General features: G+C 46.6%; 4 protein-coding genes across 7 annotated transcripts; 1 reads left to right on the forward strand and 3 right to left on the reverse strand.

The window, feature by feature from the left end:
- Positions 1-7,859: 7,859 nt before the first annotated feature.
- On the reverse strand, positions 7,860-9,288 carry LOC137673041 (apovitellenin-1-like). Its single transcript, XM_068417531.1, has 3 exons — positions 9,174-9,288; positions 8,625-8,784; positions 7,860-7,959 (listed from the first exon to the last, which is right to left on the reverse strand). The coding sequence occupies exons 1-3, from the start codon at positions 9,232-9,234 to the stop codon at positions 7,860-7,862; spliced, it is 321 nt and encodes a 106-aa protein (XP_068273632.1). The 5' UTR covers positions 9,235-9,288.
- A 7,890-nt stretch (positions 9,289-17,178) lies between these two features.
- ILDR1 (immunoglobulin like domain containing receptor 1) lies at positions 17,179-30,396 on the reverse strand. Its single transcript, XM_068417490.1, has 8 exons — positions 30,342-30,396; positions 27,158-27,328; positions 25,484-25,633; positions 24,734-24,853; positions 24,434-24,580; positions 20,421-20,552; positions 17,837-18,639; positions 17,179-17,220 (listed from the first exon to the last, which is right to left on the reverse strand). Exons 1-8 carry the CDS (start codon positions 30,394-30,396, stop codon positions 17,179-17,181), a joined length of 1,620 nt encoding a protein of 539 aa, XP_068273591.1.
- Positions 30,397-31,206: 810 nt separating this feature from the next.
- Positions 31,207-79,554, forward strand: CFAP44 (cilia and flagella associated protein 44). The gene is made up of 34 exons (XM_068417316.1): positions 31,207-31,222; positions 36,573-36,665; positions 37,616-37,793; positions 39,932-40,094; positions 41,111-41,213; positions 41,543-41,759; positions 43,309-43,423; positions 43,944-44,108; positions 45,049-45,204; positions 45,939-45,986; positions 47,047-47,146; positions 48,393-48,487; positions 51,072-51,281; positions 52,234-52,344; positions 54,905-55,057; positions 56,900-57,118; positions 57,603-57,748; positions 58,649-58,916; positions 60,852-60,907; positions 61,322-61,484; positions 61,817-61,947; positions 62,855-63,048; positions 63,454-63,622; positions 64,570-64,747; positions 68,050-68,553; positions 69,919-70,122; positions 70,545-70,740; positions 71,692-71,802; positions 73,253-73,383; positions 74,532-74,648; positions 75,582-75,783; positions 76,470-76,630; positions 78,012-78,146; positions 79,276-79,554. The coding sequence occupies exons 1-34, from the start codon at positions 31,207-31,209 to the stop codon at positions 79,552-79,554; spliced, it is 5,487 nt and encodes a 1,828-aa protein (XP_068273417.1).
- Positions 79,555-81,000: 1,446 nt separating this feature from the next.
- BOC (BOC cell adhesion associated, oncogene regulated) lies at positions 81,001-107,029 on the reverse strand. Of its 4 annotated transcripts, none has more exons than XM_068417361.1 (18): positions 106,882-107,029; positions 106,216-106,494; positions 97,217-97,363; positions 96,528-96,671; positions 95,808-96,101; positions 94,734-95,006; positions 93,570-93,868; positions 90,305-90,464; positions 89,271-89,381; positions 87,860-88,066; positions 86,846-87,027; positions 85,597-85,702; positions 85,282-85,404; positions 84,418-84,639; positions 83,765-83,991; positions 83,091-83,170; positions 82,259-82,452; positions 81,001-81,669 (listed from the first exon to the last, which is right to left on the reverse strand). In XM_068417361.1, the coding sequence occupies exons 1-18, from the start codon at positions 106,964-106,966 to the stop codon at positions 81,485-81,487; spliced, it is 3,318 nt and encodes a 1,105-aa protein (XP_068273462.1). In that variant the 5' UTR covers positions 106,967-107,029; the 3' UTR covers positions 81,001-81,484. The 4 variants fall into 4 exon arrangements, with proteins under 4 accessions (XP_068273462.1, XP_068273460.1, XP_068273461.1 ...); XM_068417359.1 differs by having other exon boundaries at positions 90,299-90,464; XM_068417360.1 differs by having other exon boundaries at positions 90,305-90,467.
- Positions 107,030-141,996: the final 34,967 nt, after the last annotated feature.

A 141,996-nucleotide genomic window follows, 5' to 3' on the forward strand; every position in this document is an offset into this window, starting at 1 on the left:
TAACACTGCGCATGAGCTGGCAAAAATTACTGACCTAGAGAGTCAATTCAATACAGAAATATTTATTTTCCTCCCTCATTCAGCCACCCAGGGCACCCTCCACAATAATACATGATGGAGCAAAAGGTACTTACGACTGAAGTGGAAAATTTTTAAACCTAACTGCTAATAAGAAGTCCTCAGAAGGTCAGAGTTTATGCAGACAAAGGACATTTGTACAAATACATAAGTTAATCAGATGAATGTCTATTTTGGATGAAGCATTGCTTCTCAAGAAATATTTAAGTATTACATGCCATGTGTGCATTGGTTTTATATAGTAGATTTTATTTTTCTGAGGTATCAAAGTACTGTTTGGGAAAATGGATAACTCCAAATAAAATCAGCATTCTCTCCCTCCAGCAATATTTACCAGAGTTAGTTTCACAAAATATGACTTCTGTCAAGTCAACTTTATTACTAGAATACTAAAAGCTCCTTTCAAATCTAAAAATCACTGCAAGCTTTTACCTGCCAAAAAAGGCTTAATGAGTTACTTAAATTGCTAAAATAACTATATAGGTATGTAACTCCAACAATTTTTGACACCCAAACCCGAGAAATACGAGACTTCACGCTTTCATGCCAAGCAAAGCAGCTCAGAAGCATGGGAAATCTAAAATGCTGATTAGCTAACAGCTACAGTGGCAGTTTAACGCACAAAACACAGCATTAAACTAAGGCTACAACAGCCTGTAACTATTGACAAGGTTTGATTTGTGGGTTTTTTATTTTTAAAAAAAGCACTTTGAGTTTTACTGACCACAACTGGAAACAGATCAGCCCTGCAGATTACGCAGCCATGCCGGCTGTTTCACAGTTCTGTGCTCTCCAAGTGGCACAGCCGACCTGAGCACGACATTTTGAAGACATCTCTGCAGAGAAGGTTACCTGGGAGGGTCCGTACCCCACTCCAACGGGAGTGATCCTCCACTGGCAGGACTTCTAACATCATCACCCCAGAGAAAGGCAAGAGACAAAGAAGCCTTTGGAGAGAAGATAAAATGTTACAATTAGGAAAAAAAAAATGCTCTTGAAGTCGTTGTTCTAAGCAGTGAACTTAATCCACTTGTTTTCACACACTGAGTTACACATTTTCTCTGGCACCTGCAGCTTTCACCTCTCAAGGGGACTCTGGGAATAAGGCAGCATCTGACAAGGACACTACTGTAAACCTGGAGATAGGAAGCCATGAAAATAAAAGATCTGTGCTCTTCACTGAGATATATCACAGTTGTACTTGTAAATATTTATCCTGCTGTAAGACCTTCGGTAATCAGTGCAACTCGGGGTTGACAGCAACTTCTCTTATAAACCATTTCCAGATACGCTCCCAGTGCGGCAGCGAGCAGGTCAGTGCATCTCCCACGAGACACGGACAGTACCTGACGCTGTGGCACACACTCCCAACACCGCTGCCCTGATGGCATCGGGAAACTTTAATAAAGGAGTTTTCTCACAGCTACTGTCAAGATGGTTAGCTTGCACTTGTGCCGCAATTTTCTAGGTTTCTGAAGAGCAAAACCAGAAATGTTTCTTAAAGCATTTTTTAAGAAGTGACCTAGTCCCGTATAACCTCCAAATCTAAGCGTAAAGAGGAATTCTGTAATATGGGATCGTTTGGTTTGGCACACCCTCCGTCCCCCCCCAAAAAAATCAGGGTCTGCAAAGCTCTGCATATCAGGGACGTGGTTTAGTGGTGGACATGGCAGTGCTGGGTTAACGGTTGGACTTGATGATCTTAAAGGCCCTTTCCAGCCAAAACAGATCTATGATTCTATGTTAGTCATTAATACACTCAAGTGACAGGAGCTCCCACCTCACTGCTAAGCATGCAAGTAAGCGGGCAAACATTCGCGAAAAACCGTCTTTCTACATATTACGGAAACAACATCCAAAGCCTCCCCACCCAACACCGTCCCAGCTGCAGCCTCTCAACCCCAACTCGGCCCATGCCAAAACACCTTCCCCTTCCACGGGCTCCACAGCTGGGCCCTCACCAGCCGGGAGGGAGTGATGTACCCCTCCTGGCCACACCAAAATGGGGGTTTACTGCTATAAAACTGCTCCTCCCTTGCCCAGCCACCTCTGCTCGACTCCCGCCTCCCCGAGCAGCACCAGCTCGGGGCTGGGGACCCCCTTGACCTTCCCAGGCAGGGCTGGCGGCACCCGGCTGCCGGCACACTCCCCGGCCCGCTTCCCGGGGCCTGCGGCAGGGCCCCGGGGCCGGCCCAGCCCCGCGGCGGCTGCCCGAGCCCCCCGGTGCGGGCCTTGCGGGGCAGGGGAGTGCTCGGGGTACCGCAGCTTTCCCAAAACCAACAGGCCCCCCAAAATACTGAAGTAAATAGAGTGTCGGTGTGTGTGTCTGCGCGGGGGAGGCGGCGCCCCGGCAGCCGCACGCCTCTCCCCGCGCCCCGGCGCTCCCGCTGCCCCAGCCTACCTGCGCGCCCGGGGCCGCTCCCGGCCGTGCCGCCGCCCCGGCCCCGATCGGGGCCCGAGTGCGGCGGGCGCTGCAGCAGCGGCGGTGCGGCCGGGAGCGAGGCGGGGGTGTTCGGGTGTGCGTGTGGGGGGGGGGGGGGTCGGCGGCATCGCGTGCGAAGCGGGTGGCGGCGGGGGTGCCGCTCTGAGTCAGCGCTCGCCGCAGCGGCGGGGGACCGCGGGCCGTGAGCGAAAGGGAGACAGACGCTGAGTGATCTCCGCCGCCCGCCGCCGGGCCGCCTGGCACGCAAGGCTGTGTCACCCGCCCGCGCCTCGCCGCCGCGGCGCTGCCCTCCGGCCGGCCCCGCTCAGTCCCATCGCCCCGGAGCCTCCCAACGGCCCCGCCTGAGGCGCTTCTCCTGCCCGGGCCGGGCACCCCCGCGGGCGGCGGGCGGCAGCCCCGTCCCTCCGCGCTGCTGGAGGTCGCCAGCCGCCTCCCGCGGCACCGGCCCGGGAACCCGGAGCGGGGCTGGCCTCGGCCGACCACCGCCTTCCTCCTTGGGCCGCGGCGGGGCCTCCCCCGGAGCCACCTGTGTTTTCTGGGTGCCAGTTTTCATTACTGACACCACATACACACGCACCGTTTGTGATTTTTGGTCTTTACTTTTAAAATTTGTAAAAGCTTTTTTTTTTGCCAAAAGCCTGTGGAAAGCCCAGAACCATCCGAAAAAAGGCCGTGTCTGCTCCGTGCCTCACCGGCCTGCCCACCATCTTTGCCCGCTCCCTCATGGCAGCGGCTGTGGCTGCTCCTCTTCGTCCCTGCCCGCACAGCCGTGCGCTGCCATCACCAGAGGACAAAAATATATACCTTTAGATGGAAGTGTGTGGGTATGTAGGGGAGACCACCATATGGTTCTTCAAGCATGACTACCAGCCATAAATTTCAAATATTTTACATGACTTTTTCCAGTCTTCATCATCGCTCCTTGCAAGGAGAAAACACCTCGCGTTCACGTTTCTGCTGCTGAAGGACTTGGGCTGTTTGTCGTCCAGGACAGCCGCTGTTGCTGACAGCAGTGCAGAGCTCGAGTCATTCATTCGTTAGCATTAATTTGTGATTTTTTCCAAGTGTTAAAGTAAGAGGTGAGGGGAACTAGGAAATGTAAAAGCCAAACAGTTCTGTGCCATCAACACTCTGAGCCACTACAAATGGTGTCAAGTTTTCACTATAATAAATACTTTTTGAGAAAGGGTGTTTTTGCAGAAATCAGGAACGCATGAGGTGTTATTCATCCATCTCAGAAACAACAGAAAACTGACATTTCTTAAGATTTCATTGCAATGGACTCAGTTGAACCAGTTACACCACAAGCTTTCCCAAAGCTGCTAAGTGAATGATGATTACTCACAAAGAAAGTTTCTGTGACATGAATCTCACTGAAATGAATGCTTCACTTACGAAGCCTCTCCAAGAATCTTGAAGCACTCGGTGAACTTTCACAGACATCACTTGGGAAGTGATTTCCTTCCCTATTTTACAAAGAAATTACAGATTAAGCTGTGTATTCCTACTGAAAAGGGGGAGCAGATGTGAAATATTTTAAATTTGAGAGTAAAACGTATGGCCCTCTCATTAACCTTCCCATGAATTTGCCACAAGATCCCTTTTGGCATAAAATGCTCTTTTTTTTTTTTCACCTGATCCCAGCCTGAATGCTGTCTCAGCTGCTAGTTTCCACCTTTGAGGAACTCACCAAAGGATGCTGCCAGTAACATCAGGGTCAGAAGTGGCAGTGGGAGGTTGTCTACTTCGCTCTTCATAGGTTGCCCTACATTGTAGATTGTACAGCAGATTAACCATCTAGAAGGTTTTCTGCTTACTTCTTTTAAAGCATAAAAACGCACAGATAACTACATGATCAGGAGATGCAGTAGAAACAAATAGAGAGATCTAAGGGCTGATTCAGTTTTGCCCGTATACTAAAATCAGTCAGATATCAAACAGTGAATCAGCATGTGGCTGGCTTGGATTTTCTGAAGGTTACATTGCAGAAGGACAAAAGGGTTATAATTAAGTGCATTTAACAAAATATCAAAACTTTGTTAAGTTTTAGCATGGAATTCATACCGGGTACTGCTCTGCTCCAGCTGTGCAGTGATGCAATACAGAACTGCCACTGGTTTGCAATGATGAAGTCACACAAAAGGCTCGAAATGCAACATGAGCCCCCTGTACTTTCCAAACTTTTTCCTGCCCTGTTTGGCAGTGCATACAGATAGATGGAAAAGGCTGAAACAACGATTTCCAGGACACTAAATTCTTAAGGGCATATTCAGGCTGTTTCATATGACTTGTGACTTTCACTCTTTCAGAAAGAAATACTTCTAAAGTACCAAAAGAGCAAGCTCTATCCTGAGAAAACTCAGAATGCTGAATTCTCCCCTGGGGCAGGAGGGGATTGAAGCTGCAGGGCTTCTCCTACAAGGGTTATATTTGGGAAGAAAGAAAGACTGAACAGTCACGTGCAAAACAAGCAGGTAGGAAATCACCTCTGTAGCAGAAAGAGCTGAAGATTCTGCCTTTTTCATGTGGTAAATGCTCTTATCAGCCCAAACTCTGCTTTTCTAAACATTCTTCTAAATACTGGTGTATTTACATAATACATATGCATGTGCACGTTCATGCGTGACCAGGGAAGCACAGACAGTCGAAGCAAACAGGCAGCAATAAAGAAATCTGCAAAAGAGCTCTGCAGGAGCGGTGAAGCAACTGGAGATGGAAGAACTTGCTGCTCTGCATGGGGACACTGATTTCATTCTGATTGCACGTGGTACCAAGCAGCTGCTGAGACACAGAAAATGCCAAACGAGATTTTTTTATTCCAGACAACTGGTTAAGTGCAAGTTTATATTGGTAGCTGATCTGACTGATAAAAAGAGAACAACAAAAAAAACCCAACCCCAAAACACAGGGGACTCATTTCTCCTGTATTATTTGTAGCCTACCAAATTGCTCCAACAGGACAACAGCTACAACATGTTCAATTTTATGCTGAAGCAAACTCTTCTCCATAGATCTTGGGAGAGGAAATTCAGACCAGGGCAATGGAAGCTTTGGAGAATCAGGTACTGCTGGCAGTCTTTCTGATCATTGAGAAAGAAAGTGGGCACGCACATTCTCAGTCTCCAGCACTTCAGGTTGGAGAAAGAGCCTTACAGTTAGCTGAGGACATTCTTCCCCCCAGCGCTGCCCAAGCAATAGAGGTATTGAAGGTTGGCAATGGCAAAGCCTGGTCTCCTGAGATGGTCAAATACTGTTGTAAAATGTGGAGAATAGGTTAAAATAAAGGCCTGGAACTGTGTACGTGGGGTCAGGGCAGTTCTCCCACCAATGCTAGTGGGAGGTTGGCACGGAGATACTGGATGGAATGTAGTTTTCATCTGTTAATTAGCCTTTTGTCAGCTATTTGAGTTAATTTCCATAGTCAAACCCGGAGGGGGGGGGGAGGGGGGCGGTAAGGGATAGCCTTGAGGAAACACATTCAGCTTTTAGAGCAATTGCTACTGATTCCTTTCTTCTGTTAATCTCTGTTGCTTCTTCCTCCTCCCTGTGACCCCTCATCTGTCCCATTGCTCTCTTGCACACTTCCACGGGAAGGGCCAAACACTGACATCTCCCAGTTCCTCCTTGGGCTTCTCCACTTTTCCTGCTTCCCCTACTCAATTGTTGATTACCTGATAATCTACAAGTAGTGTCAGGGAGCAGCAAAAGCTGGGATGTTCCAAGGGGGAGGACAAGCCAGGAGCCAGCAGAGATCACAGCACAGGTAGTGACACCCCCAGCCATCGCACAGTCCCACCATACCCAAGCAGAGGTGAGGTAGTAACTGTGACAGGGTCCTTCAACAGCCCCAGGCAAGGCAAGGTAACAAGCCATGCCAGGAAGCCCACTCAGGATGGCAGGAGGCAGAGCTGGAGGCAAGGCTATGGCATAGCTCCAAGGTCCATCCAGGGAGCACAACCAGGGATAGGACAAGGCTACCTACAACATAGATCCCAGCATCCATGCAAAAAAAAACCCACCAGTAATCCAGAACAGTAGGGACTAGCCACAGGTCTGAGTGCCCAGAGCTTGAGCTTGGCTGTGGCTCCTGGGTCCAAAGGCAGTGTGTGTGGATGAGGGTCCCAGGTGAAGGCCATTATTGGTGCTCTCAAGCCCTGACAGATAGTTAAGAAGGGTAATGCTGAAGCAGAACAAAGTTTTAGGTTTAAGACCCCAAGGAGGGGAAAGTAAACGGAGATGTGCCTTAAAAGACAGTAGTATTGCTTTGCAGTTATTAGGCAAATCTCCTTTTGCCGGTTGTAGCAATGTTCTCCCTTTTAAGCAGTAGCTCTGCCCATGTGCACGTGACTCCTAGATCTCAGGCCAGCAGGCTTTTTAGTGTCTGCTGCAGTCTCCCAGTGTGATTTCAGACAAATTGCCTACTTGTTTCTGCTTGCTTAACATGGAAGTAGATGGATTTCTTTATCCAATGTGGGCATCTGAGATGAGGCAGTTACGCAGGGCTGACAAGGCTCTGCCAGGTCTTCACAGACAATCCTGGACACAGGTGCCCCTCTCATAAACTGGATCACCCTCCATCTTAAAGGTAGTGCAAAATTTCAGTAGCCTCACTGGCTGGCTGATGAAACATATTTTCAAAATCCTGCTCAGATTGAGGGACAGTTCAGTTTACTAGCACTTGTTTTCCCAAATGATCTGAAATCTTCAGACACTTGATACAGGTGTACCTACTTGCTTCTTACCTAACCAAGGAGCACAATCAGTAGGACTCAACATTTCACGGTCTTTCCTGATGTGAGGTTACGGTTTGCCCTATTGTGGCTACCCAGAAAGATGCTCAGGTAGTGCCCCCACCCACCTGAGAAGAACCTGAGCTTAGCTGAATGTGTCTGAATGGCCAGGGTTTGTTAGCATTGCCTGCAACAACCTCTTATGAATCACAGCTACGTTCTCAGCAGAATGGGATGCCAAGTGGATGTGGTTTTGTAACAGTTAATAGAAACAGGAAACTTAAGGAAGTGTTAACAACAAACATTTTTTTATTAGAGGGGCAATGGCCAACCATTCAGGAGCAATTAATTTTTAGGATTTGGCTACAGAAGAGCTCTACAATATCACTGCCTTCCTAATGCCCAGAAGCGGGTTTTCTTTCAGGGGAGACTTCAGCAGATGCCTTCCGTCCTTTGGTCTTTGAAGCTGGGTTCCCTCTAGCGGCATTAAGAGGAGCATCGATTCTGTCTTATTGACTGATCTTGGTCCGTAGTAGGGACAGGGGGAAAGAGGACACTGCAAGGTGCTACCAACTCCCATCAGGAAACGCTGACTTGTCTTCATCTGGCTAGTAGCCTAGGACTCTTGTATACCACAGGTTCTTTATTTTTTCTATCACCTGTTCAACCAGTATACTGAGTTTCGTTGTTTCTTTGATGAGGAAGTTCCTGCAGGAGACGACAATGGATGTGGTAAGATACACAAACACATGAGGGTAATCTCCGTCTGCTGTAGTTATCACACTCCCTGTCACTGGGAGCACAAAGCTCCTCAGCAGTCCTAGAGGGGCTTTCCTCAGAAGCCAGGAAGAGGCAGTATGTGTTTGCCGTGAGTTACATGAAACTGTGTCTCTTGGGTCATCGTGCTTTTCCTTTTGGAAGGAAACGCTTTCCCCTTCTTTGGAGAATATGTATTTACAGCTAGAGCCAATTCAGTGATTTGCATTGAGCGGCAGCAGTGTGTCCTGGTACTTTCAGCACTCAGCCCCTCACAGATAGCGCTGCAGCACCCGCCCAGACCCTTCCAGGGAAGCTGATCCCCCAGCAGCCAGTAGCCCCCTCCCTCATAACCCAGGTATAAAGGGCAGTAACTGCTATCCCCATGAGCATTGTCGTGTTCCGTGTGCATCTCTGGGAAGAGGTTGCACTTTCAAGTGAAACCATATCTTCCCACACCCCGCTCCCGTTGTAGTCACATCAGGCTTTGGTTGCTCATTCATTTCCCTTTGGGTCTTCCTGTATAGATACCTGATTAATCTGTTCCTTCTCCCACTCCTCCCTCTCCCTTTCCCCCCATGACTATTGCAGCTGTAGCGTAGAAGATCTTTCCATACCTGGTCCCAGCAACTAGTGGAGTCTGGACAGCATCCGCCAAGAACTGACCGGCTTTAGGGGACACCTTGTTCACACCTTCATAGATGTAAGCTGCAATTGTGTCGGGGATGACCAACCAGTCACGACGGTCTTTCTCAAAGATGGACTTTGAGTGCACTTCTGAGAGAAGAAGCAAAAAACCATGAGGCTTCTCCAGTCACTTGCGTCTCTGGTACCTTCCCCCAGGCACAGTGGGAAGAACTTGAAATTCTGAGATTCAAAGCCTCCCCCAGAATTCACTCTAGCAGCATCCAGCAGCACCTCATCACTCATTTTTGGGCATCTAGGTCACAGACCTTACATGGCAGAGTATTTGCACCAGGTACAGGCAATTTTCATGCTAGGCCCCTACTGACTTATATACTGCCAAGCATCATATATTCGTAGTCTTGAACTGTGTTATTTGGCATCAGTCCTACTTTATGGATGGGTCAGACTTCTCTAAAGCAAGTGAGAACCCATAGAGCTGAGCCTTGTCTCAGGGAGGCAGAAAAGCTTTTCAGACTTACCAGGGAGAGTGGTGCTGAGGAGCAGAATCAGAGCTATCACCAATGCCCTGGATTGCAGCATGATTTGCAGTGCCAGTTCCCCTCTCTACACCGAGAGACCTGCTGGAGTCAGCATACAATATTTTGTTTGTTTTCAGATAAATAAAACATGTCAGTTAAACACCAGATTTTTGCAACAAACCTAACCAATAAATGAAGAGAACAGGAAAGATCATGGGGCATTTCCTTTGAAGAAGTGAGGGAAAATGAGTATAAAAATGAAAGTGCACTTTTACGTGTATATTCACAAATATCCCCAATGAATGATAGCTTTTAGGTCTCCAAGAAATATATGACAGTTAAAGTTACTTCTTTTATACAAGAATTAAAATTCCTTTTTTTCAGCATAAGAGCGAACCACTAAAACTGCCAGAGGTCAGAAGAGGTTTCCCCCCCCCCCAGGTACAGCTGAAAAATACATAATGTGGGATTGTTTTGTTCAATTTTTTTTGTGAATTGCTCTAAAGAACATTGTGCTAGTGACTGCATCACATACAATGGTCTTCTCAGTGACCCAGTGATCTGAGTATTTTGTCTTGCTCTAGTTGAGTAAGGACCCAACTAGGTTCTCTTGTCTTTTCCACACTGGGATAAACAAAGCAGATAGTAGCTGAGGCAGAACAAGTTCTCAAAAGGGAGTAAGTGCAAACTTAACCTCATCCAACCTCCTTTATTCTGTCCATTAAAAAAGCCAGAATTAGAGGAACTCTTGAAATGTTGGTACTTGGTACGTTGAAAAGATGACGTTACATCTAAACAAGCTTTTCAAACATGCTGCGCTTAAAAAGATGTTTAGAAGTTAAACTTGATTTGTGCCCTGAATTAGAGGGCCTCATCACTCGGAGTACCATGAAGAGAACATTGCAGTGCTAGGAATTGCAATGGCAAAAAAGGCTGCAAGTCTGTCACGTGTGACTGCTTTTCTAAATCCCGTTCCAGGTAGCTACAAGTCAATGCTCCTTCTTATTCCACAGTAAGGAAATTTCCATCCATTTTTATTTCCTTCTGTGCACAGATTACCTTCAGAAGCTACCACTCCATCTTACTAGACATTTGCTGACCAGCAGCAGTTGCTCCATTACCACCTTTCCTTGATTTTTAATCCTAGAGCCGCTTTCTCCCTCTCTAGACAGAAGGTGTAAATTTGCTTCCCAAAAGCATGAAGAGAGGATTTTACCCACTTCAGAGCCTGTAGACCCTGTGGTGAAGGCAGCTGGGAAAACATTATATATCGTCCAGCACTGAAAGTCTGCAATTCCTACCATGGGCTTGGCCCTCTTATGAGTGTCTTATGGAGCATCCATCACTCAGCTTCAATCCAGGTCACCTCAAACACTCCCACCCTTCTCCATTTCAGCAATATTCCTGGCTATGGAATGTGAGAAGGGCTCACACTTTGGTTTGCCATAAGAAATGGGGCAAAATAGAAGACCACCTCCACTCACTTCTCTGTCCTAGATACACCAGTCACAAAGTCCATACCACCCAGAACAGAGAGTTCAGCTCTTACCTGTCCTGTCTTCTCTCTCTTTCTCAGGCCGAAGCTGAGGTAGATGCTCATCTGAGACACCGGCATTTATGCAGAGCTAATATAGTGATAGCAAGGGGTCAAAGGTCCTGCTTTGTTTCCCCATTTGCTCTTTTGCAAGCACATCCAGCTCAGTGGGACAGGCAAGAAGCTGTGGAGGACTCTGGACCTGTTATTGAGATTTAGTAATGGAGGGTCAGTCTGACCTGAGCCTAAGAGACGTGGAAGGCAACTCCTGGGTCACTGAGTCCCCTACTTTTGCAGGCAACCATGTCATAGAGGCCCCTTTCATAAGCTGACCAAATTCCACATTAACAGTAGCTAGAGTTGGGCTGAATTCTGCTCCCACTGTTCCTGAGGGAAGGCCCGTGCTGTAACCTCACTGCTCTGACAGTTGGAACTTACTTGCGACTCTTACGCCCAGTGGTATTTTACTCTCCATTATTTCCAACAAATGCATTAACCAAATGGTGCACAGGGGTACATGTGCATCCCTCTCACATTTCTTCTTTCCCCATGCCCAAGTCTTTTTGCATAAGCTGACAAGATGGGCATACATCTGAGCCAGCTGTCAAAACTTACTCAGGGGAAACATCCAGCACCGGGGCCCCCATCCCAAGAAAGACACGGACCTACTAGAGTGGGTCCAGAGGGCCATGAAAAATGATCAGCAGGCTGGAACACCTCTGCTATGAAGAAAGGCTGAAAGAATTGTGGTTGTTCAGCCTGGAGAGGAAAAGGCTCAAGGGAGACCTTATTGTAGCCTTTCAATACTTAAAGGGGGCTTATAAGGAAGTTAAAGACTTTTTACCAAGGCCTGTAGTGACAGGACAAGGGGAAATGGTTTGAACTGAAAGAGGGTAGATTTAGATTGGATATAAGGGAGAATTCTTTATGATGAGAGTGATGAGACACTGGAACAGGCTCTCCAGAGAAGTTGTGGACATCCTATCATTGGACGTGTTCAAGGTCAGGTTGGATGGGGCTTTGAGCAACCTGCTCTAGCGAAAGATGTGCCTGCCCAAGGCAGGGGCAGGGTGGGTGAGATAATCTTTGAAGGTCTCTTCCAACCCAAACCATTCTATGATTCTGTGATAACTTCTCCCCATGCTCCCTGAGGATCCGATCCCAGTCAAAAAGTGGGCTGCATTACTGCTGGAGGGTGTGTTTTCCCCGTAGCTCAATTTCTAAGTGCCCGTTAGGTCTTCAGTCAGGCCAACCATCTGTATTTGGCACATGCAACCACTGAGCAGTAGGGGGAAGAGACGGAAAGGCTGCAAAACTGAGCTCCACAGGGCATTAGCTAAGGGGAAGGGGGAGGACATGAGGCATAAATTAATCCTGCTGTGTGAGACCCAACAGACCTCCATTCTTATGTCAGCCACTTATTTATTAGGTGACCGTCACATGTGGAAGCTGTGAAAAGCTCAACCAGTATCTTCATCTATCAACCAAACAAAATTTTTAAAAGACTTTTCTTCTCATGGAGCTCAAAGTACTTCAGAACCACACAGTAAGCATTCTCGTTTTACAGACACGGCAGCCAAGTCAGCGATTGCTACAGTGGGTCACATCATTAAAGAGGGCTGCCAATGGTTTCCCAGACATTTTTTCACTCTCTTGATGAATAGTTATTTGAATTATCTTTTTTCTTAGAAAAACAAAAAGTCTCCCAAAATAACAACAACAACAACAACAAAAAATCCCCCATACAAGCAAAACCTTTTTGCATTTTTGTCCAAAAAATAAGAACAGAAAATTCTTACTAAGGTATAACAACGTTAATTCCAGAAGAACAGAGCATTTTCAGTTCCACTTCTGGTGCAAACACTAAAAAGCAATTTATCGTCTAGGAAGAACACACAAGAGCAACTGGCTGAAAGTTCTCTTATATTTTAATCACACATTTGACAGTCATTGAAGAGAATCTACACATTTACCATCTGCTTTTACAGCTGCAATAATATTCAGAAGACCAGCACAAGGCACATTATAGGCATTAAACTTAGCAGAAATTGCAACAAGCAGTCATTACTTGTGGGGGTTAATTTAATATAACCTCAAGTGTCATCTCTCTCCTCTGTCAGGTCAAAAAATGGAAGGCTCTAACTATATTAAGTGGGTGTTTTAAACTGATGTGCTGTTGGAGGTAGTAACATAGAGGGACTTAGCTACCCTATGTAGTAATACAGAATCACAGAATCAACCAGGTTGGAAGAGACCTCTGGGATCATCGAGTCCAACCGTTGCCCTGACACCACCCTGTCAATTAGACCATGGCACTAAGTGCCATGTCCAGTCTTTTCTTAAACACATCCAGAGATGGTGACTCCACCACCTCCCTGGGCAGCCCCTTCCAATGTCTAATGACCCTTTCTGAGAAGAAATTCTTCCTAATGTCCAACCTGAACTTCCCCTGGCGAAGCTTGAGGCTGTGTCCTCTTGTCCTAACGCTAGTTGCCTGGGAGAAGAGGCCGACTCCCACTTCACTACAACCTCCCTTCAGGTAGTTGTAGACTGCAGTACAGACTACATACGTACCACTGAAGAGCTTTGCATGGCTGTTGTTATCACCCAAGGTAACTTCCCCCTGCCCTGAAGTTAGCCTATCTTCAGCTGGTGCTATCATGAGCGAATACAATCCCCGAGATAGCAACTGGGCATTTCAGCACTTTCTACTGCCAAACAGGCACTTGCCAAGACCACATCAATGATTGCACCAGAAGCAGCCCTTGCCCTCCGTTCCTGGAACGGCATTCCAGAATGGCAGGGTGCTCTGCAAATAAGCAAGAAAGCCAGATATTGCAAGTCCTTTCTTAATCAAAGAAAAATGACAGGATTTTTTATCTCTCTTATGAATCTCTGATCTGAGGTGGAAAGCAGCTGACAGGAGCAGCACAGGCGTCCTTATCTGCCCCATATAGCATGGTCACTTACTCATTACATTATTATTTTAAATTAGGGTAACTCCAGTGGCTATCATCAAGGCACTTTATCTGAGACAGAAAATTCATTCTTGGGGGTAAGGTATATTCCTTCAACTGCATGTCAGGAGGAACAAAAGTCTAGAATGGCAATAACTCCCATATGTGAAACACATTTAACTTTTTTCACTGCAAATGGGCTGACATATGAACATCAGCTCTTTGGAATGGCTGAAAAATTAAGCATGAATAAATTGCAATACAGAAAGAATGAGGCTAGGCTATTTCCTACTGTTATTTCTTTCAGTGTGTAGTATTTGAGCTGCTCCATTCTCTCTCCCTTTTAAAAAGTCAAAGACCCTGTAATCTCACTGGAAAAGAGTCCACATAGTATTGTGCAGTGCTATCACAACGGCTTTCATTTGTAGCCAATTAAAAATAGAAATAAGCATTCAAAGCAGACCCTATTTCCTTCCCACTTTTCTGTCTGCTTGCACTTGTAAAACATGCATATATGGATTTCCTTTGTCATTACTTCACAGCCCACCAACTGGTGTTTTATGAACCACAGTGGTCTGTGGACCAGTAAACGTGGTACCATTTCTGCTTCCCTGCTGGGTAACCTAATCTACTTCTGTTGCAATTTAAGAAGTTACAGAATTAAGACTGAGATACAATTAATTTTCCCTGAAGAGTTTTGTTTAATATTTCTATAAATATGAATTTAGTGACTGAAGAAGATCTCAAGTATGGTAAAGATAAAACTCTTCAGAATTCACACAGCACAAATTGTGTTCACACAATCTACAATTAGTCAACCTCAATTATGGGGACTAGAGGAACAAATAAAGATGGAGGGCTCCTTCATAGGATTTTGATAAAAAAGCACAACCTCTGCAGTCAGTGTGCTCACACTACAGCAGCACGCTTCAACAGCTGCTACTGTTAACACCAAGTCATCTGGGTTTTCTTGATGCGTAAGGGGGTTCTTGCTCTTGAGAAGACTTGCTGGACACATGTTGGCTTATACACACTTGAATGAGAAGGAAAGTGAACTCTTTCCCATGCTACCATCTTGGGATCTCAACTGATGTCTCAATAGCCTCTACTCTTGGTTGAGAAAGGGGCAGTCCTTCCCTCAAACTTGGACATTTGATCTGGGTTGAGATGACAGGAAGTTGTCCTGCATGATGTATGGACCTATTGGAAGCATAAGGAGACAAATTCCAAGCCACCAATTCAGCTTCCAAGGGTAGAACCTGCAGGGCCCTGGGTATCTGCTAAAAGTCGCCAGAGGGTAATACTAAAGCCAAACCAGGATGCTCGTTTTGGAAGAAGGAGCCTCATATTATTTTCTGTCATTGCAGTCACCATAAACTCCTCTTAACTAATAAAAATACTAGCCCATCATAGAAGGAGGGAGTGCATAACATCTTCAGCATGTCATTAAATAAGAATAAAAATCTTTCACAGCCAGTGGCTGAGAACCAGATCCAAGAGTGATACTGGCTTTGCAAGTTCTGTGAACACACTTAATTCCCTATGTTTCAGATGTAACTCATGGGTCAGTTCACGTTATTCAGAGTTTGGGTCTAACACAGACAAGGACTACACTTAATACAGCCTTCCTTTCTTGAATTCAAACTTTGGAGTTAGTCTTTTAGCTCTCTTAGCTCTTTTTTTTTGGGCTAGCCATCAACTGCTGGTGAACAGCCCCTCTGTCTTCAAAAAGTACGCCTCCAGTTCTGAAACAAAGTCAACCAGAGAAGCTAGTGGGTCCTCCTGCTTTATCTCCATACACAGGAATTAGAAATAAGCACTGTCAGCCAAGAAACTGTAGAAAAATGAGCACTCTCTGTAGTCGCCTTTGGCTGACCAGCAACTGCATCAAATATCCAGCTGGGAGTATTTGCTCCAAGTGTGGTATTTCCCATCATGGTCCAAAGAAAAGACAAAAAGGAGGTGGGCAAAGCGAAAGCTTCTCCAAGTCAGTCTTCCAAGGGAAAGCATAAGCACATCTGTAATTGGGACATTAAAGAACAAATAGTAGCAAGTGTTCCATGCGGCACTGGTTGAGAAATAAGCTAGGCAATACAGTCATTGATACTGGCCACCCTCTAGTGCCTCTGGGTTACAAAATAATTCACAAGATGCTCCAAAAGCCAACAGTTGAGTCTCTTGAATCCAAGAAGCGCCTTTGGCAAGCCAGTTTCCTGTGGAAGCAGCCAGCATCCAGAGAACCTCTCTTTTTTCCAGCATGTTTTAAATGAAAACAGTGGATGAATCACATCAAGGAGAAATGGCAAGTTGTTCTCCTTCGCAACCGGTCTCAGAGCGTACAGAAATTCTGTGTTCTAGTTGCAAGGTAAGAGAGGAGAAAACCCTGCAATCTACAGATCAGATGCACCACAGACACAGAGCTGGTATAAATGTCAGGGTAAAGATCAAGGACAGCGGTAAAAAAGGTGACTGTAAGACTTCTTCAGTGCCCTTTATCCTGCCCCATGTATATGATACACGGCACAGAGAGAAAAGGGAGGATATAAAATGTATGGAAAAGGGTACATGGCTTAGAAAGATATATCCACCAAAGTCATGCTTCCTAGAGCTGAAAGAAATTCTGGTACACAGTGTGAGGGACAGTAGTCATACCTTGCTCAGCCTCTGTAGGGATGGCCAAGCCTTGGTAAATTTAGCTCTTTAGGTTTACAAATAAATTCAAGTCTGGGTTAAAGGCTAGAACAAGTATCTTTTAAGGCACTAAGGTCTAAGCTTAAAGTAGGGCAGGTTGTTTCAGTTAGTATAGGGCAGATAAACTGGTAATTTGCAGTTGTGCTAGTGGGCCCTTAAGGCAGTCAAACATCCTTCCAACACCGTGATCCTTGTGTTTGAGAGAGAGGCTTACTGGTGACAAAAGGAAGCAACTGCCCCAACTATGCTGAGCAGCCAGGCAGAGCAGCAAACATTACACATTCTGAAGCACAACAGAGGGCCTTAGAGAGGAGATGCTGTGCCTCCCTACACCGAACTCCCAGGGGACCAGATCAGATGACCTCCAGAGGCCTCTTCCAACCGAAATTATTCTACTGTCCTGTGCCTTTACAACTCTGTGATCATTGGAGCCCTTCTCCAGTAACTGGTGTGCAGAAGACCAGCACTCTGTGGACTAGGCTCCTTGCAGTGCCAGAGCACCTAACAAGGACCACTGGTATCTCCTTTAAAGACTGGGAATATACCATTTACACAAAAAATCTGCTGTTTCCAATAGAATGTTTCCAACAGACCACAGCCCATTGCAAACCTACGTTTCCAAATCACAGCAAGAATAAAAATGGGTTATGTATTGCTTTCGTGGTCACTAGACACAGATTCTTCAGAGTTGTAAGTCTAAGGGGAAGCTGCTTCATCTGTTTTTTTGCTGGTTGGCTGTTCAATCAAAAGCAGCCATCCCAACCTACATAGTAGAAGAGCTAAGAGGAGTCCAGTGGGAATCTTAGTTCTTTCAGTACTGGCATTAAATGACTATGCTTCTTCCACTGTGGGAACTTCCTCTGTCCTGCAAGAGAAAATAAAAGATTCAGGAATAAGGAAGGATAAATGGAAATCCTGTGTCCTCCTACCCGCTCTGAGCACTGTAACAAAACCATTCATACATACACATATCCCAGCTGGGACTAGAACTGCACTTCCTTCCAAAACACGGAAGGGAAAATGGTGATGTGTAAAATACAGCCCTTTGAGAAGACTCTGACCTGGTAAAATTCTGCATATATGTGATAAGGGTCACTTAATACTTTTTTTTTTAAATATCTTCATTTTTAAAGGGGAAATACATTGTCTAACTTGGAGAATTAACAATTGGATATGAAGCTTTTCACACTTGCTACCTGAAATCTAGTCCCACTGTAAACTGACAAGATGAGCTGTGAACAATAGCTGCCAACAAGCAAGCCATCCTCTTCCACCCGGCCTGGAGAATCACACATTTCTCACCACTATAGCCACCCATGATCTTAAAGCCTATTATTTCATGTAGCTTTAGGCATCTTACCTAGATGCTTACCTATATGAACCATCTTAAAAATATCACCAAGATTCTATAAAAATTAAATGTTGGAGATCAATAATAGGAGAATCATGCACATGGGAAAGCAAAAAGGCAGCTGACTTACCGAGCGTGGCCCTGCGCTGCCTTTGTGCTTCTTCTCCTGACCTGGGATGACATCTAACGAGCGATAACTGGGGGGTTTATCTTCTGGCCATTCCCGAGACCGGTGCCGCCGCCCACGGTTTGTTGCTGGGAGACGGACTTGCTCTTCTGAGGAGCTCCATGACCCCCGTCGAGAAGGGGGAGAGTAGCTGTGTCGCCTCTGACCCGAGTTATTGCTCCTCCTAGTGTGGTGCTGGTAGTCTCGCCTTCCTGTGGCCTCCTGTCTCCAGCCACGATGGTGGCTGGAGCGCTCCTTGGCCTCCTCCAGATAGAAACTGCTGCTGCTGCTGCTGCTCTTGCCCCTCTCAGCCTGGCGTGGGGATGACACATCCCGTCTGGAGTGCTGGGGCCTGCTATTGTAGCCACCTGTCCTCTGAGGATGGTCCTCTCGCTGCCTGTCCCAGGGGTCCCGACTGTAGCTGGAATGAGAATCCCCACTGGAAGGCAAGGGCCCCCTCCGGTTTTCCCTCCTGTCTCCTGCTGCGGAGTCCCAGGGTCTGGGAGCGCGGGCAGCTCTCTGTGGCCGTGAGGAGTTGCTGCTCCCATGGTTGGAGGAGACGTGATCGGCGAGAGGAGGTGGCATGATCTCGGAGCCCAGGGAGGACAGCAAGCTGGGCTGCACAGCCTGCCGCGGGTGGGAGGGTGGCTGGAGCTGTGACATGTTAAGGTTTTGGATTTCAGACTCCAGATAGTCCAAAACACCCTTGTTTGGGGAAAGCTGAGTTTGTGGCTGCACCAGTGGAAGACTGTTCTGCAGAGACACATCTAAGGGTAAAAGCACAGGATAATGTAGCAAGTCAAGGGGAAACAATAAAGAGAGGTCCCTTCTGCACTAATGATCCTGGCTGAGTCCCTTTTGAGCCTCTCTGCTCCTCCTCCTCACTGCAAGAGCTGCGCGAGTCTCCAGCACCACAACCAGCACATCCAGACCACACCAGGTAAGGTGCAAAGAGTAGTAACTAGTAAGCTGCAGCACGATCTGTGTTTTGGGCAGCACAGAGGTAAGAAATCAAAGTCATCCAGCACACCTGGAAATATAGTTTATGTATTTAGAGAGAGGAACATTTTTTTCCTACAGCATTGATACCAAATTTTATTTTAAAAAAATTAAAGTTCATAGTGTTTCCTCTCATATCTCATTGAGCTGGAAGAAATATCAACCAATACTGCAAAAGAAAAAGAAATTTTTATATATATATGCACACGTACACACACACATGTATGTATAGATATAAGCAGCAAATGGAAAAGTTTATTCACTAGGATACTGGTGCAGCTCTGGAACAGCTACCCAAAGAAGTCATGGAATCTCCATCCTTGCAGGTTTCCAAGACTCGGCTGGACAAAGCCACAGTTAATGTGACTGAGGATGGTGACAGTCCTGCTTTGAGCAAGAGGTAGGACTAGATGACCTACCCAACATCTCTAAAAAACTGACCTGAAATAAATTTAAGGGAAACTTAAGCACAGGAGATGCAAGGACTGTGAAAACACAGGCTAAGAAAATGCCTGAGGAATTTACTTGCCTGTTTTCTGCCAGCATGCAACATGGATTTCCTTGAGAAGACTCAGTGCATTCTGTCTTAAATCATGGTGCCTCAGTCACCAGATCTTCCTAAGGGAAACTGGTGCCCTGGCTAGGAAAAATGGTAACTGTGGAATTAACTAGTGGGCTAAAAAAGTATATACTCAAACATCTTGAATTTAGCATTTAAGATGTTGGCAAACTATTTCTTCAAACAACAGTTAAGACTCATCAGACACAGCGTAAATCTGTGACTTCTGTATAGTGATGAAACGCTAATTTCACATCATGAAAAATATGCTCTATTTATTTGAGAAGTCATTATGTTGAATTCCTCTATTTTCCTTGGGCGATTAAATAATATTACTGGTAATAAGTTATTTTATTTCTTATTTCTCTAGGACTTCAGAGACTCCATCTTCCCTCCTCCATTAAAGTTATAAATAAATACCACTAATACAAGTGATTTTGGGGCAGAACAACTGGCAAATTCTTCCTGGTTCATTAAAGAGTCCTTCATTTTTTGCTGCATGCAGGCTAGATCTGTTGTACAGAAGGCAGTTTGCCCTTAATCATTTGAAGACTAGACATTTGATAAGAACTTAAACAAATTGCACTGCACTTGTCATGTCAGTTTTGGCTATAAGGAGTTGACCGTGACCAGCACAGCAGAACAAAGAGACAATACCCTCCCTCTACCAGATGAAGCGAGATAAGCTGGGTATATTTACCCTGCAGTCGCTGGGGTGTAGCACAGATGTACCTTAGTTAGCGTTGAACTGCTTCACCCAGCACCGAGCCTAGCAAGACGCTTAGGATGGATAGGCTGTATTTACCCACCTAGGAAAGTCTATAGTATGCTGCAGATGTAGCAGAGCTGTCATGCTAGGACATACAGTCATGCTAGAAACATCTTTCTCTCTTTTGTAGTAGAGAGGCTAAAGCCTCACTGCTGAACCTCCCTGAGAAGTTACCTGTTTCTCATCCTGATTTCCCTCTGCAATGATGCCCGTGGTCTCACCTTGTTGCAGTAGAGGGTTCAGCTGGTAAGAGGAAAGTTGTGAGTTCCTGTCGCCACCTCCGTAGAACATGTTGCGTGACATCCAAGGTGCAAGTGCCTGAGCCTGCTTCATGAACCGATGCCGTTCCAGTACTGTAAAAGAAGAAGAAGAAAGCTTACAGCTGCTATCCAGAGAGTGCAGCTTGCACACCACATACCATTTTGCTTGATAGGCCGTAGCCTTTGGATGTGGTCAGATATATAGGAAATTCCCAGAATGAAAAGCTCTCTCCACCCTGTGACAAAGGTAAAACAGGGCACAGGAAATTCCAATACGAAGTTGTACAGCTTCAAAAAAGATACCTAAAACAGAAGAAAAGGATTACTGCCCGACATTCAGGGTACAGATCCAGCAACTGGGAACAAACGGCACTATGATTAAGCACACAGCACATAACCAAATGCAAGACTTCTACCTGCCCTGTCATTATCAGTACAGTTGGGGAAAGGTGGCAAATAATGTTTCATACAGCAAGACATATCACACTGTTTTCTCTCTCTTAAAACTCTTTCAGCTCATCATCGGTTCTTTCCCCTTTTGCCTTTGATTTACAGCTAAATGAGACCTTTTTTTGCCACCTTCATGTAGGCTCTGTCCAGATCATATTTTCCACACCATACTCCATCATTTCCTCTCCGTTCCACAAATAGGGCACTCAGAGATGCACTGTCCAGATGCATGACTGCTAAAATTAAATCCCTTAGGACAGTGTGGTCAAACTGGTGAACAAACTACATTCCCTGTTCTCAACAGCAATGTCCAGTGTGCCAAAAGAGCAAAATCAGTGGGAATTTCTCTCCCTCATTGTTTTTCCACCACTGCTAACTCCAGACCCCTACTCGTGGGGTCAGGCTCCAATTCCACTTCACTTTTTTCAGTCCTTCCATCTCACCTCCTCTACACAGACAACCTCACCATCGCTGTCTTCAAAACCATCGTTCGCTGCCGCTTCTTTTTTGGGAGTACCTAAAAACATCTTACAGAAACTTACTCCTTCTACCACAATCAAAACTTAAGTTTATGAGCAAGTAAATTCTGCAAGCCCCAGACCTTATAAAGCCTGACTCTGCATGGATTGTCTGTCATTACCGAGTGAAGCTTTTCTGCAACAGGCCCAACAAAACAGGGACTGACCATGCCTCTCAACACATCCTTCCCTTTCCCCACAGTTCATGTAGTTCCACTTCATTCTCCACTCCAAACTCCCTCCTCCTCCCCAGCCTGGCTCCAACCAGACTGAACTACAAAGCTGGAAACTTCAGGGGTTTTAATCCTAATACTCTGATTTTTCTTTAAAGCTGTATGGCCTGAGGTAGCAGCTTTTAAGCATTTCATGTCAAACTTGCTTTGTTATTCTTTTTTCCCAAGGGATTTTCCTCCAGTTTAGGTTTCAAACTTAGAGGAAGAGAGAAAGAAGAAAATGAAAAAGGATAAAAAGCAGGGAAAGGCCTTATCTCTTCCTCTCCTGTTCCTCCACTTATCACCTTGAGAATGTTCTAGAACCTGCTTAGTGCACATCCTCGGGTTTTGACCACAGTCTTTGCCTGAGGAGTGAAAGGCCCAGCAGCTGTGGGCATACCTGCTTAGGGTTCCCCTCCACATGTTATGAAGGCAGTCATTAGGACCAAAGTCATCCTGTCCCTGGAATCCTCTGATCTCTCCTTACAGCTGAACAAATGCAGAATTGCCCTTGGACTTCTTTCACTACCTTCATCCTCTCTTCCTTCCTCAGACACTTTGCCTTCCAGTTTGAACCCGATATATATTATCTGGTTCCCCACCTGCAATATGGAAGTAAAATTACAGATCTCTTTTTAAAGTGAACATATTTATCTGAGGAAGGTCAGATTCACCCTAATTCCCAAACTCATACGTGCTGTAAAACTTCAGCAGAATGTCGTGTTGTTCCCTCCACTTACTCCCTGCTGACAAAGCTTGTTCTTCACCTTTAACAGACTTTACAGCTGCTGGGCCAATTATTCAATTATAAAAAAAAATATTTTTCAACCTAGTCAGGCCCAGGTGCAAGTATATCCTCTTTTGCACCAATTCATTAGTGGAAGAAGTCCACAGTAGAAAACGAACAAAGAAGAACAGAGGAAGGTTATATGTACATTTACCCTGGGAGGCTTCTCTCAGAGCTTTCTGTGGGGAATGTAATTGCCTTGCTCCTGGGGCATGTTTAATATTTCTGTACACCAATTCTGAATCTCTCAAACAATGCGCTTCTGTTATTGCTAGGTTCACAATCATGTCAGTTAATGACCTGACTTAAACCACCCAGAATTACCTTGCCTCAACGGCATCTATGACCGTTCAGCAGATCTAGGCTACCCTCTAGTGTCCAATAATTGGGAAGAAATCACCCGTACTCAGCTCGCACTAGAACTCGTGAAGACTTAGTGGAGGATTTCTGCCTTCTCTTCAGCTGTGTGGAACTGTTATTCCTCAGGACTCTTTTTTAAGATGCCCCCTGTATCTACCTTCTTGTGGTTTTTAAGGCCTCCAGTTCATTTCTTGGAGTGCAAAAAAGTAAGTCAGAGGCAGGATGAAGAGAAGGTGTGCTAGAGGAGGGGAGCAAGCACAAGGATCCCTTACAAAGGGGATAAAGAGGGCAGGCAGCTGGGATGGAAATTACAGCCACAGAATCCACAGCCAGTCAAGGAGGCTGGACTCGTCTGTACCTTCCCTCACGAGCAGGGAGAGGTTTTGGAAACCCCGCAAGAATCCCTCCCACCTATCCTCAACGGGAGGCAGGAAAGACAATAGCAGCAGTCTGGAGTGTGCAATCATCTCCTATGGCACAGCAAAACAAGAACTCAGACATATTCTGAATCCCTTTTTTGACGACAACTAGGAAGTCTGGAGGTGCGAGTCTTTCATCTCCATCACCTCTCATTCCCTTCATGGAAACTAATTTTTCTGCCAAATTTCCATAGCCTCCTCAACACCACGCGTTTTACTTGACAGCTTGTAAAGCCCCCAGAAAGTGTTTTGTTTTGTTTTGTGTTTAGCAAATGAGAGGGATGCTCTGTTTGCTCTTTGCAAGGGCTAAGTAAATTAAGCTTGAATCTAAAACTCTCACAGCTTACTAACACCCGAGGTGTCCCAAATACCTTGTTTGCAGGTAAAGGGAAACGAGAAACACAGCTCCTTGCTCATAAATCCTCTCCTTGTAGCACTTGGGGAAGAATCTGGTCATTTTAGTGATAAATAAATGTATTTGTTGCATTTTGTTCCTGTCAGATTGTGTGAGTTGCGAGGGGGCTATTCCACCTTGTGTCACTACTAAGTTTCAGTTACAGGAACACAGAGGTTACATGACCTTAGTAGCCAAAATCAAATGCTGGCCTTATTAAGAGCACAGGGTCTGGCTGCAGAATCTTGATTACTGCTAAAAACTATGCACAACAAAGCTTCTCTTGACCCTCAAAACCTCAGAATGCATTTGCAGGGTTGACCACCAAGACAGACCATCTTTCTGCTTTCTCTCTCCACTTGCTTCCACAAAGAAAAACAAGCAAAAGCTTTTTATTGTAGAAGGAGCAGCTCCGAAAATAACATGAAGATAGAAAATTCCAGTTTTTACATAATTACCTCTCAGAGCAACACACTTGAAGGTTAGGCCAGTTTGGAGGGTAGTACTAAGGCATTCGCTTGCCTTCCTCACATGCACAGGTATGTGAGGCACAGGACAATGAAGCAAGCTCTTGAGCTACTCATACAAGGGAAGTGATCATGCCCTGGATGACATGAGAGATGTTGGTAGCAAGGTGTGAGGGGGGAGGAACGTCTGAGGACACAGAAGAGCAAGGTGGGTTACATGTATCCTAGCTCCCCTCCTCTGAACTCAAATAAACTGGTCATGGAGGTCACATTGGCCAAAGAAATGTCTCAGTCTATCAGCAAGCTCTGAGTCAAGCTTTTGTCTTGACAGAAGCCATGAATGGATGCACATTTGCTTGAACCTCACCTTCCTCATTACAGCAGCACCGGGTTGGGCAGCAGACACATGGGACGTGGCAGCAGCAATACTGGGGGCAGCACTGGCACCAGCATATTCCAATCAGCAGAAGGAGAAGGAGGCCACCGAGAACGATGAGGAGTACTGTGAGCCAGTCTATGGGAAACATGGAGAGAGAAAGAGGATCCTGATGTACCTGGGGATAGTAAGTTACTGAGCACCTCCCCACTGCTTGAGACATCTTGGGGTGGGGAGAAAGAGAACAGGAGGAGATATCTGCCACCCAGACAACAAACCACAGGCACTTACGGAGAACAATCAGCTTCACTTCTTTGTCCGCATCACCTGAGGTATCTCCTGGTGCTTCCACAGTGCAGTAGTACATGCCATGGTCCCACCACATGACCTCACTGATGACAAGGTCTGCCCCTGTGGAAGAGGGACTAAGAGGTCAGTAGGCTATTTGGGACTGACAAGCACTACTTTCAGGCCCTCACCTTCAAACAATCCCACTTGAGTCCATTGAGAACTCCTGCAAACAGCATCAACTGCCAGTCCCTTTTTTCTGTGTGTTGCTGGAAAGCAATGCTACTTCGAAGCGGGACTAGTTCTGTGTGGAGGGAAATAACCAGCATGCTGCTGGGTGATGGATGTTAACAGATACTCATTGCTGCCAACCCTACTGGTTTTGGAACACAGATCAGTGTCCCTGTTAGGCCAGCCACCCCAATAACTCTTCTGGCAGTAGCAGCAGCTATTGCTCCAGGGACAGCAGGAAGCATATAATGCACCTGGACAACTATGCAGTACTTCTTAGAAGAAAGAACTGTTTTCTAGCCTCTGGGCTCCTCAGCTTACTTTTGCACTCTTCAGTAGTGCCTCCAACACCCTCAGGCCAGCTGGGAACAGGGCCCTTCACAACTCTTGTTTCATTGCCACCTCACAGAATACGTAAGCTACAGATGACATTAGCCGTGTTTATGCTTCTCCTCACTTGGCAGGCCCAGATATTGGATAGTTACTGAGTTCCCTCCCTGCGTGGGAGGTCAAGTCACTTACGGTTCTGAATGGTGATCTTTCGTTGCTGGTAGTCGATACCCAGCACAGGCTCCTTCTGCCCATATTTCTGGATGACAATGCGCACCTTTCGCTGGCTGTCGTTGCAGTCGTCAGACGGGTCCTGGCCAAGAGCTAAACCAGCCTGGTATGCTACAAACACACATCATCAAATAAGATGCCAAAAGTTATTTCAAAGGACCGATTTCTATCCCCTTGTGAGCAGCAGAGAAAATCCTGAATGCACGTGTGCATTTGCTTTGGTTTAGTGATACAAAGCATGGCTTCAAACCAGCAAGGACAAGTCACTTTGGAGTACTCAAAAGCAAACAGAGGTAGAGCCACAGGAATGGCAGAGATTTTGAGAATGCAGAAGCTGCAGAGGAGATGCCTCCTGTACTCACAACTGAAAGAACAACAGTAGAAAGAAGCTAATGGTGGTAGGCTGGAGGGCAGTTCCCAGTATGAAGATAAACTGCAAGGAAAGTCTTAAAACTCCCAGGAGTACTGGAACTAAAACAAGTGTGTGTTTATTTACCAAACAAAATCTCCAGACATACATGAACCACTGTATGGATTGTCTCCCTTTCCCTCTTGTATCCCCTTAGATGTTGTGGAGCTCATAAAGACAGAAAAAAATCCATCATCTGATTTCAGCTAAGGATTATGTGAAGAGAGACTCAACAGAATTAATGGAGGGCTTGAGGCAATTTCTGTCCAATACTCTTATGATAGACTCACAATATAAACTGTTTTCCAGGTATTTGGGAGCTGAGATTTGGGGAGACAACCAATACAGTCAGCATTGTCTGTAAAGGGCTTGCAATGAAGAGAGGAGAGGACAAAGCTTGTCAAAGGCTCCTCCATTGCTCATTGCATTTTCTCCAAACTAGACAAGCCCAAAGTCCTTAGCCGATCCTCATAGGACATGCCTTCCAGCCCTGTCACCAGCCTTGTTGCCCTCCTCTGGACACATTCAAAGACCTTCACATCCTTCTTAAATTGTGGGGCCCAGAATTGTACACAGTACTCAAGGGGAGGCTGCATCAATGCTGAAATCACCTCTTTTGACTGGCTGGTTATATTGTGTTTGATGCACCCCAGAATGCAGTTTGCATACCACCTTAAGAACCATCTTAAACACTCCTGAATTAAGGCTGCACACACCAGAATGTCTGCACATGAAGTGCTGCCACCAGTACTAAATGTCATTACTTAGAAGTCTTGCTGCCCTCCAAGATGCATGTGTTTCTTCTACTTCCTAAAATCAGTTACACCTGGTCACAGGTATTGAGCTCCAACCATAGGGTCCCCCACGGAATCATAAAGTCCACTTGTTGCAGGGCCCTTGCTTTCAAACATGCTGAAGCATCAGGTGGGGCTGCCAAGACTGACATGTGTCAAACATGGCTGAGCCTCTCTACCTTCTGAGTTGATGACAAGGAGGACAAATGAGCTGCTCTGGCTGTGATTTCTACAACGTCATATCATAAAGCCTTGACATTGCAAAGGAAATCACAGACATGACCTATTTTTTCTTGGAGTGCAGGGAAATACCACCACCCAACCTGGTTTGTGGGCAGCACGTGGTCAAAAGCCTGGATTCCCCAGTGTGTCTACCTTCCCCTTCCTTTCCATTTTAAAAGAGTTTCCTCGGAGGACAAGCCTGGCACTTACAGACTGAGTAGTAGTCAAAGATGGGGTCCTTGCAGAAGGATTTGAAGCGCCAGGTCACTGCCACGTCCTGCAGCTGTGCTGAGGTGCTGTAGTCACACTTCAGGACAACAGTGGCAAATAAGGTGGTATAACGTTCAACGTCCTGCACTGTCACCAGCAGGGAGAGGCAACCTGCAAACGAGAACACAGAAGGCAGTCAGCCAGCAGGAACAGACATTGCATCACAACTTTCACTCTGCACCAGACCAACAGTTGAGGTACATCTCCCTTGGCCTCTTCTCCCGGGCAACTAGTGATAGGACAAGAGGACACAGCCTCAAGCTTCGCCAGGGGAGGTTCAGGTTGGACATTAGGAAGAATTTCTTCTCAGAAAGGGTCATTAGACATTGGAAGGGGCTGCCCAGGGAGGTGGTGGAGTCACCATCTCTGGAGGTGTTTAAGAAAAGACTGGACATGGCACTTAGTGCCATGGTCTAGTTGACAGGGTGGTGTCAGGGCAACGGTTGGACTCGATGATCCCAGAGGTCTCTTCCAACCTGGTTGATTCTGTGATTCTGTAATTCATTGGGCCCAGAAGCACACAGGATGGGACTGCCTTGCTTGCCACCCTAACCAGAAAAGTTCTGCAGCACCAGCCATTCATATAAACACCAAATGAATTTTATCAAGGTCTCGCTAAAACAGTCATCAGAATGTTACCTAGTGGTGCCCAGGAATAAGACAACTGTTGGGCTGTAGCGTCGTAGTTAAACTTCATCTGTTTATCGCCACTTCAGAACAGCACACATCAATTACCCTTTTTTTATTCCCTTTTTAATGAAGCTATCGTTATGTACGTTTAGAACTCATCCATAACAACCTCCACAGTATTTCCTATCCAAGCCGCTACACCCGCTGAGCAAGGTTTTACAAAGTTTCTCGTAAGCTGTGCTTTATTTTAGCCACACTCCAGAGACACCTCTATCTTATTTAAACTTTGATAATACAGTGAATTGTGCTTGTCATTAACAATAGTGAAGTTATCACCAGTTGCCTTCGATAAGGCAGTACAAACAGTGCGGAGCAAGCGTGGGATGCCCCGTCTGGCATACACTCTGTAGTACAGGGCAGGGGTTGCAGTGCTACACTAGTTGCTTCTTAACCGGGGAGCACAATAGCAGGGAAGGAGAGAAGTAAAGGGGAAGGTTTGGAAGATGCCAACTTGAGAGGGTCACCACGAATCAGCACTTGATTTTTATCACATATTCAAAGACTTTCCCTCTACTCCATGTTTTCAGGATGAGAGCAAGGGAACAAGGGACTATGTAGTAACATCTGGATCACAACTGCAAGCGTCATTCTTTCAGTGTCCTCTTAGGCTGCACCTCCACAGTATGTTCCAGGCAAATATGAGCTCACTCAATTTCCACCTGGTGGAAAACACGCTGCAGAGGTGCAACGCTGCCTCAACAAGTAATTCTGCAGTAGGATAGTGTCAATGTAGTACTTGCTCAGTTTCTGGTTTGAAATGGACTCCTGATGAGCCAACTCAAAGCACAAGCAGAGCAAACTCATTTGCCTTAAACATACCACACAGAGGACCAGGGTACTCCCTGAGTCCAAGGCTTTTCTGAAAAATAAAATACACACACATGCACTTAAACGTAGAAATACCAGCAGCTGTGCAAACTGCTAGCAAAACCAAGGATCTCTAATTTTTACAATACTATAGGCAAGACAAAGTTAAGACTGGTGACAGGTAGTTACAGTGGCTCTTATTACACTGTAGTTCAAGACACCTTGTTTCAGCTTTCACTGTGAAATAGCTGACCCACAGGATCTTCCTGCAGGAAATCACACGAACCCAGTCCAAAATCCAAACTCTCAAGACTTGCAAAACCTTGATCTCGTTGGCAATCAAATGAATTCCCATATGAATTCTGACCTGTCGAGGCTCATGGAAACAGAAGAGATTTTCCATGGGTTTCCTACAGCAGCATCTCTCAGGCAAGAACAAAATCCTCAAAATCACTATGTGCTTTTCACTTACAGAAACCAAAGCTCTTTATGAAAGAGATCCTTTCTCATTACCTGTGTTCTGAAAGATAAGTTCCTTATTTTTTTAAAGAGGTTAAAAAGCTATTGTTCCCACCAGAGGACAGTTGGATGTCTCTTCACATCTGATGTTTCATACTAACCTGCTTCAAGAAAACTGAAAAGTTGTGAAATTAAGGCCGTTTCCTAAACTTGAACTGCATTACTCTACTGCACGCTGCTATTCTTCTGATCCTGGTTGGAAAGAACAAATCTGGACACTGCCAACCTAGTAAGTTACGGCTACGTCAGGCCTATGGCTTCGCATTGAGAGAACACCAACCTTCAGAGCCAGCGAAGCCAAGTTTTAGCTAGACATCATGCAGGAACGTGGCTGACAAGCAAGATAATCAACAAGCATATTTTTTTTGCTTCTTTTCCATATTTTTGTGCTTGTTTTACTGTTTCTCTGTGAAAAACTGAACTTTGGTGTTTAAAGCTAAATCACCAGCAAAGACCCAGGCATCCAAGAAGCAAAATGATCATTGCATTTCCTACAGGAGATCAGAAGCTGTCAGGCAACCTGCAAAGCTTGGTGGAAAGGACTCTCTCTGCTTGCTGAAGGCCGCCTATGGACACGGAGGTGAGCTCCTGTTCTCCGTACAAGCGTGTATCTATCAGGTACGGAAGCACTGCAGCTACACCAGATCCCCGAAGAGGCTGGGGCCGCTGAGCTGGCAGCGAGGGCTGGGGTGGGCGCTTGTGAGCAGCCAAAGGGGAACCCCTCCGTGTTGGTACCCTGCGCTCAGGTCGAAACCAAGGCGGCCGCACACGAGCGAAACTGGAGGCTGCCAGGAAGCAGGCGGCCACTTCCTCCTAGGAGAGCGGCCGGCCGCACCTTGGGGGTAACGAACCTCCCCTCCGCGTGGCTTTTGTACCGAGCTCGGGAGAGCCGCGCTCCTCCGCCCGGAGGGGAAGGAGGGAACATCGCTCGCCCAGGCCTGGCCACCCCTTCCCCTCGCCGCGGGGCCGCCGCTCCCCCCACGCCGCACCACGTTAACCCCGGGCCAAACCCGAGGGCGCCTCCCGGCCCCCCCCCGTGCCACAGGGTTGTCCCGGCGCAGGGAGAGGCCCCAGGAGAGGGCCGGGACCCCGCCGCCGCCCCACTCACCGGCCGGCAGCCAGGCCAGCAGCAGAGCCCACCGGCAGCGCCCGCGCGGGGTCATGGCGCTGCCTCCTCCGCCCGCCCGGGCACGTCGCGCCGGGCCACCCCGCCGCGCCCACAGGCCCTCCCCTTCCCGTGGCACCTGTCCCAGGGCCGGGCGCTGCCGCCGGCTGCGGTCCCCTCCCTCCGCGGCCCCTCGGCGCCCGCCCAGCGGCCAGGTACGCCTCCCTTCCTCCCTCCGCCGCAAAGCCGGGCAAAATACCAGCCGCCAACTTCGGAAACGGCTTTAAAAATGTTTATACATAAAACCCGCGCAGACGGGTGTGTGTGAGGGTACGGACACGGATGCAAACGCGCGTCTCGGCCCCAGCTCCGCCGCGTGGGGAAACGCGCCGTAACCGAGCGGCGCACGGGAGCACTCGGGCCGCCCCGCGGGCAACGCGGAGGCTGGGAGCGGCGGGCGGGCGGCCGAAAGGGACGCGGGCAGCTCGGCTCGCTTTCACAGCGAGCGCACCCTCTTCTTCCCGGTACTTCCCAAACGCTTGAAAACACCGGAGCAAAACGCGGCAAGTTTAGGGAATTCATTTCATTTTCCCGGCGGCCAAAGGAGACATGTTTCAACAAACGCATCCGCCGGCCCCTCTAACTTATGGCGCAGCCGGAGCCGTGCCGTGCCCGCCTCGGCCCCCGCTGTTGCAGCCGGTAGCGGCCGCCGGCAGGTGCCACCGGCCCCCGGTGCCTCACGGGCCGTCCCCGCCCCCCTCGCCACGCCCCGGCAGCCGGCGCATGCGCACGCCGCCCCCTCGGCACTGCAGCTCCGGGGCGCCCTGCGCGCCGCGGGGGCCGTTGCCTGGAAACCGGTCGCGCCGCGATGGAGGGAGCGCCAGGTACGGGGAGATGGGGAGGGTCAGAGCCCGCTCCGGCTCCATATCGCCCCTCGGGGGTGATTTTCCTTTATACTCAAGTTAATAAGTAACTGTGGTGATGCCGCCTGTTTTCTGTTTCTGCTCAATAAAAACCTGGTAACCTTGACTCCCAGGGCAGACTTTAAGAGACTCGAAACTGTTGCTTGCGTGAGTCAGAGCTAGGACATCGAGTCATGCAGAGGACTACTTTAGTTGTAAGGCTGGAAATTAGAGTTAGGTTTTATTTCTCCTAATTTTATAGAAAATATTTTGAATGTGTGCAACATAGCAATAGTGAGGTTCTAAGCAGAGCTCTCCTGTCCACTTCTTTTCTCTCCTGTCCACTTCTTTTCTCTCTCTGACAGGGAAAAAAAGAGACAGTGGGGCTATGATAAAGATGATGTGTCTAGCTCCGGCTTTGTAGCTTTACCCTTGCTGTCTCCGTCTCTGACTAGTAAATATTTTATATACTTAACTGCCGAGAGAATTGATATCTTCTGTTATTCTCCTTGCTCTCAAGTCTTCTAGCTATTGTAAGAGAGAGAGCAATATTCTCTAGTACAAAAAATTTATTCCTTGGGATTTTGGGTTGATTGCCTAGAAATTACTTTTATTACTAATTTTGTAGTAATGCTGACTGGTAATGATACACAGACAGCACTGGATAGCTATGCCTGATTTACACGTGGATATTTTTCTTTGGGTATACAAGCACTAAAAGACTTTAAATTTTTTGGAGTCAGGATTGGAAGCAATAAAGCAAAATGAAGTCCTGGGACAAACTGAGTTCCTTCATGTGGAATAAAGACAAGTAAAGCAATAACACATAAGACAATCTCTCCTGAAGGAAAAAAACAAGTGACTTTTTTTGTTCAAAGCCCACTGCTGGTGAAAGCTTTTCTACAAAAAATTGCACATTTTGGAGTGAACCAAAAAATGAAATCCTGCAGAAGTAGCACAGTATAGAGATGAGTTTTTAATCTCTTGCTTATTACTGGTATTAACAGCACGGCAGTTGTGTTCTGCAGTAATAGTTCCCTGTTTCTACATATCCTGAATTAGTGGACAAAACTGATTATCACTCTTTTCTAGATGTAAAAGCTGAGGTGAGATAGGTGATGTCTTTTAAGCACAGTCACACAGTTAATAGTGGGGCAGAGACAGCTTAAAATAATAACTACTAAATATCTTCAGTTTCTCAATTAAAACTGTAGGCTGCATTTTGATCATTAATTTGATGCATTTTATGCAGTTGAAGTGTCAGTCACGGGATTTATGAAGGCAAGCACTGCATTTATGAAGCTTACACATTTAAACACCTTTTTTTTTCTGGAAAGAGGAAAAATGTACGATGGCAAAATACAGAGAAAGTGGTGTCATCTCAGTGAATTTGTTTATGTGTTACCAAATAAGCACCCATTTGATTTAATTATCCTGTATTTTGAATAAATGAGGCAATTGTCTGAGATGAGAAATCTCTTAATGTCCGAATTTACTGAGAATTTTTGAGAGGCTCCTATATATAAGGATTCTGTGTGGCAGCAAAATTGCCAAGAAACATCTTAGTTTTGAAATAACTGAAAGAATATACCCAAATGAACACATTTCTCCATTCTGAGAAATCGTGGCTTTTGAGAACATAGCTAAGAGAAAGGCAATTTGAAAGAAAATGGAGATTTGCTGAAATTCAAGGCTTATAGCACTAGCCACTGAAACAAAGAAAACCTGAATTCACTCCTGAGTGAGTTCTTAGAAAGCTAAATGGTGGAACTGATGTGGATCTGTATAGTGTTTGAAGTCAGTATCTTGAATTACTAGGACTAGGGAAAAAAAAAATAATACTGTCCTGGTCAGGCATAGTGTATAATTAGGGTTGGTAAAAATGTCTGGTTGCCAACTTGGGTTTTTTTCCCACTTCACACCAGTTTTACTTGCCACTATCTCAGTTTTCAGTATCAAAAGCCTTAATTCTAGCTTATTTAGGAAAACTGCCTCAAAAAAATATACAGGAAAAGAAAATCAGCATTCAGAGAGATACATAGCTTTGTCACAGTGAACCTACACAAAAGTTTTCTGGATCAGTCAACCAGTGAAACCCAGAATCTGCAACCAAAGTAGCTGTGTCCCCCCCTTGAGCCTCCTCAGAGTCTTTAAATTCAGAATTTGTTTTGGCACAGCGCTTAACGCCATTACAGTTATATGCACAGTGAACATTGCAATAGTTTTCTTTAACTAGAACCCAGACATCAACGCAGGTGGAAATGTTCATACCCTCTTTCAGCCTAAAGCATTTTCCAGATAGGAATTAATTTATAATGAAAACGATGATAGTCTTAATTTTTAGAAGATAAATGATTGCTAATTAGTTACAATAATTTGAAATTTTATAGCACTTTTCTCTATGGATATCAAAACACTTTGCTAAGATGGGTAAGTATTATTATCTCATTTTTCACAAGAGAGAACTGAGACAGCCAGAGGTGAAATGGCTGATACAAATTGTACACGTCATTACTGGGTTTGGAAATAGAATTCAGGTCTCTGAACACTCCACTATATATTTATGCAGCCAGTCTGTAACTATTTCTTCAACTTTAGTGATATCAGTTCTGTTACCCCATTAAAACCTCATGAATTTCATTTAAATATATTGGGATATATTGCAATTGTTTTCTTTTGATTTGTTTTCTGAATGTAAAACTTTCTGCATGTCTATTTTCAAGTTTTTCTCAGCACTCCTGAGGGATAAAAGCTCATTTTAATTCTTAAATGAAATTGTGCAGGGAAGTCAGACTCTGGCAGAGACTCAGAATCTTTGGATGAAGATTGAGTAGGGCAGGTTGACTATATAATGACAAGAATGACAGAATCACAGAATCACAGAATCACAGAATGTCAGGGATTGGAAGGGACCTCGAAAGATCATCTAGTCCAATCCCCCTGCCGGGGCAGGATTGCCTAGACCATATCACACAGGAACGCGTCCAGGCGGGTTTTGAATGTCTCCAGAGAAGGAGACTCCACAACCTCTCTGGGCAGCCTGTGCCAGTGTTCAGTCACCCTTACAGTAAAGAAGTTTTTCCTCAAATTTAAGTGGAACCTCCTGTGCTCCAGCTTGCACCCATTGCCCCTTGTCCTGTCAAGGGATGTCACTGAGAAGAGCCTGGCTCCATCCTCTTGACACTTGCCCTTTACATATTTATAAACATTAATGAGGTCACCCCTCAGTCTCCTCTTCTCTAAGCTAAAGAGACCCAGCTCCCTCAGCCTCTCCTCAGAAGGGAGATGTTCCACTCCCTTAATCATCTTCGTGGCTCTGTGCTGGACTCTCTCTAGCAGTTCCCTGTCCTTCTTGAACTGAGGGGCCCAGAACTGGACACAATACTCCAGATGCGGCCTCACCAGACATGTCTACTATTTCTTTGCCCTCACTGTCCTTCTGGTGGATAGCATTATGCTTGGACACTTTGCCTTTTCCGAAATACCTGAAAAGTCTGAAATGCCTCAAAAGATCTTTTCCCAAATGGATTCTGTCCCAAAGCCAGAAACAGAACATGCATTTTTTAGGGACTTTTTCTTGGTATGAAAGTCAGGCTTACACATAAAAAGAGATTCATTTGCATCCTGCCTGTATTTGTCATTCTGAATATTTAGGGTTTTTTATAGTCAACTTCTGAATTTTCTGATTTCTGATAGTATTTTATAGCTGTAGTATTTGTACAAAATTGCTCCAATGTTCATTTTAAGGTGTTTCATTTGGAAATTGAGACCATGTCTGAAATCAGAACAAATTTAGAATAAGAGTAATGCTTGTGCTTTTTTGCTTCTTTCAGAGGTGTTTGTATAAATGATCAATGTGTTTGTTTTTTATATGAAAAAAAAATTGGATCTTTTCCACTCCAGAAGACAATGCTAACTAGTGAAATTGTAGCACTCTGAAAATGATAGTCTGAAAGCTGAAAAATTGCTGGGAGGTGTTAGTTAAGCTGTTTAAAGTTCTTCAAATTGTGTTAATTTTATTAATTCACTCTCCATGAATATAGAATGTTTTGAAGAAAGTTCTTTTTCTTAAAGATTAATCTCTCCTGCTTCTCCATCAAGATATTAGATGGTCTCAGAATGTCTATCTCCTGATATTTTTGTGAAGTCCACCAGAAAGGTGGAGGAATAGCCTTGTTGTCTCGAAAACAAATTTCCCCCCAGTATATTAAGGAGAAGCCCAAAACATGTAAATCTGTCTTCAGCTTCCCCTGTTATGCAATATTTAGTCTTTCTATAGCAATGTACACAGCGCCTGGAGTCCTAAAACCTGAACCAATGAATTCACCCTACAAATTAGGATGTCTTTGAGATATCCATATTTGTTATGTACAGGCAGAACACAGATGTCATCTATGGGAATCTCAAAACATTTGAGAGGAAATGAAAATGGTCTAAATGGCAGATGAAGGAAAAAATACTAAAAGTTCCTGTTCACCACCACCAGGTGAAGAAGACATGCCATCTCTTCCAAGGGAACAGGAGGGAGCCAATGAGAAACCAGGCGAAGGTGCACAGGCAGATCACAGTGGTGTCCGTGAGTATTTCCCACCATTAGATAGTGATTTCAATACTGAACCTACAGTAGCTTCTGGCTTCTCCCACCACTCACCCCTTCCTTACCAGTACGTCTTCATCTTCAGTTGCTGCTCTTGGTGTTGCCAAATTTCATTTTGACTCTGGTCAAAGATGACCCCTTCCAGTGAAGTTCTGGGCTGACCACTGCTGTCTGCAGTTCCCACTGTCCCTCAGCCCACAAAGTCTCTCCCCTGAAAATTTTTGCTGCTGCTGAGACCTGTCTCTGTAGCTAGTACTGCAACAAATTCATTAACTCCAACAGTTTATTTCAGTCAGAGACCTGTATTTCTCTCTTTAACACCTTTTTAATCTTGAAATGCCTGTCCAGTGTCTATTTCAGATGTTCTGCGTGTCATCTAACACACTAGAACTAGGTAGCACGGATAGCAAAATCCACTAGTGAGTCTCCTGTGGAACTTTGGAAGGATTTTTGATGCTTATATTGGCACATTACTTTTGGCATTTATTTGATCTTCCTATTATACCTTTTTCCTGTTATAGGATGTGTTTCTTCCCTTCACCTAAGTTTTAAAATATGTTTTTTTGGAAGCAAACTTCTCCCTACACTTAATGCTAAACAGCAGGAAGTCTATTGTTGGACAGAAGGAATTTTTTTTACTATTACAGAACTATGTGTTTATTTAACATGGCATGTACGAGCAAATTAGTCAAAGGAATTCATACCTAAGAGAGTAATCCCAATTGTCCTTTGCAGAAGAAAGCAAAACTAGTCTTCCAACGGAATCACCAACTGCAGAGGAGCAGGAGGAAGAAGTGGAGCAAGTAGAATCAGACACTGAGAGCGTTGGTAAGTACTGCTTTCCACTGAGGAGATGTTGGCACGACCTTAAAAACCCCACTACTTTCTAGTTTTCTTTTTTTCTCTGTTCTTGTTATGAACAGCATCTCAGACCAGTGCCATCAAGTCACAGTGACTGAGTTTCTCTGCTCCCTTTCAGTTGGCTTACCTTGTGTACTTCATTTTGCTCTTTGCCATGGCTGGTCTCTGACCCCTTTGTTGGTTGTGTTTCATAGAACACCTAGGAGAGAAAAAAATCAAGACAAGGTTAAAAGCTTACAAAATAGGTAATGGGGATTTGATCTGAGGTACCAAACTGAAAAGTACTTTTAGCAAGTGCTTATGACTAGTTGGAAGTCAAGTTGACAGTATTCTGTATTGCAATCCAGCAAAGAACTGCACTGGGTCACACATTAGCAGTATGCCTTGTTGAGGACAATGGTGTCTTCTGGTGATCTGTTGTATGTATTTTTACTAATTGTTTTGTATAAAGATGTGCGTTCAATAGCTGAAGAGAGATACTTATAAACTTTAAATAGAAGACTTATAAACTTTAAATAAATAGAAGAGAGACACTTTAAACTTTATTTGGTTTCTAAAGCTGAGACCTGAACACCAAGCAAAGCTGAACTGAACTACTTTGGTAGGTCATGAGTTCTAAAATCAATGTTTTTAAAACAGTCTCAAAATTTTTCTTCTTTAAATTCTTCAGTTTTGAATGTTCACAGTGAAGTTTTTAAAAGCCTGAGGGAGCACTTGTTACAGACTGTTGCAGACTGTTCCAGGAGAAGTTGTCACTCAGACATGGTACCCCTGTCCTGAGCTATGGAATGCCTGTTACTCTGTTGAAGGAGACAAGGAATGTGTGAATCCTTCCCTTTTGCAGCTAGGTGCAAATATCAGCAAGGAGCCTAAAATTCATGGTGAATATAAACTTCTTTTATGTTCCCACTTCTGAGATGCAGAAGGCAATTTGGAAGAGCAAGATAATAGTGAAGTACCCTTGGAGGCACAAAAAGAGCCTGAGAAGATAGAAAAGAAAATCTCGGAAACTTTCTTCTATAACTATGAAGATATATATTCACGGCCAGTTGTCACTGAAGACTCTGGGATACCAATTAACCTTCTTACTCTTAAGTATCCTTTCTGTTGAGGTGGTGCAAATTTAAATCTAAGGATATTTAATATATGTTCTTAAAATTGTACTTGTCTAATTTGGAGTAGGCTATGTGGCATTAGTGGGATACCTTTGGTTCAGACACAGATAAGAATCCTGACCAGTTGTGGTTCTGGGTGAATGTAATCTTAAATGTTGTCTTGACCTCATAAACATTTCTTATTGGGCATAATGCTTACTGTCATAAGTACTCTTGTAGAACTAGATCATGGCCAAGTTAATGTGACCAGGCCGAAGACTAGCGTAAGAATATCCCCTGCAAAGCTCTCCCTTTCTGTATCGCCACAGTGATGTTCCCCTAGGAGAAGGAGCAGCTGTGTACCTCATGCTTCCTCACAGAACTGCTAAGGGACAAGTGAGGAAGAAACCAGGTAGATTTGTAGCCTGGTGTATTGGGTGTGCGTGGCAAGGTTTTGGTAGCGTGGGGCAGGGCTACAGGGGTGGCTTCTGTGAGAAGCTGCTAGAAGCTTCCCCTATGTCCGATAGACCCAGTGCCAGCTGGCTCCAAGACAGACTCGCCACTGGCCAAAGCTGAGCCAGTCAGCGACAGTGGTAGCTCCTCTGTGGTAAGACATTTAAGAAGGAGGGAAAAAAATTGCTGGGCAACAACAGCAGCAGAGAGAAGAGTGAGAATACCTGAGAGCAACAACTCTGCAGACACCAAGGTCAGTGAAGAAGGAGGGGAGGAGGTGCTCCAGGCACCAGAGCAGAGATTCCCCTGCAGCCCTTGGTGAAGACCATGGTGAGACAGGCTGTCCCCCTGCAGCCCGTGGAGGTTAATGGTGGAGCAGACATCCACCTGCAGCCTGTGGAGGACCCCACGCCACAGCAGGTGGATGCTGTGACCCCGTGGGAGGCCTGTGCTGGAGCAGGCTCCTGGCAGGACCTGTGACCCTGCAGAGAGCAGCCCACACTGGAGCAGATTTGCTGGCAGGACTTGTGACCCCATGGTGGACCCACGCTGGAGCAGTCTGTCCCTGAAGGACTGCAGCCCATGGAAGGGACCCACGCTGGAGCAGTTTGTGAAGAGCTGCAGACCATGGAAAGGACTCACGTTGGGGAAGTTCATGAAGGACTGTTTCTCATGGGAGGGACCCCACACTGGAGCAGGGTAAGGGCATGAGAAGTCCTCCCCTTGAGGAGGAAGGAGCTTCAGAAACAACATGTGATGAACTGACGACAACCCCCATTCCCTGTATCCCTGCACAGCTAGTGGGGAAGAGGCAGAGAAATCCGGAGTGAAGTTGAGCCTGGGAAGAAGGGAGAGGTGGGGGGAAGTGTTTTAAGATTTGGGTTTTATTTCTCATTACCCTACTCTGACTTCCAATAGGCAATAAATTAAATTAATTTCTCCACGTCGAGTCTGTTTTACCTGTGACAGTAGCTGCTGAGTGATCTCCCTGTGCTTATCTTGACTCATGAGCCTGTTGTTACTTTTTCTCTCCCCTGTCCAGCTGAGGAGGGGGAGTGGTAGAGCGGCTTGGTGGGCACCTGGCGTCCAGCCAAGGTCAACCCACTACACCTGGTGCTCAGAAGTTCTAAACTGTAGAATGAGGGAATTGATGCCCATCAATAAAGAGCTACAATAAGTCCTTTGCTAGATGTGGTCAAGTAGGATGTGATATGTGACTTTCAGAAATGCTGGTGGTTTTCTCTGCGGACACAGTCAAGTTGCTATTGAAGACTGGATTTTCCCTTCTCTACATCTGCCTGTAAACACTTAAGTGAGCTTGAGCACTTCCTTGGTTTGATCTCTTGTCTAGAACAGTTCCTACTCATCTGGTGCACATCTCTTACATTTTGTTTGAAAAGAGAACACTGATAGAATATGAATTCCTTGCAACCCCAAAGGATCCAGCGGAGATGAAAGGATGGAATATGAACTTTAGAAGGTCTTCACTCATACCTTCCCCTCAGTTATAGAGGCTTGATGTGTTTTACCCTCACTATATACTGAACATAACTATCTCCTACCATCAGGCTTTTAGTCACCAGATCCAGTATTCCCATTTCAGTTGTGGTTTACGTGTTTCTATCCACTTAGTAAACTTTTCTAGAAAGCCAGTGTCAAAGCTTTTCCTTATTGAACTGTTCCCAGACATTCTTTTGGATATGACTGCACCAGAAGTGTAAACCTGCTGCTCATGGATAGCCAAACACTGCTGTATATAGCAGGCAACCAAGTGGTGCTCCTGGACCTGAAAACTAAATCTCAACGTTACCTCCGGAGCAGCAGTGGTGGTGGAATTGGGTTTATCACGGTATGGCCTTTGTTTTGTGTTTTAAGGTGTTAGTCACTTTCTAGAAGCAAAATGTTCACTTGGTTGCCTGGTGGGAGATTTCTACAGCTGCATGTGCATATGAAGAAGGTATGGTATTGACTGGGGGGATGTGTGGACCATGCAGAGTGGGCTCCTCAGCCTGTCAACATAATCAGCAGAGGACAAATATCTGCATACCTAAGTCTCAGGCTCAGGTACTGTAAAGGACCAACGGGTGCCAGCTGGAATTAATTTTTAGAACTATTACATTGTTATATAAATATTTTATCTCATATTGACTTTTTTTTTGGAACACTCATCTCTCCTAGTCACAGCTGATAGTAATATAGTGTTTTGCTTGCAGTTAAAATTTAGAAAATCAAGTTCCTGGGTAAATGAAGAGAAAAAGTATCTGGTTTCACTCTAGTAAGCTCCTACAAAGAGCTCAGACTCTCAAATGCTTCCTCTGGATTTGAAGCACCTTATCCTGCGAAGGGCTCTGCCATCTCTCACTTGTATTCCACATGAGCAAGGCTTTCAGAATACCAGCCTCAGACTGTTCAGCTCCATTGTAAGCAGCCTTTTCTGGGGAATTGTGGTACATCTTTATCTCTTCAGAACAATGTCATTCAGGATGGCTTTTCTGCAGCTGTCTGCTGAAGTAGATGGCTGCTGACATAAATGCTGCTCAGGAAAGATCAGCTAGTGGGTTGAGTGAGGTAGGAATAGTAAAAGAGTGCATGATAAAGCAAATTATTTCACAGTTTGTCATGGTTCTGCATTATATGTACAATGTACCCTTTTGTGTGCATAATGATTTTAGTATTTTGCGTGCATCATTCTGATATTGAGCAATAGTTTCACAGTTGTTCAGAATAAACACCCAGAAAAACGCAACCTAGTATTTGTGGCAGTATCTTTTGACTAATGAGTGAATAAATACAATAACTTAATAACTAGCAGGATAGAGATAAAGATATCATTACAGCATGCAACGGGACTTTTGCTTTTTCAAGGGACACCCTACTAAGCACTACTTTGCAGTGGGAGAAAAAGGAAAGAAGCCAGACCTCATCATCTATGATTTTCCTTCACTGAGGCCCTACAGAATACTGCGAGGTAGTGTAAAAAGTTCTATTTTCATTTTGCAGAAATGGGCCAGTGTTTATAGATCCCAGCAGATGGAGTAGTGGGTCACTTTAGAAGTTTAGACAGAAATACAACCTTTTGATCCTTCACAGCAAAATAGAAAACACTGGTTTCGAGCTTTTTCATTATTGTATGGGAGGAAACTTGCATTTAGTAGAAATAGCCAACTGAGAGATATTACCTAGTGAAAAAAATAATTGCAGTGAAAGTTGAGCTCCTTCTAAGTAGATTTGCTATTGTTTCTTCCTCTTTTCCTTGTGTGTGTGTGTGTGTGTATTGGGGCTTATATGTTTCTTCAGGTGGAACAGAGAAAGCCTATGTTTTTGGTGATTTCAACGATGCTGGCACTTTGCTGGCCAGTGTTGGGAGCAGCCCTGACTACATGCTGACTATCTGGGACTGGAAACAAGAAAAGATTATGTTGAGGTCAAAAGCTTTTTCACAGGATGTTTACAAGGTCACATTTTCTGCTGATAATGAAGAGCAACTAACTACATCTGGAGCAGGACACATTAGGTAGGTTTACTGATTAGGATTAATACATATCACCTCTAAAGTCATAATATGTAGAAGGTGACTAACAGGAATATATCATGAGCAAACATGGACCAACGAGGAATGTTATTTTACCTGGCCATTACAATTAGAAAAATGAGAAATTTCAAGTCCTTCATCCAATCAGCCAAGTCTTTTCACACCTTTGCTGTGCAAAAAAGATGATGCTTGATGTTGAATGTCAGTACCACTGGTTCCATTCTTGTAATTTCAACAAGCACTGGGGAGAACTAATAAAAAATATTTATATATACATGTCTTCTAGCTGGTAACATAGCATATATGCTGCCTATGCCTTCTGGGCTTTCTACCTTTGATTTCTTGAACTCGTCTGCTGTTTGGGCAACCATTAGAACTGGTTGCCAAGTCATGGATCAGAAACCCTCTGATACCACCAAAAGCCTGCAAGGAAGCCTTACAAAAGATATGCTTCCATACACTCCCTTCTCTGCTAAGTTGATGGATCCTTTTGTAATAAAAAATAAACCACAACTTTAAGCTCTTTGGGACAGGGGTTTGCTTTGTGTTCTGTATTTATCCAGTGTTCGATGTTAATACAGCAGAGACTTAAGATATGACTTGGATGCTATTGTAATAGAAATTATACCTTTAAAACTATAACACATCTGAAGTTTCTTTGAATTTCAACAGAGGAATCAGATAAAAATCTGAGATTTGCTCTACAGTTTGGTTGCAAGGTGGGTCTGAAATAGCAAAGGGCTTATTTAGACCCAGAACAAATGTGGTTTAGAATACATTATTTATGGAAATCTGACAAAACAAAATCTCTTATAAGCTTTCTTTTCAGCTAAAATACTATGAATAAACTCTGACATAGCTTTTATAACATGATAAACATGACCGTTCACCCAAATGTGGTCTCAAATTACAATTTTCACCACCTGTCTTGAATGTCATGTCTCCTGCACACACAGTGAACCATCCCTAATTGCAATTTTTCCGTAATGCAGTAATTTCAAGTTATGTTTTATACTGCTAAAATTATAATGATCAAATAGAAATAGCTCTAAAGGCCTAGGATAAAACGTTTGGCTCAGGGAGATTTTATAGTCAAGCTCAAGTCCCTGGGGGTACTTGGCTGAAATTCAGTAAAGACCTTAGTCCCTTGGATTTACAAAGTTGAGCATCATACACTGAAGACAGCAAGAGTAAAATAGGTATCCCTAATGATGTGTATTGGTTGTAGCTGGAAAGATGTAGCCATGCATTTTATACTTATTAATTTTAAAAAGTAGTTTAATCTTCATTCTGCCCATTCCAAATCCTTTTCCTAGCTTTTTCGTAGGGGTAATATAGGGAAATGGTTGTGTAGTTACAAAGCTTTATCTCATTTTAAAAAGAAAAACCCAACGTCTCCTGTGAAAAAGAGTAATAAATGAACAGCCCTTACCTCAGAGGTATCCCTGGCAAGATTATTACTATGTCTGAGAGGGACTGAAGAGTGCATTTAGGAAATCTTGTCTCAGAGTGATGTTTTTTCTATATTCAGGTTCTGGAAGATGGCTCTTACGTTCACTGGTCTCAAGTTACAAGGAGCTTTAGGCAGGTTTGGAAAAACAGCAGTGACCGACATTATAGGTTATGTGCAGCTGCCTGATGGGAAGGTAAGTAAGAAAATGTTTAATTGATTTTATATTCCCTCTCAGGTTTTGATATAAAGTCTACTGAGTAAGTTGGAGAGTTACTATTTGCTTCGAAATGATTTGAATTAGACACTCAATGCACTGCTCTGATAAGCTAATATTGACATTAATTTGCCAAGAACCTGGCTTGCTTTGTAATAATTAAAAAGCACATTTAGTATTGTAATTCCCAGGCAAAAGATCCCTGTTGGCTTAGAGCTGAGGGTCCTCTAGCGGGGTGGTGAAAACGTTAGTGTAAAGAAATACGAAGACTGTTAGCCCTAATCTTTAACAATTTCAGTGTGTGTAAATTATGTCACATTGGTAAAAAGTTGAATCTTCTCACCCTTTATGCCTCCTCCTGCAAAGATCTGTACATTGCTATCAGTTTAATGCTTTCTTGGAAGGAAGCCACAAATGTTAACCACATTCCAGATTCTTGCCAGTATTTCTGCATGGTTAAGTACAGGTGCTTATGTGCTTCTCTTCATTTGCCTTGAAGGTTATCTCAGGGACTGAGTGGGGCAACTTGCTGCTTTGGGAAGGGGGCCTCATTAAGGTAGAGCTCTGTCGATCTGGACACAAGCCCTGTCACGGTGGCCCTGTCAGCCAGTTAGTTCTGGATGAAGGAGAACTTGTCACTGTTGGAAAAGATGGCTTCATTCGGGTGAGTTGTTCTTCTACTCTGCCTTTAAGTGTGCAAATTTGTGGTCAGCAGGTAAATGTCACGTATTTTCTTTATCAGAGCTTATTTATGGAGGCAATTTATAGTACAGTTGCTTTCTGAGAATGAATTTTTAGAACAGACAGAATAAGAGCACATCTCCACAGTGTATATGCTTGAATCAGATAGTGTTCACACAATGTTCTCTGTTTAATACCAGTAATCACCTTTTACTCTAATAAATCAAAATAATTTTCAGTGATTCTCTAAAAGCTTTGGTCTTGCCTGCATTCTAACGAAATTTTTTCCATGTGTAGTTTTGGTTAATCTTTATAATTTTCAGGCCTATTAATACATTTGGTGTTATTTCAAAGGATAAACTATGGCAATATTTGAAATTAATTTTCTGATTATTTGAATGCTTAGATTATTAATGTTAAAATGACATAGAAATTAACTAGTATCTTAGAGATACATGTGCTGAAATAGAGGAACAGTTAAAAGAAAAGACATTGGGCATCCTGAAGTTAACATATAATTCTATAAATTAAGGTCAAAACGTTTTCTTTATCCATACCACTAATTTCTGACCTCACCTGCCAGTCACCAATGATTTTGTAATCTTGTTTGCCTGCTCTTTAAGGAAAGACAAGAAGTGTCTTCTGCTGGTGTGTGAAAGACCCAGATAATCAACAGATGTGGAGGTTTTCAAACACCCTGTGATTTTTTTTTTGTTTTGTTTTGTTGTTGTGTTTTATAAATTGATATTATCCCATTAGGAAAATGGGCTGATGTGACAGGTTTCATACTCTACCTGTAGAATCTACACTCCTCTGGTTTCTTAGAATTTCGAATTTCCATATTAATCGTGTGTTACATTAATGAAAACATAACCTGGCCTTATAAAACCCCATTTTTTTTTTGTGCTTCCAATGCCACGAAGGTGTGGAACTTTGAGACAATAGATGCTGCTGATTCTGTGGATGACACAGGGTTACTGGAGGTGGAGCCTATGAATGAACTTCATGTTGGGAGGAATGTCAGCCTGAGTTTCATGTCAAAGGTTCATGACTGTGGACAGCCTGTTTGGTATGCTCAGGTAAGATACACTCAAGTACATACACCTCTGTGGAGAAACACAGACTGAGGGAGGTGATGTTAAGCAACAGCAGGAGTCCATTACAAATTAGTTTGTTTCTTTTTGGTAGAATTCAGTCTTCTTCTGGATATATATATATAATCTTCTTATCTCATATATATAATCTTCTTTTAAGCACTGGAACAGGCTTCCTAGAGAGTGGTTGATGCCCCAAGCCCGTCAGTGTTTAAGAGGCATTTGGACAATGCCCTTAATAATATGCTTTATCTTTTGGTCAGCCCTGAAGTGGTCAGGCAGTTGGACTAGATGATCATTGTAGGTTCCTTTGAACTTGTTCTGTTCTATTCTATTCTATTCTATTCTATTCTATTCTATTCTATTCTATTCTATTCTATCTTATCCTACTCTACTCTATCCTACTCTACTCTATCCTACTCTACTCTTCTTCTCTATTCTATGCTACTCTATTCTGTATTTTTAGTGTACAGTAACATGTGAGACTGGCTTTCAGAGATAGAACTGTATAAGAGTAGGAGAATATCAAAAGGTATTGTCCAAGTTCTGTTATCCTGGACTGATGGATAGGACTGATAGGACCAACATCACCACATTCAGTCATTTCAGTTTCACAGTGGTAATCATTAAGGAATTTTTAAGGAGTAACCATGGGTGGTTTTATTTCCAAATTGAGTTTGAAAATGTTCAAGTTGCATGTTTTGATTTTTCTTCTTCAGGATGCTAATGGAGCAATCTGGAAGCTGGATTTGACTTTTTCAAATATGGTAAATCTGTTTTTCTTTCTTCTGATTTCTTCAATTCCTTTCCAATAACTTCATTAACTATACTGGATGCATCTGCAATGAAGTTTGTGTTTTATGAAGCTGAACAGTTGAAACTTTTAGCATTGAAACAGATTTTTTTTTTCCTTAAAATTTATTTCCGTAATGTTATCGATTATAATTTTTGTGCAGGATTATCGAAAGTAATTTGATTTTTTTATTCCTGAAATTTTAGCTGCAAAATTCAAGTTACCTTAAAGGAGTTTTATTCTCATAAACTGGTAATTGCATGGCTGCAGGAAATGAGTTCAAGGAGTATGGATATATCCTATCTAGATAGGTGTTTGAAACAATCCTCACTGTTGTCTCTAAATGACATAAAGAACTAGGAAAGACAAGGAGAAGATGAAATGCACTTCACATGTTTTATCCTACTGATTACTAGTGTTACTGCTGGAGAGGTTTTTGATAGAGAAATAGATGACACAGTTAAAATGGGGGCATTGAATTTTTACACCTGAACATATTAAAGTAAATGGGAACAATTCCTTTGAGTGGAATAAAGTTCTGTGGCAACAGGTAAAATTATATTCCAAGAATTTTATGGTAAATAAAAGATGTACAAAGCATACTATAAAAACTAATGTAAAAAATTTATAGCAAACCCTAGAATTCCTTGGATGATGAAATGATTTCCCAGGCAGTGTCAGCCCTAGGCCTGAGAGCATTTTCTTTGCCTGCAGACCAACAGCTCTTTGTTGAAAATATTAATTCCAAGCCTTAAAAAACTTAATGAAAGGCATTCCCCTTTATTTTCACATAGAAAATGATGGAGTTTTAAATTAATGTTTGTACACTAATTTTGCTCATGATCTTCTTATGAATATTTAAATTAAAAAAAAAGGAATTGCATATAGCTACCTCATGCATGCCAAATTTTGTTCACACGAACAGCACCTGTCTGGATTTTTCAGGTTCACTGTAGGTATGTATGGCTGGTAATACCTTGTAAGTGCAGCTCCAGAATGTAGCAGAATTCTTGTTCTTCTGTTCTGCACTGCAGACCCGTGATCCAGAGTGCCTGTGTACCTTTCATTCTGGAGGAATTGAAGCCATGAGTGTCTCTCCCACTACATACCTTCTGGCCACCACTGCCCTTGACCGTAAGTACACTATTCCTTTCCTCTCATAACACTGTGATTATTGTTTTTGAAGAGCAATGATGCTTCATTTGGAACTATTCTGTTTTGAACTGAAGTTGTGTATTTGCTCTTGAAAAGTCAAAAGTCACTTTATAGACAATTATTATTCCTGGGATCAGTTCTTTAATAGTTAAGACAAATCATTAATGTTTTGAAATAATGCCTTAAGGCTTCTTCATCTTAAGAGCCTGGGATTTCAATGAGAGAAGTTTTTAATGGGAAGCTTTGTAAATTCTGGTCATTCTGAAGGAACGGCTGAAAAGATGAGACATTTGGTTTGAATAACAGCACTTGTATTCAAGGCTCTGGACTGATAAGTGTTGGGATTTTTGTTTTGTAAGGAATTACATACATCTCTAGCATTGTGTAAGTCATTGTGAATATTAATATTTGTGGCTTTCTTAGAAAATTCAATAGCTATCATGCTTTCAACAACAGCTAACATGTAATTACAGACACATTTATTTAACTTATGTAAATACTGCCATTTAGGCCTCTCACAGTTAGCTTTATCATGCTTTGAAAGAACCACCACTGGCCAGAACATTAGCAATGTCATTTACACTTCTCAGAAAATGCTACAAGGTCTTTAACTCGATTCTTGTCAGCAGTATCTAGTCATTTGTCTGTGTTATACAATGTACATGCTCTTCTAGCCTGAAGACAAACTCCTCCTGGTTGAGCAGATGACAAGATATATGCCAGCTGGAATGGAATTTTATGCAGACCAATATGTGTGTCTATGAATATGTAAATTTCACCTCTGGTGCAAATGGCTTTTTCTTTGGACAATCTCCCATTTTTACCCATTTAAATATTTTCCTCTCTACTCAATTCCAAGTAGTAGCGTATCATCGTTTCCTATGTTGTCAGTACAGATTTTCCTTACAGTATGCCACAGTTCTGTGATTACTTGAAAATTACACATGGTGGTCAACATGCGACTCCTTGTTACAACCCTCAGCCCTGACAACTCTTGGGAACCTGTAAGTTAGAGTGAAGAAAGCTTATGTTTTGTTCATGAACACCATCCTAGCCATGGTACTGTGTAACCATCAGTCATGTCTTTCCAGATGGGCGTTTGATACTCAAAGAGAAAAATTAATAACTTTCAATCCAGCTTTAAAGAAATAGACATTTCTCCATAAATCTTAAAATGTAAGTGATGTTGCAAGAAATAAGTTCTTACTGTCTCCTTTCCACACAGGGTCAGTGCGTATCTATGATTTCATCAGCAACAGTCAACTGAGTGAAATTAAGTTTAAACAAGGAGGAACAGCACTGACGTGGGCACCTCGTGTTGTGAGTATTTGCTAGTGTATTAACAAAAATTCACAAGGGGCCTATGAGCCTGCCAGCATCAAGAAAGTTGCTCACAATACAAGACCTTAAAGAAGTCACTCTTAGGCCATGGTGGAATTTACTGCAGTAGTATGTATGTATATAGTATGTGTGCAGTTTGACTTTATTGTTGATTATCAGGTATCCTACTTTGTGTCTTCCTGAGATTTTAAAATCAGAACTCAGTGTGCAGTCCCAGGAAGTAGTCTTAGTTTATAGATGAACAGCTTCTATTTAACCCACGCAGAGTAATTGTCAATTAACATGAGTTAGTTAACACGTTTTGAAATGACAGCCCAGACAATCCACAAACATTTGGAGATGAATCATAAAAAACTGTTGCCAGAGCTGATCATTTGTGGAGTGTGGAGTCTATCACATTTAGACATATTTGCTAATTTTAATTAAAATAGTGTCTCATTATGTTCTTGAGGAAACATAGCAAGCCTGTGGGTTACTTGTAAGCAAATTTATGGAGGAAAGTGCTTACTTGAATCTCCAAGGCAAGGGTAACACTGAGACAGTGCTTTTATAACTCTAATTCTGGCCATGCAGACTTTCAGGGATGCTGTTAGGTGATGAGCTATGCATTCAAGAAGGAAGCTGATTGCCACAATAAATAGTACAGCATTACAAAACTGACTCAGTTCAGCTTCACAAAAGTTGGTACTAAACACAGTCTGAGAAATCAAGGGTACTTAGTCTACCTAGCTGCATTTAAAATCCCATTAGATACTTACACATAGCTTAACGTGCTCAAACATATTTGAAAATCTGTGCTATTAATTTAAGAAAATTTAATCCAACATACTTTGAAGCATCTGTATACCATAATATCCTCATAGGCAAGCTAGCAACGTACAGGTTAGGTAAGTGAACAGTGACATGGATTTAAAACTGCCTAAATGGCTGGGCCCAAGGGAAAATGACTAGGGGTCATTACAGTGCCAATATTCTTCATTAACGGCCTTGACACTGACAGAGTGCACCCTCAGCGGGTTTGCAGATGATACAAAACTGAGAGGAGTGGCTGGTACTCTAGAGGGTTGTGCTGCCAGGCTGGAGAACAGGCTGGAGAATTGGGCTGAGGAGAATCTCATGAAATTCAACAAGGGAAAATGTGAAGTCCTGCATCTGGGTAGGAATAACCCCAGGCACCAGTACTGCCTGGGAACACACCAGCTGGAAAGCAGTTCTGCAGAGAAGCATCTTGGATCCTAGGGGACACCAAGCAGACCACGAGCCAGCAATGCACCCAAAGAAGTCCAACAACATCCAGGGCTGCATTAGGAAGGGTGTTACCAGCTGGTTGAGGGAGGTGATCCTTCCTCTTTACTCAGCCCTGGGGAGGCCACCTCTGGAGTGCTGGCTCCCTAGTAGAGGAAAGTTACGGAATTAATGGAGTCAAATGCAGAGCCATAAATTTGAGGTCCATGAGTGACTCCTCTTGGTCATTTACTGAGCAATGCTATCGTATACCTGCTTATTCGAGAGCGGCTTTTTAAGATAAGACATCATGGGCTGATCTCCCCAGATGTTGGGAAGACAGTTACCTTCCCAGCTCCCTTTTGAACAGTAAACTTTTTCATACCTAAGATCATACTTTTGCCAATTGCTTACAGAGCTTATCCATTCACTCTCATCTGTTTACACAGCAATTCTCCTTCTGGTGTCATTTTTGGTGTACATTAATATTGATCTGTGCCATGTCTGGAGCTTGTAAATCACTTCAAGACACTACCATGTATGGCTAATATCAGCTAAATTTGCAAGTCCAGCTAGATCCAGCTAAAACACGGGCCTGTTTCTGCTAACTCTTCTCTCTCACAATTCAAACCTCTCTACATTGTTAGCAATTGACTTACCTACAGGGCCCATGGTAAAGACTCCATAGCCTCCTCTTTCCATCTCAAGTAGCTGTCCCTGTTGACAACTGTACTTTACGTGGAGTCAGCCAGACCCAAGTCTATGCCCTCACCTCTTCAAAAATCATACTCGTATTCGATGCCCAATATTATATTCAGGGTAATATAATAATTCCTTTTTTGAGTTCCAACTCTTCTCCTTAAGAAGAAGCTACTGATATATTTGTATATCAGTATGAATTAAAAGCCGTGTAGATGTAGTGCTGAGGGATATGTGTTAGTGGTGGCCTTGGCAGTGCTGGGTTAACGGTTGGACTCGATGATCTTAAAGGTCCTTTCCAACCCAAACGATTCTATGATTCTATGATTCTATGATTCTATGAATTACCTCTTCTTCAGATGTTAGAACCACATCCTTATTAACATTTCCAGTCTCAATGGCATGTTATCAGTAAAAAAAAAAAATCCAAACTAAAAAATAACCCCCAGTCCTCCCCCTTCCTTTACGGTAGTGTATTAGAGAGAATAAATATTTTCCCATGTGTGAAACATTCTTTGTGCTTTAGGAACACTTCCATGTAAGATGAGTTACAGGTCAACACCAGAGCATGTGCTGCAGATTCTTATTCTAAGCTCCCAGATGTACACTGTGATTTTTTTCTTCATTCTTCCATTTAAAGGTAAATCCTAAAGGAGGTCTAATTGCTGTGGGGTTTGAAGATGGTGTTGTCCGCATAATTGAAGTTTATGATCCCAAAGGACTGCCCGTTCTTGCAGGACAGACCAATGCAGAGAATGCAGAGATAAATCTGAAACAAGTTTTCAAACCTCATGCTGCTGCAGTTACAGCCTTAGCATATGAGCACAATGGAGATGTGCTTGCCACAGGGGTATGTATCACTTCTTTTGGTTATTTTTTATTAAGCCACAGACATAGAGATTATTTAAAGAGATAAGGGAAAGTTTGTTTACTGACAACACTGTTATACTTCTGCTACTGCTGTTGATCGCTCCTTGTAGTTCTCTGCAGTGCTGGGGAAAGAGAAGGATCTTTTTACACTCACATTTGTTTTCTGAAGGAAAGCAACCGTGCAATTTATACAGTTCATTTTGTGAATTACTGGACTGTTTAGTGTGAATACTGTAATCTGCTTTGACGATGGATTTGTTTGGTTTTGGAATTAGTTTAGTAATATCTTGGAATTAGTAAAAGCAAGTCTGTTTGTACACCACCTTGGCAGCACTCCAGCTGCTACCCAGCACTGCTTGGCTTTGCACCAGGATTGACCAGTTGGTTTGTCAGTGTGCCTGCTAGTCTTTGAGATGATTTCCAGTCAACATAGTCTCTCTTTTTAAAAGCTAGCCTTCAGCCATGATCAGTGCACTTGCAGTTACACGTTCCTTGAGCTGAATTGCCATGCATTTCACTTAATGCAGGATTTAAGATGCCATGCGTCATGTTGTGCACCAGTGCTGGATTTTCTTGTTATCTGGGGAAATCAGCCTGTGCTGTCTTCTCTGAAAAATCAGGCCTGAGCCTGAGATTTAAAGGAGCTCCTGGGGCAATGGGCAGAAAGCACATGGCTGGGGGTGCCAGGTGAGGCCCATCGGGGCAATTAAGGCCTACGGGTGCACTCAGGGCCCTGGAGCAAGGTGGGCAGGATTTTTATTTCCTCCCTGTAATCATAATGGCAATCAAATTCTTAGTTCCAAAGCACTTGTAAATCCCCCTGTTGAGCCACAAAACGTTTGAAGTATGTGTTTATGTCATAAAGTACTTACAGTCTTTCAAATTTTTGGTCAACTTTGATTCCGTCATCATCTTTGTTTTTTTTTTCTCAGAGTAAAGACAAAACTGTTTTCTTTTTTGCTCCTGAAGATGAATATGAGCCAATTGGATTCATCTGTGTCCCTGGGCCTGTGCAGGCATTACAGTGGTCTCCACCTTCTCACGTGAGTAATGCATGTTTGTTTTCTTTCATTCCCTACAGTATTAAAATGTCATTTTGAAAAGAACTTCCAGTGAAAATAGATGAAGATCCATGACCCTAGCCATGTTCTCTATAGACAATGCAAAAGACGTCTTGCTACTTTGTTCTTCATGCTGTTTCAGAATGACAGGTTCTGTGTAGCTGTATCTCTGGTTCGGTCACTTTGGACATATTTTGGGCTTTGAGCAAAAACATATGCAAGCCATAAAATTTTGCTCAGCTTTTTGAGTTCCTGCCTTGAAGAAACAAGCCTGTGCCTTAGATTTTGGAAGGTCCTAGTCCTCTTTGATAAAAGTTTTCTGAGCATTATTGCCTGTGCCTCTTGCCCATATTAAAACAGGCTTTTGCAAAGCTTTTTAATGACATTAAGAAAGCTTTTGTGTGCTTCTTGGAATTCACACACTGTGTTTGAAGTGGGTCAGTGATGTATTTAAATAGATTCTTGCTAATATTTTAAAAGTTTTATCAGGTTAGGGTAACATCTGAAATTTTGGTTGGTCCAGTATTCTTCTTTGGAAGGGAGGTTGTTCATTATATTTAGATGCTGACAAAGTGACCAGCAAGATGCGTTGTACTGGTGCACAGTGGTGAAGTGTAGCTATTATTGCTTGTTCATGGGAACTGATGAAAACTGCATTGGCAAAAGAACTCTTGCTGGTATGAACTCTATCTTGCTGCAGAAATGACAGAACTTGATCTGACAGTTGCATTTTGCATCCTTTCCTTGAGGATAAAGTACTCCTACTTACTAAAAAAGCACCCATCATGTCTTTGATATGTTAGGTTCCCTCTGAGTAATTTTGTCTACCGGTATCAGGTCTCTACTGCTAGATATGAACACACACTAAACATAGAGTACAAACATCTGAGCATTACACTACTTTTTTTCTCTTAAAACAACCCCCCACCTTGGTGATTAAATACTATACATTTAATGAATGCGTTTGTAAGGCTGAGATTTTATAAACATAAGAACCATATGATTTCTAGTTAAAGTTCCCATAGCGACTCTAATATGCCCCCTTTGCACTTTTTTAGTGCTGGGTCAGATAAAATAAGCCTCTCTCTATTCTCCAGATTGCATAAAAATTGAAACTAAACACAGATTTGCCTTTTAAAATCTCAAAACACTACATCATTATTACCCTTACCTTGTCTGTTCTTCCTAACTTTGCGTTTTAAAGGACCTGGCAGGTACCAGCAAAGAACGAACAAACAAAGAACAAACTCAAACTCAAACCTTGCCTACCTTGCCTCCCCAGGTGCCTCTGAGAAAGAGATATGAGGCCCTGGTGGAATACAGCCAGTCCAATGGGGATGTGGTAGAGAGGCAACCTATGTCAGAGGTCTCATCACAGTCAGAAAAACCTGTCAGGCGTATAGCAACCTCTTCCACAAGGAAGAAGAGAAGAGTTTTAGTGGTTGGAGACTCCTTCCTAAAGGGAACTGAGGGCCCAATATGCAGAGCTGACCCTCATCACAGGGAGGTCTGCAGCCTGCCTGGAGCCCGAATCAGGGATATCACCAGGAAACTCCCCAACCTGGTGAAGGCCACAGACTACTACCCCCTGCTGATCTTCCAGACAGGTGGGGAAGAAGCTGCATCCCGTAGTCTGAGGGGGATGAAGAAAGACTACAAGGCCCTAGGACGGTTGGTGAAAGAGTCTGGGGCACAAGTTGTTTTCTCCTCCCTCCTTCCATTTTCGGGTGATGACATGGGATGGAATAGTAGGATTCTCTCTATAAATGCCTGGTTACGAGACTGGTGCTACAGGTAGGGCTTTGGCTTCTTTGATAATGGCTGGTTTTATAAGACACCAGACCTGACAGTGATACACGGGAAAGGTTTATCTCGTAGGGGCAAAAGGGTTCTGGGACAGGAATTAGCAGGGCTCATTCGAAGAGCTTTAAACTAGATTCGAAGGGGGATGGGGTAGTAGCTGGGCTTGCACCACTGGGGCAACGCTCTAGTGTTGAAGACCAGGAGGCCTCCCATCCCCCTGGGGTGAAATCGGTGTGCTCAGCTCGCTCCCTGACATGCCTGTACACCAATGCACGCAGCATGGGGAATAAACAAGAGGAGTTAGAAATCCATGTTCGGTCGGGGGGCTATGATCTAGTGGCAATCACAGAGACTTGGTGGGACACCTCGCATGACTGGAATGTGGTCATGGATGGCTATGTCCTGTTCAGGAAAGACAGGCCACTAAGGAGAGGGCACCCTAATTTAACCAAAATCCCAAAATATCATCATGCTGCTTCCAAGCTAGACAGTATCAGAATGATAGCTGTTTTGTGTATGGCAAGGACTTCTTCAATTCCTTAGCTCTGCCTAGGATGCATAGTATAAAAGAAGATCGTTGGTTTCTGATGTCCATTTAAATAAGAGCACAGTTAGAGTTAATGACTCCTGGCTGGAACTTGGCTTTGTGCCTATGGATCTTCTGACTAACTTTTTCCCATTTCTCTCAATTCCATGTATACCTCTGCCCTATACTTGTATTTTTTGTGGTTTTGTACAGGCGAATAGCACGCTGCTCATCCTTTGTGAGAATGGCTTTGCTCTCCAGGTTCCTGCCCCTGTCCCTGAGGAACAGGATACAGTGTCCACCTATCAAATAAAAAACCTGCCGACGCAGTACTTCCATTTTTACAGTATTAAATCCCGAATCAAGGTAAAGAACTCTCCTGTGGAGGAATTTAATCTTCTTCATGTGCCAGAGGACAAAACTACCCAAAAAGGTTTCTAGTCCTTATATTGCATCATAGGATTTTTGCTAAGCTTCTTGAAGGGGGGAAGGCCAGTTACAGTCCATTTGTGGATGAGTTTCAACATTTGAAATTGCAAGTTGTTGTTTGTTTATTCAAATAGAACATACATCACACTGAAAGCATGATGTGCATTTTGATTAGAATTAAAAGATATCATTAGTGAAAGGGAAAGGTAGTATAGCACGTTAGTTCTTAACATATTTTCATTTTGGTAGTTTTCAGAAAAAGCATGTTTCTTGTGGTTGATCTTAGCTCTGTAGGAAATCCCTTTGAACAGTCATAAAACACCCATGTGGTCACTTTGAGGCAAACATGAAACATTTTTTTTTTCAGCAGTTTTATTTGTGATTTTTAAAAAATGTTCTAATAACTTTAAAGGCATGGTTTTTATTTCTGAATGAGATCTAGCATGTTAGAAGATATGCGGGGCCAAAGGAAAAGAGTTATGCCAGCTCTCAGCTAAGGTTAATTTTGTGAAATTAAAAAGCAAGCTGATGTTAGGCTCGGGAGCAGAGCTCCAGTGAGCAGGCTCTCAGTCCCAGGTTCAATCCACCACAATCCAGCAGCCTCTCTGATTCTTTTCTTAACCTCTGATTTCTCTGCGTTCTCTATTAACTGCTCCTGTCTTCTGAGTGGTGCATTACTGAATGTCAGGCAAAGCCTCATTTCTTGTTAAAACTAGGAGGAAGTCAGCATTCAGGAGAAAGATTTCTTGGTGTTTTTCTTACAGGAAGAACCACAAGAATGATCACAAAGCTAGAATATACATGTAAGGAAAGATTGAAAGAATGTGTGTGGAGTTATGTTGGGTTTGGTGTTTTAGTCAAAAGAGAAGAATATTGTTGGGAGATACCGTAAATCTTTAAAAATAAAAAAGGTTTCTACAAAGAGAAAGAATATTAATTGCCCTATCATTTTTTCTCTAGGAATAGATCAATAATTAATAAGTTGCAACAAGGATGTTTTAGATAAGATGTAAGGAAAGATTTCTAACAGTAAGGGTGGTGAAGCACTGAAATAATTTGCATGGGCTGTAGAGTCCCCATAGCAGACTTTTAAAGGGTAGGTCAGACAAACATCAGCTGATGATATTTAAGGTTCATCTGATTCTGCTTTTGGGAAAAAGTATGCTCTTTTGAGATCCTTTCCAGACCATTCTCTATCATTTGCTATCTTATATCTTCTTAGGAAGATCCTGTTTTAGAGAATGTTTGATATTTGTTTATGCTAAAGTAGGCTTGAATGGAAAGGGGGTTTTAAAAATTTTGTAAATCCACCTTCATTGTTCAGAAGAAGTCAAGTCCATTACAGCTTCTCTTTTTACTCTACATCAATGATGCATTAGAACTCAGCAATCTGAGTTCAGCTTTCCAGGGCTTTTCTTTCTCCTGGGCAGGCAGAGGACAGGGCTTAGGAGGTCTGCAGAAGTAGTATGCTAGTAGTGGTTAATTTTGGGAATAACCTCTCTGAGGAAATGCTGAAGTCTGCTTCTCATGCAGAATGGTTTCTATTTCAAAGGACCATGAGTTAAAATACTTCAGAGGAGGGAAATGGGGGCATTTCCACTGGAGACTCCCATGAAGTCTGGTTGATCTCTGCTTAGTTGAAGGAAAAAAGATTTCTCTAGATATTCTGTATATATAATGCCAGGACCACCTTGGATTTCATTTATAAGACTCCTTCAGTTAATAATGCATGGAGTGTCCTGGTTTCATGTCTCTATGTTTCTCTGCTTGTTGTAATAGCTGGAAGAGGAGATTGCACTGAGAGAGAAAAAAAAGCAGGAGAAGGAGAAAGCAAAGCTTGAATGGAAAAAGCAGCAACAGGAGATGGGAAAGGAGATAGAAGAAGAACCTGAAGAGGAACCTGAAGAAGAGCCATTGCCATCTCTCTACATACCAGAGGAGCCCAGTCCCATCCTCTGTGGGTTTTATTCAGCACCAGGAAAATTCTGGCTTTCCTTGGTAAAAAAATTTTTATATCACATTGATGGGATTGCAAGATGTGGCAACCTTCCCTTCACATCTGGGTGCCTTAGAAAACTGATTGATTGCAACCTGCTGTCTCTAGGACATGGAATCCCCTTCATACATGATAGTTTCAGTGGTCTTTGTGGAGTAAATCAGTAGTGTCATTCCAATTCAGATTGTTCAGTAAAGTTCCAACAGGTGCACTTCTTGGTGATGCCTGAGTAGGCATAAAGACTAAGCTGTTCCCTCACAAGCAGAAGGTAGGGTCTTAACATATTGGTAGGATGGCTTGTAATATCAGTAGTCATGATAGATTTTTCTCTGTGGGTAAATAGGATCTCTAGATGTTTGGAAGTAATGTTTTCTAATCCATAGCAGGTCCTTAAGAAAGGGAGAATTATTCTGAAAATTGCATTTACCTGGCAGCTGCTTCAGTGTTCTTTTGTTACTATTTCTTTGTGGTCCTTCTCCTCTTCAGGGTGGGTATGACTCAGGGTTCCTCTATCATTGTGAATTCTCCTCAAATGATCAACAAGAAGACCCTGAAAACAGGCAAGATGAACCCTTTGAAGTTATTCCTGTTGAGGACACCGACAGCAATCCCATCCACCAAATTTCCTTCTGGTAAAACATTGTAGTGTAACAGCTTCATGATAAAGCTTGATGAAATTGAACTTGGAAGGCAGGAGGGTACATCGCTTTGTGCCTTTTTAATTGTGGGTCAACTGTAGTATGCAGGAACTCTCTCTGGTTTTCTTGGCACTGAGTTTCATTTAAAATTCCTAATGGACACAGTTGGGCACTGTGTCTGACAGAATAGTTTAAAAACCCCTTCAAAGATGAAAATGGCTGATTTCTAATTAAGTACTGATTAGGACTCAAACATCCTAGATTGTAGATCTCCAGGAGACCCATTAGAAGTCTCTGCAAATTGTGATTATCAGAACAGCAGTTCTTTTTGGTAGTTAGCAAAGAGAGGACACAGCCCTCGAGGAGAACATGGAGGGATTGGTCCATCCCTCTTGTGCAAAGAATACAGGCTTCTCAGGACATTCTGTGAACTGTACGAATGAAAAGGGTAAACTATTTTCAAACTCCCAATATCAGATTCCCTGTAAGGCTAGGCGTGATCTGCATCTAAGGAAGCAGGTTTAGTTCAGGCTTTAATCTACAATTGGCTGCATTCACCACCATTCATACTAGATGGAGAGCAGGGAGGGAAAACGCTTTTTCTGGCTCTGAACTTGGTGTCTGCTATCCTGCACTACTCAGGGCTGAGAGCAGTTCCATGATACCCAGCAAGTGCTGGAACATTCCTGAGCAGCCAGTTCGCTGGAAAAGTTTGTAGTAGTGTCACTCATGCTCTAAATGGTCCGAATACTTTGCTCCCAGCTTACAAACTTGGGAAGGCTACACTTACTCAGATAGATTAGCTCTTCTAAATTAGAAGAATCATGTTTTGAGCTGTGGCCTTATGCGTTACAAGTTGCCTGATATTTCTGTTTCTCGTTGCTTATTTGACAGTACCAGCAGACTACTGATGTTCTGTGGGATGCAGAATGGTGCACTGCGTGTTTATCCTCTCCAAGATAAAGACCTCTCAGTGAATACCCTGAAGGAATACTGGTGCTTCAATGTACATGACAATGATAATGGCCAGATCCAGGGGATCTGTTCTAGTTATGATGATAGGTTTCTGATTACCTGTGGTGGAGATGGAAACATTTTTACTTTCAACATGTCTCCAGAGGATGTTCACAAAGAGCTAAAAGCCAGAATCCCCTCTCCTAGGGTAAGTCGCTACCCTCTTTCACTGTATTAGGCCTATTTACAATGAAACTACTGCAGAAGGGCAAAATCCAGTTCAATAATTTGGCATCGTAGATCTTTCACAGCAAAAGCTGAGTTTCCCCAAACACTTTGGAAGAAGAGCTCTTGCAAAACATTCCCTAATAAACAGGTACTATGTTGCTTCTGAATGCTTTGTATTTTTCTCCAAATAAGCATAGGATGTGTTGTTCATATGTAATATTCTACTAGTCTTATCCCACTCAAAGGTGTAATCATGCACATTCCTAGAATGAAAGAACCACAAGGATTTGTCATACTTAATACCTGTCTTGGATTTAATTCCAGTAAAGTATGATTCTGCTCTGGATGGGGATTCTAGAAATAACGTTGGAGAATACCAAATGTATAGTTTCTCAGTGCATCTGGTACCATTCATAGACAATTCATGAGCTGGATTTTTTAAATTTGCAAAATAGCACAGCATGATGCTGATCCTGTTGCTCTTTCACTCTTGGACAACATTAGCAGTAATCACTTTACAGGTGTCCTGTAGTCACTGTAGAGCTCATCACCTTTAGCGTGTTTGAACAGATGACACTGGAACTCGATAACGGTTCTACTGATAATACGCAAGAAGAGAGAGGTGTCAACTCCCCTCGCAAAAAATGTTCAGATTTCATTGAATTGTTCAAAATTACACGCATTTTAAAATACAACTTGAAACGGTGAGACATGTTGAGTAAGCGCTATCAAGCACAATGGATTTTGGAGCAGATATACATTCAGTACAGTTTAGAAGTCTTGAAAGTGTCAACATAAATTCAACTTTTAAATATTTTTAATATTACTTGGTAACTATGTTTTGAAAGATGCTTGAGAAGGGAGACAGAGGGGAAACTGTGATTTTGGTCATTTAGTTAAATTGTTTGTGACTAGTTGGAATTCTTTACCAGTATCACAAGAATATATAGCACTAAGAATAGACTCAAATTTATTTTCTTAAACTGAGTGATTGGAATCTGTGGTATCAGAGCCTGGCTAGCTCCAGTATTACAAGTAGTGATTAATATACAATTATAAAGCATATATATACAGTTTTATCATTTTGAGTGTGTTAAGTAGGTCAACGTAAAGATCTTTATGATCAATTTCTATTGTTCAGGCTAGCAACGTTGCTTAATGACCATCCTAATAGAGTTTTTCCCTTATCAAAGTATATCTTAATTAAATATCTATTCTAGTTTTCAGTCATGTGGAAGATTTTAAAAATTTCATCTTCATTAAAATTAATCGGATTCTTAGAGAATCAAATACAAATCCTCTGAAACTAATTGAGTTAAATTACAGATCAATTTAGTACTACTGTATTCACTGTAAGGTGATAGACCCCCCTCTTTTTTTAGAGCATGACTGCCTAGGGTAACGAGGCTTGCATGACTGCAGTGTCCATCCATCTGTCATTCTTCACAGCTAATAATTGTGAACCCATTATGCAGTCAGCAGAAGCAAACCAGATGAATTACACATGTAACTTGGAATTAGCCCAGGATATGTTGTCTCTTGTCAACCTGACAGTGAGGGGAGACAAGAGAATTTGGTTTGGGGGGTAGAGAACCAAAGATGTTATGGGGCATAGTGAAGTTAGGACAAGCAATGATGTAATGGTTGATGTTGATGGGAGGGATATAGGATTTGTGTTCTCTGTCCCTAGGAAATATGCTTCATTAGTTCTTTTACGTGTAAACCAGCTTAATTACTTTTTGGTCTTGAAACATTAAAACCTGGTATTTAAGGCCCATATAGCAATATTAATCATGAAGGTTTCTTTTGGTTTTGTGAGAGGCAATGGGAGCTCTGTGCTAATGTTTGTAAAAGTTTTATAGTCTGTTGAAACTATTATTGCTTGTTTAAAGGCAAGACAACATTTTTATTCCAGAGTGGTCTTGAGAAGGAGAAGGCTACTGAAGACATTGAGGATCCCAATGCCTACAAGTAAGAGATGTTTGGGTAATGATGAAAGAGATTTTCAAGTGTTTGTAGCTCTTTCTTCAGACCACTTCCTAAGAGGAGGGAGAAGTTGATCACCCTGAATTTGGGTCATTTCCTTGTAACCCACAAAGTTTTTTCAGCCTTTCCCCTCCATTTCATCTACTTTTCTGTGGTAGTGAATTACTCTGAGACTTACTTTACTTAAGACTACAGAGACAACACAAGATCGAGGTCAAAGCCCCATGATGTTAGGACTGTACAAATATACAGGAAGATGATTCCTTTCTAAGTTACCTTCAGAGCCATTGAGTTCACTGTGAGTTTAAGGCTGTCAAGGAAATCTAAAAGGTTACATAAACTGTAATCTTTCCTCTCTTCCATTGAAATAACACCATTTCCTTTTTCATGTATTTTCAGCATTGAGGAAGTCAAGCAGAAAAAAGAGTATGAACGGATAATGAAGGAAGCTGAAGAAAAAAAAAAAAAGAAAAGAGAGGAGTTAGCTGCACTGAGGCATGAGTTTCTTCTTCTTCTTCAAAAGAATCAGGAGTTGCCCAAGCACATGCAGCTGCATAGAGAGGTACGTATGGTTTTTAGAAGGGTCATTTACATTTAGAAACACTTTATTCTAAAATATTGCTACCTGATGTCTTGGGGCCAAAGATGTCCAACCCTTTGGATTAAGGTAGTTGTATGAATGTGTAATTTGCTGGGAATTCTGAATCACAGCTGATGATCTGCGCCATTTAAGAAGCATGTGAGAAAAATGTGGTTCTCTGTGGAGATCTGAATAGCTCCTGAAAGAAAGGATTGTGTTGATGTGCATGGAACTCTGGCACCTGGGCAAGAATATTTATTACCAAAATATAGTAGCCAAGATAATGTGATGCTGGGTTTTCTGTCTTTCTGCAGCAGTATGAGATGGACCATAGGATCTTTGAGGAACTGGGTAGGCAGAAAGCACAGAGAATCCAGTTAGTGCAAAAAGAGATGGCTTGGGAGCATGAGAAACACTTGATTGGACTGCAGAAACTACGAAATCGGTAAGTACCACTTTTCTTCTACTTCTCCCTCTGACCTTGCATGGGGCTTATCATTTAGAAACTTGTACCTGCCATAAGAAAAAAAGAATGCGATTTTTTTTTTTTTTTTTACTCGTATAATCAATATTTCTTCTGTTCTATTATACTTCTATTCTTATTTTACTTGGAACATACACAAGAGTATATATTGATATCCAGGTGTACTTATTTCTTTTGAATCTTTGGTAAAAATTCAAATATGCAAATCAAGGAAGTAGCTTAATTCTGATTCACTTTTACATGAAGAAAACTGGAGGGTTTTTTGAGACTCTTTGCCTAGGTTTTTGCCAGAAAGTTCAGTAAGGACCAAGAACTCTTACTGGAACTTTGAAGAACAACCTGTGAAATGAACCCCTATTTTTCAGGCATGTTGCATGTCTGTCAGATACTTTAGTGTCATTGCTAACACCATGTTTCCTATGCAGTTTAAAGTCATGAAATGAACTTTCTCAAGAGCACAAGCTTAAGCACAAGGTGCATTTTGGTTTGGTTTTCTTAAATATAAATGTATAGCAAAAGATGAATTCCTAAAAATAAATACATAATAGAAATAATACATAATAACAAAAACACCTTAGGCACACAGTGTGTGACTGGGGAAAAAGACTGTGTAAAAAGACTTGGTGTAAGTTTCAATATTGAGAGAGGTGTTCTGATGTTTATTCTTGAGCATCTCCATTCCTAGATTGGAGAAAAGACAATGGTTAGTGTCAGATGTTACCATGCTATTACTTACTGACTTGTGAATTTACATGTAATGATTGTATGTGCAATAAGTAAACTACGTTATTCGTGTCCTTTTGGTCAAGGAAAAATGCTAGGTTGCACCTACTGACATCAGACGGTTTTGTCTAATTTGGCTTTTCAGGTTTCGGAACTCACTGGAATTTGACACTGTTGTTGTTCATGCCATTCAAAGCAAACATCAAATTTCCACCTACAGACTTCTAGCAATGCCTGACAAATACTACCAAGATAAGGAACGTCCATCATGGAAGAGGAAGGTACTTGAACGGGCATGGAAACAAGAGGAAGAAAAGGAGATCATCACAGAGACAAGGCGTACGCATAGGGCTAATGATGACCATTTAAATCTTATCAGTAATATGGTTTCTGTCTTTCATCTCAGTTTGTTTTCCTGAGTCCAAGCTAAAGAAATTATCATTTCTTTAGGTACAGGTGAAGAAATGTAACTGTGGTATGTTTTTTTAGTACCTACATACATAATAACACACATACATAGTTTTCCATGTTTAGGTCAATGTCAGCAATTGTCTGTCAACCCTGTGGGTAAAATGTGGCTAAGAGTCAAGTCAAAGAACCCGAATATGTTCAGAACATCCACTACAGTAGAACTATACTGATCGACACTGTCTCCACAGAAGCCATCCTAGGCAGTTTCCAACAGTTGGAACTGCACTGTGCTGCATGGTATTTACATCTTCACATGGTTATTTTTAGGTCCAGATGATGAGAGAATTTTCGAGGACAAGGCTGAAAAGCTGAAGACATCAGAGGTCCGAAAGCCAACCACACGTTATATAGAAAGCAAACGTGAGCAAATCAGAAGAACTGTTGAGAAATCTGACAAGGTGAAAGCTAAGATCATGAAGAGGAAGGCAGAGTGGGATGAATTGTGAGTCTTGGACTCTGTGCCCTTTTAGTTCTGCTTCTTGTCTGAGATCAAGTAATGCTATTTAACTGTCATATGGCACTAGACTATAATCTCTCTGCCTAGTTTTTTATATTCCTAATGGTTGTAATTAAAATAGATGAATTTTCACGTATCTCTGAGCCTCAAGAGAGCATTAAAGTCTTTCAGTTAGTTTCTATGGTTCTTCTAAAATATTAAAAAACTTGAATTCAGCTAGGTAACTGCATCTTCAGATAGGGAGTAAAAAGGTGTCTAAATTGATCGTGACTAAGGACACCTAGACCTTTACAGTCAACTCTCGGTTAACCCTACCAGCACCACACAGAGCAGATGCTGTAACAGCTGGGTTAGATCAGTTGTGCTAATATCATGGACATTATGTGTTTGTGATATGCCTTCACACTCCATGCTCGTCTTTATCTTGGGAGGCAAGAAAGAGGGACAAGACATCTTTGAATGCTCATGGAAGTACAGAAGTTCTTCATTAGGAGATGAATGACAGGGAATGGGACCAATGTAGAGTTGGAGTACAAGGCTTTTTAAGGTTATTAAGTGTTTAATAATACAGAGTAGGATCAGGTATTCTGTGCTGTGAGCTGGTGGAGGGTTGACACATGGCTCCCTAACACTGAGCGCAGCATGTACTTGCTAAACCTAGAACTCAGTCTAACTTTAGAGGTTTAACCTGTCCCATGGCAGAGCTAAGTTATAAGAGTTTTTTTGGGAAAAAAAAATAATCTGAGGTTTTTGTTCGATGTGCAAGGATATTCTTCGCAAAGTAGCCATTGGTTTCTGAAAGAGGTGTGTGATTCTTGATCCGTAGCTCACCTCCTAAGCCTTGCTGCAGAAGTCAGAAGGTATGAAATGACCCTGTTTGTTCATCTGTATGCTTTCTGTCTTAAAGTTCAGCTTTGTTTTGTACCTACCAGATACAAGAACAAACCTAGTGATGACTTTGAGGATCCCAAGGATGCTGAGGACATCAGAGAAGCACAGGAAAATATGGGATGTTTTAAGCTGAAGACTGACAGTAACTACAGAGTCCCAGAACACAAGCGTATGAACACTGAGAAGAAGGTGAAGCAGATTACATCCCTGGAAGTGCTGGTATGTAAACTGATTCATTGATGTGTACGTTTCCCCCTTTTGGGGGGAGGGAGGATAGCGTATTAGTCATTGAAGACATTTTTTGAAAGGAGATCAAAGTGGATGTGGGAAGAGGCCTTGAAGGACAGACTGTCTTGAGACAGCTTTAGTTACGCATCAGCCTTTCTCTTGTGAACTGTTAGTGCTTTGCCAAACTCAAACCTGAATCAATCCAGGATAACTCTCAGCTGGCTCTTTTTAAATGAGAAAGAGAATTTACTTTTTCTAGTACTTCAACAGGAATATCCGTCTTTTTGGATTATTCAAAAATTCTTAACCTCTAGTAACGTGATATGCTTTCCTTAAAACACTGAGCTAATAACCCCTGTCATGAAATACCTCTACAAAAACAAGGATGTGAGCGAGGACAGGTGTTTCTAGTGTGGCCTCTCCATATGTGCACTTTGGCAATCACTGCTTCTGGGTACTAAGCACTGGAATCTTCCTGAGAAAGCGGGTCTTTGGAGCCACATTTCTGTGACAGGACTCCTACAGCTACCACAAGTCTTTTAACCACAAAGACACAAGAAGCTCAAATGTTGCGCAGTATCTTTGTTTCTTCCCTTGTGACTTCTTTCCCCCTCAACCTTCTCTCTGTTTTTCATTTCATTTGGATGGAGTGCAAAAGGGTGACAATTTCTTTAGCTAAAAGAACAATGAAGAAATAGATCTATTGAACTTGGAACTGTCTAGTTGCTTTTTGTTAGAAAAGCTTATTTCTTGCCCTGCTTACTGACAGATGAGCCTCTTCACTGCATGGTTTATCTTTGTTTGGCAAAGTGTAAGTTATACTCTCAGTGACCCTGAATCTTCTCCAGTCTTATCCTCATTGAACTGGTTGCCTAATCTCAGGCACCCTCTAGGCTGGTTCGCTTTGATAGCAAGGCCTAAGCATTACAGAAGCAATGCTACAGTCTCAGGGGATTTATTGGATCATTTTGATCTTATGCGTGGGCTCCAGTACTTCATTGCAGTGCTGATGTTACCAGATACCCAGTGATTAATTTAACTCAGTAAGACAAGCCGATACAAACAAAGGGAATAGTTCTTGTTGTAAATCCCAGGTTCATACAGATGAAGAATTCCAGTTACTTCAGGTGGCTGGTGTATAGGGTTTTCTTTTATAAAGATCAGAGAAGTTTCTGCCAAATATATAAATGTTAGATCACATTTGATTATTGTTTCATGTGAGAAGGGTAAATTAATACAACATCTCCTTATCACAGAATCACAGAACGATTGAAGTTGGAAGACACTTCTGATGGTAATCTAGTCCAAACCTTCTGCTCAAGGAGGGCCATCTAGACCAGGTTGCCCAGGACCATGTCCAGATGGCTTTTTAGTATCTCCAAGGATGGAGACCCCACACCCTTGCTGGGCAACCTGTGCCAGTGCTCGGTCACTCTCACAGTTAAAAAAGTGTTTCCTGATATTCAGAGGGAACCTCCTGTGTTTCAGTTTGTGCCCGCCTCCTCTTGCCAGTCAGTGGGCACCTCTGAAAAGAGCCTGGCTCCATCCTCTTTGCGCCCTCCCTTCAGGTATTTATATACATTGCGATCCCTGCCCAAGCCTTCTCTTCTCCGGGCTGAACAGTCCCAGCTCTCTCAGCCTTTCCTCGTACGAGAGATGCTTCAGGCCCCTGATCATCTTAGTGGCCCTTCACTGGACTATCTTCAGTAGTGCCGTCTCTCTCTTGTACTGGGGAGCCCAGAACAGGAGACAGCACTCCAGATGTGACCTCACCACTGCTGAGAAGGGATCACCTCTCTCAAACTGTGGCAACACTCCCTAAAGCAGTCCAGGATAATGTTAGCCCTCTACCACAAGGGCGCATTACTGGCTCCTGGTCCACTTGGTGTCCACCAAGATCCCCAAGTTCTTTTCTGCAAAATTACTTTCCAGCTGGTCAGCCCCTAGCATGTAGTGGTGCATGGGGTTGTTCCTCCCCAGATGCAGGACTTTGCACTTCCACTTGTTGAACTTCATGAGGTTGCTGTCAACCCATCTCTCCAGCCTGCCCCTCTGGATGGCAGCACAACCCTCTGGTGTATTAGCCACTCCTCCCAGTGTTGCATTATCAGCAGACTTGCTGAGGGTGCACTTTGCCCCATGATCCAGATAATTAATGATGTTGAACAGAATTATTACTACTGAATTCTGAATATAGAATTATTACTGAGGTCTGCCTACAGGCCAAGGAAGATGCAAACAAGTTGTTACAAATAGGTTTTGCTGCACTTGGCTGTTTAATTCCCACCTCTGACATCTGGTAATAAGTGTCACTTTTCAGATTAGTGGACCTTCATCTTGAGTTGCAGAAAAAATATTCAGCTGATGCCAAAGTTTTCTGAGTTGACTCTGGGACTCTGAATTGCTGGAAAGCCTTGAGAGAGTTTGTTTTGGACATCTAGTGGCTTGTATGAAACCCAAAAGCATCTGGCAGAACGTTACCTTCTTGTTTTTAATATTGCTATCTACTATACTTCGATAATGCAGAACTTTGTTCCTATTCTAACCACGTGCAGTAGCTGTGATTTCAGCTTTACTATCTCATATAAAAGACAAGAAACTCATCTCTGTTCCAGAACGTACATTTATGGAGGACTGCTTCAGTATCTTTTGAGGTCATGCGAGATAACGGCTTTGTTTCAATGACTATGTCAAAGAAGTGTACATTTCTGTAGAGCTGTGCTTTTGGTAGTGTGCACAGTAAGGGTCCTCTCTGGTATGTTTCTTTTGTCTTGGGGATGGAAGCTTGCTTTACAAAATACTAAAAGAAATCTAGTTTTCTTTTTGTTAGTGTATTATTTGTACTATATGCCTGAAAAGAGGGCCACATATCAAAGCTGAGATAGATACTCTCTGTATTTAATGAGAGACAGCCCAAATGACTAATCCTTTAAAACCCACAGCTTATTTTCACAGCCTCTGTCTGCTTTCTGCACTGCTTCAACATCTCATGTCGAGAAACTCACAATCAAGTCAGGAACTGAGAGAACGGGGAAGCCTCCTTCCCAGTCTTACACCTTTGCTATTTTCTGTGAAGGAGAGGAAGGGAGGTGGTTCCAAAGATTTTAAAACCCCAGACTGAAAGACAGCTGCTTAAAAATGCTAATGTGTGGAGATGGTACAGAAAAGAAAGCTAGTATGGAAAGAAGGAAAGTCAGTATGACAAGGCTCTGAACCATTACTTGTGTTGGGGAAGACTACATACTATGTAAGTGTTCCTGGGGAATCCTACTAAAATTGTTTTTCCTTTGCAGATCCATAAGAAGAAAGTGAATATGAACAAAGAGATCATGTCTTTGCGAGATCTCAAGGTTTCCATTATTGACGAAATCAAGTGTTTAGTGCAAGAACTGAAATCCATACAGGCAGCCTTGGATTTATCAGAACATCTCCCTTTGCCCCCGATTCCTCAGTTACACCCAGATGAGGTTCCTGAAAAAAAATTTGAGTATGACAGTAATATCCTCCTGAAGTTCAAAGAGGAGCAGGAGGCCAAGGCAAAGCTCCAGGAGCAATTGGAAGGGTCTCCCTCATCTCGTGCATTTAGGCCTGGGTTTCTTCAAGCTCCTTCCATTAAAGAGAGTGACTCCATGACAGAGGGTGCAGATGCATGCCCAATGAAAACACCATCATCTGTGGTCACAGAGCAGCAAAAGGGTTTTGAGATCGAGAAGGCAGAGCCAACGGAAATGGAACTGGAAATTTTAAATAGGGAGAAGATAAAAAATCTGTACTTGCAGGAGACCTTGATTAAAAAGGTAGGAAATCAAAAGTTATTTTTGTCAGATTGAAAATCCCACTACATCAGAAATAAAACCAAAACCCCTTCCGTCTCAGGACTGCAGCTACTCTTACCTTTCCAAAGTTCAGGAAAATGCTATCTGGTGCAAATTTACAGTGTAAATCAGTATAAATCCCTAACTGTGACCTGTGTGCTGACTATTATCGCTTGAAAAACAGATCTTAGATTTCTTATTGATTGTTCTATGAAACTATGAGCTTAGTGGCCAAAAAAGACAAATACAATGTTAGAAACTATTTGAAAAGTGACAAAGAGCAAAAAAAGGAGCATCGCTACAACTCTATAGATTCATGATGTTCTCAGCTCTTAAATAACTGTAGTCCCGACCCTTTGCTCTCAAAAATGATTTTGTAGAATTAGAAAAGGTACAAAAGAGAGTAATCAAAATGCTTAGTCATGGAAAAGCTTCTTTAAAAGGCACATCTAAATGGATAAAGCATCTTTGGCCTGGAAAAGGGGCAACTGAAAAGGTGTAGCAGAGGTGATAAAACTATGAATAACATAGAAAAGGAGAGTGGGGATCATCTCTTAGAAGAAGGAGAGATACCAAATGAAATGGTCATGTAGAAAGCTTGAAACATGCAAATAGAAATAGTTTTCCTGTCTAACAATAACTGAGCTTTGGAACTCAGCATTAGGATGTGGGGGGAAGCTACAATTTGATAAAGTCTGGAAGAAAAATCCATCAAATCTGTTGAACACAAACATACTGCTTCAAGCTCAGGATGTCCCTAAGTCAGAGTTTAGGAGGGTACAGAGAGGAGCATGCCAGAGGTGTGCCACTGTTCACTTGTTTGCTCCATTTCTTACCATCTTTTCTCTAACTTCTGCTATTGGCCATTGACTCTTTGGCCTACCCCAACACAAACACCCTTGTGTTCATGTGTGTGAAGGTTTTGAGAGAATATCCAAATGCTGCTGTGACCATCACATATATATAAGTTAATGTTGGCAGCTGCTAGTACTGATTTAACTGTAGATGTCTAAGGGAAGAGCTGGCAGGTATTCTGAAAGAAGTCTGTCAAGGCAGAAGATGTATTTGTTGCTACATCTGGGATTGTTACCTGAACTACTTCAGACTACTGTAAAACATTCTCTGAAGAGTAAAATACTTCTGGTGTGGAGTGGGATGCAGTGAAACATTCCTGGGGAGCCCTGGTGATTCTTTTACTATTGTGCTGAGAACGAAGACACATTTGGGGTTAACTTTGTCTTTCTAAGCACTTCAGTAATCCTTTCTGCTCCTTTCTCTAGCTTTACATGTTTAGCTCCACTCCTAATACTTTCCCTGCTCCTCATTTGACTTTCTCGTATGCTCCAGATCAACACACTGGTGATCAACTTTGATGCTGAACTTCGCTTTCTGCGGCACAAGAAACTGAAGCTGGATGTGCAGATGAAGAGTGCTGACCTGCGCTACATCACATTGTATGAAGAGCTGCTTATCCTGAAGAACCTTGAGAAACCTGAGAACCTTCTTCAGGGGCGTGTTAACACCCTCCTCCGTGAGCAGGAAGCCATGCAAGTAAGTAGGCCACGTGTCTCTGGATTTAACAGTACCACTAAGGCAGGGGTTGAAACAAAAGCACACCATAAAGTAAATGGTGGCATCTCTTTGCTTCATTTTAGCACTGATCCAGCATCTAGTGCTAAATTTTGAAGAACAAGAAACTCTTGATGATCAGCCTAGGATGGTCGCTTTTAACTTCCAATAGTTAATTTTTACATAATCTTAACAGTTGCATTTTAATAGGTACTTCATGATGTGGAATAAGTGACAAATCATATACTTAAATTTAAGAACATACTTCTAGGTTTTGCTTGATCGAAGCATGGGTTTAAAGAGAGAAAGACAAGTTCTGCATTTCTAGATCTTCACAGATACTTCCTATATACACACACACGTGTGGTACCTTTTAACTGAAGTAGGTTTTTTTGTTTATTTAGTCAAAATTGAACAGCTACCTTACAGAGATGGAGGATAGAAACTGTGAGATTGTAAAGCTTCAGGAAAGTGAGAAAGCTCTTTATGCCGACTTCCAAGCATCCCTTGGAGAAAACAATGAGTTTGCCCACTTTCTGACCAAGGTTCTGAACAAGAAAATCAAGTGCACGGAAAAAAAAGAAGTACGAAGAGAAGCAGGTTGGAGATACTGTTCTCTTTGTTTTATGCATTTGTTACACGTACTTCCATGTGGTAGCCCTGCGTACATGCCACACTGAACTCGGTTCAAAAAACCATAGATCAGACCTACCCAGATTTGTTTATACACTGACCCATGTTCTGTGGCAGCATCTTGAACGATATCAATGAGGTAATTCAGTCTCTAACACGACTACATTTGGTCTGATGACAGCTCCTGCAATTTACTTCTTCTAAGTCAATACTGAGGACTGATAATTGATATGAAGAAGAAGCAAAGCTTTAAATAGGTACTTCCTATGCTGTACCAATGGGAGCTATGGATAAGTGATTAGTCTGCCACATTCATGGCATTCTCCTTTAATCTGTCCATTGACTAATGAGAGATCATAGACCTAAGCTGCAATCATCTGTTAGTCAAAGGACTAAACATATTATGAAAGGATTTAATTTATCGTAGTGACTCAGTTTTAAACTGTTAAGGCTAGGCAGTCTTACTGAGCTAATACTTGTGCTCTCTCTCCGATGGCTTTTGATTTCAAGTGGGACACGATTAGCAAAAAGCGTAGACAACAGTGATGCTTTTGTGACAGTTTTGTGCCTCTGTATTTTGCTTGGCTGATTAATCTCTGTAGTAGAATGGTAAACCCACAAGGTTTAAATTCCTAGCACATATAAAGAGAGGAAACATTGTTGAAGAAAGTCCCAAAAAAGTGCCTGTGTCTGTGCCTTTGGCACTGCTAGGTGATCTCTCTCCCTCTTTTGTGTTTTTTTTTTTTCTCTCTGTGAAATTATCAGATCAATGCAATAGGCACAAGGTGCCTGGATCCATATTCCCAGGATGATCTTTCGTGGATTATTGGGATTGTGTTCACCAGCACCTTGTCATAATACACAGCTAGTGGGTCTGGGGGTGTTCTGCAAGCCAGCAGTACTGTCCTTTTTTTCCAGATGAAGAAGATGAGAACGAAGAGGAGAACGATGAGGAGCCCAGCTTGGGGACTGATGAAGAAAATTCTGGATCTGAAGATGAAGACTTTGATGACTCTGTTTGCCCACAGGGTACCTAAGCCATCATTTCCTTGGATTGACTGCTTGTTTAGCTTTAGGGACAATATTGTTTGTTTAAAAAGAAAACACAGAATTTTTCATTATTCACTGCATATTAATGCCATTAAGGGCATATTAATGCCATTAAGGGCCATCATGTGTGTAGCCCTCCCGAGTGTAGCATTTCTCCCCAGGAAATCTCAGTGAAGATAATGAAATCGCTGGTAATTAAAAAGTTTGGAAAAATAAAACTTAGCTAAGCACTAAGAATTAATTATTTTGTGGAAAGAACCATTCACCATTTCACGGCTGTTTTCTGGAGAGAAAAGGCTTCTCAGGAGTGAAGCTGGCGTGAGGCTGTAGTGCCTGGCCTAGATGGATCCCTGCTCGGGGGAGTTCTGCCCTGCCATGCGATTAAATTAAGCTCTTTGTTACCACCTCGTGGATTTATGCAGCAATTGCCTGTTGCTAGGCTGCTCTCTTAAGGGTATCTGAAAAGTTAGGAGCTTTACTTTGCAAAATCTGCTTCATTCATTCATTCAACAAAGCCAAGCAACTTCCCCCCTCCTTTTCTTTTGTATGAGTTTATCTAGTTTAGGGTTTCAGTTTTTTTAAAAAATCTGTCCATGACCATGCAACAACACTGCTTTATTTTCAGTTAGAACTTACCTTGTAATTTTTTTTTAATTGGATTTTAACATCATTTCGACAAATTGAATTTTTTATTAACTCCTCATTCATCTCCTTTTTCAATTAAATGTTGGGAAGAAATGAAGATTTTTGACTTTTTATTTAAAAAGTCCAAATTACTAATTTAATAGGGAAATTACATGTTGCATTAGCCTCTTCATATTTGTCTCTTTATGTGTCATTTGCTTTGCCTTTATTGAACTCTTTTTTTTTATTATGCCCACTGATTTGGGCATAATTACGCACTGGATTAGTATGACTGAAATCACTGCGTTAGACAGAAATTCACAGATCTTCCTTACCACGAAATAAATGAAACAGGTCCTATGAACCACAGCTTTGTTTACAAATAGAGCTACAAATGATCCCTACAGCAAGTTCATGTATAGTGAAGGGTGCTATTATTAAACAACTACGTGTTCACATAATTGAGGATTATACTGTAACATGTATTAGTTACTGGGACTGCATTACTTACAAAAGCTAACTTTTGAGCACTTGGCTTTAATGTTGGCTTTGATGCATTTAGTCTTACTTCTGGAAACAAACTGTCTTGACTGAATGTAAAGAAAAAAAGATCCATCCAAGGCATTCACCCCCTCATGGGGGAATGGGGCCCACGTGGTTTATGTTTAAGAAAGCTCTAGGGAGCTAAGTCTTCTTATTGGGAGCGCTGGGCAATGTGCACAGTAGGAGAAGCTACTAGCTCAAGCCTGTAACTATAGTACAGTCATAGTGAAACTAAGCTATTCTTTGACTCTTTCCTTCTCAGACTGCAATGAGGAACTCTTCCAAAACACCATCCAGCTCCAGCAGAAGCGGATAGATATTGAGAAAGCTTTAACAGAGGAGAAAAAAGTTGCTGCTAACCTCAGAAAGAAATATAATACCTTGGCCAAAAAGGTATTGTAGTGTTTTCTTCTCAGCAAGCATTGGCTGGCTCCATTACAGTGAAAATGTTATGCTAGTGACTTTGGCTAATATTTAAGAACAAAATCCTAACCCTTAGAGATGCCTCAGTTTGGGTAGAGATATCTGTGATAGCACAGAGGTAGGAAGCAGCTCAACATGGGTGACCTGTCCTCCTGAAAAGGGTAAGTCAAGGTGGTCCGACCTCAGCTGCTGTGGGGCTGGATCCTGGTTGTAGGTCCAATACCTTCCCAGCTGTCTAACCATCATGCAGCAGAAGAAACTTGATTCTCTGGTTCAGATGAATCAGCTGGTGTAGCCTGGCCTATCTGTGCATGCGCGTGGGGATGGAGAGGTTAAAGAATCCTTATCCTAACACAAATGCAGGTTAAAATAAATGCACAAAAATGCTATTCTCCCATCTGTTTCTTTTGCTATTAGTTATTTTCTTTTGCTCTTTGTCATAGTAATCACTGAATAAACTCTCTTGGTGCAAGTTTTCCTTCTAGCTTTTTTTGAGGTCCTGCATTCATCAAGACATTTGATTTATATTAATTCAAAAATATCTTCAGTTGAAGAGTTATCCAGGATAGAGTGAGAGTTCTGCCAAAATAACATTATGCAAGGCTTGCATTTATTGTGTCTCAAAAATGTTCCATCAAATATGCTTAACTTACGGCATTTTTTGTTTAGTTTTTAAAGGCTTTCCTAAGTGCCAGCTGCCACATATTCACCCTGGGGTCTGACATTTGAGCCTGAATTGTTTCTTTCTCATGCAGAATCAATAAGCATTTCCAGGCATAACACAATAAAAAATATCTTGCAGGCTCTGTAGATCTAGAAGTGTTTTAGACACTAAACAAAGCAGCTGCCTCTTGATACATACAGGGCTTCTCTACAGAGGAGACATCTATGAGTGTACATGTGTACAGAGGTACTCAGGGTAGGATCTTGCTTGAATCTGTAGATGAGCCTCATGTTTGCCTATGAAACTCATCTATCATAGTATGTAAAAAAAGAAAAGAGCTTTTTTTTCTATATTTCTTTCCCTTTGGGTCAGGAACTCTTAACATAGAACCTTGCTGCCTTATGTTTTTGAGTACTACAGGATTTTTATTTGCCTGCAATTTGTCTTTCTGCAGGCAAAAGCAGTGGAAACCAGTCTGGACACTGCAGACAGGGAACTGGCGACCTTTCAGTGGGAAAAGCAGCAGAGACTGAATGAGCTATATGTAGTTGTGCCTTTGAAACTCCATCAGGTAATTCAAGATGTTGTGCATCTGCAGGTGCAGAATGGCCGATGTACATCTAAACAATGGTGTTACTGTTCTTTGGGGCCCTTGGTTCCTGATTCACCATAGTCTCCTGGGAGTGAAGTGCTATTAATTGAACTTCATGCTGCTATTTCCTCTAGGTTTTTTTTTTTCCTTCTCCTATACTGACAGAAAAGAGGTAAGGACAGGCAGGTTGGCACGTTGCTGAAATGTGCATAGTCTTCAAGCGTTTTATAGGTTTATAGCATGGGATTTTCCTTCAGGTCCATACCTACTGATATTCTTCTGGAGAAAAACCACCCCAAAAAAACAAACCAAAAAAGCCCTGAGACTATTGAAACTAATGGGAGTTTTGCCCAGTTCAAGAATCCTGGATTGGATGCAATGCATTAATCTACACAGCTGTTAGCACAGGGATGATAAGTAGAAAATAAAGAGGAAAACTCTAGACAATACTATTATTTCCTCTGGGCTGAATTTTGTCCTCAGAGAGAGAAGATAGACCTCTGCCTGTTCTGGCTTATATACCTCAGAGGCAAGCTCAGGTCTCTCCATTTGTTCTGTCTCCCTTCATTAACAGGTTGGTAATAAAGACAGAAGAGTCTAAGGCCTGACTATGCAATCCTGCAGCTCCCAGCTCATTCAAAAGTACAGTTGACAGGGAGTCCCTTACTCCCTCTTTGTTCCAGGTGCCATAGAAAGGCAGACAGCTTTCTATGTAGGCAGTCATCACAGCTCTAAGTAGTCTTTGAGCTTTGCTGAGTAGTAATGATTCCCTGGCCCAAAATGCAGAAGTTGTGCCCACGCTTACTATGACCTCACCCATTAGTTCTCTAATACTCACACATTTGTTACGCAGAGAGATCACCAGCACCCTTAATAAGTCAAGTCAGCCTTGCTGATGGCTGTTTCTTGCAGGTGGAGTACTTGGTTAATGGAGAGCTGCCCAGTGACTTCTCCCAGGCTTTGGTATTTACCAACCAGTCCTTGGAGTATCTGCAGAAGAGAATTGTGGATCTACATAATGAAAAGATAATGCAAAGAGAGATCTATAAGAAGGCCCAGGAGCAACATAAGCAGCTTGTCCAGGACAAAAAGGAGATGGAGATAGAGATTCGACGTGAGTAACAGAGACTCATTCTGTCACCCTCACTGGATGTGGGTAACTCACCAGATGTCTGTCTTCACACTCACACAGATGTCACAGCTGGTTACTGCCGAAAATCAAACAGAAAGAGCAGATCAAGTGGACTGTTCTGATGAAGTACTGGTAGTTCTCCAGCACTGCAGAGTCATTAGGCTGTGTGAAATAATTTGGAAACTTAGTATAAGGAGAGTTGACTGAGATGAGAGACTGTAAGTCAGGACACACGATTGCTATTTCTGGCTGTAAACCAGAACTGCTAGGAAAAAAATTACTTTCCCCAAAGCTACATAAGCTTTTTTGGCAATTTCCTCCTCTGTGTAACATAAGAAGAATGAAACAAACCCTATTTGAAACACTTACTGTCCCAAGGACCAAACCCAAAGATGTGTCTAGCACAACCAAACCTGTGGAGGCCCGATACAGCCTTTGGTGTGGGAGTGGCTTACTAGGACTGGTTTAGTGTGGGGCTTAGTGACCACACAGACATGGGCATGGGCAAGGACAAACGGCAATATTCAGTTGTGAGCTCTGTGTGGATTTGTGTGAATTATTTATTACAGAGCAAGTATCAAAGAGCTCAAAAAGCTGGGGGTAAGGCAGAAATTCTTATTAACCAATGCAAGATGGTGCTGCCATTTGTGCCGTGCCTCTTCTGTTAGGACTGGAAAAGAAGTGTGATGATGTAATGATGAAGAAGTTTGGCCGGATGGTTGATTTTGAAGCGGTTCAAGCACACTCTGTTAACATACGCGTGGAAGAGTTGAAAGTGCAAATAATGGAGAAAGAATACGTGCACTCCCAGGAACTCAAAGAGTGGGAGGTAAGGAGATGGAAAAGGAGGAGGGCATGTGTGTTATGATGGTCTGTTAAGGTTTCATTTGCCTGGGGCTGAATAACTGCACTAAAATCTTTTGTGAATATGTTCACGTTTGTTTTTTTTCACCTGTCATTAACAGACCGTAATGTTCAACACCCATTTCCTATCATCATTCCTACCCCGGCTCCTGTTGCTGCTGCACATCCTATTTTCTCATGGAGGCAGTTGACAACCTTTCTGTTTTACTTTCCTCAAGTGCGTGCTTCTGCTTCAGGTCCTCTGTGAAGCTCTTCCAGCTCCTTTGGTTTTCAGCTGGCAGTCGGCACCTGCTGCCTTCTCCCACTGCCTTTGGTGATGAATTATTTGAGTACAGGGCAGCCCTGGCTCATGCCTAGGATGCTGGTCTGTGCAGTCTGAAAAGTGCATGTGTCCATCTGGAGGGGCCTAAGGCTCAGCTGCTGTGGTGCAAGCAGCCAACACTCTTATGCTGCCCTTACAGAATGCTGTAATTGGCTGTCTTTTTAGAAATACAGCAAGAGAAAAATTAGAAAACAGTCAGGGGAGAAATCTCTCTTTGAGCAAGTATCATGCCTCTAGTTTTAAACTGACTTAAGATTCCCCCCCTCCTCCCCCAAGCAGTAAAACATCAGCACCTTTATACATATATCTAGTATGTTTTGTGATTTCTACTTTTTCCTGTTCATGTCAGTTGGCAACACATTCTGGGCTTAGTCTTGCTGGTGGGTATTCACTGCTCCTTAGGGAAGTGAGGCTGGTATCCTTCAACACAGCACACATCTCGATCTGGCTCAAGACTTTTCTAACGAACATCAGCAAGGACACAAGTAGGTTTGTGATGATGAACTGTCCTGGACACTGCTTGCATGTTTGTGTGGCATGATACATCACCAGGAAAGTAGAGTGTTCAAGCATATTTGCAGTTCCTTGCTCTCCTGGTTGTCCTGTGTTTGTAGGCAAGAACCCCTGTCCTCCCTCTAGTTTTGGATATGAGAGCCACATCTCACAGTGGAAACTCATAGCCCCAGCCTTCTCTGTTCCTCCTCTATGCCAGCTCGTGGCAGGTTTAAGAACCAGCTTGATATGTAGCACACATACAGAAGTACTATGTGCCTAATGGTTTTCTCATTCCCACACTTTTGCCTAACTGCTTTACCTAAATACTTCGGCATTTGCAATATCAAAAAAAGCAAAGAAAAGAATAATAAAAAGACAGATTGCACTAAAGGTACTGTGGCATCAGGCGGTGTATGCAGGATCAGTCTGTTTACCTCTCTTCAGTGATGCTTATGTTGTGCCTAGCACTTCTTCCCCACTTCACACTTCGTCCTCTCTCATCCCAGCTCAACCTTTTGTATCTTTCTAGGAAAGAATCTCAGACCTGCAGCAGCAGCTAATGAAGCTGACAAAGGAAAACACCAGCAAGCTGCAGCAGCTGAACCAATTCTGCCTTGAAAAGCAGCAACTTGAAACTAAGCTGTCTTCGCTAAGGAATGATCTGGTAAGCCTTTTAGTCACGGTACTGCAGGCCGGGTTGGGACTGTTCAGAAATGGGTAGGGGTTCCTCTGGCCCTCACCAACTCTGTGGTCCCACATCCTGCTCTGCAGTCAGCAGTTGGGGCTAGTCTTCCTTGGCGGCACAGGCTGAATGGCTGCTCCAGGTCTTGCAGAAAGGGAGAGGAACGAGCTGATTCTGAAGTAGGCCATACCTGAGCTGCTCTGCTAATTTCTTAGCTGCTTTCTAATACTGAAACAAACTCACAGAATCACAGAATCAATCAGGTTGGAAGAGACCTCTGGGATCATTGAGTCCAACCATTGCCCTGACACCACCATGTCAACTAGACCATGGCACTAAGTGCCATGTCCAGTCTTTTCTTAAACACATCCAGAGACGGTGACTCCACCACCTCCCTGGGCAGCCCCTTCCAATGGCTAATGACCCTTTCTGAGAATAAATTCTTCCTAACGTCCAACCTGAACCTCCCCTGGCGAAGCTTGAGGCTGTGTCCTCTTGTCCTATCGCTAGTTGCCCGGGAGAAGAGGCCGACTCCCACTTCACTACAACCTCCCTTCAGGTAGTTGTAGACTGCACTAAGGTCACCTCTGAGCCTCCTCTTCTCCAGGCTAAACACCCCCAGCTCCCTCAGCCGTTCCTCGTAGCTCAGACCCTCCAGACCCTTCACCAGCTTGGTCGCCCTCCTCTGGACTCGCTCCAACACCTCAACATCTTTCTTGAAGTGCGGGGCCCAGAACTGGACACAGGATTCAAGGTGCGGCCTCACCAGTGCCGAGTACAGAGGGATGATCACTTCCCTAGACCGGGAATAACTCATGTTATTTCTAATTAGAAAATGTCTTGCAGCAAGTCAAAATTATTCCTTTGTTACATGGAAACAGCTGAATGAATTAAAGTGTTTTCTTTGCCCTGTATTAGGGAATAAGGCAGCCATCTGTGACAGTCTGAGTTAGAGGTCCCTCACTCTGACTTCCGAGTAGTTTCGACTGAGGCATGGAGAAGTCATGAAGCTGTCCTGCCTCTTGGAAAGCTTCACTTTCCATCTTGAAATAGATTTCCGCCCTTCAGTGTCCCATGTTTTATAGAAGCTATTTTTTTCCTCTCCTTACAGGGAACAGAATTTCAGGGCATCCAAACTACTGACACCAAAGGGAAGGCCAGGCTGGAGTTGCGGCTCAAGCACAAGGCTCGTGACACAGCCCTCCTAAGAGAAGAAAAACATCTTCTAGGCAGAAAAGATACGTGCTTACAAGAAGAACTCACTCTCCTTAGCGGAATATATGGGTACCCTTTTCTAAAACCTTCATCACCACAGGACTCTGGGACACCAACTGAATCATTCCCCGTTCTTACACCAAAAACGGTAACTAAGAGGCCAGGCATCCCTTAAAAATAGACATGGTTAACTGTGGCCATAGTAATATCTAGAAGTGTGCAATGAATTGCTTTGGCTTTAGTTGTAAAGGGTTATACTTGTTTCCCTTATCAAAATATGATTGTAGTGATAGATATGGAATAAAAAAGTGCAAATACAACCAGTAAACACTGTTATCAGGCCATTGCAGTGTGGGTGCTTATGTGTATGTCTGTTCTTCAAACGAGTGGCTTTTGAAGGCTGGATATGAGAGTTTCACATGGGCAAATCTAGCCCTTTACTCAAAAATGGTAAAAGAGGTCTGCCTGAAGAGGGTGTTTTGTTATTTTTTTGAACATCCTAGCAGCCATGGCAGTTCTCTGCTAACTGGGCTAGTCAGTCATGGTAAAAAGAGCAGGGAAGTGCTATTTGTTTGGAGAAAGCAAAGGGACCTTTCTTCTCAGGGCCTGCAGTGCTTAGATGGGGATGGAGCCAAAGACTTTTGCCCTTGCCTCTGCTCTGTAAAAGTGGGAAAACTGCACCGCAGTGCAGGATGTGGTATTATCCCAGCAGGAGGAGTGTACAGCAAATGCCAAGTCAGCCTGTAATCCCATGTGATTGCACCTGCCTGAGCAGAGTGAGAGCGAGCCAGGCTCTGTACATTTTTAGGTTTTATTCTTTTTTGCCTCTGACATTCAGTATGGTGGAAGTGCGGGATCCTTCACGGCACTTACCCTGTCTTACTGTGAAAACTTCCTTTAACCCCAACGTGGAGGGGTTGTGTTGCACTATTTGTCCAGTGCAAAGTTTCTGAGCGTGCACAGGGAGGCTTGGGGTTTGTTGCTAATTTTTAATTAAATAGATTGAACAACCTGCAGCTGCTCTTGCTCCTCCTCCCCACTCCCCGCCTTTTGCCACTGGTCTTTGCTCCTCTGTTTGGTGTATGCTCTGCCAGCAGCCAACCACATCCCAGCCAGGCACAAGAACTGTCCCCAGCACAACTGAACGACTGGTACTTGTGCTGCCTGCCTTTTCACTGTGTCCCTATGAAGGTGTTTCCTTAAGGGAAAATAAACAACTGCCCTTATCCACAGGCCTGGATGCCGAAAGCTTTTGAAGCTGGAAAAATCACAGGATGGGGAGTGGGGGAATAAGGAAAGAAAATTTTTAGTGATTTGGGTGTCCATCACCAGATTCATGCAGCTGTCCTTGGAGATAAATGAGAATTTCCTCTAGCTGTGCTCCTCACTAGAACCTTTACGTCACTGAGCTGGCACAGAGAGCGTGTGTCCCTCTTCTCCTAAGCTCAGCGTTAAGACTGGCGTGCGTGGCTATGTGGAATACTGTAACTGCAGGAAAATGTCCCCTTTCCCCAGGTGTCCTGTTTGCTGTGTGTCTGCAAGGAAAAAAGAGGAGGTTGGCTCTGTGGGAGGATTCAGCGTACAGCCAGCCACAGAAAGGACTAAAGCCTTTATTGGAGATGTTAAAGCGTGGGTTTGTCTTTACAGATGGGCGGCTGCAGAGGGCGTGTACGTGAAGGGTGGTTTAAGTTGCTCAGGCAGAGTGCATGACTCCAGTCCATTCGCAAGAGTGTGGTCCTGGGACAGGCCTTCCCCTGGGGGAAAGAAAAAGACCCTTTTGACAGCGAAGCCCTCACTGCAAGAGGGTGCTGGATCTTGGTGGTGGCAGCTCTGTTTGGACCCATGTCCTGCAACGTTGTCTCTTGTGCTGCTGTTTCAATCTTGTGCTCTGATGAACAGCCCGGTGCCACGGATAGCTGCTGCCTTGTTTCTCAGGTCCTCCTGTGACCTTGCTGAGGATGCCTTCTGTCTCCATAGCATTATAAAAGGCACATATACATCTATATACAAGTGCATAAATATATAAATAGAGGTGTTATACAAAAATAAATACCCATTCTCTTTTTCTCTTTAGAATAAGTCTTTTGCAAAAGGCAGCTTGGTCCCTAGCTGGTGGGAGAATGAGTCTCTAAGGGCCTCAGTGGTGGCGGACTGCTGTTCAGATGTCTTGATAGGTCCTGACCCAAAGATGTGATCACTGGATTCTGGGGATGGAGATCTCCTCTGGATGGGCAGCAATCTGGTCTTTCTACCTCTTCAACTGGCACTAGGCCGAGGCAGCAAGGGCTTCCTGAAAGGGAGAGGACCAAGAAACAATTACAATGCATACAGAAATGAGAGATGCTGTGGTAGCTTTCTAGTCACCAGCCTGCTTTATAAGGCTAGGTACCGTGATCCAAGAGGAAGAACTGCATCCCGAAAGGCCTGGCTACGTGGGAGTTTGATCCTATGCTTGCACACAACATGTTTGACCCACACTACAGGAGCGGATCAATGGATCAGGTCTTAGGGAGATGGATTCACATAATTTTTCAGGGACCTTGTTGTTTTACTGGTGGTCTGGAAAATGCAAAATTAAGAAGGACTAAAGGACAGTGTCTCTGCAACTGGAGGTGGGTGTGTGCCCTTCCGGCAGCATAGAGCTCAAGCTTTTGGAGAAAGAAGAAATGTGTCCTCTAAAACGGAGTGAGGCAATTTACAGTCCCCAACTTCTAGTACAACCTTTTCATGCTGTTTTTCTACCTGGTGTTAAAACTGTTCTTGCACCGCAGAAGTGAGCAGGAACAGAGCCAGCAGAAAGGCTCTGCAGTGAGATTTCCCTTCAAGATCATCCTAAAATGATGACATGAAGCAAGAACAGAGTCTTCCAGACCACTGACCTTGGTGGAACCGGGGATCCCGTCGAGCATCTTTGCTGGGGCCTCCCACTTTGCTGCCCATCACTGGATGATGGAGGCCAACAAAGTGCTCTTGAAGGTGAGGACAGTCATCTTGTGGCTGAAGAAGCTGGTGAGTGGAGTCATCTGGGAGACTGTAGAGGAAAGAGCTGTCTTCTGTTCTTGAGTTGGGCAATCTGGGGAGGCAGACGAAGAGGTTTAGCACTACTCACAGATCTTTTCTCCTTGAAAGATATGACCTATGTAATGTCTCAGCCAGCTGCATCAATGCAATGACACAGAGCATTCCTAAATGAGGGGAAGAGCGGAAATCAGGAAGTATTTGTGGGATGGGAATGAGATGATGATACCTGGTACCCACAATTCAAAACCTAGTGAGTGCCACAGGATCTGGGAGGAATAGTGCCTCCCAGGGAGCATGGGAATAATGACTTGACCTCTGAACAGCGAGACACAAAGCACCTGTGATTGGACCCTGGCCAGATTCTGGGGCAGCTGTTGATCAGCACCCAGTCATAGATGTTAGATTCTCTCCTCCTACTTTTCAGTCTCTTACTTAGGAGCAGGGGGGAGAAAAAGGGGCAGGGGGAAGTAGTCTTTGGCCATCTCTACAATTAAATTATCCCTCCCTCAAACCATAAGAGGCATGAGCTGTACGAAGACAATTTAGACCAAGAAGGCCTAGTGCTGGAGCATGTTTCCCAAGTGAATTGGGACAGATGGGAGCATGTTTGAGGGTGAGCTTTTGTGAGCGTGTAGTCTCCTGGGCCCCACTGGATTGTTCTACCCACCTCCTCCATAAGCCAGGACTAACCTGGAGGGCTGGTAGTCTTGCTGGGCATTCCCGTTTTGCAGCACTCTGGCCTGCAGCAAGGCGTTGGTCTCCTCGTGTGACTGGAAGGAGAGAGAAGGATTCTCAGCAGAGCAAGGCCATACAGCAGCATTAAGAGGCAGGTGCTGATCTGGGAGCCAGAGCCGGAGCTATGGGGCAGACTGGTGAAGCTCTTATGACAGGAGGCAGAGAAAGCTGAAACTTTTGCTACAGAGTAGAACTGGGCACTGAAAAAACTCACTTCACGCTTACTGCTGAATCACTGGGGGATGATAACCAATTTCTGCTCTCAGCTGTGGCACTGCCTTGACCTGTGTTACTGTTTACGCACACAGTCCTCAACATTGTCAATCCCTGTGAGCTTTGCTCAGGAGAAAGAGGAACCATTCCCATTAGAGCAGCCTTTGCTCACTGCCTCCTCCATACTTAGAGCCACTGCCCCAAGAAACCACCTCTTCATTGGTGTTTTGGAGACCCTCCTGTTCCTCCTGTGTCTCAGACTCCACTGCAAAGGGGAAATCTCTTTTAAGAAGGAGCCGGTCTTGCCACTTCTACATGCTGCAAAGGGTGCCAGCCATGTCTAGAGAAGCCCTCTCACTGCAACCAAGGCCTCCAGCTCCTGTCAAATCAACTGTCAACTTCAGGTGTGGCCATACCTGTGGCACTTCATCTGGACTGTAATCTCGGGGCTTGGTGCTTGCATAGCCCACTCCTGCAGAGGGACAGATGCCATTCAGATGTGCCCCATTGGCATAGGGCTGCCCGTTAATGTAGGGATGTCCATTGGCACGAGGAGCAGAGATGCCCCTCAGGGGCACCATGGTGTACTGGCAGGATGATACCAGCAGCCCAGCTCCTGGGAAGCCCATGTCGATGGTTTGTTCTGCAGATGGAAGAAAAAGGAAGTCTGAGGCCAAAAGCAGAGGCAAAGCTGAGCTTCTGGAAGTGAGCTGTCAGCAGGGATAGTGTTAGGCTGTCCTATCAGGCAGCTATTTTGGCACCCAAAGCACCCTTGGAGACAAATGGTGGAAAGGGGCCCTGCACAAAGGCAGAGGGAGTGCCCCTTTCCCCCATTCTAGTCCCAGAGTTCTTTCTCAACAAGGTAAGCAGGACAAGGAACAAACAGTGGCGTTTGTCTTCACAGGGTTCCACAGGACATTTGGGACTTGCCCTCTGCCCACCCTCTCCCCACTTCCCAGACTGTGTAGCCCTCACATTTTGGGTGTTTAACCCAACTACATCCAGGGTCAGATCTAACCCACAGGGCAGAGCACACCTTGTAAATCTGCCCTCAAGAAAGAACCCTTACTCTGCTTGGACCAGGCTCTCCAAAGGCAAAAAGGGATGAAGGCCACGATGAGGAGTACGATAGAGCCCAGCACAACGCCTACAATCAAGTATGGCAAGTCGCTGGAACGGGCCACCATGGCTCCTGTCCCCAGGCCACTGTGCCCACCACTGAGTGGGGGATGCTGCTGGGGGGCCACTGTTGAGGGCGGAAGACGACCTGGCAGACCAAGAGACTTCCGAGCTGTGAAGGGAAGAGAGGGAGAGAGCGTTATACACAGACATGGCAGGTGGAAGAGCAGCTCGCTCCAGGGATGTCTACACTGCTGTGGAGTGGACAGACTTCCATGGTGGCTTTAAAGAAGTGCTCCTGGATGCCAGAGGATTTCCTAGGCTGATGCCTATTGCAGTACAGACAAATCCTCTGTGCTTGGCTTACAGATCTGCCAGGCTCTTGGGCTACTAAAGCAAAAGGAAAATAGCATCTCCAAATACCCACATGGACTTAATGCCGTTTCCATCATGATGGTGCAGCTGCTTGGAAGACAATATGGGACCTGCTTATAACCAAACACAGTAGTTCGAACAGCAAGGGCAAGTTAGCCCTTCTGGTTCCAGTCAGCATCTATGTGATCTTTAGGAAAACAAAAGGCAACTACTACTCTGATGGCAACAGTGATGGGCTCTGCACAAGGGTTTGGGTATATACTGAGAAACAGCATCAACAAACCTATGCCTTTTCTTCCCAGTGCTGTCTCCATCTCCCTGCCTGCGCTTGCATGATGCACTGTCAGGCAGGGATGTGCCTGCCTTGCTGTGCTCTGACAGCTGCAGGCAGGCCAGGCAGCAGGCTGCGCTCCCAGAGGTACCCTGCGAAGCTCGTTACCTTTGGTTTCACAGATCATCACGTTGCTGAACTCGCTTTCACCACCCTCATTGAAGCATTGCATCTTAATGTCATACGAGGTCTCTGGCTGCAGGTGGCTGATGGAGTGCCAGTACCGATCTCCTGAGGAGGGAACACACACATGGTGCCATTAGCTTCCTCGGCGAACACGCAGCCGGCCCAGCTCTGCAGCATGGCTAGGGAAAGCAGGCCTGGACAGCAGCAGCAGTCGCCTTTTGTGCACAGGGCTTCTTCTGGCCAAGTACTCTTCCAGGAGGAACCAGCAGCTGGGACCAGTCTCCCAATATCTCCTACCTTCCACCACGTCCTTCTTGTAGTCGCTGTCATTGTCACTGTCGGTGGGGCGGTAGTAGATGTAAAAGCCATGGATGGGAGTGTTGTTGTTGCTGGCTGGGATATACTGCAGAGAACAGGAGGGAGAGCAGAAATTAGCAGAAGTATCTGTGCTTCATATTGTACTAGGTGAGGAGCAGTAGGATAAATGGGATGGGACAGAAGGAAGACCCAGCCAGGGGGACCTTCCTTGCCTTGCCACTGGTTTGCACAGCAAGGGCTTCCTCGCAAGAGCTCAGTGCTATTTTATACTCTTACGCCTCCCTTCTCTCAGGTAACAGACGAGCCATGAATCTGGTCCTGTCAGCTGAGGCATCCTGTGCTGTGCTCCCTCCCAGCCACAGCCAATGCTGCAGAGAAAAAGTTCCTCAGCAGCAGTGACTCAGCTGGGCAAGGACAAGCACAGCTTCACCTTGACTCCATTTTTTGTCATGAGCCAGCGACAGTAGGAGTCTTGTCTTTCTGAAGACAGCTCTGTTCCTCCCCCACCCAGGGCAGTACTGTCCCAGTTCCATGTGTCCTTGCTGTCATTCACCCAGTGTTTTATCAGCTACTGTTTGTGTTTAAATGAACACAAACATTCAGTTTGTGTTCATTCAGAACAGCAGTGCCCATCCTGCCCTGTAGCAACTTCTGGCTGGAAGCAGCTAGGAGAGAAAAGGGCGATGCATCCCTCTGAATAAGCTCTAAGCTGTTGGAAACACTTGGATCTGGGCTCGTGATCCAAAAGATCCTGCCCACTCCTAAAAATCCTCTGGAGTGGACGGCTGTAAGTGATTATCAGCACTTAGGACTGCTACCCAGCAAGTGAGAGTGAAGGACATATCTGCTGGAAACTACTGGGACAGACAGAGGTGCTAATGGATTCCAGGAATTTGGCCAGTAGAGCAAGCAGCCACCCCATGCGTTGTTGAACTGTACTTGTTGAACAAAATGGTCAAAACCCTGAGGTTATCTGCTGAAATGCCTCCTGTGCACAATACTGGTTTTAGATGAAAAGGGTTTCCTAGGGTCTCTGACTTCCCCCACTTCTGTGTGACCCAAGCCCAGCCCTCCTTTGCTGGAGAGCGCTCTTGGATCCTAGATCCATTCGTGCTGGTGCCAGGCTCCAGTGTGGTAACCTGGAAGATGTGTAGACTGGGCAAGTAGCACCCACCCCACACACCTGCTTCCTGCACACTCGGAGATCTCCGCCCCCTACAAACCTTACCATCCACTTCAGCATGATGGTGGTCTCATTGATGGCATCTGTGAAGGTGATGTATGGCCCGGCCACAGGGCGCTCGTAGACTCGGTTGCTGTACCCAGACACCACATATGGCCGAGACGCTGCACTGGGCTCGCTCTCTCCCAGGATATTCAGTGCCCGGACACGGAATTTATAGGAAGTACCTAGGGGGAAAATGGGAAAGAAAAGAGTTGCACCAAGACAAGAGTGAAGTCTTCCAAGATTTCTACTGTCAGCACAGGCCTGACAGTGGAGAGGGGCTACATCTTCTCCAGAAGGCAGAGAGCCTACAGAGACGTTTTGATTGAAGTACAAACACTGAATGGCCAAAGTTCAGCCATATGCTAGATGGATCCTGCTTTTATTTGCCTTCCACGATTCCTGTCTGGATGGTCTAGAGGTCAGGTAGCAGTTCAGGAAGGTGTGTGGGTGGATTCAGAGATGCCTGAAAGGATGTCCTGACCTGAAAGCAGGTATGGGAAGGTGTCCTTCCTTCACTCCATGGGCATTAGGTACATAAACATCAGTTAAAAGCTCAAAGCCTAAGTAACTTTTACCCAAACATCATTTTTCTGGTTTTTAAGTTGGGGTAGATATGTTTCCCTTTCAAGTTGTCCAGCTCAGTGACGCCATCTTTTCTCACGTGAAGTGCATTGGGAATTGTGTGCCCATCTGTCTTGCCTCTGGCTAAGGAAAGTTCAGTCCTGTCTAGTAAATGGCAAAACCAAATGCCTGTAGTAACTATATCCTGTAATACAGAAAAGCATGCACAAGCCTCCCTGAGGGAGGTCAAATCTATGCTGGTCTTTGCAGCTGGAGAAATTGGAGAAGCATCTGCAGCTTTTCCCCATGCACCCAAGGCTGGAGCTGGGGAGGCTTTGTTTTGCTCGCACATGCCAGGGCTAAGCATGACGTGACAGATGGCTAACCATCCTACAGGGACTGCACAGCTTTCCTACGGACCTCCACGAAGCAGGGAGGAGAACACCTGCCTACCTTTCTCCAGGCCTGGGATTTCCACTGAGAGGCGAGAGGGAGGAATGTCACTGGTGGCCAGGACCCAGTCTCCCAACTTCTTCAATTTCTTATATTCCACACGGAAAGACTGGATGGGGAACCCGCCGTTCCCACGGGGGATCCAGGTCACGTACACAGATGTCTCTGATGCCATGGAGATGGTTGGACGGTCTGGTGCCTCTGGAGCTGCAAGGGGCACAGAAGGACATCAGGACGTGAACCATATTCCTCTTGCCCTGTCTGGAGGATCCTGTAGCTCAGAGGTACATAGGTGAAGGACATCTCCCCCTCCAGCTCTTTAAGTCCTGAACGCTCTCTTCTTTCTGCCTCTTCATTAGAGCTGGCACCCCCAAATCCTCACCCCTTTCAGTTTGTGCCCTGCAAACATCTTTTACTCCTGCTTGTATCTTGCTCCTTTTCCACTCCCAACTCAAGTAGGGTGAGACAAGGTTTGAGGAGCGTACACCCGTCATGGGTGGGAGAGCAGTGAGAAGTGTGGATGCAGGGCTGGAGAGAGAGCAAAAGGCCCAACTGATGTGGAAGCCGTGAGCAGAGGGAGACTGGCACCAGGGACAGAAAAGAGACAGACAGGTGCAGGAGGTGAAAACAGGAGAGACTGAGAAGAACCAGCTGAGGAGGAAATAGGGAAAGGTTCTGAACTGTAGAAATGTAAGTTGATAGGAAAACAATCAAAAGATGGGAGGGAAAGAGATGAACTGAGCTGTGGATATGAAAGAAAAGGTAACACGTGAATAATGAGTGCGGGGGATTGAAGAAGGGGACTTGACAGAAAGGATAAGCATTGAAGGAGAGAATTTCACAAAAAGGACAATGGCACTGGTGAGTAACAGGAGTGGCAGACACAAGGTGGGAAGCAATGAATCAGATGAATGAATCAGCAACTGGTGTTTCTCCAGTGGAGCAAAATACCCAAATGTAGCACCCTCCACCCCTCAAATGGGCACTAACTACGGCTTGTCAGGGCTTGGCTGAGAGAGGAGGACGCCAAGGGGCTTGGTTCCCCTTTCTCCTTCGGATTCCCCCAGCACCCACTGGTGCATGGCAGCTTGTTGGTCTCCACGGCAGGGCTTTCTGAACCCTCCATGTGAAACTCAGCGAGAGACAGTTTCTGACAAGTCCTTGCCTTAATGGTGGGGACAGGCAGGGGGATCAGCCTGCTCTCCTAAGACAGACTGCCTGCCAAGTGCAACAGCAGGGCTGTTCGAGAAGGACCACTCCTCATCAGGAGCGAGAGACCACCCATCCAGCTTTGCACAGGCTTGCTTCACCCAGTGGAGACTTCAACCGCAGCACAGCCTGGCCACTGCCACCCACAAGAGATCCAGCACCCCTCGTCCTCCCTCCTTGCCCAGTTCACAGAGGGCCTTACGGGACAGGCGGCTGTTGTCGGACTGGTTACTGCTCTGAGTGCTTGTGCCTGGGTCGTCCCTTTGGATTTGTTGTTCTTTGCTGGCAACAATCTCTGGTTTTGGGCGCCGGCCTGTGCAGAAGGGAGAGGTGGCATCAGTGACATGGAGACGCGGCTCAGAGTTAATTTTTGCTGTGCTGAGAAAGGAAAATATTCTCAGCCACGATGCCGAGGTGAGGACTCTCTGGGCTCAAACAGCCCCAGGGGTTCAAAGCACTCAACGTGCAGGCAGGAACTAAAGCTAAAGGAGCAGGTTTGTTAAACTGTTAATAGTTTAACAGTTCATGTTAATAGTCCCCCTCATATTTAATTTTCTAAAACTTTTAATTGGTTTTCTTGAAACATTGCTAGGTTTCTGCCTGAGAAGGTAGTAATTAGCACAAGATGGGGGCCTGAGGGGAGACGTGAGCAAGTCCACCACCATGGGGAAGGTTGCTACGAAGGGAATGCCATTCCTCACACCTGCTGGAGACATGAAACGCAGCCTGGGGACAGGGGGACTTAGCGTAGATATTTGGAACATCCTTTTAGTGGCAAAGACAGCTCGGCACCAAGCAAACTGCGTGGGAAGGCTTGGAGTTTCCTTTAGTGCAGGACAAGCTTTTAAGGACAGATTAGACAAACACCTGTCAGGAACAACCCCCCCAGGCTGATCCTGTCTCCAGGCAGAGGATGGATTAAACGACCTTTTGACATCCTTGCCAGACCTATTTTCTACAGTTCTGCAGGTGTCCAACTGAGACACCGAGGGAGGGAGGGACTTACTCCAGCCCAGGCAGAGGGGAAGACCTGATTTTCCCCATCCCATTTCAGTCCCACCCTCCACTTTCTCTTCTGACAGAGTCCCTCTAAGCTGAGGGCAGATGGGTTTCCAGAACAGAAACAGCCCTTTTGTCCTAAGGCTGGTGCCTGTGCTCCAGGGCTGGGGCAGGATGTCTCAGAGGGGCCGTCCCCTGACTCAGAGCAAAACACCCAGAGAAAGGTTTGACCTTTACCAGTCCGGAAGGTCACCATGGCCGTCTGTCCCTCGCCGGCACAGTTGTGAGCAGCCATCTCCACCTCGTAGAGGCTCCCAGGGTCCAGCCTGGTGAGGGTCAGGCGGTGCTGCGAGGCTGGGACGTCCCTCACTGCCCAGGTGTCCGAGGCATTAGTGACCTGCTGAGAGACCAACGCAGGCGTTGCAAAGCTGGGGGCCGGCTGGGCTTATTGCCTGCACCCAGCTCAGAAACTTTCACGACAGGTTGTGTATCAGCCAGGGCTACCTTCCCTGCCTGGAGGCCAGTTCCCTGCCTGCAAAGGAGGGAGACGTTTCCAGCCTGACTTTGCAAAGCTGAAGGATTCAGGTATAAGCAGGTCAAGTCTCCCAGTACTGGGCTGTTTTCTTGACCCCAGAGGCTCACTCAGCCACGCTCTGTCCACCGGTCCCCTGGGATACCACTGCCCCTCAATGTGCATATAGCTCTGGAGCAGGCATGCCCACAAAGGGCAGCATTAGAATCACAGAATCAACCAGGTTGGAAGAGCCCTCTGGGATCATTGAGTCCAACCGTTGCCCTGACACCACCCTGTCAACTAGACCATGGCACTAAGTGCCATGTCCAGGCTTTTCTTAAACACATCCAGAGATGGTGACTCCACCACCTCCCTGGGCAGCCCCTTCCAATGTCTAATGACCCTTTCTGAAAAGAAATTCTTCCTAATGTCCAACCTGAACCTCCCCTGGCGAAGCTTGAGGCTGTGTCCTCTTGTCCTATCGCTAGTTGCCTGGGAGTAGAGGCCAACTCCCACTTCACTACAACCTCCCTTCAGGTAGTTGTAGACTGCAATAAGGTCACCTCTGAGCTCAAGGAGTTCAATAAGGTCACCAGAGGCTCAAGCTGCTTTAGGAGCCAAACCTCTCCTGCAGCCCAGCTAACGAGCCTCTCATTTAGATGCTGGCCATTTCCATGGGATGAGGTACCCAAACACCAGTTTGGTCAGCTGGACCTAAATAATTTGACTAATGGCTTTTTATCCAGTTTTATCTGGCCTCACTGCTGGTGCTTTCTGGCTGAAGTGAGGAACTGTAACGTTCGAGCACAGCTTTGTGTGGGGAAGAGATGGCAGGGGCCCCCAGAAAGGCTTGGAAACACGGTTCATTTTTTGGTGATGCCCTGATGCCCCATGTGGAGGGGGAGGGAAGGTGGGACCTTCCTCCTTCTCCCCAGCTGCAAGGATAATATTTTTGCAGGCAAACAGGCAGGACACTGAAGTGACCCGGTGCCGAAAGGAGCATTAGCGATGCAGGCAACGCAACAAAACGGAAATGCCAAGGCTCTGCCGTATCATTCATCTTCTCCGAGCGTTTGACACTGACTGATTAATGCCTGCCTCATTTTATTTTTATTCCTGAGCCTGTGGGGTTGTGAGGCCAGGGAGGGGAGCCCTAAAGACTGCTAATATCCAGGAAAGAAAAAGAGAAATTCTTAAGAAACAAAGATAATGTCTGCGTGGCATCTGACTGCTTGCAGGCTGCTAAGATTTTAGGGGCAGCATAAGAGCAGGGAAAAAAAGAGACATCCGCAGATTTTTTCCAGAGGAGCAGCAGACCCTTGCCCAGTACAAATGTAAGCCTCCTGTCAGTAGGTTTTGCTTCCCTTATAGCTATCTTTCACACAAAGAGCCTTTTCTTCTGTGGCTGAATTGATTCCTTCCCTCTCCACACGCATGCTTTTCCAGTCAGACATGTCAAAACCAGGTAATTATATAACTTGATCCTAAGGATCTCTGATAGAAAGAGACTCTTTCTAAACAAGTTTAAGGGTTATTGGGACTAATTCCTTTCCACACAATCCTTAAGCATCCCAAGAAAGAGCCTCCAGCTGAGAATTTGGACTACACTGAAAACATATTACTGCAAACTGCAGTGACCCACGGTGACCTCCACTGCCCTACAGCCCCTTCCAGGTGAAGTACTGAAAAACAAACAAAATATGGACAAACTCCAGCCTGCAAGTTAAGATCACAGGCAGAATTGGTAGTTACATGATACACTATTGGGGGACAAATCTCTTCTTGGCAGGCAACCAGAGCCACTAGTCTGGTGGGGCTTTTGACATCTTTTGGTTTCTATTTAAGCTTGCCCTGTTGCGTTGGCATCTTCTGCCTTTGTTTTAAAGGGCTCTTTAAAGAGACGGTTAGCTGAAACCCTCAGCTTAAGTTTTGTTTAGAAAGAAATCAGGGATGTGTAGGGGTTATAACAGCCTCCTATTATACCCTATTTTCACAAAAGCAAACAATTCCGGGAAAACAGATATATATATTCACATATAATTGAAAATGGTGCCTTGCAGAGGCTGGGAACCCAAAACATGCCAGATCTGGAATGTACTCAAACCCCAAAGCAAAACCTGCCTCTCTGCTGCAACTCCCTGCCTACCCAAAGGAAATATGAGCAGCAAACAGATAAATTCAAGCCCCCCTTTTCCCCCCTTACCCCCAGCGAAATGAGAAGAGATGCTCTACACCTCAAAAGTAGGATTTTTATCTCAACAACACTTTGCTATTTAGAGAAGCCACTAGGTTACAGCTCTGCCTGCACCCTGCCTGTGGGGCTGAGAAGCATCGCAGAGGGCAGGAGCCCTTGGGCTCAAGCAGGGCTCAGCATTGCACTGTGTGCTCACACTGTGCCACCAGCCAAGAGGCATGCTCAACAGTGCGTTGCCTTTCAGCTTCCAGAATAAAACCGATGGTTAAGGACTTTCCCAGAGGATTCAGCATGGCTATGATGGCTCTCTGCCAGCTCCTCACAGTCACTGAGCGCGGGTGCTTCAGCACTGCTGAGCAGGGCATGTACGTGCAGCAGGGAGAGGCTGCTGCTCTGTGTCCTGCAGCTCGAGGCTGTCAAGGCAGAGGTGTCCCAGTGGCTTGTGCCAAGACAAAAGCGTTACAGAGCAAGGTGCTGAGGACTTCCTACTTATGTAAGCACACAACTGGGAATTGGAAGCTCTTCAGACTGGAAATATATGTGTGTATACCCCTCTGCGCGCTTAGGCAGACAAGCGCACCGCTATGGGCTTAGCAAACCTCCTCTCGCAGCCTGCACTCATCACACCCCAAGAGGCTGAGGCTACAGCCGAGGAGGTCCTACCAATCATCATTAGTGAGCGATGGGTGCCCCTGCCCCAACACACCTGCCCACGCAGTGTGAAAATGTGCAGTGAGGCCACAGCCTGTGGAACAGCACAGAGGGAAGATGGGAGTGGGGCAAAACAGCAATACCTTGCGATGCTTCACCACGTAATAGAGGACTGGGGCTCTGCTGTCAGGCCGGGGTCTCCACACCAGATCGTAGCTGTCTGTCTTGGATGTCCGGGGAGAACTGAGGATGATGGGGGCCTCGGCTGGAGACACCAGCTCCCTGTTGGCTGTACACTGTGGAGAAGCGGCCAACGGGGTTGTCCCAGGCTTTGGCAGCCCAGCTTTATCCAGGGGCGGCTTTAAGGCACCGTCCCTGGAAGGTGGTGTTGGAGGCTGAGCTGAGCCCAGCCAGATATCTCGCCCAGGGTTGAGTGTAGCTCCTGAAAGACAAGATGTCGAGAGTAAATGAGTGGTGCAGGCAGGGTAAATGCCCGTTCCAGCCTGCAGTGAAGGCAGAGCTACAAGGAGCCCCTTGAATCCTCTCAGTAGACCAGAGCTATAGACCCACTGCAGCACAAGTATCTTAGAGATATCAGGTGCCAGGAGGTGCTGCCCGCTGTGTCACTCAAAAAGGTGTTTGAAACAAGCTTTCCTTCTCATGGCATAAACCTAACACGCCTCACTGGGGCCTCTCTCAGAGCAGGCCTTGGCCACATGGGGTTTCATTGCTCTCTGAAGCCCCTCTTATTCTGGATAAGTTCACAGAATCACAGAATCAACCATGTTGGAAGAGACCTCTGGGATCATCGAGTCCAACCGTTGCCCTGACACCACCATGTCAACTAGACCATGGCACTAAGTGCCATGTCCAGTCTTTTCTTAAACCCCTCCAGAGATGATGGACTCCTTCCTTCAGCAGGGTCCAAGGAAGCAGGTGGCACCTCTCTTACCCCAGGGGAATCCACCCACATCAGTGTTTACGCTCTCACTCAGTGCAAGCTCAGAGGCAGAGAAATGAGTAAACCATGGGGTAAGGCACTACACCCAGATGTCCTTTGCGTCTTATGTAGAGGTAACTCATGTATGCACATGTGGCACTGCACTTAGAGGCAAAACTGCTGCCAGATACAGAGATCCCAGTCAAAAAAGTACCTGGAGTGCAGGATGAAAGGGAGGGAAGAGCATGGCAGCTCCACCACAAGCAGGAGGGTTACACACCAACTTTCTTCTCCTGCTCCCCCTGCTCTTTCCCTGTGCATTAGGCTCTGGGATTGAATGGTCACAAGCTTGGAGAGAGGGACTTACCTGGCCGGGCTGTCCTCAGCTGCACCATGGCTTGTGCGCTGCCCACCTCGTTCTCCGCCATGCACTGGTATATGCCATCATCCTCGGGCCCCACGCTGGCCAGGCGCAGCGCCCTGCGGGACAGCCGGAGCCGGGGGCTGGCGGAGAGGGGGACGGCATTGCGCAGCCACACGACCGAGGGCTGGGGGTTCCCTCGCACCTCGCAGGTGAACTTGGCACTCTGGCCCCAGGGAATGATCTGCTGGGACAGCTCCATGGTGACCTCCGGGGGCTCTGCACGGGGGAAAAAACACAGTGACATTTGTCAGGGAGCGCAGCAGTCCTGGCTTTGCAGTTTCCCTTCTGGGACCAGGGCAGAGTGATGGATCCTTACCTCCCCACACCCCATTCCTATTTCCTTTGTGGGGGCCTGCAGGGGTCCACTTCATTGCCCCTCCCCTTCAGCATCCATATGAACTGCAAGGAGAGGTGGCCCAAGGCCAGCTGCCCCTCTCAGATGACAGCAGCCACCTACAAACCCCATTTTTCTGAGCTGAAACACTACACTGCTAAGATTGTGCTTGTGCTAGAACAACACATTAGCACCTGGGTGAAATGCAATCCAACAAAACATGGGCTTAGCCTCCCTAAATGCTTGTGAGAAGGGGAAGGTAGTAATATCTAAGGTGTAGTATCCCTTACATTTCCTATCCCATAGAGAGCTTCCCTACAGAACAGAGCAAAAAGCAAGTCACTCTGATGTCTTCCCTATGCCAATGTCAAATAAGTCCAAAAAGCAGCCAGTCCTCTACTAGAGAGTGTTAGAGCAAACCCAGTGCCACAAATGACAAGAGAAGAGCTTCTGCAGGGGAAGGGAGGATCCATCATCTCCAGCTCATGGTGGGAACCAGGAAGGAAGAACTACCACCCTCGAGGAAGAATTCACCCCATCTCCTAGAGACTGGAACCACAAGCAGGGGTTTGCCTTATGTTGTGGTTTGCCCAGGGAGAGGAAGGGCAGCACTAGTATTTTCCCCTGAAAGCAGTGGAGAAAGTCCAAGCCCTTCCTGAAACAAGGGCTACAACAGCACTCACCGAACACCTGCACATTGTAGAAGATGAATGCGGCTCCGGCCTCCCCAACCCCATTGTCAGCCATACAGCTGTAGGTCCCAGAGTCCTCCTCACTTGTGGTGTCAATCAGGAGGTTGCTGAGCAAGAAGCGTGTCTTGTTGTACGCGGAGACACTGGAGCCATCTTTGGCCCAGGTGACCCGTGGCGGAGGGATCCCACTAGCCACACACTCCAGGATGAGGCTTTGGCCCTTGGTGACAATGATGGTCTGAGCTTCAGGGGGGTAGATTATCCGGGCTGCCTCTGCTGTGGAGCCTGGTGAGGAGAAGAAGGAGGTGGGTAGGAAGGAAGGCGGCTGGTGGGAAAGCACCCTGTGCGGAGTGCAGGGAGGGGTAATGGTGGGGGTAGTGTGCTGCTCCCCTGCGCTGGGACAGATAAATGGCAACACAGGCCAAGATGGACATTCCTTAAGGGATGCATGCACACAGCAAGCGGTCTTGCCAAAGGGCTAAGGGCCTCTGCCCACCCATCGCCAAGAACAAGTTCTGAGAAGGTACGGCAATCCCAGGGTTGCACACGCGTACCCCAGGAGAAGACCTTGGGGCCTTCTGCTGCCGGAAAGGAGTTTTCCCAGCAACTGATGTCAGTTCACACAGAAAACCAGCTGCAATAGTGCTGGTACATGCTCCCAGGGCTGGAAGCACTATGGAGAAGACACGCAGTGAAGGGAGAGCGACTTACGTCTCACACGGAGCCTCTCGCTGGAGACCGAGGTTTTCACCTCCTGCGTGACGGGGTTGTAGGCAGCACATTTATAAGTCCCCTCATCCTCTTGGCTGGCATTGACGATCTGAAGGTTCCCAGATGGCATGATAAGGTAATTGTCTGTAGAGAGAGAAGAGGAGGTGGCATGTGGTCACAAGATACGCTCCCGCCCATCCTCCCGGAAGACATGCAGTGCCCTGAAGAAAAGGTGGACAAGTGGGAAGGGAAAAAACAATGCAATAACACTGACAGCATTGAAATGACCCCTTTTGGTTCAAATATCAGGGGGAGCAATGATGCAATGATGGAAGAAACAGAGCCTCGGTTGAAGCTAGCTTGTCACAGATGGAGTGAAGCTGCAAAATTCAGATCCAAATTTTTAACATTTCCCCAAATTCAAAGTCACCTTCATCCAGGCTGTGCCAGAAGAATGCTTCACGGGCACATGGACAGGCCAGTGAAGAGTGATGGTGTGCATCACCTAATTCTGCTTCCTTTCCCCTTACTGCGTGCTGGTGTTACATGTGGCTCCCCAGTGGGACATCAGGGAGACTTGGCAGAGACCCTAAACTAACCTGTGCTCAGACTGGTGGTGATGGGACAACAAGGAGGCAGCAGGCAGAGAAAGCTCCTGCTTTCAGGACACACCCCTGTGGCACACTCACCTCGGGAGGCCTCTAGCCACTCCTGCTTCACGCTGTAGCGGACCTGAGCCTTAGGGTGACTTTCGGGCAGGTCACAGGCAATCACAGCTGTGTTCCCTTCATCCACCTCAATCACGTGCTGGCCGTCGAACTTGAAATCCTTGAGATCTGCAGAGAGAGCGAACGACAGGGCATCTCAGTGGCTGGCTCAGCACCCTGACCTTGGCTCGTCCTCTCCCTGTGGGTCTGGGGCTGTTTCATTGCGGTGCCGGCAGAGGACGGCTCCGTCCGAAGCAGCTAGGGAAATTGGCCTGGTTTCAGGGCTTTATTTTTTTTCTCCTTTTCCTTCCTACAAAATGGATAACTTAAAACACAGCTTCTGGAGAACCCGCCTGCTCCACGGCTGAGAAACTGGGTGCGAAAAATCCTGGCCTGAGAGTAAAAAAATGAGCCAACTTACTGCAGCGCTGAAGGGTGGCCAAAAAAGGTCCTTCTGCCGCCTGCTATTTCAAACACGGCTGTCCCGCTACCGAGAAGCTAACTTTGTAGTCTTAACTCAGGGAGCCCAGCCTGTTTTAAGGGTGTACAGACACTGGGTGACACAGCGGGAGAAGGTGTGTGAGCACTGGATGCTCCCAGAGCTGTCCTGAGCTCCTCCAGTGCCTGAGCAATTGGTGTCTCCGCGCTGGGCACTCTTGCTCCCATCAAACATCTCACAGCTGAAGGCTGGTTAACCACGAGGCTTCACACGTGCCCAAGCAGTGCTCACACCCCCGTTCAAAGAACAGGGACTTGCTTTTCCCTGTTTTTCAAGGCAGGAGCAGAGGACTGCGGTGAAACCTTGCAGATCTGGCACGGCAAGGAGCACGCCAGCCTGGCCCTGACAAGCTTCCCAGAGATGAAGATGGTCTCCCCTCTCCCTGGGCACGATGGCAAATCTTGCCAGGGTGCTGCAAGCCCAAAGTTTGTCTCGGTCAGCCTGTGCTGGGAGGGAGAGGGTTTTGTGCCAGGAAAAAAGTCCTGCGCACGCATTTTTATGGTGCTGTGCACCAGCCCGGGCGACCGCTAGCGACAACTGCACATCCCGCGGCTGGACACGAGTCACGTTGCCACATCAAGGCTCAAGCCGGCCCATCTTCCCCGGGACCCAGCGCTAACACACGTCTCCTGAGCGGCACGCTGCCAAATCCGGATGAGCCCACACTCCCTTTTCAAAACACCACGCTAAGGCAGCACATCGCGTCCGTCGCCACGGCACAGCCCGGCCACACGCTGTCAGCAGCTCCCTCGCCCCTCCAAACCCATCCCGGGACATGGCGCCCGCGACCTCGGGCAGTTTGGGGAGCCAGGGGGCAGCAGGAGGGCTGGCGGCGGGCGGACGGCGGGCAGCCTCCCTCGGCAGCCCCAGCCAGCAGAAAAATGTGTTTTTGTTCTCTGGGAAATGCAGCAGCGCTCCAAGAGCAAAAAGACAACTCTGGCTCCAAGCTTCTCCCACCCACAGTCATGGAAAAGTGACATGAAATTTCTCAAGCAGACTTTCTGATTAAAGCAAGATCCTTTATGGAGTTTAAATAAAAACCAGCTCTCTTGGCAAGGCGGCGAGAAAGCCTCCCCGAGCGCGGCGCGGAGGGGCTGCCGGGCGGCTGCCGGGGGAGCCAGCGTTCCCGGGCCCAGATCTGAGGGGAGGGGAGGAGGTTGAAAAGAAAAGGGGAGGTTTTGCAATGTCATAAAAATGATTTGCAGCGAACATGCTTAATACTTCTGGAATTTCTTGGCATCGTTCAATTAAAAAAAAATAATAATAAAAAGAAGGAATACGGGTGAACTTCAGAAACGTGATTAATCCTTTAAGGCAGGCCGAGGAGGGGAGCCATGTTTCCACTGGGTATTAAAGCCAGATGAAGGTTAACTCTTAACTTGTGAAAAGCTGGCAGTGCCTTGCGCTCCTCTGACAACGAAAGTTACTGGTGGGGAGGGGAAGGGTGCGGGATATTTTCTCCTCTTTGCTTTTTATATTTGAGCAAGGAATAAAATAGTAAGAGCCACAGAAATGGGAAGAGGTGGCGAAGAGGCGAGAGCCCAGTGTCTGCCTGCCCACATCACGCATATTTCTCCGATCAACAAAATATAAACGAGCATCAGGAAAATTAATGTGCGCCTTGGTGGTCTGGATTCATCACAGCCAAACTAAGATTTCAGAGCCAAGGCATAGGCTCCAGCGATGCTGGCAGGGATCTGTGCACACACACACACACACACACACACGTGCATGCACGCACAGACCCCCAAGAGGAGAAGGGGCCCAGGAGCCCGGAGGAAGAGCAGACCCATGGCCCCGGCACAGCGGAGCCCACTGGGCAGCACCACGCTCTTGGAGATGGAAAATGATGTCCCTCGGCCGAGGGACCCCTGGGACAACCTTGGGCTGGGCGGACGTGGGGGTCCCTCATGTGCAGCTGCCCAGACAGCAGCTCAGCCCACTGCTCTCGCAGTGGTGAGTGCTGCAGCCCCATGGGGGATGGTGGGACCCCCGGCTCCTCCTGCCTCTCCCTCCCAGCCCGGCTGCAGGGGATGAGGGAAGAAAGGACGGAGGAAAGAGATCCTGGGTTGGCTGTGGGAGCAAGAACTGGGCGCCGCCAGAGGAGTGGAGTGAAACCGGCAGGGGAGAGGGGAAAAAACATCAGGTGGGCACCAGGACAAACTATTTTCCAATACGCAAGTGCATGAGCTTCCTGCCAAACTACTCCCCTAAATTCCTGCTCCCCCAGAGCGAACAAGACTGTTTTATTTGCCAGTGGGTTTTGGCCACAGGCAGTCTCAACCGCCCCTCTCCCCGCCGGTACGGGCGCACACAGCTGTCCGTTAATGCCCATGGGCCGTCTGGAGCTGGCAAGGGGTGGCCGGCCCCGTGGTGGGGGCACTCCTGGTGCATGGGACAAGCCCCCCCTTCACACACCCCTTGCGCGGCAAAACGGAGGCTGCCATGCTGGGTTAGGACACACAGTTTCGCCCTGGGGGCTTAGAATGAGCTCCCCCTGCGATGTGGGGAGCCACACGTGCCCCCCCTGCCCCCGGCGGTGCAGGGTGGGGTGGAGGAGAGGGTCAGCCCCTTCGGCTGCCCGTCCGGCAGCAGCCATACCCCACATCTAACATGCAATTTGTACCCTGGGTCTAACTCCTGCTGCAGCTGGGAGAAACCACATCCCCTTTCCACTGGCTGGGTTTTCCTTTTCATATGGCAGAGTCCGACGTGCCAGCCCATGTCCTTGTCCTTGAAAAACACGCTTGATCACAGGGAAGCAGCAAGTCCTCATCTACCAGTCACTGGCCGGGACAGACAGACAGAGCACTGCCAATCCCAGCCATGCTGAGATAACACAGCTTTTTTTTTTTTTTCCTTTTTCTTTTTTCCTCTCCCTTTTTTTTTCATTTAGAAGGGAGCACAACCAAAGGCCAGTGCTCGTGTCCATCTGCGCCTCGCTCTGAGGCGTGAGGGAGCAAGCCGGGGTGCGGGGAGGGTCAGCCCTGCGGCGAGCTGCGCTGCTGTCATCGGGAGGGGAACCAGCTGAATCCTAGGGCCGGGGGCCAAGCAACGAGGCAGGCGAGACAGGCCGGATTAAATGAATGGGAGACCATAAATAACTTTGGAGAAGCAGCAGTAAATAAAATGCCGGCCCTCAAGGTGAAAGTCCTCCCTGCTGTAGGGAAGGCAGGGACCCCGAGAAGGGGAATGGGCAGGGGCAGGGGTCCCCCAGCCCAGGGGCAGGTGCCCTCCACTAATTCCCCCTCGGCTGTCAGACTAGCCCAGGGTTATGGCTCTCGCTCCCCGTCCGGTCGGTGCTGCAGGAGCCCAGGACCAGCACTGTCCCCCCTAGCCCCGAGGGGGCAGGTGCAGCCCCCCAGCCTCTCACCTGCTCACGCACCCCCGAGTGCCTCCCCCTGCTGTGCTCTGCTCCCCGCCATTGCTCCGGGCCCACCGCACAGCCTTCGTGCCACAGCTCCACCGGCTCCAGCAACACCACCTGTGTTTTCCTTCTCTCCCCTCCTCATGCCACCTCTGCCCCCGGGGCCAGAGCCCCCCGCCTGTGCCTGCTCAGCAAATGCTTTTCCAACACAAAAATGCTTTTCCTCCCTTCCATTTTCCAAGTCGTCCCTTTCCCTCCCTCCCACCATCGCCTCCGGGGAGCCATCAGAGGAGAGGCCCAGGCGGAGGAAAATGAATGGGGCTGTCTTCAGCAAGCAGCTGCAAATTCCTGGGGGATGCCCGGCCCGACCCGGCGCAGGGTCACTGCCCACGGGCGCAGCGCGCTGAGGCCCGGCTTCCCCCACGTGCTGCCGCAAAGCCGAGGGCTGCCCTTGCCGGTGGCGCCGACGGAGGCCACGGGGCAACGAGCCTCCCTTGTCCCACAGCGTCCCTGGGACACGGGCGCCGTGCACGCCTCTCGTCTGTGGCCGCGGGGGATACAGCGGGACACGCAGAGTCCCTTTGCTGCGCCCCTCATCTATTTTTTTGGTTTGTTTTTAAACGCCACGTCTATCCAGGCTTGCTGTTGTGCTCGCTGCGCTGGATTTCCACGTACACGGCTGAATGCTGGGAGTTGTACAACTTTCGCCACCTCTGCCCGCCGGCTTTGCTCCAGCCTCGCACTTCAGCTGCCCCGTGAGCTCCACCAAGGGCCCTCGACCTTCCGAGCCTTTTGCTGTTGCAGGACCAGCCCACAGCACCACGTTCATGTCCCTGGTGGATTTATCTGGCCCCGCCAGAGCCCACTGCAGCCGTACCTTTTTCATATCGCGCCTCCACCCAGGAAAGGGGCTGGAGCAGGGCTTCTGGCACGATGGCAAATTTGCCACCTACAAGAGGGCAGAGAAAATACCTTTTTCTTGCAGCTCTCGGCCACATGAAGGCTTAGGGCCTGGCTTTGGAAAGCAGCAACACCCCTGTCCCATCCATTCAGGCTGTCCCAGACTCCAACCCATCACTGCCGGGCAGAAGGGCTGTCTCGGGGCCACGCGGGGCTGATCTTGCACAGCACAGCCAGGCCAGCAGTGATCGGCAGGTATCTATCTGCACCAACGTGCCACAAGCTGCCAAGGTTGAGTGTGGGATCGTGGGGCACCAGGTTGGCTCTAACTGGACTCAAAAGTGCCCAAGTAATGCCTGAAGTGCTGCTCCTTTTGTTGCTTTAAGGAATCTTCCCCTTTCTGCCAATCCCTCCTCCCTCCACCCCTCGGCTATACAATAGCTATTTAATCTCCACTGGAGGAATTAAATGCTAGTTTCAGCCAGCCCTCTGAGCCAGTGAGAGCAGAGATGGACTCGGCGTTGCTGTGCCACAGATGGGAGAAAGAGGTATCGGTCCCAAGGCTACGCTGTGGCTGCCAGCATGGCAGTGATGGTTATCTGTTTGCTGACTGTCAGCAAAGCACAAGGAGGCCCTGAGGGACCAGGCGTGCACAGCGTGGAGCACTGGGAGGAGGTTTCCTCCAAAGGAGGAGGAGAGAAAGGAGTGGAAATAGCCTAAAAGTTTGCCAGATGGTGTTACCTACACCCCTTGAAACCTAGCAAGACACCTTTTCCAATGACTCCAGCTCCTCTTCCAAAATATATCTAAACCCTGAAAATATTTCCACATCCCCCCGCTGCTTTCATTCATGTTCTAGTTTCACTCTTCCCCTGGCCCCCCCAAAATACTTTTTGGATTGGGCTAAGACTTTCAGAGGGTGTTACTTCAGCCCAGCAGGTGATCTGGAAGAGATGTGTCAACTACAATATTGACCTGCTTCCCTCTCCACTCCCAGGACCATGTTCCCCACTGAACCAGCTCAGAGCAAGGCCCTGTAGAGGAGGTCTGGAGCAGGAGTGAGAGCCCTTGGCACATTGCTACCATAGCTTTCAAACTCAGTCCTACCACAAATCTGTGCCCTCTGTTATTTCAGACCACTCCAAAGTCACTGCTGCTTGCTCATGAACTTGAAACTCGTTATTTGAACCCCTCCAGAAAGTTTCCCTCCCACACCTTCAACCTCACGTCTTTCCTGGACTGCCTTCTCTCCCTCTTCACTTGTTGACTGACAAGTCTTCCCCACCTGGGGCTCTCTATCACCTGAGGCTGTCCGGGTGTGTGGGACATGGTCTCTGCCATCCCCAGCTCCCCTCGAGGGCAAGGGACCCATGCAGCACAGGACAGGGGTGCTCCATGATGGATTAGTTGCTTGTTCATCCAACCTTTGGCTCCAGTTTGGTGAGCTCCACTGAATGGTGCTCCTGACCTCCCCTCAGCAGTAGTGCCTTTGCCATGGCAGGGGCTGCAGCAATGGGCAAGTCCCCCTCTTTTGCACCTGCATACCCAGTTGCAATCTGGTAGCTGAAGGTGATTTGGCTCCTGGAGAGGGCTGATGGACTACTCAGTTGCGGCTTTGATTTGTCCTGAGGGACGCTGTGGGACCTTCTGGTGCTCTAGGACCTGTTTCCCATCCACCACTGGTGCTAGACCAAAGCAGACAGAGGTCAAACAGCCATGCTTTGTCCCAGGAGACAGAGCTGGTGGTGGTGGGTTAGAGTGAGGGGAAAAAAAGAAAAGGGAACCAGCCTAAGAAGGAACCGATCAGGCTGAGGATCTGTGCACACTCTGCTCTCCTAAATGCAAACCATGCCCTTGGTAATCCCATCCACCTCTCCCCTCCTCTCCTTCCCTCTATCAGGCCACCAGCACACACAGCCCCCTTTCTGCTCTGGAATGTGTTCTCCGAAACTTAATCTCGGCACAGGGCTCAGGCCAAATCCCCCAACAGATTCGGCCCCGTGACAACCCCCTCCCACACCGCTTCAGAGCTCAGTAACTCTCCCCTCGCTTTCCCTTGCCTCCTCCTCCCACCCAGCCTGGCCCAAACATTTCATTCCTGATTAATGTATCAGTGACAAGCCAATAGCTCTTGGCTTTAAAGCAAAGCCAGCCCCCACTTTGCACAAACATCTTCACGTCTTCATTTTTATAAGACTTAGCCCCAAAATCCCCCTTGCTGGGAAGACGAAGACCTTTCCACACCCGGGGACAGTCACTGCCAGGGCATGGCAGTCTCCTCTGCATGCACTTGCTCCACCAAAAAGTGCATGGGTCTCCGAGAAGATCAGATTCTCCATTGCCTAAACAAGGGAGGTCCACACAGAGCCCCCCCCACCTCCAAGCAGGCATGGGCTGCCCTTTCTCAGATGCATCCAAATACAGCACTTTCTCACATTTGAGCATAACATCTGGCCAAAAACAGGCACCCGTAAAAGAGGTCCTCCGCTTTGTCACCCCCTCCCCCATGCACCCATCTCCTTGGTCTGTCGCCAATGCCAGAGGGCAGCAGTGAGGAGCACATAAGCTCAGAGACAGGATCACAGAATCACAGAATCAACCAGGTTGGAAGAGACCTCTGGGTTCATCGAGTCCAACCGTTGCCCTGACACCACCCTGTCAACTAGACCATGGCACTAAGTGCCATGTCCAGTCTTTTCTTAAACACATCCAGAGATGGTGACTCCACCACCTCCCTGGGCAGCCCCTTCCAATGGCTAATGACCCTTTCTGAAAAGAAATTCTTCCTAACATCCAACCTGAACCTCCCCTGGTGAAGCTTGAGGCTGTGTAAAGTTGGATCAAAGTTACTTGCTCAGAGCTGTGGCTCAGAAACAAAATGGCTCTTTGCTAGCATGCCACTGCCACCTTGTAGGAAGAGGACAAAGCTCTGGAAAGGGAGAGCATGCCCCCCTGGGACCACAGCAGTGGTAAGGAATACAGCCTCCAGCCCCTTAAGGATGAAAACCTTGTTTACAAATGCTTTTAGATACTCTGCTCTCCCGTATCTGCCTCCTGCTGACTTCTGCGCCTGCCTTACCAAACACGGACAGCGCAGCCTCTGCCTTCAACACCTCCATGCAACCATTCTTCCACCACTCCCTCCCTCACCTTGGATTTTGGCAAGGGGTCTTCCCAATGGTGCACAGAGGACCACCAGCTGCTTAATGCAGGTGTTCAGGAGCACCTCCTCACCACAACCAGACCAACCTTTCCTTACTGTGAGCACGGGGGCTGGTGCTTTGGTTATGATGAACCCAGGGGCAGCACAGAAAAGCGCAGGACCCACCACAGCATGAGCAGGGCAAAGGACTTCACTTTCTGTGGGTCATGAAGGCAGCAAAACTTAGCACATGCTGACCCAGCACTGGCAACAGCCCCACAGAATCACAGAATCACAGAATCAGCCAGGTTGGAAAAGACCTCTGGGATCATCGAGTCCAACCATTGCCCTGACACCACCCTGTCAACTAGACCATGGCACTAAGTGCCATGTCCAGGCTTTTCTTAAACACATCCAGAGATGGGGACTCCACCACCTCCCTGGGCAGCCCCTTCCAATGTCTAATGACCCTTTCTGAAAAGAAATTCTTCCTAACGTCCAACCTGAACCTCCCCTGGCAAAGCTTGAGGCTGTGTCCTCTTGTCCTATCGCTAGTTGCCTGGGAGAAGAGGCCGACTCCCACTTCACTACAACCTCCCTTCAGGTAGTTGTAGACTGCACTAAGGTCACCTCTGAGCCTCCTCTTCTCCAGGCTAAACAACCCCAGCTCCCTCAGCCGTTCCTTGTAGGTCAGACCCTAGGCTGTGGTTTGGCCATGAGCACCAGCAGGTACTTTTTGGTAACCTCAATCAAGAATTCAGCAACCAGATGAGGTAACATGACAGATAGGTAATCAACCATGCACATAGACCCCATTGCTCAAGTATTTCCAGCTCTTTGTGGTCTTGCAAAAACTGTCACCACAGGACAGGTCTGCAGCCTACCGTTCAGGAGGACTGCTTGGGTCATGGCTGGGCCACAACATGACAGCGAGTCCACCATCAAAAATGCTGCAAAGTGGCCTAAGCCAAAGGAGCCCTCCCTCGATGCCAGCATGAACAAGTGAGTGGGGATAAGCCTCTCAAGATGCGCCTGTGCAATGCAGGGGATGGCAGAGGACTAAAGTTACTCACTGGCTAATGTGACCACTGCAGGGACACTGGCAATGACTCCTTCGGGCACACGAGCAATGCACTGGTATCGCCCCACAGTGCGGTTGTTGAGCGCCGCAATGACGAGTTTCCCTCGCTCGATGTGGATACCCAGCACCTCGTCCGATCCAGCCAGCTCCTTCCCGTTCAGTCTCCAGGTGAGGTTCACTCTGGGGGGGTCCACCACACACCCCAGGCTGACTGGGGCCCCAAGCTTTTGGACAATGGAGGCAGGTTGCACTGTGACCTGCAGAGATTCACCTGCACAGAGGGAAAAAATAGGAATAAGAAAGCTCTGTGAGACTCAGCAAAAGAAAGGACAGGGGAAAAAACTGCAGTGCTGGTACATTTCGTGTTCCCCATCGCTTCTGCTTGTGCTGCACCTTCCCCTGAGATCCCCACGCACCCACCGAGTGCTCTGAGATGCACACCAGCCCCTTTTCTTCTTAGCACCGCAAGACAGAGATGTCCAACTCTGACTATCCCCTTCTCCTCTGGAGAAGCGCTTGAACCTAGACCTTTGGTCAAGGCTATTGGGGAAGCAGCGGAGAGAGAAAACCACTTTGTGCTTGAGACATGGCTACGCTAACCAGCATCAAGGCACAACGTAAATGAAATGGAACAAAATGGGTAAGAACAGAAACTCACTCAGTTTGGCGAAGCAGCTAGCGGCTGCAAGGATGAGGCAAGGGATGGGGGACATGGGTCTCTTCTTCCCACGTGTCATCGCCATCCCATGCAGTGTGTCCTGGGGCAGAGGCGCCCAGGGAAGGGTCCCATAAGCTGCCTCAGGGGATGCAGTGGAGATGCGACAGCAGATTCCTGCGGATGACAAGAGAGATGATGGATGAAACCCTCAGACTTCCCTCTGCTTTCCAGCCCCACCTGGCTTCTCTACCACCATCCCTAAACTCCCAGGGATTCACCGAGCCAGTGGCCTGAGCAGGCTACAGACACTGATGCAAGCACTTCTCTTCTCCAGCCTCTCGCTCAAGCATGGTTGTGAGTCTCCCAAGACATCCCATCCTCAGCCCTTGGTACTAATCTCCGTGTGTGCACACAGACACATATTTATTCCCCTTCATTTCAGATTCGGCGCAGTGAGCGCCTGTACTGTGCCAGCAATGCACACCAGGCAATTTTCAGGAGCAAAACACAAATATTTCCAACAAGGTGTCACTGGAGATATTTGCCAAGTGTTGCTGCCACTTCTTGGCCATGTCTGGAATATATTCTAGCTCGAACACAAAAGTAAATGAGTAGGTACAAGTCCTGAGCTATACGAAAACAGAGGTGACCCCACAGTGTCGGAGTCTTTTCCTGAGACACCGGCCATGTTGCTACTGGGCATACCTATGTTTCAATCCAGATAGGACTCCTTAGGAGATATAAAAGTTTCTCAGGGTATTTCTGCAAGGAATTATTCTGAAGGGGAGGGGACGCTTTCTCAGGAGAAATGTCCAGTTCTAAATTCATTTAAATTCAGTGCAGTGAGCTGAGGGTGGTTTACACTAATTTGGCATAATACACATTTGTTCTAAACTAAGAGACCCAATCTATGGAAAGATTTCGGATTAACTGTTCTGCCTGAAACACACTGCGTATTTTGAGTTGAACTACCCTGTCAGGACAAACCACCAGGTTCATATTTGAAAGCATCAACAGTCTCAAAGAAACTTGAAGATCGCTGTGAAGGGCTGCACGCTGCAGCAGCTGTTTTGGAGAGACTGTCAGGAACGAGCACTAAAGCAGACAAGCCAGGCCAGGGCGATTAAAGATCTAAGTGGCTGCACCAAGAGACACCTCGGATGTCAGACTGAATTCAGCTTCAACCAAGGGCAAAGGGCTGAAGTCAAGAAGAGACTTCCCTCTATGCACACCATAATGCAGCTACAGGATTTTGAGCTCCCTCCAGCTGCAGCACTAAGAAGATGGCCTGTGAGTCTCAAAGACATTTCAGAATTGCTCTTTTGGCAGGGGAGAAGCCCAAGACCAAACCAGCCATAGCAGTCAGCCCAGACAGCAGTCATATTGCCTGCTCCCCCTGCAGATACACAATTAACTGCAACCACCATCCTCAAGAGCACCTGGACTCTGCAGAGCAGTATTTCCTACTTCCACCACGGTCACTGCTCAAGCCATCACCTGTTTGAGCATGTCCTTTCCAAACCCAACTCAGTCAAAAAGAGGGGACAAGTCCCTTCAAGCATAACCTCCAATATTAAACCTCCTAACTCCTGAAGTCAGGACTGTCACTGACTCCCCATGAGATGCTCAGTAAGTTGTTCAAGGCAAGGCTCATTACTGCTAGCAAGGAACCACAGCGTTTGGGGAAATCTCACCAAGCTACTCTCAGATGACTTCACTTGGCCTCTGATGACAGCAAAGGCGCAAGAGTGCAGCGCAGGGTCAGTATCCATGGCTGACAATGCTGAGGTCCACACCATGACAGCAGGAATCCAGCTAGCTAGCTTGCATGCATCTCTGCAAATTGGGCTATCCCTCTGACAGCCTCACAAGCTGTCCCCTTCATCCCGTGCCCCAGAGTGCTGCTTGGGGGAGAAGTCATGGAGGAGACATTTGTATGAAGTTGAGAGGAGACAGAAAAAAGAAAAGCCACTTCTGAGCTGGCAATTTCAAAAGGAAGCAATGGCAAGTAAAGTGACCTGCAGCTGGAGCTTTGCAAATGCCACAAAGAGCATCTTTACATGCCATGTTGCAGGCCGACGTGAGCTCACTCAGCTGGCCTGCCCAGCGGGCTCAAGGCAAGGCAGCTGTTTCCCAGGACTGTAACTAGCCATGGTTAGTGTGGCTGAGCCCGAGATAACAAGTCCTGCTGATAGGTAGGGTAAATTAGGTCAAGCTTGGCATGGCCTTACGTGGCTCCTGGGTGGCCATGAGCACAGAGCTCGGCCATCGGACGTCAGGCTAGGCATACCCTGAAGGCACCCAGAAAGATCAGCTAGGCTCGTATTCTAGCTAGTACAGCCCACAGCCACGTTCCATGTGAAAACCCTCTGTGGGTAACCTCTATTGCCAAAGCGACAAGACAGCAGCTTCCCTCCCATGCATGTCATCCTTCCCAGTATCACCCTCCTCCCCCAAAGAGGGAAGAGAGTCTCAACAATTTGTCTTTGAAGAGCTTCCCCCATCAACCGGCACATACAGTTGAATGAAATCTTTTCACTATTGGCTCGGAGAGCATCCGAGTTACTCAATTTCATTTCTCCACGTGAGACAGCCGCCAAAGTATCCTGCATTATGCTACAGCCATCTTGGGCAAACCACCACTGACCACAGTCACAAAAGCGCCCGAGGTCTGTCCGCACCAGAACATGCACTGTTGACACCACTAATGTGCCATTTATTACACTCATCTGGAAAAGACTCTGAGTTAGCCCAGGCTAAAAAACTGGGTTTAGTTTGTACCTCGCACCATCAGGGTTGCTGGGAATAGAAAGCCTTCCACCAACACAGAAGAAACATTTTGGGGTAGGACTTAACATCTTATTCCTCAGTGCTGGAAGCCTACAGACCAAGGCTGACTCATTCCCCCTCTCTGGATGGTTTGGCAGCAGGATGGAAAAATGTTGGATGGAAAAGAGTTGCTCCTTGGAGCCCGTGCTGGGGGAGGGGGTAGGCAAAGACGTTCCCAACCAGACCTCCCTGCAGCTCTGTGTCGCGTAGAGCCTCTGGCCAGAAGGGCAAAGCCAAAGGCGCAGAAAAGTGTAACGGACCCTTCATGAGCTAGGACCACCCAGGCACATCGATGCAACGACTAAACTGTCTGCCCTGGTTTGTAAAAAGATGAAGGGCAAGAGGTGGGGAGAAAAAAGGGGAGATCAAAAAATTTGGCCATGGCACTGGGCAGATTGAACAGTATTGAGCAGAGACTGAGGAGAGGTGTGTTGCAACAAGTGTATGGTACCTCCCCAAACCTCCAGGCAGAATATGAGCTCTAAATAGGGACATGTGGCCATTTCTTTCACAGCTGAGTGAAGTACAAAAAGTAAACGGCCGGCACAAAAATAATGAGGAAAATGAATGAAAACATCAATTCCAATAGAACTATTAGGATCCAGGGCCAGATTTCGAAATTCTCAGCTTCCACAATTGAAGCCAGATTTTCAAAAGCATTCAGTTCTTGACATGCTGAGCTCTCCTGAATAGGCAACCAACTTATTTCGATGCCTAAATGGGAGCTGACCTCTTTTGAAAAATGCTGCCCTTAAGCAGCCTGCAGTAGTGCAAAGCAAGGAACTTTATTAATCAGGCAGCTTTCGATCTGCCTGGCGTCCCAGCAAGCACCACCAGACCAGGCTGCAGCAGGAGAGGCGGCAGAGGTGAGGACCAGAGGAGGTCCCAGGCACTCTGGTTGCCTTCCCAGAGGCGGTGGTCCTGGGCAGGAGGCTGCACCGGGAGTCACAGGGCTGCTGCGTGATGGTGTCCTGCTCTGCTGCCTCCTCATCCCAAGGCAGGTACGCTACGAGATACCCCTGGTTGCCAACACATCTGCAGTAACCGACACCACCAGCCTCTACAGCCCCTGCTTAATTGCTATTTGGGAAAACAAAGAGTTAAAGTCACTTAAAGAGCTTGGAGGGAGGAGGGAAAACAAAAATAATTTGTTTATTTATTTTTAATTCTTTCCTGCCAGGTTAAAATAACAATTTCCTGTCGGTGGAGGGAAGGCTTCAAGTCCCTTTCAGACAGCCCAGTAAATCAACGGAGGGGCCATTAGGAGAACAAAATTAACGAGAGCTTCATCAGATATGGGGGTGGGCGGGGGTGTAAAATCTGTCGGCTCGGCTTCCCCCCACACACCTAAGCCCCGCGAGGCCCCGCACGCAGCCCCAGCTGTGCCGCGGCGATGGAGGGCACGGCAAAGGGAGCGGAGCAAGACAGACAAACCAGGGGTGAAGATATAAAAGAGAAGAAAGGCGTTTGTGTGTGTGGGGGGGTGATGGAGCTGGCAAGGAAAAAGGGATCTGAATTAAGCGCAGGCAGCAGGAGAGGTGTTTGCTGATTAGAAACTGAAGGTTTTACTGAGGAAATGCTGCCCACAGGCCCAAGCCCCCTCCTGCTTAACGAGGGCCGGCCAAGCAGCCCTTGTTACTGCCACGCTGTCTGTGATTTACAAGGCTCCCAAATGGGAACCAGCCTCTGCCCCGGCTCCAGGGCACCATCCCCACGCCGCACACCCCAGCTCTGCAGGCAGGCACGGGGGGAACGCAGAGGCAGACTGGGTCAGGTTGGATGCATCCATGCTGTTACCCATCGGTGAGACCCCACAGGACAGCAAGTGTGCCGGTGCACAGGAGGGTGGTTTGGGGTTGTGACAGGCGGCCAGACCCCGAGCCCCTCTTTGTGCAGGGGAGGAGCAGCAGGAAGGGGAAGGGGCTGCTCTGCACTAAGGCTATGGCTGCAGCAACTCGGGTTCGGCTACCAGCTGAGGACACCCTGGGTGACTCTGGAGAATTCATGGCAGCTGGTCTCCGTTTCTGACGGGTCAAGTAGGGACAACGATACTCCTAGTTCCCTGTTTTATACATTGAGACTTCAGCTCTTCAGAAGAAGCAATGCCTTACACAGCACAGCGTGCCAATTTTACTTGTAATCATTAGTTTTTAATACAAGACAGTATTTTTTGTTGTTGTTCCATAAAGCTTAAAGCACTAAGACAGAAAATGTAAAAGAGAAAAGAGCCACAGTACCCCTTCGCTTTACAAATGGGGGAACCTCAGGGCTAGAAGAGGAAACCAACCTGGCCCAAGGTTATACAGTAAAGCAGTGGCAGGGCTGGAAATCAAAAGCTCTCTGACTGGGACCTCCAACACATCAGGCAAGTTGTTCTGGGATCCCAAATATTTCATATCCCATCTGAAAAAAGCCACCACGCAACTGTATAATCCTCTAGCTGAAAAAATACTGTCCAGGTGACACACCTGAGCGGGCCAGCTGCAAAATCCCCACATGATTCCTGGGCATGGACGGCAATTTGCGCACCCCTGACTGTTTCTCCCAAAAACATCAAACAGTAACATCCTAGAGGGCAAAATTAACGTCTACCAACCCCCATCCCCACTCTAAAGTATTAATTTCACACCGTTAAGTTGTACTCGCTCTCTCTGAAAGGGTTTGGAAAAGGAGAGGTTTGCAGTAGGAGGGACGCTCCCCCTCCCACGTAACAGCACGGGCATCCCACAGGGATGGGGGTGCGGACGCCGTAGGCAGAGGCAGGATCCCGAATGGGAAGTGGTGGTGTCAGGAAGGGGCAGAGAGGCAGCATCCAACGTTACACCACCACGTTCAAAGTCGAGGGGGTGACACAGTATATGTGCAAACAGGGATAAAAGCCTGCCCGCTTCCCTCCGCAGCACCGAAAGCTCCTGACTTCAGAGCGTATTAGCTCTGTTAACACAGCCCTTGATTAAGTGTAGAGTCCCCCCCCTCCCTATTTTAAAGTGATTAGGCAAAGACGACTCTCTTACCGGCTACTTGTGAGCTTAGTGAGTCTGTCAAGAAGCCACAACAGAGAAAGCCTGGGATAAATTCATGCTCATAGTTAAGAGAAGGAGAACGTGCAAAGCAAAACCTGGCATGGCACCACCCCCATGCAGATGAGCAAATTGTGCTTGGGCACTGGGTGACCCTAAAAAAGAACCACAGATTTTCTCCAAGCAAGTCCTGAGCAATTCAGTGGCAATAAACACCTTTCTAAAAAATAAACTAAACTCACAGGAAAAACAACTCTTTTGCCTTAAACAGAACTGCTTATGCAAACCAGACCAGCAACGAACCAAACAAAACATGCGGCAATCTTTGTGACTTTTTTTCTGTCTCCCTCAAGATGAAGCTACTGCCCTGGGCAGCTCCTTTCCACAACAGCCTGTGGTACCACCAGGGAGGGGACTGCTGGCTTCAAATTAGCAACAGGAGGCAAAGCCTTCCCATCACCCATCTGACTTTTGCTTGCACCCCTGAAGACCCAATGCCTGCAGTTTCTGGCACGTCTCCATCCGACAGTTCCTCTGAAAGGAGTGCCACTTTCCAGCGGGCATTGATCAGACTGACTTTGCCGAGCCCCAGCAAACCCCTTCGTGTTGGCATTTTGTCAGCCAGCAAGCATGAGGCTGCTTGAAGAACAAAACGCCACCCTCACGCTGGCCATGGGCGCCCCAGTGGCACCGCAGCGGTGGTGGAGTCCCCATCTCTGGATGTGTTTAAGAAAAGACCGGACATGGCACTTAGTGCCCTGGTCTAGTTGACAGGGTGGTGTCAGGGCAACGGTTGGACTCAATGATCCCAGAGATCTCTTCCAACCTGGTTGATTCTGTGATTCTGTGAGTGTGGCTTGCCTCGGGTGATGCCTGCAGCATGGTGGTCCCGGGGTTGCTGGACCCACCAGCCTGAGACAGCCCTGCTGCAGGCGGGCCAGGGATGCGAGGATGGCCTTGCCCTGTGGGATACGCCTCCCTTTTCCCGCGGCTACCAGGAGAGGAGCCCTGGGCTGAAACAGAGTGTGCACGCCGGCTCTCGCTGCCCCTTGGCGCACCCCGAAAACAGCTCCAACCCTTGAAAAGACAAGGCTAAAGAGTAAGAAAGGAAGAAAGGATGCGGGTTTTCTTTCTTTAAAATCGTGCTCCCCCCATGCCCTAGACACTTAATTTCCCTCCTTCCCCTCCCCCCCGCCAGCTTCCCCCTCCATTCTGAGTAAATTCAATTTGACAACCCTGCTAATTGGATAAACGCTGCTCCCTACGCTCCTTTAAGGCTGCCCGCTTTTCTCTCCTTGTTTTTGGAGGGCGATTGTGGCTGTTCTTTAACATGAATTCCATCTGCTTTATTTCGCCTCTGCCCATTCAAGACACCTCCTGAATATGTATGAGGGGCTGTGCCCCCCCACCCCTTTTCTCCTCCATCCCACCTCCCTCCCTCATCACCCCCCCATCCCTCTCCCTGCCCTCTCCCATTGCCCGGGACAATAACCCCCCAAATGCCCCCTTCTCCCACCCCGGCCCTTTTTGCTTTAGATAAACACAGGCAGTGTCAAGTGTGAGGAGGAGGGGGGGAAGGATGGGGTTCAACTGCCAGTCAAGCCTCGGGCCCTCAATGAAGCCCGGAGGCCTACCCTAATCTGCTGCATGCTTGCCATATGGGAGCTGTGTTGCCCTGGGAAACACTAACAGGCAGAACGGAGCTTAATAGAGTCCATATTCATTGTAATGCAGTGAAATGGCTCGAGGGACTATTGCCCCTTGGGCCTGTTTTCATTCTTCTGTTCCCCCTCTTTCTTTTCTCTCTCTCTCTTTTTTTTTTTAAATAATTTTTTTTCCTCCCCTCCTTCTCCCCCCCCCCTTTTTTTTTTTTTCCTTTTTTTTTTTTTTTTTTTTTCTTCCTTTCAAAAGGACCAAGTCCCTGGAGAGCTCTAATCTGGAGAGGCTGGGGGCTCCCCGAGCAGGGCAGGAATGGGAAAGGGGGAAGGGAGAGCGTGGAGGTGGTTCGGGAGGCGAAGGAGAGGTGGAGGGCAAGAGGAAAGGAGCAACTAATAAGCATGCAGCCGGCCAGCTGTCAAGATGCTGACAATGCTGCTGCGGGTGCAAAGAGCCCGGCAGCCAGCGCTGGCACGGAGGCTGGTGGAGGGTCCTCCCGGGGAAGCGTTCGCCTCCCCTAAGTGCCTCTGTCCTTGTCTGCCGAACGCGGCACAAGCGACAAAAAAACAAGAGAAGGGCGCAGATGGAGCGTGCTGCACAGGCTCTTCAGAAACAAAGTGCACCTAGGAAACAGATGTTGTTGCTGCAACAAGCCTGGAGCTGCTGGCTGCTCTCTGGCTCCTTTTCCCAAGAGTGCGAGGGGGGAAAGCAGCCCCGCAGCAGTCGTCGGGGCTGGCCCTGCGGCCGAGACGGGATGCCTTTCTGGTCAAAACCTTTCAGTCCAACTTCAGCCCCAATCTGGGAGAGCTGCTACAGCTTTAGACCAACTTTTCCCTCGCATTCCTCAACATTCTCATCCTTGATCCACCCATAGACTCTCCAGCCTCCCAGCTAACATCCTGATTTAGAGCTGAGGACTCTCAAAGGGAGTGCACATCTCCAGTGCTTACAGAGGGGTGCAGGTCATGCATCTGGGGGGTTGAACGTCAAATGTCAGGGAATCAGCAGAATTGCTGGTATCAAGGTCCTGCGGGACCCTGACCAAGCATACACAGGGTTGCAGCTCAACCTACTCTTACGCCAAAGTTGGTGTCATGAGAAAGGGTCAGGATCCCCTTGGAAAACCACATCAATGTAGCCACACATTCGTGGAGATCAGTTACCTACTCTGGAGCCTTTTCAGTTTGCCCCATGCCTGCTACAAACTCAGCCCACAGTGCAGCAAGACAGTTTGACTTACCTGGGGCTTTGCAATGGGACAACATTGCATTTTCATGGCAAGAAACACTGCAGAGGAGGCAGCAGGAAAGGGGTCACCCATTGACACAAGTGTGATGTGAAAACACACCTTCAGTCTTAGAAGCAGGGGATTTACTGCACTGTATTACTTGCCTGTCAACTCAAGCATCCTGTCTTTTGCCACATGAAGACAATACCCACTTTATCATTCGCATCACAATTAAAGCCAGAGATCAACATCAATGCAGTCAGAGCTGCAGACAGTTGCCGTACTAAACACAGAGCAAAAAATACCCCATGTCCTAGAGACTTCACACCACTGGCTAGAAGAGTTACTCACTTCAGGCTGTTTGATACAAGCGATTCAAAAATTTATCTATCTACACCTTTTCCTATTTGCACAGAGGGGCAGAGCATGCAGCAAGGAGCAGGGAATGAGGGAGAGCCAGCACCTGGGCGAGGGAAGCCCAGGGGATGCCTTCACTGGTACCCACAGGAGGGGCAGCGAGCGCTGGGCGATGCTGCTGGCTCTGCTCTGGGTTCCACCACACCGAATCCCCACACCAGCTCGAGCTGGGTGTCAGGTTGTTCCCCTCCCTGTCAGCAACTGCAGCGGAGGAGAGGGATGGGCAGTTCTTACCAGGAGCCGTCATCGTGCAGGCACAGATGTGCCTGTGGCTAGTTTACATTAGTCAGGGCACTGCTTTTGTTTTTCCTTCTCATCCTTTCCAAACAAAAAAAAAACCCAACACTTGAAGTCTGAGGTTGAGGCTCTAATTGCCTCTTGGGTTAGGGAGAGGTCAGAGAGGAGGCAGGCCCAGAAGACACAGGGAAAGTGATGCTGGGCAAAAGCCCGGTGAGATACGAAAGGGAAGCGGGGAATAAAGGTAGCAGAAAGGAAAAGGCAGGAAAATTAAATTGAGATGAAGGGGTCAAGAAAGAGGGAGGAATGGAGGAGTTGGGATTTTAGCCAATTTCCTTACGCTGCATTTGTCCCCACTGCTCCAAGGGCTGGGCAGGCAAGGAGCAGGCTATGCCACGGCTCACCTGCCATGTGGGCACCCAGGCTCAAGCCCTTGCCCTGCCTTCCTCAGAGCAGGGGTTGTCACCTGGGACTGCCACATCTCAAGCAAATCTCTTTCTCCGCAGCTGCCACTCTTCAACTTTGTTTAAATGTGGGTTACTCATGATAGCAGGAAAACCACTCCTGCTCTCACCAGAAACTCCATCCTGCTCCAAGACAAAAGTTTAATCAACAAATGCACTTCCATAGTGTGCTCTGGTCCCAGTGAAACAGCATTTTTCCACGGGCAGACCAGGATGCTCTCCTCCAAAGCTGTTTTTGCTCAGCCCTGCTCTGCTTTGCTTCCCCCAGCAGCTCTACAGGAGCACGTACACCCAGCCAGCCCTTACCCCCCAACCACAGGACACTGCCACATTGACCAAAACAAGCATTTCACCATTGATGTGGCAGCAACGCTATAAATCCCACATCCTACGTTACCTAATATCACCCTGTGGCCTCTCTGCAGCTGGACCAGCGGTTAGTGACGGGCCCCAGGGAAGGAGGACCACAAATCATGGCAAAGGTATGACATTGAGCTGCCCTGAAGAGACCAATCTCCATTTTATTGTCTCTCTCTTGTGATGGGGTCAGGCTTGCAACAGGACAGACAATAAATATCACAGCGTCCATTCATGCTGGTAGCCACCAGATGAAACACTCCTCTCTCTCAAAGCAGAATCCGTATAATATAAACCAAAGCCCAGAGGAGCTGTGTACCACACAAACACCACCGGTCAGCATCTGCATGAAGTGCTGCAGGAGCGTCTGGGGATCAGGGAGCTTTTCGGGGTGTGTGTCGGCTATGCCCACCTCCAAACCAGGTCTCAGAAGTTCTCACTCTCAGAGCAGATCACAAGCCAGAGAGACAGCAGCTACGGATGCTTTTTGAAAGCAGCCCACTTCTTTATATGCTTAAACATGAACCTACCTCTAAGTACCAAATAAAAAATAAAAAATCATCTGTGTCTAGGAACAATAGAAAAATCTTGTCCATGTCCAATTAGGAAAAATAATAAAGTGAAACAAGCACACAAACAAAAAAAAAAAACAAACCAGAAAAGCCCATAAAAACTGCCAGTGACTCTGTTCCTCAGGGGAAGTTGCAATGGGGAAATTATCCTGTTGGAGCAGAGCAAAGACTTGGGCAGCTTTCCTAGCTTTCAAGCCTTCTTCCAGCACATATTTGAAGAGCAGGGGCACCTACAACAGCTGCAGTAAAAAACTGACCAAGCTTATACTAAACACAAGCCAGCAGCACAGCAGAAATACCTGCTAAAACAACACATCCAGAAGATCATAACAGAGGAGTTGATTCTGCTGCCTCCAGAATCAGCCTGATCTTTGCCATGACTTCAATGGGAGCAGGCCCAGAAACTGCATTAACAAGCGCGAGGCTGGTTTAACACAGTTGACATCAAAATCCAGAAGAGCATACAAAAGAGACAGGACAAAGTACTCGCCAGGAACGTCAATACAAAGTTTAATCCCCAGATGGCTGGCTTTAGAGACATCCCCATCACCACCATAAAGAGAAACTGCCTTCTAGCTTGCACTCCTTTCAGCAATGCCTTGTTGCTGGGATGCAAAAGAGCACAAGCCCATTTTTCTTGTCCTTTGAAGATGGTATTTAAAAGTTGGGTTTATTTTTTCTCTTTTATAAATTTGGGAACAAATGGGAGTTTTTACTCTCCATAGCTGTCACTTAAATGCTTTTCACTAACAATAGTCATTTTGGTTATGGGAGCAGGTCAAAAGCCTCTAGGACTCTCTGCTGGGACAAATTTACCCCGGAAGACATGTCACTACTCCAAAATACACAAGAGGAAGCTCGAGGCCAGCAAAACAAAGGGACAGAAATGACTGCCCATACAAAATGCTCCGGCTGGTGCCAAATGCCTAGGTGGAGTGTGTGGGCTCAGTGCAGAGTGCCAGCACCCAAACGGGCTGAGCCACGGCCCTCATTTGTGCTGTGACCAGCAGCCACCATGCTGCTCCAAAATCCCACAGGGCCCACCTGGAGGTGAAAAATGATGGGGGACACACTCGCAGCAGGGTCTTGGGATGGGTTATATATGCATTTCTGAAAATGATGGCCTGGTTGAGAACAGTGACCCAGCCCGCACCCTGGCCCACTGTTAGGACACACTGGTGAGAGCCATGGCCAGCAGCTGCACTGGTGTTTGACGCAATCGCTGTGCCAGCGCCCACCGGACAGCAATGCCCGTCCACCCACCGACAGGGCACAGCACAGACCCGTCGCCAGCTCCCCGCTCTTTGCCCTTGCCCGTTTACACTTGCGCCGGCGTTGAGGGAGTGAACCGGAGCACGGAGCCGGAGGCAGCTCCCCGGGCCCTTACACGCAATAAGCACCAGCAGCAATTCCAGCTGCAAAGTTTGCTTTCCTTGACGCACAGTTTACTTTCTCCATTCCCCTGCATCCCGCCCCTGCCACTTACCCCTCACTCCAAAAAGGCTCTCTCAAACAGGCTTAAGCTTTAAACAAATAAGGGGGTTGGAAAGCAGCAGTCTGCTCCTGTTTCCCTCCCCACCACCCCTGCTCTCCCCCCGCCGCCTCCACCTCTGAGCCGCGGCGCAAGGCGCAGGCATAGAAAACAAACACGTGGAGCAGAGCCAGCTGTGGAGTCGGATTTGGCATACGCTGTTTGCAAAAGGAATAAAAGCACATGGGAGAAGGGGGAAGGGGAGAAGGGGGTAGGGCAGGGAGCTGGGGGTGCCCCAGCCTCAAGGGGAGAGCGTGGCTCCGTTACAAAGCCCTGTTGCACGCCGGCGGGAGGGTCTGCGCGTAGGGGTGCTGATCTCGTGCCTTGTGTGGGTGCGGAGGGAAGAGACAGGACTACAGCAACGTTTCCTGAGCTATTTGGCATCACGCTCCACCACCCCTATCCTAGCCAGCCGGACTGTTTTTGCATGCGCTTGCCCTCTCTCTCAGGCAAAATTAGTGTGTTCTGATGCAAAACATGAAAAATAAATACACTCTTACCTCCTGGGGCTTGCAAATCTCCCCCTTTCTTCCTGAGGGTTTCTTATCCCCCATGCACATTATGCTCCAGGGCCCCACAGCGCAGCAAACACTGACCCAACTTCCCCATCACCTCAGCTGAGATTACATACGTTAAGGACACGTATTCACCCTAATCCTACTCATCATATTATTTTTTTTTTTTAATTTCACAGAATCAGAGAATCAACCAGGTTGGAAGAGACCTCTGGGATCATCGAGTCCAATCGTTACCCTGATACCACCCTGTCAAATAGACCATGGCACTAAGTGCCGTGTCCAGTCTTTTCTTAAACACATCCAGAGATGGTGACTCCACCACCTCCATGGGCAGCCCATTCCAATGGCTAATGACCCTTTCTGAAAAGAAATTCTTCCTAATGTCCAACCTGAACCTCCCCTGGCGAAGCTTGAGGCTGTGTCCTCTTGTCCTATCGCTAGTTGCCTGGGAGAAGAGGCCGACTCCCACTGCACTACAACCTCCCTTCAGGTAGTTGTAGACTGCACTAAGGTCACCTCTGAGCCTCCTCCAGGCTAAACACCCCCAGCTCCCTCAGCTGTTCCTTGTAGGTCAGACCCTCCAGACCCTTCAGCTTGGTTGCCCTACCCTGGACTCACTCCAACACTCTCCCTCCCCTCTCAACTGTCCTTTTCTGGAAGGGTTTCAGACAAAATATCCCTCCTCTTACACCCAAGCTGCAAGGGAATGTCAGCTCGGGTATTATTCTGCCTTCACTGGTCTGGTCTAGCCATGGGAATGGCATTTGCAGGCTTCAGGAAAATGGATAACCTATGGCCTTACATCAGGGCTGGATCCATGCAGGTTTTCCTCTGTCTCCCTCCTCTCCCAGTCATCTCCAAGCTAAACAAAACAGAAGCTCATGCGCTTTGCCCGGTTTGGGGTCGAATCCAGAGATTTGACGTGGTTTGCTTGTGGTTTCCACCCAAAACCATAAACCAGCCCAGGTTAGCTTGGAAGGTCCTCAGCTGTGTTTGGAGGTGGTAAGACAAGCAGCAGTGTCCTACCTGGTCTTGGACCTCGTCCAAAACAGGCCAGAAGCTGGACAGATTAACAGCCCAGGCTGACCACCCAACCACCTGCAGACATGTTTTCACCAGTCTCATTACCACCCCCAAAACACAACAAGATCTTTCCCCTGTCCAGGCCCACCATTAGCACTTGTTCCTCAGCATTGCTTCAAACCACCAAACTGACAAGGGACAATATTTGGATAACGCCCTTCGTGTGAACCACATTACGGACACCCGATCGCAGCCAAGGAAGGTAACTCACCTTGGAGGAATCTTGCAATTGCCTTTTTGCTCTTGGGTGGAATTTACTGGGGAGCCAAAAAAAAAAAAAAAAAGCTGTGGATTGCTGCAAATAAAGCATTGCTCGAAACCAACCAGCCACTCCAATCTCATTCCTTTTGGGGGCAAATCAGGTATTACAAGACAAAGAGAGATAGAAACTCATAGTCACGGAGGTTATGACACCACATTTCTGGAATCACTTCATCTATTGGACAAAACATACTCCTACCTTGCGTCTCAGCTTCCTGGGTTGCAAAAACAGGAATAGCAAATCCCAGCTGGTACAAGCAGTAACCAGAAGAACATGAGTCAGACAATTTCAGATTCTGAGATGAAAGGTGCTAGACAAGCATGCAGTCTTATTATCTGTACTGCTTCCTGGTAGCCCCAGGATTTCTGGATTAGTAAAATACAGATGTCAGCATCCTGGGATACAGCCTCAGTAACTGAACCAAGTAGGGAGGGGCAGGTTGATTAGAACAAGGGGAAAAAATATGAATTTGCACCACACACAAAATATTGTGGTTACAGGAGACAGCAACCAAGAGATTATTGACAACAGAGAACAGGATAATTCAGTGGGGTTTGTCAGGCTAAACTTTCTGTAATCACAGACTCCAGGGAAAGTGTTTGTCAAGCAAACATTCAAACGTACAGCTGCCAAGAACTAAGTAAACAGAGAAGAAGTAGAAGAGTCAATGTGGCACCATTTGCAAATGCCCCATGATCAGCTATCACAGGCCAACCGAGCCCATCAGCAGGCAGTAGTGAAGCCAAGGGGCTGAGCTACTACAGGAAGACCCACCACCAGGTTAAAGGAACAAGGAGCAATTCATGCCTTCAAAATATTTTCATCCAGCACAGGATTTGCAGACCTGGGTAGGTGTGGCTACAGCAGCCTGTGCGGGTTCAGTGGACACTTTCCTGCCGCACACGCATACACACGCAACCACCCAGGCAAGTGAAATGAAGCCAAAGTCCAGGCTGAAGGGAGTCCTCCAAGATAACGAGCAATACCCAACAGCTGTTGGTATCATGCATTTATTTTTAGTCCCACTTCACCTAGAAGCCTATGGTGGTAGTTACTGTGCTTATGAGGAGTCATAGACCCAGGCCAAACACACCACAGATCTAAAGGCAAGTCAGCTGATCCCAGCCCTGAAACCAGGGGTGCTCAGTGGCACTGAGTGAGTGAAGGGCAACATTGGTGTTCTGCTTCCCACCCAAGTGTCTATCCATCGGTCAGTGCTTCCCACCCATGGTTCACAAGACTGATGAAAAGGGTACGTGGATGACTTAAGGGGTCCAAGAAAAGGGATGAAAAATATGCAAGTTCATACATGCTGTGCAGTTAGTTGTGCACATAAAATTTCCAACCAGGTCTACTGACCTCTATGGGAAAGCAGTCAAGATTGCAAATGCCAAAAAATAAAGCTGAAACCCATCACAGACAATCCTGCACATGCATCTTCTGTCCGCATGCTCCTACTCTTCCCCACCTCATCCTGATGGGTGACCCCACAGTGGTGTCATATTAATTTCCTACAGATCAGACCTCTCTTGGCTGTCTAGAAAGAAGTGTGCAAGACATAAGGCACGTTTCAAGGCCAGCATTAGATACATCCCTTCTCTATTAGTCAGTGGCCACCAATACACCCACAGTGGTGCTGCCATAACCACCCCTTGGCATGTCTAGGGCCAGCCGCACTTTGTGCAAGTGACCAAAAATTCACACACTGCAGCCAAAGCTTCTGGGAAGAGGAAGTTTGTGGTCTCCAGCCCAAAGTTACTGACACGTTCTTTGGAGCTGAAGATTGTGTTTGTGTTCAGGAGGTTCATGGGGGAATTAGGAAAGCTGTTATCTTGCTAGCTGGACAAAATGGACTGTGAGAGTGTCAGAAAGGCTGCTGGTCCTCATGAAGAAGGGGTTTGCAGGTTTAGTTGCTGTGAATAGTGACTCTGGCTGGGTTTACTCAAAGGGACTTTATGCATTTTATGCATACAGCATTGGTCCCCTCCAGCTCTGAGGGAAGAGGGTGGTCTTCCCAGGAGAACCCCATCCAGATTGAAGAGGCTGGATCTCCACACCAACAAACAGCCCAGCACCACAGACCAAAACCCTTGGGTTTTTTTTTCTTTATTTGGGAGGTACATGACCTCCTCTGGAGTTCTGACACAAGTTCTCCAAGTATTTACAACCTGGAAAAGATCTTAATGAAGAGACAGAGTTGCTTTAACTTTCCCTTCTCTGCTCCCCTCTTGTATCCTCACCTCCAGTTTGCTGCTGTGCAACAGCCCTGAGGCAATTAAATCAGCAGCCTACACACCAAGCAATACTTACAGCCCAAGGCAGTCACGAATATAGCAGTACCTGCCTATGGAGGTTTTCCACTCCCCATACCCTCCAAGAACACAATTTTCTTGCACAGGAGACTGGCTTGAAACAGAGAGGAGGAACCAGTGCCATGACCTCCCAGTGATCTCCAGCACAACCACAAGCTACACAGGGCTGGGACTTGCTGCTGCCCTGGTCCCAGCAGTGCAGGGCTCCTTTGGTCAAAGGACAAGGTGTTTCCCAAGCATCTTGCACACCACGAGGCAGAAGTACTCCCTGCCCCCCGACAGGAACAGCTGAAGCAGAGTTCAGCAGCATCCCAAATCCCACCAGGTGCTTCTGGCAGGGCAGAAAACAGCACAGCGGTCCTGACCCCCTGTAAGGAACACGCTGATTTTGTTTTTCCAGTGGCAACTGCACTAGCTCTGGACCCTCACTGATAAAAAAGCACAGATTTCTCATCCACTCATTAAGGTTTCCAACAAGAACCTCAGACTGTCATTAATGTTCAGTCACAACAGCAGACTTTGGCTTGAGACCATTCAGGTCACCTCAGCCACATAACACAACACAGCCCCATTTTAGGGCCAGGACTTTGGTGTTTTCCCTGCACGGCAGAAGTGGGATGACAAAGGGTTAAACCTGGTATAATCTCAAAAATCACTCTTTGCTTTCTGAAGCAAGAACATCTTTGGCAGGGTCCCCATCTGGGAAATGACATCCCGTCCCCCCTCGCTTCCCCCTCTTCTCCCCCTGAACTCAGAACAAAGCATTGCACTGCCCAACATGCTCCTCCACTGGTTTCATCTTAGTCCAAATGCTTCTTGTGTTTCAACTCCTGCCAAGAAGAAATGCATTAAAAAAATATTAAAAAAAGGCATGTGTGGGGCAGGGGGAGAGGAAGCAGAGAGAGTAGAGGGAAGTCATTAAAATTGGATCTTGATTAGCAACCAGTGGTGGAAAAAGGAAACAATGTGGAGAGAAAATTTTTCTCTTGTGATACGTCATCTTGAAGCTGAAACCAGTAGGCCCAGAGGAGACAAGACTTCTGCACACAATCCTCCACCTAGGACCAAACCTAACTTGCTTTACCTTTCCAGTCCACCACCTGCCACTCCACCATCGTCAGAAGAAGCATCTTCTTCCTCAAAAAAGTTTCCTGACAATCACCACACACGCTTTTCACCACTCTCATACCTGTAGCCCTCCCAGCGTTCCCCCACCCTGCACTGAGTCCCCGTTGGCAGAGGGCTGGAGGACACAGCACAGCTGGCCTGCCTTTCCACCTTCGCTACCAAACGCAAAGGCTTGGCCATCGCAAAGCCATGGGGAATCCCAGAGGAAATGCAGCCCAGAGGAGATGGTTTGTGCATGCTCTGTGGATAAGCTGGATGGGCCAAATGCAGAGCCCCAGACTGGCTCTGTCTCCCAAACAGACACCCTCCAGCCCAAAAAAAAAAATAATTTAAGAAGTTCACATTGGCTAAAGAAGCATTTAAAAGCAAAACAAAAAATTGGTCCAATTTGGAGAGTCTGTAATAGTTGAACCCAGGGACACATAGAGGATGTTTTTGTTCCCTCAGTACAAAAGCTTTTGGTTTCCCCTTCTCCTCATTCCAGCATTTCCCCATCAGGGGTGTCAGAGACAGTTCAAGGCCTCCCAGCAGCGAAGACAAAATTGAGTCTTGAGGACAAGTGGCTGGGGGACCACGGGAACTGGGGAGATCTGGGGAGCCCTGAAGAGCTGGGCAGGCTGAACCTGCTGGCCCTGGAGGATGGCCAAAGGGTCACCCCTCCAGCATCCCTGTGACGTGCCGCAGGTTGGTGCTTCCCTCCAGGGTTTGGCTTCCCAAGGTGTGACTTTGGCTCACAGGCTGCAGGGCTATGCCATTTTGATTCCCCAGGGCTTGCTTGTGCTACAGCTGGCGCTCTGCAGTGTGTCAAAGAGAGGGAGAGATTAACTCCTTTTTTAAGTATCTCATTACTGTTATATTTTTAAACACAGCTGGTTGAAAATTTTACAGCAAAGCCATAAATAAATAAATACTTTAAGGAAATTTCCTGTAATTTGAAAACTTTACCTACTGGTCGAGCCTTTATCAGAGGGTATTATCTCTCCAGTATGCTTAAGCTCCACTTGCTTTCATTTTCTCTCCTATAAGGACCAAATCCATTGAACCACCGATAAAATTTCAAGATATCACTGCCTGTACTGTTTGAGAATGTAACAACCATCCTCCTGACTACTGCAGCAATCACATATTCATTTTTGTCCCATTTAATGACCCTTAATTTTTCTTGTAAACGGCGATACCATCTCCCAAGACCCAAAGATCCAGACACCGAAAACCCTGTCTGCAAAATACTTCTTTTCTTGCTCCTCAGGAGATGACAGAACACAGCCAACTGGTACTCTGATGAGTTTTCCTCTTTTGCAGATCATCCCGCATCTCATCAGCTCCAATGCCTCCATCCTAGTCAACTTGGTTTAGAAAACAATCAGTTTCTACAGCTGTGGACAACATTCAAAATCACGATCTGTCATGACATCCTACATAAAATAAATAAGAAAAACAACACCACCCACCACCTTCTATTAGCAATCTGTTAAGGAAAGCAGTCACCCACTTCTGAAGAAGCCTGATACGGGAGGCAGCATTTCTCTTCTAGCCCGTCCCTGCCTGCCAGTGGCAGACAAAGCCTGTTTAGTAGCATCTGTACAAGACTCTACTATTATGTAAATAGCAAATAATGTCTTGGGTCCAGCTGAGAAAAGGGGGCCCAAGTGTGAGGCTCTGCACACCGAGCAATGAACGTGCCTGTCCCCAAAAGGCTGCCTTTCTACAGTACTTCTCATTTTACCAGGATGGTGCCCATTTAAACCCCCTTCAGCCTTGGAAGAGATGGCTCCGAGCTCTCAGCCTCCTCACCCAAATGCTCACCCGCTCCTTGTAGCCCAAAAAAGGAAACAAATTCATGACCAAATCGCTTCCAGTACTTTTTTTGCAGGCTATTGTTATGTGACTGCATTTGGAAGTAAGGGAGAAGAACAAATACATGACTGTGGTCAGTGTCTGTCCTAGAATATGGGAAAAAAAAAAACCAAACCCCAAACCCAATCCTTGTTTTATATGTTTAGTCATTTTTGGAGAAAACTGTAAGCAGTAAAGAGGCCAGGAAGAAAGAGCTACACCAGCCCCTGTGCCTCAGGAGGATGACAACAGGAGAAGCAGAACAGAAGTACTTTCCATCCATCTACTTTCCATCCATTAACATATACTGTTTAGCCCAAGAAATTCTTAAAACCCCCAGCAATAGTCTAAGCCAAGAAGTCTACTTCTTCCTCTGTTGCAAAGGACTAAGATGTTTTTGTGCTGTGAATTCCTTTATCAATTTAGAAAGCCTTTTTAATGCAAAAATCACCTTTGCTCGAGAGGCATTTCACAGAAAAGATCGGATCATCCTCTCCAGAGACTCACCCAGCAGTGATCTGGGAGAACACAGCAAACCTCTGACATTTGCTCACTTGTCTACCAGGAAAAAAAATATTCCAAACTCTTTGGATCTTCCAAAGAGCCTTATATTACTGTCCAGAAAGGAACATAAGGAGTACTTTACAGAGACTCCTTTAAGCCTCAGTATTAGGTACTCTACAAAACCACGATAAAAAGACATCCTCTGCCTCAAGGACATTTATCTCTAATTGCTTACAGAGACTGTCAACGCTTTCTTTGAGAAGGGAAGTCTGTGACTGTCCCATAGCACTAAATAGCCTTAGAAAAAACTTTCACTATTCAGTGCAAAGTCATCTGTAGACCAGCTCGGTCAGTACCTACCCTCCAAATTATGTTAAATACTGTCACTGGCTACAGACCACAAATGCAATATTAGAAGTGGGAAAGAATAAGGACTTCCCCCTTCCCTGTAGCAACTGGGAAAACTCAGCTTTATAAGGGAAATTATTGACCATTTCTTAATTTGGAAAATACCATAAACTCTTTTAGGATGAAAAGCACTCGTCAGTTTTGAGGAAATGCTGCTCCATGATTTTAAATCCAGTTGTGCAGCTGGCACACTCTGCCCTCTGTTCTCATATAGTCACATCCACAACACGCTGCAGGATTTAATAGTCCCTCATGAAAGAGGTAAGCTATATAAACATAAACTGTAACAATGGGACAAAAAGCAGCTTCCAGAATTTCCTCTGCAAGCCCAACAGGGAAAAAACAATAATTTCCCTCTGCATTTCTCACCAGCTGAATTTTGTCTGTTCCCCCACTTTGCTTTGCCAATAAGAAACATCTGTCGGGACCGTCTTTCCCCGTGCAAGAGGGGAATACATCCATCACAGCCTCCGGTGCTTTGCTCCCCAGCAAAGCCTCTGGAGAGCCCCCGCTGTAAAAGCCACAGAGAAACCTCTGCTGGTCTTACCTATCAACTGCAAAAGTGTTACACGGAAAATGAACCTTTTTTGCAGCCTCCAGGCAGTTAAGGAAACCTTAAGAAAAAACATAAGGAGCCTCTGGTGGAGGCCATCTCTTGAGGTCCACCCCAGGTGTGCCTTTCTAAGGATCTTTATTCTAGGGTCTTCCTTCACAACCCTTATCTACCACCAGCTCTTACTCATATATTTCTTCAGCAGAAAGCTCTAGAAGCCCAAGGTGGCAGGCTCCCAGAAAAAGCTGTGGATCTGTGACTCATTAACAGCTCACTGAGGTTTTTTGGCCCGGTGCCTACATGCCCCTTGCAGATGCTGGCACCTTGGTGCATGCCACGTCCGCTGGCCCCACTGAGCTGCTTCTCTGGCTGCCTATAAGGAGACAGGTCAGCACAAAGCCCTCCCAGTTTGCAAAATGTTGTGAGATCAGAAACATTGGCGGAGACTTGAAAACATTGCCTTTGAATCCCCAAGCCCCAATCCACCAGCCAGGGGGAAAGAAGGGTAGGAGGGATGTGGCTCTCCTTTCAAGGACGGTATTTCTCCAGAATAACCTCTGGGGAGGCAGCAGCCCTGCCTGCAACTGCAGGCAGCCACCCTGCCTGGGCAAGGGCTCCCCTAACCCGCTCCAACATGCCAGCACTTCGCGCTCGCCCTGGGTTGGCGAGGGCTGGGAGCACCTCTCCGGCAGCGGGCTGGTGCCTGGGGAGGCACCCCCAGTTGTTCCTTATCAGCCTTCCCCAAAACAAGTAAGGACAGGGGCATCCGGGATACGGCCCAACAAGCCTTTCTCAGCCCCAGCAACTGTTGTTGGCATACAGGGACCTCGAGCAGAAGAAAGGAAATTAAAGCCAGAAAATGGGGAGAAAGGGGGGTGCGAGGGCTGGGTGGCAGCCTGCACATCCTTTGGGAGGCACCACACACGTGGGGAACAGGGGCACGCTGGCAACCTCAGCTGCTGTCCCGTTCTCCCTCCCCGATGCGGGGTCTGAGGGAAAAAAGCCTCCTCAGAAAGACTGAGAGGGATGTCCGTGCTGGGAGAGAGGAACAGATTCTTTTCCCTGAGCACAAGGAGGGATGGGTGGCACAAACTAATTTTTGGACACCTTATCTATCCCACGCCCTCCTAATTCAGCTGGACAGAAATTAAGGCAGCAGCTACGTTGGTGCCTCCTTACAGTCTTTCATGCACAAGGAGTGACCTGGGACCAACAGAGAAGAAAAAGCCATAACCGTGCAGCTGTCTGCCATCTCCCACCACTCCCAAGGCACTGACTGAGCCAGGGAGAAACAGTAAGAGCCCAAACACCTCATCTAAAATCTCTTCTGTAATTAAATTATTTGGCTTGCAGAGGGCAGCTCAAACCCACTCACAAAACAGAGGAGTCCTGCTTCAGATAGGCTCCTCTCCCTGCAGAGCAGGGGAAGGAGTCATCTCTTCCTCCAGCCACAAAGAGCCCTTGGTAACACAGTGCCATTAAAAACAATATGTTGCAAAGCATTCCTCCATACAACAAGCCTCCGACTGCAGTTCAGGCTGTTATTCACACAGCAGCAGGGCATGGCCACGAGCAGCCCCACAGGAGAGTTTGCCCATAGCTCTTTGCAAACAGGTGCCAGAAGAAGATGCCTATGCATCCCCACCTCCTCCCCAAAACAGGGCTGTAAGTCAGACAAGAAAGAAGGGTGAAGGAACCTGCCCAGGTTTCACTGAAGCAATCCTGTGCTCCTTCAGGGATAGTTCCCTGTTACCCCATCAAGCATGGTTTTGCTCATGTCCTGCCATTAGTGTCCACAGAGCTGCTCCATCCTGGGCTACCTGTGCCTGCAGGAGTGAGGTTAACATTTGGATATCCCTGTGCGTCCCCAGCCACACACTCAACATGGCCTGCAGCTCTCAGGAAGAGCAGCTCTTTGTACCCCTGCTGCTCCTCATTCCTCCTCCTGCACCTCCCTTACTCCTGCATCCTACCTTACAGCACAAGGTACCTCTGTGCTGACCATGGAGTGATGAGCAACATCTCTGCTTGCGCCTGGGCCACAGCGCAAGCCATGGCCTTGGCCTTAGCACCATCTGTTAGAGTTTATCCTTGGCTCGTGCACTGAAAGTCAGTGCCTCCAGAGCAGGAGGAGCGCAGTCCCAGACCCTCTGAGAAAAAAGGCACACGATATTTACGTAATGAGATTGTTTCACTTGAGATTGCACGCTGCAAGCAAAACACTTTTATTACACTGGCTCTCTGCTCTCCCAGCTATCTTTCAAAGCACGATGCCGCAACTGAAAACTAGCTGACAGGAGAGAATTAAAGTCAGAACTGGCTCCTTTCCTTCCCCTTCAGCCACACACTCTTGCTTTCCACTTGCCGCTCCCCCAGCACCCCAGCAGACCTCCTGCTCGTTTAGCCTTCTGAAGACAGGCAGGAGTTGCCTGCCTCAACGCAAGACATGCCACAGCAGCAAGATGCTACCAACAACACCTGCAGCGCCAAATGCCCCATTCGGGCAACCACTTAAACCACTTACTGGAGCACATGAAGCCACATCACTCTTTATTGACCAATGTGAGCTGGGGGCTAAGATAAGACTCTGTTATGCACAACTCTCAGCTTCAAGGCAGACAACTCTCAGTCAAGCCCTAGTGATGCTCGACTTTGACCTCCTCTTCTGAAGAGCCCGGCAAGGTGGAGGATGGAGCACGGGACTGGGTATCAGGCAACACAAGGTCTGTACTAAGCTCCAGTCTTGACCTGCTGAGTCACTCCAAGGCACACATGTCCTTTTTCATGCTCTGTTTTTACCTCCTGTTCTGCACGTGTCTTGCTGTTTTGAATGGGGATGTAAGAACTGTTTCCCATTACAAGTCAGCATGATATCTAACATAGCCGGGTCCCAGCCTTGGTTAAAACTTGTAGACACAACTGTAACACAAATAATAATTTAGGTTTTGGAACACTGCGATGGGGTGAGATGGCGTGGCAGGCCTTTCTCAGGCCTTCGTCCAGAGAGTCAATGTTAAGAAACCTCTACTTATCTTCAGTGCTGGAGCTATGCAAAAACTGGGTTATGCTCACATTTTTGTGGCTGATGAAATTTTTGCTTGTTTGCTTGGTCACTAGTTTGGGAAATTTTTTTAAAGGTGGTTCTTTGAAGTGGCTCAGAGGTTAGGGATGTCCAAAGCTATCCCAGGGGAGACAGATTATAGGGTAGAGTGCAGGTCAGGCATCAATGATAAACACAGCTTGCCACTTTACTCTTGATGTTGTTCTCTTTGTGCTCCTTTTCGCTCCTCCCCAAATCTACGGTCCAGGCAATCGTGAGGAAAACCTGACAACAGTACATTTAGCAAGTATATTCCTGCCTAACTTTCTACATGATGTAAACAGTTGTCCCTTGCTCCCACAATAGGCTTCATGATGCAATCAACTTGTATTGCTCCAGTTCCATACTTTGGTACTGACCCCCCCTTTTTAAGTATCCATCATCGAGCTAATGGTCTGCATGGTCACTGAGCACAGCTGACCACGATCCCAAGACCTTCTCCCTCTCTGCTGGCTGGACAGCCATCTCTGGCAGGGCCTGGAACTGAGGTGCCAATGTGCTAAACTACTCTTGCAACATTCATGGCAGTTCGGGCACCCAGAGCAGAAAGGTCCTCAAAAGCAGCTAGGCCTTGTGCTGCCTTGGACTTTCTCTACAGCATTATGGAAGGGTTCAGGCACAAGCTGGCATGCAACTGGGAGCTCTACTCCTCACTTGTCAGGAAACAAATACCTTTTCCCTCCAGGCCAGCCCCAGACACCCCAAGAGCAACATCAGAGTGATGAAATAGTGATGACTGACACATCCAGAGCAGCTGGCATACCTCTCTAACGAGCCCTCCACGCTCCAGTTTCTCACAGCCCTGTCTCACCTTACAAGCCTCCAGCTCCAGAGGTGGTTGACAGCTACAAGCCAGATACCCTGCTTGGCCAGATGAGGGGTAAGGAAGTCCCCACAGGGACTCAAAAAGCTCGTAGAGATATCAAGCCCTCCTCCTGCCAGGGTCCCGCAGCTTTGCTGTGGTCTGGCTGGCCATGCTGCAAAGCCCCAGAAGGAGCTGGTGATGTGGTGCTCCTCATTGGATTCAGACCCCATTACAGCTGGATAATTGGGCCACTGTGCTCTCCTCCTGCCCTGATGGCTCTGGCTTGGAAGCTGCACTTCAACTGCTTGCAAGCCAAGATGTGCCTGATTGATAGCCACTTTTGAAATAAAGAGTCCACTTCCATGCAGAAGTAGGTGGTTAGGACTAATTTGGGCAGCTGCTACACTGGTGACAGTGGGGCTGTCCCATAAACCCACCAAGCGTGACCTTGCACTTAAAAGTGAGAGGGGAGAGCTGTCTGGTCTCTCAACAGCACAAGTCTCATTGACTCTCCACCACATCATTAAAGTCACCCCAGGTGTTTTTGAAAAATCCCACCCAGCATGTTTTTGAAAACATCTCCTGATGCTGGGACTCAAACCCACCCCTTCAATCTGACAGTGCTTGGGTTTGTTAAACAAGCAGCTTTCTTCTGGGGGAAAAAAATTAAAATCACATTCCCATCACCATTCAGGGGGCCCAAAGGAATCTCTCACTGACAGCAGCAAGCTCTAAAGAAGTGGGGCCAGCTAGTCCTTTTTACCACCCACGGCCGAGGAATGTGCAAGCAAGCACCACCTTCCTGCCCCAGGGGGACCAGAGGGCTGCAGCGACGAGAACCATCTCCACGTCAGCTAGAGCTCAGGGAGCAACTTGGGACAGAAGGCACCAGATGAAGTAAATTATTATTCAGCATCCAGAATACTATTGGCTTCCAAATAATTGTCTATTTGTGTGCGTGCATGCACAAGAATCCTCGCTCCATGGTCTCTGCCAGCGTATTCCCAGCGCTGTGACTCTCTGGGGACAAGGCCCATACTTGTATTCAATCTCGGATTTGGATCTCAAACACTAAGGTTTCAGATTTTGTTTTAAAAAACATTTTCTCTGGCAACTGGGCTGTTAATGGATCTGATGTTTTTGCTCTCGCCTCCTCCCTACCTTTAAAAGCTTGGCACCAAAAGGCTTCTTTGAAGATAAGGCCAAATTTGCAATTTAAGGGGAGGAACTTCATAAAGCTAGATGTGAAGGGATGGAGAGGAGGAGGGGGGAAAAAAAAAAAACAACCCAGGAGCTACTTTGCCTGTTGAGATGTACACTGTACAGTACATAGGATTACAATGGCCTCTCTGTACCACCACTGGCTGGAGCCATAAATTCGCTGCAGCTGCAGTGCTACTACCTACGCTAGACTCCCCAAGGGTCACGCTCAGAGAGCGGCTTCCCTACCACCGCACACCCAGTCTGCCCTTCAAACCAAAAGCATCACGCAGCCCTTACAGAGCCACATCCATCCAGCAGGCAGGGGTGGACGTCCCCAGAGGCATGCCCCAGAGGTCCCCATGGGGCTGCCAACACTGCTGAAGGCTCTCTGCTGAAACCAGCCATGGTCCTTATCCGAGAGATTTTTCAGGGGCCAGCAAAACCATTGTCTCTCTCGATCTCCAGCAGACCTACCCTCAACACCACAAGGAGGCAGGGAAGTGCCACTTACAGGTTTTGCAGGTGGAGAGCTGAGGCAAAGAGTAACCTGCCCCAATCTGGAGAGAAATCTGCGGTGTAGAGGAGAACCAAACGCAGCTCTCCTCACATCTCAGGCTTGTGCCCTAAAACACTGGCATCACTAAGCAAGGTGGCTGCTCTACCAAAAAGTACCACGATAAATTACAGTGACATTATCAGAGGAAGCTGTATTTTGCATATAAATGCTATATTCTAGGCCAGCATATCCACATTTGAGGTTTATTTCTCACAGACTACCTCAGTAGGTTTGTATCACCACAAGCTTTCTTAACCCCACTCAATGCACTGATTCACAGGGCCCTGCCTAGCCTGTCCTTTTGTTAGGAGAGACAAAAAAAGCAACCTCATTTTGGTATTTGAAAGCTGACAACATAGTCCTGGCAGGGATCTTTGCACCCTTTCTCTCTCCACTTTTATGATTTCAAGAACAGCAGAAGGGCCTGATGCACAGTCTTTAGACACACAAGCTTGTTCAGACTCGCTGACATTACAACCAGTGAACGCATCCTTGCATTTGGCAGGGCCCCAGGACTGTGGCTCTACATAAGAGTACGACCTGCTGGCTAATTTCTTTGCCAGAGTGGACCTTAGAGAGCCAAAATGGCATGGCTGCTGCAGGGCTCAGGGTGAATGACTTAGTGCCTACACCAGGCACAGAAGCTAATGAAAAATGACCGGTTTCCAAAACACCATCTGGCTTTCACAGACATATATAGAGACACCACAGCCCAAAACCTCTGTGAACTCGACAACAGTGGGTTTTCCTAGGGGCAACATGCTGTGGTGTGGTTTGGACTTTGCCCAGCAAATCTCCAACCCACTGCACGGGCACAAGGTGCAGTCACCACGCTCACGTCTAAGGGGAGCTCAGGGAAGGGTTTTGGCTACAGGGCAGCAGCCTCCCCACAGCAGCTGAACAGAAAGAAAGGGTAAAGTTTGGCTCTCACCTCTGTGCTGGCACACTGCCTACGAGGAGGGCGAAGAGCCTCGAGCACGTCCCACATGCTCCCTGGAGCACATTTCCCTCCATCGATCCCACCAGAGCCAAAATAAATTGGCACTGCCTCTTGCTCAGAGCTCCTACAACACACAACAGTAGCCCTGAGAGCCCCTCTCAGGCACCCTGTCTGCATTGTGCCAGGTGCTCTGCTAACAACCCCCTCAGGCACAGCTGAGCCTCCCATCCCATTTGTCCTTTTGCAGGGAAGAAGGAGGCCATTTTAATAAAAGGAGCATGCAACATCCTCAGGGCAGGGATCTGTTGTTCCCTGTTTATGTAGAAAGCCCTGCAGCTTTGGGACTGTGTAAGCATCAAGTATTTTCTTCCCTGCAACAAATATCTTTCTGAGCTCTTCAGCCAACTTGCTTCCACTGCATCCATGCTCCTTTTGTCTTAGCTTCCCATGGATGCTCATACAGCTGTGTTGCTGGAGCACACGCTCCTGTGGAGAGCAGATTTAAAAAAAACTCTTATGTGCAAATATGCATACGAAGCAAATTTTGAAAGCTTCCCATCCTGCAAGCATTCCCTCCAGAAAACCAGCTTCAAGCACTGTGTTCATCCAATGAAGCACCAGAAACAACGTCGTATGATTTGGGGCCAAGAGGAACTAAACCAAATACCAGGAAATAAAAAAAAAGATGCTTGCGATAGCTTTTGTTGAACAATTACCCAAAGTACATGTAGAAAACTGGAAGATGATATTCACCCCCGTTCTACCTAAGGACCTGCAATTCATTTAGTCATTATTTGCCTTGAGTTGTTCTCGTGGCCTAGGAACTGGAATACTTAACAATCTCTTAAGCTGAGACTGACCACAGGAGCACCAAAACACACAGCAGTAGGTTTTTCCCTCAGGATGTTTTCAGTCTCACCAGAAGTCTCCAAAGATTTTGCAAGAGAGCTTTTTCATTGCGGGATATCCCATCCTCACCGTAGGCTTCACACTGCAAAGCTTTTAGCCCAGAAGTTAACGGTTTAAACCAAGAGATTTGCAAGCCTTGGTCCGTAACACGCCAGCAGTAAAACATCAAGTCATCTTTGCACATTAAAGAAGTCCAAGGGAATTGAGCCTCATGCCTCCGAGGCATTCGGCGTCAGGCATTAAAACAACCAATCCACCATCATTTACTCCCAAAGAAACTTTTAACTCGGAGTTACACTGGCCTACTGCTGCTGTAACTTCTTGTGGGGTCTCTAAAAACTCACCCACAGGCCAACCTGGGCTAAAACAACCAACATGGTCCCTAACACTCTTCCCTGCCACTGCTCCCCTGCTCCGTAAGGCAGGTAAGGGGGTTTTGGGGAGACAGGCTGTCTTTGCCTGGGAAAAAGGAGTGATTTTGGAGGCACAGAGGTACCTCTTCAGCCCTGTGGCAGCCCCAGAGAGGCTTGGCACAGCAGAGCAGGTCCTCCTGAGCTCTGCTCTGAGACACACGAGGGTGGGTGCTGGTCAGCTTACAAGAGTCAACATGGATGGCTATATCTGCCCCGCCACAGTGCTCACCCCGTCGGCACAGGGTTTAGCCCTGTTTTCTGCATGGGAAAACCAAGGCACAGGGCTGCGGCAGAAGTTGTTCAAGTTCACATGGGGTGTGTGCATCAGCTGAGGACACAGCCCAAACAGCTCCACATCCAAAGATGTGCTTCCACCTGAAGAGTGCCTTTCCTGCCTTATCTCCCATCTTCCCTCCCACAGCCCCAATAGAAGAAATAATACTTCTTTTTTTTTTTTTTTTTGCTGTGCCTGTTATCAGACTGTGAGGTTTCTGTGCTCCTGAGGACACGCGATTCAGGAAGTGGCTGGGAAGCACTGGCAGGTAGATTTGCTGGTGTTTCTGTCAAGTGTGGTCATTGAGTAACAATGATGAGAAACTACAAAAATTCAGGTCTGCCCTAAATGGATTAGTTTTTTTAACTCAGGAAAGGAAGTTTCCCCTCTGCATCCCTGGGGAGGATAGGGACAAAGCAAGCTGCTGGCTTCACGGCCCCACCTGCAACGCTCCTTGCTTGGCAGAAGGCTCCAGCTGACTCCCAAAAGGCCAACTCTGCCAGCCCTAGTCAGGTGGAAGGAGCTGTACCAGCATCCTGAAAGCACTGCGAGGCTGCCGGTTTGGTACTGGGGTCTTGGAGGGATCTGTCTGTTAGTTTTGAGGACAGAGCAGAATTTCAAGCAGTGAGAGGGACTGGGCAATGATTCCCCTGTCCTTCAATGGAGCAAAACTCCAAGCCAGGAGTCTCACACTCCAAGGTCTGGAAAGACTTCTGCAAACAACAGGCACTGAGTTTGGCTTTGCAATGTTGAAGAGCCTCTCACTCTGTGCCTACGGGGAGGTATCATGTCAGCACAAGATACAGAGAAGCTGTATTTTCCCAACCATCAGGATACAGAGCACCCACAAGACTTACATGCCAGTTTGCAGCACATACATTCACCTGCAATATTTCTTCTTTGCGCCAAGCAGAGATGTGTGTGGATTCAGCTACTTCTACTGGGATACCTCTCAAAGAGAGGTCCCATGGGTGTGCGTGTGTATAAGACAGAGAGAGAAAATTGAACTGGCTTTTCAAATCTGCACAGGACCCTTGCGCACCCTTCAGATGAACCTGCTTCATCTTCCCTAACTGGAACGACACCAGCAGGGAGGCCTGCTCTGTATCTGACTTCAGCCCTCACAGCAAACAACTACTGGGACCTCATCTGTGTTGTACATGCAGGATGAGTACCTGTATCTAGAGGGGAGGGCTAAGAAAAGTACATGGAACAAAACTCCATTTATTTCTTGTCAGAGAATATCATGCACTCAGCAGGGAGCTCACAGCTCTCCCTAATTGTCCTATTTACTTCAGAAGATCCCAAGACGATGCCTATTAGCCTGGGAAGTTATTTCACCTTAATTTCTTTAGGTCACTTAAATAAACAGAACAAATCTTCCCAGCAAACCCATTATGTGTTTCTGCTGAAAACCTTTCCAGAACCATAAACCTCAATATCTAACCCATTAAATAAGTGTGCATGTATGTATATATGCACAAATATGCAAGAACCCTCCTCTAAATGCATGTACACTGAGGCAGTTAGTTTCAAAAGAAAAGAAAACTAAGATAAAATCCTACTTAAAAAACACCCACATTCTTCTAATATTTTCCACAGTAGTTCTTTAGCCCATAGGAAAAGAAACACTAATGGCAGATTGCAAATGAACATATCAAAAAGACACCATGGTAGCGATGTAGAAAGTAAGAGAACTGGGCACCAAGAAAAACAAGTAATTTAAGACATGCCGGGAATTACACGCGGGCGCACAGTGTGTGTGTGTGGATTCCTGTTATCCCACTCACATAATGCTGCGGAGAGGTCAAGAGAGTTTCTTTAAAACAAACAAGGACAAAAAAACCTCCTTTAACATACCTGAACTGCCTTTCCCACAATGCCAGTGAAAATAACACTTGGGGTACCAGAATTAGCTGGGGAAGTGCCCAAAGATACAAGATTGTATTAAATACCTTTTGCCAGCCGGGCGTATTAGGAAAAGTCTGTTATTATTATTCAAAGTAAGTATAAATGTCTTCAGAGCACTTAAAAGGTCTCGTTTGGACACGGCTACAAATTCAGCATCCCGCTTTCTCCCCAACACATTTTCTATTTAGTCACCACCCAGAGGACCTGCCAAAGTTGCAGTCCAAGCGGCAAGGCACGCGTGCACAAATCCTACAGCATCCCACCGCCGAGCAGAAAATTACTTCCCCTGACCCAAACCGCTCCTCATCCTTGCACTAGGGTTAAAAACTCTATGGTCACACAAGAAGAGGACAAAAATTTTACTCGCAGATTACCCACCCCTGCTTTTCTTTGCAGCAGCAGCACCACCAGCCCCTTCACAGGGCACAAACAGAAAAGCCTCAGCATCTGCAGGAGCTGGGTCTTGCCTGCAAACTCCCATCAGCTTTTGACAAGAGTTGGAGCAACGGAGGATGAATCTGGGGTTTATTTTGCACAGCTTTTCCCTCTCCCTCTCTCCACCGTGTGCCATCCCTCCTCAGCTAGCCAGTGGCAAGGACGGGGTGATGTTATGGACCAAGCTTTTGGGGAAGTTTCAGGCAAGCGCCGGAGCACTGTGGTGCACGAGTACGCTGGGCCCTCCATTAACGCCAACCGACCGAGGAGGAAGAGCTGCAGGGAAACGGCTGAGCCCCCCACTTCTCACCTGCCTGAGTGAAAACAAGCCCCGTGCTGGTGGGGACCAGCAGGTCTCCACTCCTCCGTTGTCACATCTCCTGCGTCCCTACACAGACCCCCTTCCCCGCATCCCCACACCAACTTCCCAAACTCTGACACAAAGATTGGCGGCCGCCACCGGCCGAAGAAGCGGGGAAAGCCCTGCGCCCTGCCGCACGCCACAGCCGTCCTCCCGACCCCTCGCCAAGTGCTGCCGGACCCCCTTCGCTTCACTCACCGCGGTCTCCGGTGGAGCAGGCGGGGGGAAAACACAAAGATGCCCCAAACGAAAGGAAGCAACAAAGAGGCTTAACTCCAGGAGCTGGGAACTTCCAGGCCGGATCTGCGGGGAATTCAGCACACACACACACAGAGAAAAAAAAAATAATAAAAGAGAGAAAGAGAGAAAAAGAGAGGGGAAAAGCCTGTTTTGGGGAGGAAGGGGAAGGTGAGGGGGGCCTTGCTTTGGGGGTGGTGGTTGTGTTTTTTCTGCGGGTTGCCGCTGGGGATGGGGGGCCGCGCAGAGCTCAGGCGCAGCGGGAGGAGGAGGAGGAGGGAAGAGGCGCCGGGATGCGGGAAGCCAGACCCTCCATACGGGAGACGGCTTTTGGATGACTGAACTCCCAAACAATTCCCTGCTCTGGCTACTCCTGCCCCAGAGCCTCCCTCCTCCCCTCCCCCTGAGGAGGAGGGAAGAAGAGGAGGAGCCAGAGGAGGGAGAAAACACAAAATAAAACCCCTTCCCCAAAAAGCCAGGCAGCGGCCGTCCCCGTCCCCTGTCGTGTCCCACCCCCCATAATAACACTAACCGGCATCGTATGGCCGGTGCCTACCCCCAAAGGAGGCCGCCGGCACCCGCAGGGCCGCTCCCCGCCGCGCTGCCCCGGCAGGCGGAAGCGAGAAAGTTGGGCCGAAAGTTTGGCCCGGGTAGAGGGAGGCCGCCCCGCCGGTTGTGGAGTACGGGGGCGGTGGGGCCGTGGCTCCCCCAGGCCCCGGGGGACGGTGGGGCGGTGGTGGGGCGGCAGCCGCCAGGCCTCGCTGACTGAGGTGGCTGCCCCGGTGGTTCACAGCGTCCCCCCGGGTGCCCCTGCACCCGTGGCCATCCCACCCCATCCCATCCCAGCTGTCAAACTGGACAGCACCGATCATGGTGACCGGGCCTTGCTAGAGGCTTTGTGGCAGACCTCCTGGGAGACCTTCCCTTCTCTCCAGGAGGGACCAAACCCAGAGAGTCGCATAGAAATTGCTCCAACCACCTGTCGAGCTTCATGGAGAATGACACCTTTTCTATACGTCTGTCCCTACGCTGCCAGGCACCTGCTGGAAGGACGTAGGAGCAACTATATGTGAGCACCACCACAGGTCTGCCAGGGCTCCTGCCCTCCTCCAGGTTCTGGTGGTGGCACGCTGCTCGGTGGGATTAAGCAAATCCAGTCATCACTTACGTGCCTCAGTTTCCCCAGTTGTGCAGCTGTAGTTCAAGCATCTGCTTAGCTGCCTCACAGACATAATCAATGTTTGTGAGGGGACCTGAGGTGCTTTCCCTGCCTGGCATCTCCCACTGGCTCTTTCCTTTCAGGAGAGGGTTCCGATGCCCTTTGGGCTGTTGAGGGACGCAGGACAGATCATCTGGATCAGGACATCAATATGCTTGAAACAAAAATGAAGGCAGGGAAGGAGAGAAGGAGGAAGAGAAATTACTATGTAAAAGGCAAAACTTTGCATGCATCCAGGTTAAATAAGATGCACCCAAAGGTTTATTTCAGGTTGCAGTTTTTCTCCAAAGTGCAGGGGCTAATATTTTGCTAAACAAAGACAGTCCCTTCCCATGGAGGTTAAATAGCCTAAGTATGTGTGATTTTAGCCAGCTGATTTCAAGGAAGGTGACTGACTCCTCTTCACCCATAAGAAGTGTGGCTTCTCTGGAGGTGATGTGGAGAAAACCAAGACAAGAAGGAAAAGACCTGTTCTTCCAACCTTCCCTCCTGGCAAGTTCTTGCTCTCAGGGAGTGTCTCAGGCACAAATTTTCAGAAAAAACAATGACACCACTCCCTGGGATTAAAACAAGCCAGCTCCTGCTCACTGCCTTCCCGCACCCCAAAGGATGAATACATGCCCCAAAACATGAATTTACACAGAGGTGCAGAGAAATCCTTCATCTTTCAAAGACCTTCAATAAAGGCTAGCTTGAAACAAATCTGCTGTCACGGAAAGGTCAGGATAGGTTTCTCACATCTTTGCCATGCAGAGAGCATAGATGATAAACATGATCTGTAGTTTCTAAATCTGAAGTTCTTCAGTCAGAGAAGAAGGTGAAAAAGTTAAAGTTTATCCTCAAGTCATCAGTAGGTTTCAGAGTTATTCCTGCTTAGCAGCACGGTAGGAGGGGCCTGTGCTCCTGGATTATCCATTTCTTACGCATAAGGATGATTTGAAAGATTTGGGTTTTTTTATATTTGGATTTGGGCTTCTTATTTCCTTATTTTATGACAGGGGTACTGAAAATGTCAAACCTGATTTTTCTATAGGGTTTCTGGAGTTCCAGGGGAATACATATTGATGGCTCTTCAACTTGCATTTGAATGGGTAGACTTATCAGGTTGAACACAAACTTCCTTCCTCTGCAATGTTAACTTTGCTGTCTAATTATCTTTTAAAGAACTGTTTCCCAGATTCCAAGTTTTTCTTTACGCTGCTTAGTAACGCAGTCCTCAGGTGCTAAATCCATATGTAGACACCTCACTAAGTGGCCTAATTTTTACAAGTGCTGACACCTCTAGCACCTGCCTCGTCTGAAAAACAGTGGTTTCCTAATTTAGAGCAGTCATAAACTCTCCTAAATTGAAACGGGAATTGAATTAGCCCTGACTAGTTTTAGGCTTACAGAAGCGGGAAGAAAGAGGCGAGGGAGCAGAGTTAGTGCTACCTGGTGCAAAGAATTGCCCCAGGGCTTGTTTAATGCTAGGGAAAAAAAGACTGCAGCCCTGCAGGATTATATTCCCTGTTTATCCCCAGGGAGAAGGAAACAGGAGGCGCAGCAGCACCCTTCGTATACTGCTCTTCCCACCTGCCTCCGTTGCTAACACTGGAAGAAATGCCTTGGGGACGAAGCAGCATGCTGATTCCTGTGGCCGTGTCCCCCCAGCATCCCCAGACAAGCCAGCGGCAGCCCTGCTTGCAGGCAGTTGCCCTGTTACTGTGCCGAGGATGCCAGCTCTAGGCTGGCGCCCATTTATTTTAAACTACCCACCAGAAATTACTTCTGGGTGCTACCAGCCTGGCTGAAGATGAAAGTCGCGTGAAAGCTGAAACCCCCTCCTGTAGCCCCATTC

Source organism: Nyctibius grandis, chromosome 23, assembly GCF_013368605.1.
Source record: "Nyctibius grandis isolate bNycGra1 chromosome 23, bNycGra1.pri, whole genome shotgun sequence".
In the NCBI taxonomy this organism is placed as follows: Eukaryota; Metazoa; Chordata; class Aves; order Nyctibiiformes; family Nyctibiidae; genus Nyctibius; species Nyctibius grandis.

What these genes read in the sequence shown, in the direction of transcription:
- CFAP44 (XM_068417316.1), top strand. An exon ending in GTATTAAATCCCGAATCAAG is followed by an intron (nt 55,058 to 56,899) that starts GTAAAGAACTCT and finishes TTGTTGTAATAG; the next exon opens with CTGGAAGAGGAGATTGCACT. An exon ending in GAAAATTCTGGCTTTCCTTG is followed by an intron (nt 57,119 to 57,602) that starts GTAAAAAAATTT and finishes TCTCCTCTTCAG; the next exon opens with GGTGGGTATGACTCAGGGTT.
- BOC (XM_068417358.1), bottom strand. Translation starts at nt 106,966, where the DNA reads ATGGCGATGACACGTGGGAAGAAGAGACCCATGTCCCCCATCCCTTGC. An exon ending in CGAGAGGCTCCGTGTGAGAC is followed by an intron (nt 96,102 to 96,527) that starts GTAAGTCGCTCT and finishes TCTCCTCACCAG; the next exon opens with GCTCCACAGCAGAGGCAGCC. An exon ending in GTCCAGATGAAGTGCCACAG is followed by an intron (nt 83,171 to 83,764) that starts GTATGGCCACAC and finishes CTCTCCTTCCAG; the next exon opens with TCACACGAGGAGACCAACGC.
- ILDR1 (XM_068417490.1), bottom strand. Translation starts at nt 30,396, where the DNA reads ATGACCCCGCGCGGGCGCTGCCGGTGGGCTCTGCTGCTGGCCTGGCTG. An exon ending in GCTGGCCTGGCTGCCGGCCG is followed by an intron (nt 27,329 to 30,341) that starts GTGAGTGGGGCG and finishes TCTCGTTTGCAG; the next exon opens with GTTGCCTCTCCCTGCTGGTG. An exon ending in CTTTGACTACTACTCAGTCT is followed by an intron (nt 25,634 to 27,157) that starts GTAAGTGCCAGG and finishes GTGTGTTTGTAG; the next exon opens with CATACCAGGCTGGTTTAGCT.
- LOC137673041 (XM_068417531.1), bottom strand. Translation starts at nt 9,234, where the DNA reads ATGCTGCAATCCAGGGCATTGGTGATAGCTCTGATTCTGCTCCTCAGC. An exon ending in CCTCAGCACCACTCTCCCTG is followed by an intron (nt 8,785 to 9,173) that starts GTAAGTCTGAAA and finishes TTCTTCTCTCAG; the next exon opens with AAGTGCACTCAAAGTCCATC. An exon ending in CCACTAGTTGCTGGGACCAG is followed by an intron (nt 7,960 to 8,624) that starts GTATGGAAAGAT and finishes CGTCTCCTGCAG; the next exon opens with GAACTTCCTCATCAAAGAAA.